At 40.1% G+C, this 144,179-nt stretch overlaps 2 protein-coding genes across 2 annotated transcripts; one reads left to right on the top strand and one right to left on the bottom strand.

Moving 5' to 3' along the window:
• Positions 1-4,753: 4,753 nt before the first annotated feature.
• On the top strand, positions 4,754-12,050 carry ndufa10 (NADH:ubiquinone oxidoreductase subunit A10). The gene is made up of 10 exons (XM_035175115.2): positions 4,754-4,910; positions 6,659-6,827; positions 7,096-7,311; positions 7,538-7,624; positions 7,847-7,968; positions 8,136-8,215; positions 8,452-8,506; positions 8,619-8,704; positions 9,013-9,121; positions 11,871-12,050. Exons 1-10 carry the CDS (start codon positions 4,836-4,838, stop codon positions 11,937-11,939), a joined length of 1,068 nt encoding a protein of 355 aa, XP_035031006.1. The 5' UTR covers positions 4,754-4,835; the 3' UTR covers positions 11,940-12,050.
• Positions 12,051-37,396: 25,346 nt separating this feature from the next.
• On the bottom strand, positions 37,397-133,394 carry LOC118120519 (contactin-associated protein-like 5). The gene is made up of 24 exons (XM_035175552.2): positions 133,189-133,394; positions 114,124-114,234; positions 111,845-112,038; positions 100,716-100,863; positions 95,257-95,460; positions 93,922-94,106; positions 91,713-91,856; positions 88,031-88,298; positions 82,394-82,537; positions 81,247-81,406; positions 77,639-77,745; positions 76,007-76,126; positions 70,933-71,133; positions 66,026-66,182; positions 64,578-64,705; positions 60,764-60,934; positions 59,695-59,913; positions 54,353-54,592; positions 50,682-50,909; positions 47,437-47,570; positions 44,548-44,635; positions 44,169-44,369; positions 41,695-41,769; positions 37,397-40,099 (listed from the first exon to the last, which is right to left on the bottom strand). The coding sequence occupies exons 1-24, from the start codon at positions 133,349-133,351 to the stop codon at positions 39,900-39,902; spliced, it is 3,990 nt and encodes a 1,329-aa protein (XP_035031443.2). The 5' UTR covers positions 133,352-133,394; the 3' UTR covers positions 37,397-39,899.
• Between the last annotated feature and the right edge of the window lie 10,785 nt (positions 133,395-144,179).

The raw sequence follows: 144,179 nt of genomic DNA, 5'->3' as shown, positions 1-144,179 counted from the left end.
ACTTTGTGCTGAACTGGCTATTGTTGGATTAATTGCATCTGCACTCAGCTAATCAGCTACCCCGGATATAAATCTGAAAGATGGAAATTACATCTTATTATGATTTCCAATTATATGATTATGATATTAACTCATTTTTCTACTTAAATTAAAACTTAAATTAAAATAGTTAGATACTGCATGATTAAAGTCTGAACAACTTTTGACAATAAGAACTGACACTGGTGTCGATATGCTGAAAACTAAAACACTGCTTCCTGCATGACCTACCTCCTGCATGATCTACCCCGGCTCCACATGTCACCTGAAGGCTTTTTGATTTTCCTGATGTTGTGAACTTGTCCTGACTCGGACATTCTCCTGTTATTTCTTGATATGTGAAAAGCAATCTCAAAAAAATGCCCGGGCCTTATTTTAGGAACATATTCTGGAGTTAATGCCTGAAAATTGCTTCTGTAACACGCTAAACTTCCTCAGTATTTCTATTTTGGAATAAGCTTCATGAAATTTCTTCAGCTGAAGTATAAAAGTAAACGACCCTGTGTCGACCATCAGGTTTTCTGTCGATCATCACACTCTGAACTGCTCAGTCCTTTTCAAACATGCAGGCACGGGTTTGACGAGAAGCAGGACTGGACTGCTGCCCTCTGTGCAGGGAGGAATTGCGTGTGAAAGACAGGGAAGGGGGGCAGTTTTTAACACAGTGAGTTGTACTGAGCTCCATTACACCCCCCCGACCACAGCACCATTAAAACTAAAGCTGTGAGCATCGTCATTTATGTCCATCTGCGCTTGTGTGGTCCAAGAGCGGTGGTGTTATTATCTCGGTGTGGAAGTTACTACTGTGTATTTGGTGGGAGGCCGGAGGCAGAGACCCGACTGTGAAAACATTACTTTTTTAATACAAAATCTGGTCACTGGGACAGAACGGATACAGGACGAACAAATATACATAAAGTAGACGTGGTTTTCAGCTTGTGTCCCAGCTGTGGTTCACCAACGTTTAGGGAACATCATGGTCCAGGGTCACTGCCGGGAAATGATGCTGAAACGTGAGCATTAACTTTTAAAATGTCCTACCAAGGTCTTAATTCCACTTTAATTTTATTAAGTGCTGCACTGCAATCGTTCCTATAAACAGCAATTGTTATGCACTAGTGGCCAAAAGGGGATCTTGGAAAACAAACAAGACATTTATCTCATCCATATGAAGATTTTGTACTGTCTGTGAGCACTTCAGCTTCAGCTTTATTTGTCACTTCCATAATTCAAGTTATACAATATGCGAGCAAAGTGCCATATACTCCACAGACAATGGTGCAGGTCACTGGACTGGGTTGGGACGACTGTGTTTGACCATTGACGACCATGAGTTTCCTGGGACGGACGCCACTGCTTCTTTCACCTGCCAAAGAGAAGTAGTACAAAGACGTTATGCTCCCTTAATGTGTCACAGATTTACATGCAAAAAGTGAAAAATACACTTTTGTGTATTGTTTTTACACTGACAAACTCCAATATTTTGCTCATATAGATTTTTCTCACATTCGATCATCTATAAACATACTCATCTACTGTTGAAATTACTGGGAAATGGTGAAAATGGTCGTCAAGGTGATTGCATTTAACTGAATTGCATTTAAAATAAAAAAACTGACAAAGAAAACAGCAACAACAGTTGTTGAAATTGAAAAGGTGGAACTAGACATTTCCATCCATCCATCCATGTATCCCTCCATCATGGGACATTAGGCTTGAGGTGGAAGTAAATAACTTTTTTTAAACAATTAGTCAATTAGCCTTAATCCTACTAATCAAATGAAATAAATAATTTCAGTTCTAGTAAACATAACATTTCAAACTCCACACACACACACACACACACACACTTTACAAATAAGTCATGTAATAGTTAACGCAGACACAAAAAACAATTAGAAACGCTTTGTATTATGGGATTAGAGTATGTATCACCTCACAAAGAATCGTTTCTCACACCAGTCATGTTGTGAGAGTAAATTAAGTGTGATGCTTATACTTTAATGAGTGTGAAGTCAAGATGAAGCATGTCACTGCTGCAGTGGTAGAAGTCGTTTCTTTTGGTTTGAGGCGAGTGAAGAGCAGAGCAGAAAGTACAGGCTACTATTTTGGTTGCCATGCTTTTCGACTGTTTTAATGATAAACAGAGCAGACGAACCTCCTCCCTGCTGGCACTGTAAAAATCAGTCCAAACTGCCGAGCAGTGAAATAAAATCTGCTGTAAAACCAGGGGAAATTTGGCCGCCGTTTCTTTGCCAAACCCCTCGGCTGGCCTCACAGCGCTTCAGCTGTGAGACCTGAATGTGGAGTATTGTTGTTTTACTGTTGACTAATTACTCCGGTTCCTGTAGGGGTGTGTGTCTTTTGTGTGTCCGGATGTAAAGTGTTGGTACTGTAACTGTGTGCATGTGACTTTATCTCTCAGTGTTGGCTGCAGAGACGTTTTACTTGCACGCACATCCTAAACAGTATTGCCCACTTTTTCTGACACGTTACAGCTACTTTTCAATCTGCTGGATTGTCTGAGACGTTCAACCGACATTAAAATGTTGTTGACAAATGTTGTCAGTCGGTTAATCAATTTATCCAACACAGGTTGGCAGCCAGCGGCCTGACTGCTGTGAATGTTGATTTTACCTTTGTGCATCTTAATCCATGAGAACCTGTTGAGCAAAGTCTTGCTTCAAATAAAAAAAACTTTCCATCCGGATTTCCTTTTCTTTCTGGGGTGTCACCCACATTCCAGCCTCTAGAGGCCACTACTGATGCTTTGGATTTTAATGTCAGGCTGTTTTTACTGATTTGTGTTTATATTCACAATTTTGGTATGATCACATATTCACACATCTACATACACACACGTTTACAGATTCCTGTAGTCTCCATAGTCTGTATAAAGATGGACAACATGACGGCTGCGCAAAAGTGAAGCCAAATGATCTGGATCACCCCCTGGTGGCTGGTTGTAATAAAGGTCCTAAACTAAGAAAATCAAAGTAGACATTAAATCATTTTTTCTTAAAGATGGTGATGTTTGTTCAAGTGTTCAGACGGATTAAGGGCATAAATGTAGCAGTGGAGAACCTTCCCCTCCCGTTCACATCTAATCTGTGGGAGCGAGGGGGTGAATAAAACATTCACATCCTGCGGCAGAACAAAACCGCAGCAACGTTTTGTGTGCCGTTCAGCTTTGGTGAATTTTGACCTGCGATATTTGTCCCTTGCACTTGTTAGCTACTTTGCACCACCCAGATAGCTAGCTTGTCAGCTTTGTCACAGGCATGTACTGACTCTGGGATTGGTTGGCTCGAGAAAGATCCACCCATTGGATCCTTCGTTGCACAGGGATCGAAGGCCACATTTAAAGGAGCCTTTGAAATGGCCAAGTCCCACCACTTTGAAGCAGGTGGTCTTCAAATGCAGCCTCCAGACTGAGAACTAAGACTGAGCAGTGACATGCACTCATCAATTTGTCCAATATGTGTATCGGCAGGACCTCTATACCGTGGCTTCACACCTCATTCACCACTGCACAGACTCTGGCTCCAAATGACATCAAAAGTCCAAGAGGGCAGTGCCCATATCCAGGATATTTTAGCTTAATTTATGTCCAACAAGAGACGTGTAGTCGACGTGTCGTCCACCTAGTCAATGACTCCTGTACACAAATGCACACACAGACAGTTTCATAACTCTCCACACATGTTTGCAAATAACATTGCTACGATACAACCCTCTGTTGGTAGCATTGCTGTAACAACCAGCTCATGAGGGTCTAATCAGCAGCATCTCCACCACACCTCTCCAGCTACCTGATATACTGAGATGTCAGGCATTGTTAGGACTCACATCAGAGAAGATTCCAGTCAAGATTGTGAAGATTCCTCACATTAATAACATATTTCATGCTGAGTCAGAAACATTTATTAAATTATTTCACGGACACAGGGACAAAGGAAGAAAGTGAGATCATAGTAGTTTCAGGTTCCATAAAGGGAAGCATCAGGGGACGTTACCTCCAGGGAAATAAGGAGTAAATCCTGCTGTTCACACCTTATGAGCTTAGATCATAGTGATGCAACTTTTAGTCCTTCCTGCTCATCTTTGGAGTCTATACAAAGTCTCAATATATATTTTTGTAACTAATCTAACTTGTATTGTTATAAATAGCCTCTGGTCTTCTCTTACACCTCATTACACTTCATATTTTGATACTTCTCTTATTTTCATACAATTATATCATTTTGACTTTGGCTAACTTTCGATTGAACCACCAACCTTTTGGGTGGAGGACGACCACTCTACCCCTCAGCCACAGCCGTCCCATTAATGACTTAATATACATATTTGAAAAGGAGTGAAGTACACATTTATTTAATTCCACCCTTCTCCATAAATCATTAATTAATAAGGATCTCATACATCTATAAATATGTTTTTTACCTGTGCTTTATATTGTATATAAGGCACAAATAATATATGTAATAATAATTACAATATAAATGATAAAAACAAGGCAATATGTATATTTATACATATATACATTGTCATACACCTACAAATCAAATAGCAACACATTTGCATTGTTATTTACTTTGATAATTTTGCTGTTTAAAACAATTAGTTTGCCTCATAAAAAAGAAATAGATTCAGGCAAATGACTGGCCACGATCTGACGTATTTAATATGAGACCGTAGTCGCCAATGGCCCCCGACTGTGACGTATAATTCACTCGCCCTAAGCGCTAGCGGAGATTCCTGGGTCAGACAGGAGGTTGTGTCTCTGGAGGTGGATCATGGCTCTGAGGGTCACTCGCCTGGTCATCACGTCCGGAGCCGCTGCTCTCAAAGCGGTGAAGGCAGCTCAGAAGGTGAGGAAAGAAAACACGGCGAATATCATCGTTATTTGTCCTCCTACAACGTTTCAATTTCACAAGGACAAGCGAAGCTAACCAGCTAGCCTCCCGGTCGTTAGCATCACAAGCTGTCAACCACAACCCAGACACCCACTGGTTTGTTTATGATAATAATAATACTTCTGTCACAGTCTGTTCACAGCTGACCGGACATTGCAGTAGTGGAATGTTTCATTATCAACGTCACATGTAATCTCGTTAACAGCAAAAACACCACGTAGCTACTCCAGATGTGTTGCTAGCGAACTTCATCCAGATAGATGTTATATTTAACTTCTTGTCAGGCCTATTGTTTTCCTCAGTTTATTTGCGTCGTTCATCACATTTTATGTTTTTTAATTGTAACTCGTTATCTACAATTTCTAATCGCTTTTCTGTGTCTCGGCTCCAACTGGTCCAACATACAGCAGCCAGACTTTTAACTAACACAGGTCATACTTCTTTATTGATTACCCATACAATGTAGAAGAGATTTCTAGATTCTTCTAATTGCATATAGAACACTACACAGGCTGGCTCCTCATTATATTTCTGAATGATTGTGTCTCCTGCACTTGATCTCCTATCTTCTGACCATCCCAAAGTCAAGATTAAAAACTAAAGGTGACATTTTGTGTCATGACTCCCAATCTTTTGGATCTGTTTCCCCGTACTTATAAAAAGTGCACAGTCCATTAACAGTTTATTTATTTATTAAGTAAATATTTTAACTTGGTATAGTCCTTATGGTTCCATTATTTCTGTGTAGTTTTTATTCTTCTATTGTTTTACGATTTTATTTATTTTTATCTCAACGATTGTTTTGTACAGCACCTTGTAACTTTGGTGCTTTATAAATATAATTTTACTCACATATTTACACGTCATTCGGCACTGTTGTTTTTGTATTGTCGTCCTCTCTCTGATGTCTTTAAGTAGTCCCAAGTGATTGTTAAAATCAAATCCATATATAAATCAAATAGAGAATGTAACCTAAACAGCCATTGAGTTCATAATCACTGCTAAAGTGCAGGCAGTTGTCATTTAATTTGGCTCTGGTTGTCTACTCTCATCGATGTCATGTGGGATGGACAATATATTAGAACTATTCTTCATTATAGAGCAAGACAACACCTGTCAACAACGTGAAGTTGAATCTCCACTTCTCTCTATTAGTTTCAATAAAATGAACCTTATAACCTTCAGTCTTTCTTTCAGTCTATATTTTTCTACTTCTACATACAATGAACAAATTTTAGTTTTTTTTTACCATATGTTGTCAAGTTTAAAAACACCCAAGACAATCACTGTCAGAGATAATTTAATTACTTAAAGCAAATCACTTTAACAGAAGTCGTAAAGGAATGGTTCTGTTTTGAGCTTTTTCGTCCATTTAAGCAGCTGATCACTGTTACCATGATGACAAGATGTTTCATTTAGCCATGTAGTTTGCATCAGGACTGGTATATCAAGTGTGGTTTGTGTGGTAAGCTGAATTATTGTAATTCTTAGGTTTTATGTACCACTGAAACACAGTACAAACTGAAATGTCAAAGGCCCAGTGGTTTGGCAGACATTTTATTTTTAGGCCCTTGTCTTGTAACGGGACCCGGTTTCATTTATCGTTTTAATACTTAAATTATGATTATGATTACAATGGGGCGTATTCTGGTCGTTGTTGGCATCTTGTTTTCAGTGTGTTTTGTTTTTTTGTTGTCATCCAGGCAGGTGTTCACACAAGCTCAGTGAGAAGCCTTCGTTATGGCTGGTGGACGTACGCACTGGGTGAAAGGACAACACCTCGGTTTAACAGATTCAGCAAAATCATCTCTGTGGATGGAAACTTGGCATCAGGGAAAGGAGCGCTGGCCCAGAAACTGGCTGACAAGCTGGGTAAATATCTCACAGCAGATTGATAAACTCTCCCTGCAATCAGTTAGTATAATATTATTCCCCAGCCAAGATATTGGATATAACCTTAACCCTAATAAAGATATATTCGGGCATTTTTGGGGGGGAAATGTGCAGCTGATCATCTTGGTAGCAGGTAAATAATTTGATTATTGGTATATATATGGCCAGAGCTACTGAGATATTTCAGTTGGAGGACAATGTGGGCTGTATTAGTGGTGCCTACAGTAACATACAATTGTATCTGCAGGGATGCACTACATGCCTGAGCCTGACACTTTCTACCTGGACAAGATGACGGCGGAGAAGGAGCCTCTCTCTGTTGACTTCAATGGGATGTGCAGCCTGGAGAAGTTCTACACAGACCCCAAAGCTGCTGATGGGAACAGCTACAGGCTGCAGCTGTGGATGTACAACATGAGGCTGCTGCAGTACTCCGACGCCATCGAGCACCTGCTCACCACAGGTATCACTCACACAGAGTTTGTTTGTTTCTTTCCTTTGATTAATTTAACTAATTTACTTGGCAAACATTAGATTTGTATTTGTTTTAAAAATCATATTTGTGATTATCATGCATTGATTTCATGCTATTGACAGATTAATTTTAGTAATAATAAGTAATAATAATATTTCCTGTTTGTTGTTAAGGGATTTAAAGTGTATTAACAGCATCATTCTCTGTGTTTAAGGCCAAGGCGTGATCCTGGAGCGATCCCCCTTCAGTGACATGGTCTTCCTGGACGCCATGTTCAAAGAGGGCTACATCCGGAAGGAGTGTGAGTCTCGGTGTAACTAATATTAAAAGATGCAGACAAATAGTCTTTAACTTCCCATTAAACCTATAAATGATGTAGTTAATTAAGTATTAGACAGAATTGTCTTTCTTTCAGTTAACCAAAATATAGACAGCAGTGTTTTCCTAATTCTATTCTGTGTATAAGAAAAACAATCTGTGGGACACACCATACTGTTCTTTTTACACATTTCTTGGTTTGCAGGCGTGCAGCACTACAATGAGGTGAAGGGCATTAGCATCTGTGAGTTCCTGCCGCCACATCTTGTTATCTATGTGGACCTGCCAGCTGAGGAGGTGCAGAAGAACCTGAAACAGAGCAGCAAGGTAACGAGACAAACTCATTGAAAACTATTTTTAACTGGAACAGTAACCGTAATCCAAGTAACAGTCACCTTAGACGATTGAATACACTCATCGGAGATGACTGGGGTTAGTGGGAATTTTAGGCTTAGAATAGTTCACTAATATTAATTAAAAGTCTTTATTCTCAGGCGCATCTTCAGAGTGTTCCTCTGACATACTTGAAGAGCATTGAGGATGGATACAAGAAGTCTTTTCTGCCCAAAATCAGGTAAGAAAAACGTGACAAATTCATTAGATACTGTCAAATGTAATGACTGTAAAGATGGATGACATGTCAGCTCCCTAAAAGTGGAGCTAAACATCTGGATCGCCCCCTGGTGGCTGGCTGTAGTATAGGTCTTACACCCCGACTAGTCCACATAAGTGGTTTAGACATGGACCAAACAAAAAATATATAAAAAAAGCGAAATATTGACTGTTTGCCTGTGTTTTATTGTAATTTAGTGAAACATCAGAAGTTCTCGCTTACGATACAACCCAAGCCCAAGATATCGAAAAGGTAAGAGTGTATTTGACGGTAGCTGCTTGAATGATTATTTCTATATTTAATTACACCATAAAACTTATCAGCTATTTTTGTAAACCAGTTATTTACTGTGTGCTGTCCACAGATGGCAGAAGACATCGATTATTTGAAGTTTGAGAAAGGTCCCTGGTTGGATCAGGATGACGTCACCTACCACCACATGAGGATGTTGTGAGTTCCTCATGAGTTTTGCATGTTATCACATTAAAATGCAAATTACACAAAGGAGCATTTGTCCCACAGGTGAAGTTGGATTCATACAATTTGCACAATTCACACTGTATTACACTCTCAGTCTCTCAACCCGAGGTGAATTATGTAGAGAACTGAAAATGCAAATTTGCTCTAATTGCTCTAATTACCCTTTGTGTGCTGCGCTTAGTTAATCTATTCTGCAGAGCAGGTTTTCAACATATTGCAGAAGCTTTTTTTTTTTCATCTCTCTTCTCCTCTTTATTTTATTCTCTCTTTTTTTGCAGCGTGGAAGACAAACAGCAGGTTGCAACCCTGACCCACATACCCAGGTTCCTGCCAGAGATAACCATCGGGGCCCACGACTACGATGAAAAATACTATTCTTATAAATCGGTAGGTTGAGACGAAGTATTCCACCTGGCAGCTTCACTGTCATTTCATGTCTCTGTTTTTCATTGTGTGAATAGCATCTTCACAACACATCCACCCCCTAGCTTTAAGTTGAAGTTCTTATTAAACAGCAAAATGGAGAAAAACATGATTTTGGTGACTGTGGCGTAATTGTATGCCACCAACAAGCTGGTCTGAGTGTTTCTGTAACTTTCTGGGATTTTGTCTATCGTTTAACCAGAAAACATTCGGTGTGTTCTGCTGTTCTGTGGACAGTGCCGTGTTGTTGAATTGCGAGGTCAGAGGAGAACGACTGTGATCAGAATCCTCACCAACCGCAGCAGTAAAATATTCACTGTAGCACATCAGTGATGTTTCTGCTCTGTCAGTGACACTCGGTCAGTTCGCATGTTGTGTTATGTTTGACAATGAGTTCAGAGCGCTTCAACAGTATTGCTATGGTGATCGTCATGGATTGCTTGGTGAGTGCACATTCCTGCTGCAGGCTATTCCGCTTTTTCGACAGTTGGTGGCAGCAACGTGCAGGAAAATTAAACTATGTGGTCACAAATGCAAAGATTTATAGACAAGTGTCGTTGAAGGTTTTAGTCGTACGTATAGTAAAACCTTCACTGTCATCACGTGATGGCTGCAGGAGCACGAGGGAATTCAATTCAGCTTTATTTGCATAGCCCCAAATCACAACATACATTATCTCATGGCACTTAACATCAAAATCGAGACCTGACAGTATTACAGAGAGAAATCCAGCAGCTCCCACGATGAAACACCCAGTGAAAAATGGAGAGAAAAAAAACCTTCCTCTCAGCAGGATGGAATGGGACTTGAGGACAGTGTGTTTCCATGGAGATGGACTGAAATGTCTGACCCTGTTATTCCTTATACTCCTTAGTGTTTTCCTCAATGGTTTTTGATACATGCAGGTCTGCTACATTTCATAGTAAGCATTAAAGATATGGTCACAGCACAGGGAAATTTCCCCTTTTACATGAGCTGCCAAACATTTTAAGATGTTCACATTAAACTGAGTTTCCTCACATCACAGAGGGGCACAAACAAACCTCCAATTATAACAAATCCAAACTAGAACTCAGTAGAGTGCATATCTCCGCCAAGGCCCAGCAGTCCCCTTATTAAACAACAGTTAAATTCACTAGAGGAGTATTGGAGTAATCCTGCTCACAAACAAACAGACGGAAACATAACCTCCTCGGTAGTTGTTCTGCTTAAGTACATATACCAACATATTCTGTTCAAATAAAGCATAGAAAGAAAGATGCACATTTGTATGTTTTAAACAGTAGTTTTTTAACGGTTTTCTGACAAAGATGCTTGCACCTCTCCATCATAGACAATAAATACAGATGGACAACATGACTCCTCCCCTAGAGTGAAGCCAAAGCATCTCAATACCCCCCTGGTGGCTGGCCACAGTGTAGGTCATAAACCCCACCTCCTCCATGTTAGCATATAGGACATGGCCCAAACTAAAAAGTCAAAGTACAAGTTTTTGAGTATTTTTTCTCAAAGATATTTTAGGTTTGAATTATTTGATGCTACGAAAACGGGGTAAAACGTCATGATTGACAGCTGTGACGGACTCGCGATTGGTTGAGTGCGTTTATCGGCTCCGAATGATGTCATTGGCACAAGCGGGCAGCGTTCGTATCCAGGATGTATTGGTTTCCTTTCTGGATAGAGGGAAGAAGTGAGGATGCATTGCCCATCTTTATTTAGTATATGAAAAAAGCTAAATTTATACATATGATTCATATAATTTATTTCGTAGTTATTTTAGGTTTTCGCAGATTATTGATAACTTCCTTAGTGAAGTTTGCTGAGGTCTGAGAAACTCGTGCACGTGATGGATTGTGGATGTGAAGAGTCCTCAGCTCACACGGGGTTCTTTGTGCTCATTAAGTTCACGAGTCTGCGACTGTGTTGAAGTCCTGACATTACTGGCGGACACGCTGCCCTTTTGTTTGGCGTTTTGTAATTACCCGGCGATAACTTATCTCCTCTATTGTGTCGAACGCTTTATTAAAAAATTCACATTATCGAGGAATCCTACCTCTGTCGAAGTCGATCCATACTGTTCTTTTTCCTTTTATTCCTCCACCCTCTGTGATGCAAAGCCTGTGCAGCACTGTCAGCATGATTGAAATCATTTTCTTCTGCTGAAATATTGAGCGACTCGTAGTTACAAGAAGGCAAATGTCAGATGTGGAATATTCTGCGGGGCTTTTGGTATCATCAGTCTTGGAGGGAAACATTTGGGTTTGACCTTTTCTGTTTATTGACTGGGGACTTTTTTTTGTCTCCCCTGCTGCAAAAATCAAGCTGCATTATGCTGCAGGAGGCTGTGACCCGACATTTTGTCGTAAGCCTGGATCTCCATGGAGAGAATGAGAAACTGTGACACGTGGCGGCGTAATGTTCCTCTGCACATTTGAACCAACAGATTAAAAGTCACCGAGGATATTTGCAGCACTGGTGCATTGCAGATTCCATAGTAAACAATAATGAAAAATGCAGTTTGATAGTTGATTACTCATTACTTTACTTATTAAACTGTCTAAACAGAGCGATTTCCTGCTGATTAAAATAAACATCCGCACTATTATACTTGTAAATCAAAGTCTTTATATTAAGTATTAATAGTGTCTCATTTGATACTGTTGGTTTTAATGTTCAGTCTGGTTAATCAACTTTGTCTTTTTTATCCCTGTAGCTTCCTGGGAAGAAGTACTCTCCTGGATATAATGCAGATGTTGGAGACAAATACATCTGGCTGAAGTGAAGGAGTTCACAGGTCCGAACTCTGGACCACTCGTCTAGTATTGATCCAGTCGTCCTCTGTTGTACATCCCCAATAACATGTATGTATTAAAAGAATAAATTTTGAATCTAATGAATGTCTTGTCTTTGTTTAAATTATATAAAATATAGAAGTTCTTCCATAGTTTACTGTCGTTCATTTTCTACAAGTGTCCACAGGAGGAGGTAGATGTAGTTATTTAATACATTAATAAACACTTAATATGATGGTGCTGTTAATCATTGAAATCAACAGCATGTAACCTTTATCGAGTCTTTTTAACTGTTCAGCTTTACTCTTCAACTTGCTGGACCGGATTCTGATAATTGAAGCTGCGACCATCACTCACTTCCACTCTTCTCCCAGGAGATCGTAATGAAAGAGGAAACATTCTCCATATTCAGTCACTGAACCATCATTTTAATCAAGCTGCTCGTTTAAATTTAAAGAAATTGTGTAGTGTTGCTTCAATGTTTATATAGTGCTTACCAAAGCTAAAAGGAGGATCTTAAAGTTTTCCCAGGATAGTGAAGGTTTATTCAAAGTTTAAAATTGACCATGTATTACTACATTTATATTTACTACTTTCTGCAAATGCTTTTATCCAAAGCTACTTATAAGTGGAGGACATTTTTTTATCACCAATTAAAACTCACAACATTAGGCGCAACATTGTTTTCTAAGATTAGACAGTTGACACATCTCTCTTTATTTCCTGACATCACCTTACTTTCCCTCTCAGCACCATCATCACCAACATCCGCCTACTTATCTCTCAGCGAGCTTTCAGCCTCTCAAAGTTCAAGAACGTGTTGCTTCTGTTAAGTCTACTTATTTGGCCTTGACTTTTATTTTGAAGGACCAGACCCAGAGCCCTTATTCTTTGAAAGACTTGATTCCTTTGTGGTCCTATTTCTGAGAGGGGCCGGGGTTGTAATCAAGAATTGATCAACAGCACAGATACGGGGATAAACTGGGCTCAGCCGCGCATGCAGGGGAATCGGGCGAAATCTCCAGTGACTAGTTGCTTCCCGCTGTCAGATCTTAGTGAAGATCTCACTCAAGTGAGTCCTCATCATCTGGCTCAGCTTCCTCTTCATCACAACAGGCTGTTACACAGCTCCCACACTGATCCAGCTGAACAAGACTGAGAACAGGTCACAACACATCCAACATTTCACATGTCCGCAGCGCTGGGGACTGAGACACAAGACGACCCCTGAGGCTGAGCGAAGAAGTGATGACCAAGAAAACAAGATCATAAGAAATCACCACATTTGAAATAATTATAAATAATATAAATATACAATTTTTAAAATATTCAATGTTAAATCACATGAAACGTTTTTTTTTTTTTAAATATAAAAGGTTTGCAAAGTCTCCTGAAACACCTTGTCAGTCGTCTGGATCACACTTCTACGTCAGTGAGACATCACATTAGCATAATGCACCCCCCCCCCCAAGCAGCTAGTCTGGAATGCCCCCTAACAAAGTCAGACAAAACATTTATTCAAATGTTAAAGGCCGCATATTGAACACTGTGTTGTGATATGCAAGCCTTGCAACTATGGCAGCTGAGAAGGTCAATCTTGTGGAAGAAATCTCAGATTTAGATGACGTGGATTTAAATACATATTTAATGCAGAACAAAGTTTAGATTATTGCTGATTGAAACCAAAAACCCCACCAGGATGATTTGAAACACAATCAACTTGGGAAATTCTTATTGTTTTAATGATAATCTCATTTTAATACTTTAAAAATACGCTCGATGTGACAATCTCTGCTTTAATCCATAAAATAAATTCAAATTAAATAACTATGAGCTTATTGTATAAATATAACTTCTTCATAAAATACTTTTGACAAACATGTCCTCTCAAATCATCAATTGATGTGAACGTTTAACAGCAACTGCCACATTTGTAAAGACCTTTAGAATCTATTGTGTCACTGTCTTTTTAATATGTCCGGGTTTATATACATGTTGCTGCTGATTGGGTGACACCTCTTACACGCCCACAAAACGAGAGAAAACACACCTCCCACTGTTTCCAGAAAACATGTCAATCAACCTGAAAGTCGAAGGAAAGTGATACAAAATGTTTTGGAACTGAAAGGGACCCAGGTAAAGTGAGCGTGGACATTTCCCTGGACCATTTATAGCAGACTGGGCTTTCTCAGGAGGGGGGCCTTAAAGAGACAGGAGCTAAAACCAAGTGTTTGAGACAGAGGCTGAAAAGAGGAGCTGCAGCGATGGATAGTCTGAGGACAGTGTTTTCTGAACCTTAGAGCATGAAAACCTTTTCAAGTAATAACACTAATTAAAATGATCAACCTGAATATGTCAATAACATGAACAGTTTACAAGATTTGAGGCCGAGGCTGAATCCTGATGTTTTATTTGGCTCTGTCTCAAGAGGCCACGCTATGGTCGATTGGTTTGACCCCGACAGGCCGGAGCTCCTGCAGAGACACAGAAAGAAAACACAAGGTTTCGAGTTCAGCTTTCATGTGCTGCTGTAGAAGCGATTTGCATAATCCTTTAATTAATGTGAGTTGCGAGTGGCTCGATGCGTTTTCCAAAGCCGGTTGAGAGAGCGATCAAAGCTGCACAATCTGTAAATCCAGACCGGAGACAACGACCTGCCTGGTCTCCCCTCAGCAGAACAACAAGTTGTTTTTTTCCAGGAGACATGGACGGAGCTGGTGCTTCAGAAAAAACTGGACTTTTTTCCCAACAACATTTTCTTCCTCTTTTCCTGTGTCTGGACCTGCTGATCGAGACATTGCGCTGTTTACGATAATTATTAATAATGATTATGAATCTAAACCCTCTCACCTGTAGTTAATTTAAAATTATATTAATTATCTCATCAAAAATGTCTCAAAATTAATTATATTAATTGGCCTAGAAATATTTAACGAGCAGTCAAGGACTCCTTTTCCTACGTTAATCACTGCTTCTGAGAAGTTTCTTTGTCCCTTTAATGACCAGCTCCTAATTATCACCATGAGCTGTCACTGCCGGACAAAGACAACTACACATTTGGTCAAAACTAAATTTAGACAGGAAGAGTAGGACCAATTCATCAGTGAGTCGATATGAGCCTTTCACAGATATAATGTTATCTACATTTATGTTCGTAGATATGAAAACTTTTATTTTACAGAAACATTAAAGAAGAAGTTTTGGTGAAACTGTAAATTATCAAGCCTTAATTACATTTCTTTGTCATAAGGCTTTGATAACAACATCTTAGGAATAATTTTTTTAAATATCAGCTGAAATAAAACTATCGACATTTTTTATGCCCCAATATTGGCATTGGCCTTAAAAATCAATATCTTTTACTCTGAAAACATCACACTCAGCTCGTGAATACGTCCATTCCTGAAGATGCCACGTCAGTAAGTCCGTATTTGCAGTGTGGAAAATGACGTCATTGTATGTAAGTAACTGTTTAGTAATTGTGTTTTTTTTACTGTGGATCTTCCAACGGTGATGTAGCGAGGCTATTTCCGTTTATTAATAATATACTCATGTTACTCATGTTGTTTTCCAGCTGCCTGTAAGACGTACTATGAGCCAGTATGAATTTCGCTGCGATTCATATGCTAATTAGATCACACATTCGCTCCCAGCGGCACTCCCCCCTCACCAGCCCCCCCACTGCGCTACCGGTGGTATGTTTCTGCCAGGAATTAGGCGAGTTTGCAGGCGTTTGCAGTGGCGAAAAATTCGGCTTTTCGTGCAGTGAACGGGGTGATGTATCATGACTGATGGTTTATATTGACTGGTGATGGGGTTGAGTGCAAAGTCTCCAAAGGCAAAATGGAGGCATTCGTATCTGAGATATTTTGGCTTCATCTGTGGATGGTGGTAGAAGTTGGAGACACGTCCAACTTAATTTACAATCTGTGAACCACTTTAGTCTGTCTTCACAAAGATGTTCTTTAAAGTTCTGCTCTCCAGGACAGCGAGGGCGTTCTGAGCCCAGAACAAACTCGTGGCCAGAGAGACGTCTCCCTCCAGCACACAGAGCTGGTTCAGCCTCTGTAAACTTTGGGAGTTGATGAAAGTTATGCCATCCACAAAGGCGATGTTATTCCCTTTCCAACACTTGAAACCCAAAGTGCCACAAACAAGCCCGAGGGGGGTTCTGTCAGAGTGTTCTCTGACAGATCAAAGTGCTCCGTGTTGAATGGGAAGTCGCTGAGAGCAGTGGAGAGGATTTCTGTGTGAGAAGCTTCTATATTTCAGGTCTTGGAGACGGTTACATCCCTTATAACAAGCTCAAATTGCCCTCGAAGCTGAAGAGGTGAGCAATGATCGTGATGGAGAAGTAACCTGAAGCCAGAGGGAGAAAGAAAAATAATTAAATCTGCTTGTTATATTTCTTTCCATTCTGCTGCTGTAACATATAAAATACTGTGTTTTAAAGCAACACGATGCAACTTTCTGACAGTAAAGTAGCAGCTTCAAAATGAGTTTGATGGTTCATTGACTTGGATGGACAGGGAGAATATGCAGAGTTAACTGAGCCTGACAAGCATCCTGTTTTTGTGTAATCAAACTCAAATATGATCTCAAGATATTTTGTCCGAACTCTGCATGAAAAACACTTTATAGCATAACGGGTAACCTTGGCCACTAGGGGTCTCTCAATCAAAAACAGTAACAAAAGACCTTGTTTGACGTTGTGAGGCAGCACAGGATCATGGGAGTTGTTGTCTTCAACACCAGTGCTGTTGAAAATGTACCTGACATAACCAAAGCACAAATCATGTTCGCCGATGAGGTAACATATGAAAGCTTTATTCACGTTACGCAGCAAATGACAATGAATAATCGTGATCCATGACGAGTGACCTACACCAAACAGGAGAGGGTAAAAACAGCCGACTGGTCAACTGGCTGCCATACACCACTTCATCATTAGTCACTGAAAGTTACAGCTGAGATGGACATAGCTGCTGGTAAAAAGGATATGATGCGGGTAAAAGGCGACCAAAATAAAACGCCCCATTACCTTGAGTAAAATTGTGGATTTCTTTGGGTGTGGACATTATCAACAAAATATATAACATCGGTCTTTAGACATTTTAATGCAGAATTATTACATATTATATCCCATATTATATCATTTCTCAAAATGTTTTTTTTAAGTACCAGAGTAGTGCTGTGTCCTTGTGGTTTTTTCGACAGGTGATTGGCCTCAAAACACGTCTGTTTAGTTGTTTTTATATATTTTAATGAATTGTTACATATTTCATGTCAAATCGTTTGACGACGGAGCCTGACAGAATTAATCTCTATTGCCAAAAGATCCAATTCACCTTAATCTTGCACACTGAACCTTTAAAAGAAAAATTTTCTAATTTACTGCACATCCAATGCAAAATGATTTACATCAACACAAAAAATGGTCTGAGTTTAGTGTGAAGGAAGAAAGAAAAGAGGAGTAAGTGCCTCACGGGTCAGTCAAAGTGTAACAAAGTAAGAAATCAGCTTGTCTTGGCCTGGACAGTCAGCAGAAAGTGGAGGCCAAGACGTCTGCCAGCAGCTGAAAGGAGCTTGTCTGCTCGCACTCCCAGCGCCAGGTCATCAGGCCGACTCAGACAAAGGCGCTGTGAATAATTGACAGCACAGCAGTGAGCTGCAGTCACATCCAGCTAATGGAGGATGGGGAGCGTGAGGCTGGCACAGTTTCCTGTCTGGTGTAATGTAACACTGAGGTCTGAGGGGAGAGGTGGAAATCTTCACAGAACAGGTTGCTAACTCTGGACTGGAAGCAGAGACATGGTGTTGGGGAGTGAAACCCTAAAAACTGAAATCCAGCTTTGATTGAGTCGTTCATAAAGTTGACAAGGGATGAAGCAACAGCTGGACCCTTCTTTTCCCCTTCGCATACATTGATCATCACAGCATAAATAAATCAATATATGAATCAATACAAACATCTGTAGTAGCTACAGGCCAATCTGTGACGTGATGATAACACATTTAGGAAAGTCTTCAATCTCAAACCTCTGGATTCAAAACACTGTTCAAATAAATGTCTAATATAAGTCTCACTTTGAGAGAAAGTGAGATGGAGAGATCGGCACAGATAGATAGACAGAGAGTTAGATAGATATATAGATAGATAGATATAGTGTTAGATAGGTAAAGAGTTAGAGAGTTAGATAGATAGAGAGAGAGATAGATAGATAGATAGATAGATAGATAGACAGATAGATAGATAGATAGATAGATAGACAGATAGATAGATAGATAGTTTTGTGTACAACTAGCTCCTGTACAATCTTATGTACATTCAAAGCTCCAGTGTTAAACTGAAAAGACGTCATACAAACTGAGTGACTGGGTTTAATACAGTTAAACAATAACCAGGAGTGAGAGTTGAGAGAGTTTAAGATATTATTCATCCAACATTTATAATGTAAGTTACTTACTGGAGCGGCTGCAGGGCTCAGGAGGTAGAGCGGGTCGTCCACTAACCAGAAGGTAAGTAGTGACCTTCTGGTTGCAAACATTAATATTAATTTCATGGCATAAGACGCAGCACGGAAACAGATGATTCAAAACAAAACATGATGTTTTTCTCCAGACATGGCGTCCATGAAATTTCCTGCATTTCTCTGTTTTTTTTTTCTCTGCCTGCAGATCTTTGTTTGTGTCTCTCCTCCTCATTTCCTGTCGTCTGTCTATTGTTTCTAATGAAGCCGTGATCTTGAGCAGTCGTGAACTGGTGATTTAGCAGTTTAACATTTCAATCCTTTTCCTGGCAGAGATAGACAATAAGAAAACCTATACTAACCCTGATTCGTATGAAGTGAATTTTTCCAGGTAAAGGTTGATAATGTAAAGGTCTCAGGAACTTATGTATAAAAATGTGATTAATAAAAAAACGTTTTAAATACAAATAACAATAATAATAACACATTGTATATGTATAGCACTTTTAACAAGGCTAAAATACATTTTACAGGATAATAAAAACAGACAGCAGATAAAAAACAGACGACTGCAAATCTAAATGTTATGTTATAATCAAACCTTAAAAAGAAATACCCACTTTAATACCATATCATTGGCCAATATTAAATTAAATGAATCTGGTTCTTTAGCTTCACGTATTGAGATTTATTTTAATACTTTTAAAATATTTTATTTTATTTTATTTCTTTTCTCCTCTGCAACATTTTTTATTCTCATATTTGTGCTTAAATGTTTTGATCTTTCTAATTTTTTTACTTCAATTCTTCATTTTTAACTTGTAAAGCAACTTGCAACTACACACACACACACACACACATACATATATATATATATATATATATATACATAAATCCTGTCAGTATTAATTCATCATTTCCTCACATTTCTAACATATGTTTACACAGCAGTTTATTTAATCCCATCCGGCCTTGACTCCAGAGTTTCAGCATCAAACCGTTTCAGTCTACATGACGACAAAAGACCACAATTTAGGAGATTAAAAAAATCCCGTCATTAATCAGCGGCCTGAGTTTGCACCATGAGGCTGAATTGGTTCCTGGGTTTTAGAGGGAAACCATTGCTGCATGAGCTTTGTCATGTGTTGGGGATTTTGGGAATTGACATCCCTGCAGAGCGCTTGACTAAAAGCCGACTTTAAAGTTTCATCTAAAACTCACTGCCTCCTGGATTAAAACTCATTTAACGCCGTATGACCGACCGATATGGCACAAGAAAGTAAATTTTGTTCCACACAAACGGCTCTGGAAGCTCTGTGGTGACTCGGCGATGAAGCCGGGGGGGAAGATTACTGATGCTGGGGTTCATTTCTCAGCTGCAGTGAACTGTGGCATCATGGGAGTTCTCCTGAGCCTGGGAAAGAAAAGCAGAGCAAGTGGAAGAAAAGGGGAAAGAAGGATGTCACTGTAATGAAGGAGGATAATTACCATCAATCAATCACCAGAATATGAATAAAATAATTTCCTCACTCTCTTATTTTGTCTCTCTATGAGGCTGAAAAGGACGCTGGTCTCATGGCGTCCCATCATGCCTCAGTGCAGAGCAGCAGATGGCAGTGTTGCTATCTGGGAATATGAGCTTTGTCTCAGGGAAGGTTTATAGCTCTGGGCACATGAGCCTCTGGGTAACATCACTGAAATGGAAAACACACACAGCCAGATACCTGAGTTAGTGGGTGAAGCAGCAACACTTTATTTAATCCATGTGTTTAGCATCTGTCAACACTGTTTAAAATATGTATTGATGATGTAAGTGTATATAAATGTTGTTTCTTACCACAACTCCTCCAGTGAACCTCCATCGATGGAGGCTGCTGAATAAACAGAGACATGACAATATGATAAATGTTATTAGAACACAAATATGACTTTGAAAGCAACATTAATAAGCACTTTAAATGTCCTTGATGTGAAGTAACCACTGATCTTGATTTAATCAGCTATTGTACGATATTTTAATCCCCAAATTTTATGTGTAATGTTTTATTGGTTTTAATATTTTTTATTTATTCTGTTTTCTTTCATGAATATTTTTTATATTCATATTTTAAGCCTGTTTAGCACTTTGGTCATCCGTGCTTTTTTTTAAACGTGCTATATAAATAAAATTTGGTTTTTCTATTCATATCCCGAATATTTGGCGATATGGAAACTCAGCTGGAATAGAAAGCTGATGAACAGAAACACAGGGGGTCAAACAGGATGATTCACAGCATTATAAATGTATCTTTGTCATGTCTATTAATCTTAATCTTAATTAGCCTATTTAAATTTTATCCTGACAAAAAATGTCTTCAACAAAGAAGACATTTGTGCTGCAACAACACGGCTCTAAATGTTGTTGCTCTAGAGACCATAGACAGTAAACAAAGGTGGACGACATGATGGCTCTGCAAAGTGAAGTCAAAACCTCTCGATCGCCCCCTGGTGGCTGGCTGCAGTATAAACCCTTAATGAAGCACACATCAAATAAATGTTTTCAGGATATTTTAGCTTTATTTCTGTATAGTGGGAGGAAGATGAGACATCTTCTTCATCTTTCAAAGTGTAAACATAGTGCAACAAAACATGCAACATACAAACATAACACACAAAGGTGCTTGTTGCATACGACTGGTGAAGGCGTGCACACCCGTATGAAAACCGTAAAAAGTAACATGATCTGAATAAATGATAAAAACGAAACAGAGTCAAAAACAGCAGTTGTTGTGAATGATGCTTCGTTTTTGCACCATAGTTGCTGACTTGGTCCAAATTGGTGCAGTATCTTAGAGTTAATTGATTTAAACTGCTGAAGGAAGTATCTGGTTCCTGCAGAGTTGTGTTAAAAGGATGTGCATTAAAAAATAAAGCTATTAAAAGCCTTCTGACTGGCTGTTTTTTTGTAGCTTAATGCTCCTTGGGAATGGTAGTTTACTTCTCCTCATAAAGGATGGTGTTATCCTATATTTTTCTAAAACGCAGCAAATCTTAAGTAAACAACAGAAAACAACTGAGAGTTGCTCCAGCTCCCTGCTCTCCCTCTCCTCTACTCACCTTCCCATCCGAGCTGCTCAGCACAAACATCCAAACACACAAAAATGTCCCAAACCCCCAAATTACAGTTATTACCTCCACCAAGGAGGTTATGTTATCGACCCTGTCTGTCTGTTTGGTTGCTTGTTGGTTTGTTAGATTACACAAACACTACTGGACTGATTACCACAAAACTTTGAGCCGTTTTCAGACATGAGCTCTGCAGAAAGTCTGCACAATGGGGCCTGGACTTTCTCCAGAGTTTCACGCATGAACAACACAGCCGGAGGTTCCCCTCAGGTGTGGAGATCATGTGGTTTCGTTTTGGTCCGAATCACCGAAAAACTCTTAAACCTTCACTTTCCAAGTTCACATCTTCGCCTGCGGCCTTATACATGTGCGGCTCCTCTTTTTCATCCTGACATATTCGTCTTTGCTTTGTTTTTTTAGTTTTGCATTCATCGCATATTAGAAACATCATCAAGCTCCCTGCTGTATTTTCACGTGAGCTCCCTCGGACATTCTCTGCAGTTTGCACTAGGGCGCTCGCAGGAGAAACGACTTACAGCCCCTCTGGATCCTTTCTGGAGAGGGTCTGGAGTTCAGGGCACGTCTGAAAGCAGCTATGGTGGAAGGATGTGGTTTGGGTCGGGATTGAACTCACAGAATTTTGGTGTGGATCCTGATCAAGGGGCAGGAATTTTCACTTTCTTTAACATTTTCAATGATTTCCCAGAGAAAAGTAAAATTACTTAGAGAAACAAATCTGCTATGAATAGAGGACTGATATCTGTAATGTGAGAATATCAATATCTCTTAAAAAACATCTTCAAATGAACCACAGAATATAACATGGTTGAGTTGCTGTTAGTCGTCTTCACTGTGCTTCACTCAACACATTTATTCCCAGTCCACTAATGTTAATTATACAAGTAACTAACAACATCATGGTTAATTTGCTGCTAACAAGCGATAATAAATGCACAGTAAATTGTATAATAAATACATATTTTGATATCTATGTTGCTTTAGGCTTTAGGGCAGATCAGGAAACTATTAGTTCCCCCTCCCCTCAATCTCCGGAGAGGTTTCTTCTGCATTTCTTCGCCTATGGGGTGAATCAATATATTGATAAATTTCATCTCTGTGTGCTCCGTTCTGCTGGAAAAAATATTTTTCGTTTTGTGCACCCGGTGAAGAGCCTCAGCTCGTGCACACATTTTTATTTTACACGTTCCCACAGACTGTGACTGTAACAACACGAGGCATGTGACTGGACAGCGAACTGTGAGAGACCTGACAACATCTGATGGTTTCAGTGTGTTGTGATGTGACACGGTGGCAGAGTTCTCCGTCTTCTCCTGTGACAGGTCATATAATAGGGTTATTGATAATCTGTCACCTCCGGTACTTTATGTGTTGCTCCGATTCAAGTGTGATATTTCAGCGAAAGCGCCTCCAGTTCTCGTGGATGTTTGCAGCATTCTACTGTACATTTCATCCACGCCGCGCTCCATTAATCTGACCTGTTATTTTCACACTGCCTCGGCCCTAAAGGTGTTACTCACATGTTTCTTTCTCTGGAATTCGGACGAGCTGTGAGGGATTAGTATTGATATCGACAAGGGCCAGATGCAGCATCAGTTACATATACGAGAGGAGCAAAGTTGAACAATAACCAGATAACAGTTGATGAGGGAAGACGAGACATCCGAGAGGTATGAATCAAACTGAAGGAGAGAGGATGAGGGAGGGAGGGTAGGAATAGAAGGATGCATGTACGGATGAGGGAAGGAGGATGGAGGTGTGACGGTAGGGATGAGGGATGAACAGATGAGGGAACGAGGATGAAGGGATGAGGGATGAAGAAATGAGGGAACGAGGATTAAAGGATGAGGGATGAAGGGATGAGGGAACGAGGATGAAGGAATGAGGGATGAAGGGATGAAGGGAACGAGGGAACGAGGGAACGAGGATGAGAGGATGAAGAGATGAGGGATCAGGGATGAAGCGATGACGGTAGTGATGAGGGAACAAGGATGAGGGGATGAAGAGATGAGGGAATGAGGATGAAGAGATGAAAGGATGAAGGGATGAATAAAATAGATTTAAAACTTCCACCTGTAATCTTGCAGTTTTAGTTTTTACATTTTTTCTGTAAATCTGTATTTTCTCCTGCAGCGTGTAACCAAGTGTTACGACACTTCTCTTTCTGGAGGTGCACGTCCTGCCCGCTGTGCAGGGAAAGTCATGTGGTGGCAAGAAAAGAAAACATATCGAAAGACTCTGCAGGATGTTCAGTACAAAGAGAGAAGAAAAGACGAAACTGTAGCTGGTCCTTTGTGCAGACGTCTCCCTGTGAACTCGTATCAAACTGTAATTGACTGTCCTCGAGTCGTCTGAACCGTCGTCCCCGAGCTGCCTCAGTCGATGCATCGTGACACTTCCCTTTGACACGTTTTCAGAAGACAGCGTCAATATGTCAACCGGGAGAATCAGGCTCAACTGAAAACCTTCCTCATCTTTGTCTGCTTTGATTTTTTTCGGCGTGATTTTCCTGAAGGGTTAAGAGGAAATGTTATCGCTTAAGTTGCACGACGACATATATGTGACAAAAGGTCCAATGCACACTCGACTCGAATCAGTGAGACTCACATGCACATTGTGCATGATTCTGACAGGTTCACACCCTGGAAATGATGAATGCAACACGTGACTGCCATTTTTGCATTTCACTTTCTTCGCTCCTCTTCCACAGCTCGACTGATTTACAGATATGAGACTTTTTTTCACTGAATAAGCAAATGAATGCTGCAAAATGCCTTTTAAATGGAGTCATTACGTTTGTCCTTCATAAGTTGTTGTTATTTATGTTTTAGAAGTTTACAATGATCATTACAATGTTTACAAAGATGTTTACAATGATCACAAATATGTGCATTTATCTTTATATTTTGTGTAAAACAATTTTTAATTCATGTTCTATATATTTGGGTGTATTTGTGTAATTTATAGTTATTACCTTCGCCAAGAAGCTCATGTTTGTCAGCAGGATTTGTGTGAAATTTCTTGGAGGGGTGAAGAAAGTAAATGTTACATTGTGAAGGGATACAGATAAACGGGCAGATCCAGGATCTTTTTTCCCACTTTTGGTGGAGACATGAGCTCTGGGATTACACAGAAATTACAGGATAGATTACCACAAAAGTTTGGGAATGTAGTCTGGGTCAGGAAAGAAGTGACATTTTGGTGCAGATCTGAATCAAATTGTGAGGTAGGGCATTTTTCAACATTTTCCTTGATTTCTCAGAGAATGATTTATGGATCTTGATATCTGATATCTATGAGTGTGTGAGATTTGGTGCACAACCAAATACATATCAAATTACATGTGGTTTCATGAGGAGACTGTTGGAGAGACATTCTAGTTGTTGAAGATGTTTACAATGCATAAAAGATTTCTACATAAAATAATGTTTATTTTCTTAATTTAAGTTTCCTTAAGTAATTTAAGGATTATATTTGTGCTCTCTTTGTCATAAAGGTTTGATAAGGACATATAACGAATCATCGATTTTTTTTTTTTTTTACAATTATACATATCAGCATCATCCCCCAAGAGTCCATATCAGTCTGGTTCTACTTCTGGAAATTACACGTTCTCATTCCTTGACCCTGGTGTGTTAACGGTCCCTCTCCTTATGCTTTGTAGCCAACATGGCGTCCGTTGAGGGTGAGAACATCGTTTTACTCTCAACTTCTTCCCCATTTTGCACCATCCGGCTTCGCATACTGCACCCGGGGTAGAAACTGTGAGCTTGGAAGTCTCCAGATTGAGACACGGCACATGTCTCGGAGTCTTCTGCTAATTAATGTGCGTGATACAGGCTCGCAGGATACATTTGCAGTTGGTTGGTGATAAGCCTGAGAGGAGGATAATGTGAATAGAAATTTCCTTTGTTATCTTGTGACTGATACAAATGGTTGTATAGCAAATGTAATTTCCAGGCCATTTCCTTATCTTAGCCTTGCTTTCCCGTATAAAAGCATTGCTTCTCATACTCGAGGAGCAATAAGATCGTGAGATGAATGACAACCATCCCTCTTTTTCAACCCAAAAATACATTTTTTTTTATTCTTGTATCCCCAATTCTTTCTCTCGGAGCACTTCAGTGAGGATCTTCTGAAAAAGTTGCGAGTGATGGACATGAGTAAGTGCCCTTTGCATCAGCTCGAAGAACAAAGCAGTGAGTGGCCTGATTGACAAGCTGCAGCCGAGCCCTCGGAGGGGTTGTTAATCTTCCCCTGTGAGAGCTGGAATTATCTTGCTGGACCTCCTGCCCTCTCACTAAGAATATGCCAAGTTTGGGAATTAGACAGCGCAAGGACATGCTTCATCATTTTAGCTGCAGACAGGAAGGAATTTAGGTGAAAAGAACAAAGTTGGGCTGAATTCACCTACAGTTTCATTTAATCTGGGTTTAACCCCAAACACCAGGAAGACTAGTTTTCTGAGGGAGGTTTGGAGGATGGGATTTTAAAGGCGAAAACCCAGACTGAAGCCATGAAGAGTGAAGTGGTTTCTGCTGTGGTGTAAAATTGAGTTTGCACTGAGATCTAAAAAGATCAAAACATGCAGCATCATTAGTTGGATAATCACAGGGGGTTACAGGGGGATTTTTCAGGGACTATTTCTTGGCTGGTGCAGCGACTTCCTGATCGATATGAGAGTGGCATCGATCTTCTGATCTCACAATACAGCAAATCACCACATTGTCTCATGTGAACCTTTGTGTATTTAAATAATGCTTTTTTGTTGATCACATTTAATTTGACCATTTATTTTAGGTCGTTTTATCACCTGAGAGTCTCAACCAAGCTACATGTCCTGTTCCATTGTTTCCCTTTGATCTGGTTACTTTTGGTTTTTCATTGTAATTTATGGAGCGCTTTGAAGAATTTTGTCTGACATAAGTATATCCTGTCATCATCACCTACGTCGGCTGCTTCTAACAACTTCCTGTGATTGGTCAGAATATCCCACCTCTCCAGAAAAACTGTTTTTAAATGACAAATTAAGTAAACCATGGTTCCAGGACCATTTTTAATGAGTCAGCTCTTTTAATTTTTCTTTGCTTTAACTGTGAGTACTGGTCACGGAACCTCAAAGTAAGAATCGGGTTGCAACAAAGTTTGTAAATGTGTGCAACAAAATTGGTGGCAAGACCGTAACTGTCCTTCATCACCTGTGCTTTTCTGAGAGATTGTTACGAACTAAAGAGTCTGAACCTCCGGACCAAACATGGGAGGTGTGAAAGAGCTCTTAGATATCAGAGACAAATACATTCAGCTTCTGCACAAACAGAATATATTTAGTTTCATCAACATTTTGTTCAGGTCACATTTCGTTTGTGTCTTGATCACAAGAAAACAGTCGACTTTGAGTAAATAAAACAATCAACACCCCATCAACGAAAACAACTTCACAGCTTATGTTGATCACAGAAAAATTCTATTTCTTATCACACGTCTTGAGACCTTGGTGTGAAAACCAAATTTCTCTCTTGTGGCTTTTTCCGCAGATAAAAACCTTCTGACATTTCACCAGCGTAGACGTGTGATTGAGCTGTGTGGTGGAAAAGTACATTATGTCGTTAAACGTACTTCGTGGTCTGAACCTTTTGTGACCTGAACCTCTCCTTTAGATGACCTATTAAATGTGGCTGTGGGGTAGCGCAGTCGTCGCCTAAGCAGAAGGTTGATGGCTCAAATCCCAGCCCAATGCCGAAGAGTCCTTGGGCAAGATGTTGAACCCTTATTGGCACCTCATAGAAGTCGAATGCACTAATTGGAAGTTGCTTTGGATTAAAGTGTCGGCTAAATGACATGGAATGTAATGTAACTGACCCATTGTCATTTTTAGAGGACTTAACCTTCTGATGACTTATTTTGTTTTTCAGATCCTGTCTCAAAACTGCGCCCATGCAGAGCCAGTCTGAACTGGCTCAGACAGCAGCCTTAGTTCTCCTACATAAGAGGTTTTCATTTGACTGTTCTCCGTCAGCACTCTGAGATCCCTGTGACTCCGTGTTGATCCTTTCTGCACAAAGCTCTTGATAAAATACACAAAGACAATTTGGTAATCCAGCCTCTTGTGTTTTCAAATTTCCATCACAGCTGCCTGCGAGGCTGGATGCTAATTAATGTTGCCTGTGAAACACAGCAAGGCGTTAATAACAAATATTTCCAAGTTGTACCTGGTAACGAGAAACAAATCCGTGGCAACTATTACACAACTGTACATCAATTACCAACAAACCGATGTTAAAGATCTGTTCCAAGTTACTTTGAGATGATTGGTATGTTTGTGGATAGGCTGTAAAACATAGGCTTTATATAGATATATCTAGAGCATAATATTAACGTTGCAAAATGCTGCCAAAGAAGATTATCCTCATATGCGCAGCAGGCGTAAAGAGAAATCTACCTGCTGGATACAGTTTTGTTTCTTAAAGGACAGGAACAACTTGAGAGTAATTTTTTCTTTGTTGAATTAAAAATTATTAATTGGTTCAGCTTTTCTTCATTATATAGATTATTATAGACATTATCATTATTATTACCTAGGTTAGGTTATGGGTTTTGTTTTTCATTCAGGTTACACCAGGTTGTAGGAATCTGTTTCCTGAAATAATACGCTGGCTTATTGTTATTCCAGTCTCTTCTGTGCCTGTGCTTTTGTCAAAATTTCTCAATTTCTCACTTCCACTTGAGAGCAAGCTGTTGGTTAATTGGATTTTTTTTCTCCCTGGCAAATGAGGATTGTGACGGGGGCAGGACACACACACACACACACACACACACACACACACACACACACACACACACACACACACACACACACACACACACACGCACACTCACACACGTGTTACTTTTAGGGACATTAAAGACTTTGGGTTAATTTCCTGGCGACTCCCTTACCCTAACATTAACCCAAGAATTAGACATGGCCTTTGTCTGAAATTGGACAAACCATTCCATCTTTATTCTGAAATATGTTTTCAAAGGTAATGACACACACACACACACAGAAAAACACACACAGTGACTTCAGAGGACATTACATTGACGTAACACATGCAATCTACCGACAAGTCCCCACAACATGAGTAATACCTGCCCCCTCCCACAAACACACAGTACTCATTACTGAGGCATTTAATGGAGGTTAATGTGAAACTGAGGGAAATTGCCAAAAACACCATTAAGACTATTCACAGATTGTACTGTGACTCAGATTAGTTTGCAGACTCCCGACTATTAAGTAGCAAATCTAAATATCTCAACTACAAGAGGGACTGACTGAAAAAAGACGACACATTGATCTGAGCTCTGTTAGCTGATATTTGTCTCAGAGACGTGAAGCCGTGAAAGTCGAGGGGAGCTAACAGCTCGCAGTGGACGTACAAAGTTCTTTAGTGCGCTCCCTAATCTACGATGTGAAACCCAAACTAACCAGATTGAACGTAAATGATGGAACAAAGACATGAAGCATGATTTAGACTCTCAGGTGAGAAAACGTCCTGAAAGAAATGAATCAGAATTTTAGTTGTTTTGGATTTTCCAAAGAAAAAAAACTGTTTCATGAATAAGAAATGTGTTTTTAATCTTTAATCAAACCTGAAACAAAAAAAAACCCATTATATAATCAAGGTAACCCACAGTTCTCTTGTTTTTGAATGTACAAGAAATGTATCCCGCGATGAGGTTTCTTCTGCCCTTGTACCGGACACCTCAGTGTTCCTGAGCCTCGTCCCTGAAGTCAACCTTCATCCCGAGTGCAAAGATAAGAGCCTGCTCCCGATAAATAAAACAAACGCAGTGGGTAGTTTATGGAGTGCTCTGTCACCAGCAGTTGGATTCAGTTGAGTGGTCTGTTGTTAGTAATAACCCTCTACTGTCACAGTCCCAGCGATGTGAAGCCCCATTCGGACTGGGTTTATTTTCCGCCCGTGGAGGTTGGGTGATTTTTACCATTACCTGCACTGGTCAGTGATTTTAATCCCATAGAGCGAATGAGGGTAATTTTTCACTCCCAACCCCATAATAATTACAGCTGCAATTACCGACAGTTTTTTGCGAGCCCACTGGCCCGCTTGTAATTTAAATTCCATCTGGAGAGAGGTCCTTGTTTTTTTAAGTGGACCTCTGAGTTTGCTCTACATGAAGGACTGCCTGTCCTTCGACTTTCTGTTTTTGTGAGTGTGAAATTTGACTTAAGTGTGAAAGTGGAGTAGGCTGCATGTTTTCTTCATAAATGTGAACATGCCAAATTCACATATATCACACAATTATGATTTCTAAGTGGATTTATGAGCGACGGATATCAGAGATCATGATTTCCCCCTGTTGATTTAAATGTGTTTTGATGTTTTGGACCCAACATCCGGGTTGTATAGGGGGTTATCGTAAGGTGGTGTGGAAGGATTGGGAGGCTCTGGAGCTGTAGCCCCAAATCATAGTGTTTATGTCGTAAAGAACATTTCTTGCCAATTTTCTGTGGGTTTCGGATACAAGGGGTAGAAACAATAGTTCCATTAGGGAGATTTGTGCTGATCAGCCCCAGTAAAAACCCTTTCTATTAGTAAGATACTTTATGACATTCGTGATTTAGGTTTCACCACAGCCGGATTTTGTGAAAGTTTGGAATATAATTACAAACATCACCACCAGCAGTCAGCAGCGGCTACATTAGCCAGACAGACATTACATTTGCCATCCTCCTTTAGATGGCTGTTCCTCAATCAGCAGGCATCAGCAGAATGCTAGGGTGATATGGGAAAAGTGCAAGAAAAAGGAAAATTTGTATCAGTAATAATTATATTCTGATGTATAATATTATGTATGTATAATATTTTTGTATAGAGGAAGGTGTAAGTAATTATCGTTTAGCTCAATTCACTGCAATTCACTGCAATTAATTGCGGACTATCAAGCGGCCTCTTGGCGAATTGCAGCCAATTTCGTCATAACAGCGTGAACAGGAAGTGGAGACGGGCTCTAGTGATACTATCACAATATTTAAACTCTGTTTACTTACCTCTGTATTAAGCTCATTTAATTTGACTAACACGATTAATTACTGTGTCCCATAAGTAACATTTACTTGTCTACTCAATCATGTCCCAGAAGTAATTAATGTTAATATTTACTGGTGATACTTTGAATAACGAATAGAACAGCTACTTCATAGCACAAATACATTTTTTACTTCCTGTTATAACTCACCATCACTGGATTTGATTTTCAAACCGTTTCTTTATTGTAAAAGAACAGAGAGCAGTCAACGTTAGAATGAGGTGTGTTTTAGCTCGACACAGCGGTGCACCTCCAGTCATAATGAGGGCAGGCGACCTCATATATTTTAGAGTAAATGAACGTAGTTTTTTTCCAGCTTTTTCTCCTCAAATATCTCCTGCATTATTCTACATCACCAAGAGCTGCACAACAGTGGGAGCAGCAGTAAATTGTATTTGAATTGACAGCTCGATGGATCTGCCCACAGGCAGCAGCGTGTGGGAGTTGTCGGAGGCTCAGGTAGACTCTGTGTATTTCTGCTGTGATGCTGGAGCCTCCACAGGAAGCATTTCATTAGTTGAGAAGTCCCACCCTGTCACTTGGCTATACCCTCACTTCCACCGGCATCAGCGCACAATGGGTTTTCTTTTGTCATCAACACGTTTCCCGTCACTTCCTGCACAAATGATATTGATATGATGATTGATATTCTTCAAGCCTTAATAAGCTTGAATTAGTTTGACTTGCCGCTGCTTACTTTTCATGGTCTTTAATTAGTATCACAAGTCTGCCTGGTCCTGAGCCCTGCCGGCTTGGTACCTGCAGGCTGTCATTAGATGTATAATGATTACCTGAAATAACTGTTGAGCAGCAGCAGTGTCGGAGATGCTGCTTGGATCTGTGAGTCACAAGCCTCTCCACGAACCGGCACACACACAGTGCAGCCGCATTATGGGTTATGTGTCTTGTTTGATGGAGACGTTCATGCTGTGAAAATACAGCGGCGTTGCATTTGTCAGACGCATATTTAGAGTGAATCCTCTAATAATTGAGTTTGCAAACTCAGTCAAGTGCCGCTCGCGCAGGAAGTCAAGAGAGGATCTTGTTCACCGCTGCTTATTAGCTCCGAAGTTTGGCGTAAAAAGGAACTTTCTCTGCAACTTTTCTTCATTTGAAAGGAGAGTAACTGGGCTGATAGGAGTTTGTGTAGGTGGCGCTGAAGTCAGAACAGAAACGTCTGAATCCAATAAATAAGCAGTGGAGGTGATTCTAACCACTTCATCTCATTTCTCTGGTGTGTTGGACATGAGTGTGTGGGTGTGTCTGTGTGTGTGTGTGTGTGTGTGTGTGTGTGTGTGTGTGTGTGTGTGTGTGTGTGTGTGTGTGTGTGTGTGTGTGTGTGTGTGTGTGTGTGTGTGTGTGTGTGTGCGCTGCCACCTCAGGACAAAGACGAGAGCAATCCGAACACATGGAGGGCAACAGTTGGTGAATGGGACACATGTGAATCCCAGCGGGATGATTTAAAATGAGCCACCAGCTGTGAGTCTGTTACCAACATGGAGTCATTACTTTATTACATTATTATTTCAATACATCAAACTGACAGAGATTCACTTATCACAACTCATGTCTGGTACTGTATATTTTCTGCCCAATTTAGCATGATTGGTGCACATAATTATGCACGGTAACCTCTACAAACACAGATGGAGTCCTCTCATGCAGCTCCATTGTCTGTACAGCTCATCTTTGCGGAGACGAGAGCGGAAATCAACACACATCAATATCGGCTTCTATTACGAGCTTGACGCTTTGATGTGTGGCCCGACCGTGAGGCCACATTAACCGACAGTTTGTTAAACCAGGCCGATTATCTGATCTCAACTCGGATCAGATCGAGAAACACGGGGAGCAGGAACACACCAGGCTGAAACTATAGGCTGTATGTATATTTATAAACAAAGATGGACGACAAGTCTCCACTTCCTCCCATTGTACAAAAATGGTTGCGTCACAGCGGCGCGATTGGACTGTCACGATTCAAAGGCTCCGACAAACGTGTCCTTCAACCCTCGAGCAACAGAGGCTCCACATATCCCACAATTCATTGCGTTTCTGCGACAAACTATAATAACAATTTAGCTATAGTACAATATAATAATATATAATATCATTTTTATAATAATTTAGCACCAATTATCATACATTAGGCATAATAATATATTTTTTGTTTTAGAACAGCTTCCGGTACACACGTTTAAAAAAACATCTTTTAAACGGTTTTAGTCAACCCAAGAACCTTTTTTTTAGTTCTGTTGCTAGGCGACAGCTGTTTGGGCAGGACAAGCTGGTGATGCAATAAGAAGACCGTCACAGCTACGTCTTGGAGCCAGAGTTGGTGCAGTAATCACAGTTGTGCAGAGCCACCGTATCGAAGTACAATATACTTGACGTATTGTAAGTCATTCTCAGCTGTCAGCCATGGCATTTCAGCCTGAATTAAACTTATCATAAACACTAGAACTCAGTAGAGCTCACAGCTCCAAGACCCAACAGTTTCCTTATGAAACCACATTTGAATTCATTAGATCCAGATTTCTAAGTAGATCTGACTCCCCAAAAGTGAAGACAAAATATCTGGATTACCCCCTGGTGGCTGGCTGCAGCAGTTCCAAAACCCCACCTCCTCCATGTTGGCAGATGGGCCAGACTAGAAAGTCAAAGTGGCCTAGATTTTGAGTAAATGTTTCTCAAATATTGTTTCTGTCATCCGACGCAGATCTTATCACACTGTTAAAGTGTTCAGGTCTGATTGGTTTTGAATCGTTATTTGATGCAATAATATCGGGTGAAATGTCATGATTGACAGCTAAGACAAAATTTTTATACAAGTCAACTACAAACATTAACTGACAGCTGGAAATTTCTCTTTTTAACATATTAGTAAGCTTGTCAACTGAACCTGGTGAATGTATCATTTCAGCTCAATGATAAATGTGGCTTCGCTGGTACAGTTCGATGGTCCAGTTTTTCATAACAGCTCCACAAACTCACAGAGGCAAAGCCGCCATCGTTAACGAAGGTAGAGCAGCAGTAACGAAGAGCGAGGGTCAGGTGGATGCTCCTGCTCCTAGTTAGTCTGGACACGGAACACGCTCAAGGTGAGAGAAAGATGAGGCTCCTGTTTAAATGAAATAAAAACGTCAGCGCTGACACCATTATAACTAAAACCTGTTGTGGCAGCGTGGGACGCAAACACAAGCTGCATATAAATGTAGTTTGCGTGGTGCACAGAGTAGTTCTGCCTCCTTCAGCTACCTGGTTGGACGTTGGGAGTGAACCTTCAGCCCAGTGTGAGGTGCAGCAGGTGAAAGAACAGCATGAAGTCCTGCAGAATAAAACCACAGTAAATCTCTCGTACTTCTGGAGGATTGAAATGAACTCCTGCATGTTTCATAGGTTCATACCTGGTGGGAACTGTGCAGCACCATGCTCCTCTGAAGGTCCCGTTTCCAGAGTGGTGACGTCGTTGTGCTTTGAATGTGGAAAAAACACGGAGGCTGCTGTAAATAACATGTATGTGTGTTCAGTGGATTTAAACAACATATTGTCACCACTTTTAAATATTGAAGAGCAGCACAAAAGGATCAAGTGTGACAGGCGTACAAATGACTGCACGTTCATCACACTGACATCTGTATCGGCTTAAAAGTCTGGTGTTGGTGCTTGTTAGAGATGAGCATACTGTATAGTGGGAAAGTAACAAAAGTGAAACATGATCGTTTGTTTTCAAAGACCAAATATGTTTAATCCATGAAGGCAGCAATGCCAAAATAACCTCTGAGAGTAATTAGAAAGCAAAACAACAGACTGGATCTGTTCAATAACGTGTGATAAGAGAAGGACTGACCACTCATAAGAGCTGCTTGACTGATATCCAGAACTGAATCTCCATCATCACTCACTGATTCACTGACTTCATCATGTTGGAAACTGCATTTAAATTTACTCTTGTTTTTTTTAGATCACATCCAAACAGGACCTCACATATGACCTCAAATACAAGAGGGAAGAACAAACTGCCAACGCTGCAGTGATTCACTCGTCTTCCCCTGAGGTATTAAAATACTATGTTTTACTCAAAGTGCAGATATCTTGTGAAATTGTTTGGACAAATAGCCAGAGAGAAAAAAATATTTAAAAAACAGCGAAGCCTTTAAAAGGCAAAGAGAAGTGTGACATTTTATCTTCCTTTTGTTTGTCCTCACAATACAGACACGCAGAGGCAGAGACAGCTCGGAATGGCAGCTCATACCAAATAGGCTTCTTTGTAAATATCTCAACAGGCAGTTTTCAATGGAATCAATTTTATTTGTAAAGCACCAAATCACAACACACATTATCTGAAGGCACTATACATAGAGGGGGTAAGACCTTATATCATAGAGAAAGCAGCAGTTGGTGACAGTGAGAAAAAAAAAAAGAGGAAGAAATCTCCAATGGAACCAGATTCAGGTTGAGGAGGTGAGGAGGAGAGTCTGTCTCAATCAGCTGGGGGAGAGGAGAGAAATGGGGGAGAGAGGAGGAGGAGAGGTGAGCGAAAAGGGGGAGAGAGGAGAGAGAGAGAGAGACCAGGAACTGTTCTGTAATTATCATATTTAAGCTCAGTCAAACTGGTTGTTACAATGAAAATAAGAAGTGATACTTATAGTTAAAAATAAGAGTGATTATAGCGCTGATAAACAATAATAATAATACTAGAATGTCACTCAGTGGAGCTCGTACCAACAACCAGGCCCAACAGTCCCTTACATTCAATCTAGATGACAAAACAAAGCAGATCATAAAACAAAACGAAAAAGACAAATAAAACTACCCCTGCTTTTTTTCATCAAGATCCATGAATTATTTCCTGGGAAACGGTGAAAATGTCTAAAAAATCGCAAATGTAAAAGAAAGGAAAGGAAATTGAAAAACAATCCTGGAAAAACTAATTTTAATGGATTCTCTCTTGGCCCATGTCCCATCCTTACACCAAGTTTGCATATAAATCCCTTAGGTAGTTTTTGTGCAATCCTGCTGACAAACAATCAGAAACAAAGAGATGGACAGGGGTGAAAACATAACCTCCTTCTGCAGATGTAACAATAGTTGAGCTTACGTATCGCTCATATCGGGATCCTGCAGCTCTGGAGTCATAATGACCCTGCGGAACGAGGACGGAGAGGAAAAGCACAAACTACTGCAGAGAGACAACAAAGTTAATGACTTGTGGTAATGTGATAAAAACACATGGGGGATAAATAAACGCATTTATCTGAGCTCCAAATTGTGCTCGGTTTGGTCTGTTGGATGATTTTAAAGCCTCTGACGTCCTGTGTCAGCAGAAGATGCAGGAGTGTGTGGAAACAATATGTTGGAGCGCTGCTTTTAATGAGATTATGGAACAGTGCTGATGTGTTGATTCTAATGGAAGAAGCTACATGTGGGAACCAAAGAGTTGCAGCTGCAGGGAAAGGTGCATGATGTTGGTTGATGCACGACTTTGTATGAAGACATGTTTTTGTTGCTTTAGTATTATTTTATTTATCCTTTCAGCAAATTCTCACTCGAGCTTTTATGTATGTGTTCAGACTTTTCATTTTCTCCAACTGTCTTCTACCAGATATCAGGCAAAATTAGCACAGGCGAAAACACTTCTTCTAGATCCCATGTAAGTCCTTGGAGTTTGTTATCAGAAGGACTCAAGTGCAGGTAGAGAAGATTTGAGCTGAATTTTTCATAAACAAGGAAACAGACTCAGTCGGCATGGAAGCAAACTGAAAATCCAAAACTCCAACAAACTCCAAAAGAAGAAAGTAGAATAACGATGGAGAGCAAATCTGAAACACAAGCAGCACAGCACCTGCAGGAAACTGGGACAGAAAAAGTAACTGAGACAGAAACATGAGACTGGGTGAATGGAGACAACTGGACAAAGCTGAGACACATTAGAGCAGAAGCACAGGAGGAAACAGGACAAAGACAGGAAGTAAAACATGCAAAGAAACTAAAGGTATATCATTTCAAAGTAAAACAGGAACTAATGGTCCAAATAACTGAAAAAAACAGCAACAACAAAGAAATTAAAAACAAGTCCAAACACAAAGGTTGAATGTGATCAGCAAATGTCAGAGTCATTTGCTTCTGAACTTTTCCTGGAGAATTCACAGTTAGCGAGTTTCTAACGATGCGACGGATGCAACAACTGGAAGAAGAAGAATATCTCAGGATGAAAAAGAGGAGCCATACACGTAGGAGACAGACGTCTACTTGGAAACACAAGGAGATTCGAGAGCTTTCGGTGATAAGGCCGGACGCTGGTGTCGATGTAAACCAAAACTTAACAGCAGAATTTATAGGTCATGTCCTGCCTCCTGCTGCTCTACCCAGGCTCCACCCCTCAACTGAATGTTCCACACATTTTCCTGTTGTTGTGAACGAGTCGGCCCCGGACAATCTCCTGCTGCTTCTTCATTTCTGAAAGAAAACCAACGGTCTGGACATTTTCTGGAGTTCATGCATGAAAACATCTCATATACTCTGATGCAGAACTATATTTAACTAACCATTAGATGCGATGATACATTTCAAATTTCTTCCAATTACTTCAGACAACTCTATATTGAGATTTGCCAAAAATTGTCACCCCTATTTATTTTAATTTAACAAATATTGACTTGAATCCCTGCTGCCGCTGTCAAAGCTCCAGCCTGTAAACATCTCGATAATTCGAGAGCCTCTTTGGAGATGTAGCAGTGAAACCATTTTACAACAGAGAATTAACAATATATTCACTTTTATTATTAAATTATACATCTATACAATAGATCCTTAATAAAACTGCAGCTATACAAATCATTAAGAAGTACCCACATGATATTACCCATTGCAATAGAACCTAAAACACTCTGAGAGGTATGTATTCATTCTCTGATACTGGAGATCTGCAGACTATCACATTGTGAGACATACTTAGTTTACAAGGACATGCACAGATGGGCTCCGGAGGCTCCAGACCCGATCTTTTCACCAGGCCACTGTTGTCGCGTCACTGAAAGTCACGCGATCTTTAGCCGTGGCGGTGGTGGGGTTCCAGGGAAGGGTGAGAATTGTTTGTCAGTCTTTTCATCCGTCAGTTCATCGGCGCGACTCCAAATACTTGACTGGAGCATCTTGGATTGTTTCCCTTGACTTTTTATACAGACATGTAGGATCCAAAGCAGACGGATTATAATGACTCGGCCGACACTGCAGTTCATAACAGGATACTTAAAAAAACAGACTGTAGGATTTTTTATTTGTGTGTGTGTGGGCGTAGGCTTAACCCTAATGCATAGCATGTTAAGCTCAAAGCACAATAGATGTTGACAACGACAGCTAACCTGCCTACGAGCAGCTGAAGCCAGTGGATTATGAACTAAAACTGAGCTAAACACGCTGACATCTCTTTTCCTCTGGTGTCACCTTCTTGGAGGATTGCTAGTTCAATCCCTGGCCCCTCCAGTCCGTGTATCGCAGTGTCCTTCAGCAAGACACCGAAACCCAAATTTCCGGCGTGTAGAAGCGCTATATGAACGCATTGTGACTGGGTGAATGTGTCGTTAAAACTAGAAAAGCGCTACATAAATGAGTCCATTTACCTTTTCTAGTGATAATGGTCTAAATAAAGTTCTCTCCATTGTTTTATTTTTAATCCATGCTTTCATCTGTTGGGTGTGTAATGTACTCCCCGGACCTTTAGGTGTCTTACTTTCGTCTTATTTTCGTGTGTATGATTTTGTTTGTATGATAAACCAGTGGAGGATGTACAGTATATAAAAAGGTGTTCTGCTTGAAATATATAGAAAACACCACTTATCCCTGTAATCCATATTGTAAAGAAATAAACAAATTATATCACTGCTGGCTTTAGCGCTGTAAAATAACGGACAGACAAAACAAAAATATTAGCTGGGTCCGAAATACTTTCAAGAAATATTGTAGCCTCAAGTCCAACACTGCAAAATAAAAATAAAAGTCCTGCCCCCTTGGTTTTGCATATTGCTACGCTAGCAACTGCGATGAAGGAATCACAACCATTTTTTAACTGCGGTACAAATTCAACTCAAAGTACTGTGGTAAAGTGTAGTAGAGAAGGTACTGACAAACTTACTACTGCGAACGGAAAAGATGCAGGATTCCTGTACATACAATACAAAACTGCCCGAGTACCAAAGAGAGCGGATCTGTTCCTACACCAGTATGGGACGGTGGATGCGTGTAGATGCCAACGAAAGAAGTTTGATTGTTAAAACCCCCTTAATGTATGTATTCGTTGAAGTACTTTTTTTTTTGGTTATTTAAATACTGTACTATAATTCCGCTGTGCTAATTTCTTATTTCTGCTACTCTCATGGTACAATATACACAAGTGTTTTTAGATTTTTACGCACAGGAGAAATAACTCACAAATAAATATATATAAATAAAAATACATCACATAACTAGATTTATGTCTGGGTGATCGCTCGACTTAAAAACCTGAAAGACTTGAAAGTGTTGAATTAATAAATGAACTCAGAACGTCCTGGAATCATCTGACTTTTTAAGGTTTGTCAATCTCCATGCTACTTCAGACAGTGGTGCCGTGGGAAGATGATGTGAATAACTGGGAAATTCCTTTTATTTTGTGTAGTGTGGGCTGCAGAACTTAACCCCTGTATGCAAATGAAAACTGCCTTTTTGTGCAAATCACAAGGAAAACTTCTAAAATGTTGAAATAAAAAGTCGTATGCAAATTAGGCACTCATACAGTATAGGCAGTATCGTCCCCGTTTCTTCTTCTAAAACATTCACCACCACTGGAAAAAAACAAAGACAGCAGCGAACGCGCGCATATCTTACAAGCCTGGCCTACATTTCCTGACTTGCCAGTACAATTTAGTCCCACCGAAATGTGGAAAATATTCAGCATCTGAGGGTTTCAAACAAAACATTTGAAGTTGTGCGCATTCACGGATTGGAGCTCCTGCTCGCCGCGCGCGTGGCGTCCACCCCCTGCAGAACGTCCGATTTTTGCTTTACACATTTTGCAACGACAGAAACCACAGCAGCTCGATTGGGACAGTTTCACCAACATCAAATACACTAACAGCTGTAAAGATTCAGCCACTCGCTTGTTCTTGTACAGAGATGTTTTGTTGTAAGAAATGCTGAAGCGGCGCATCCGTTTCCCGCCCGCAAGTCCTGTTTGTGAGAGAAAGGTACTTTTGCAACTTAGGGCCGGAGAGAGAGCACGCTGTGTCAGATGTAGTACTCCTTCATGTTGTCCCTGATTGGGTTGTGGAGTTGCAGCTCTGTCCTGTAGTCTGTGTACACGCTTTGTCTGTGCTCCTCTTTGATGCTGCTGCTGGTGCTCCGCTGGGCCTGACGCTGCTGGTACAGGAGGCGGCTCATCACGGCCAGGGCGCACACGGCGATGAAAACCACAGCCGTCACCACACCTGAGAGCACAGCAGGGGAGATGCATCAGAAGGTGTCAGTCGAACACGTCCCCATCGAGCCTCTGTTTTTTACCTCCTGATCTGAACTGGTTATGTGACGACAGCTGCGATGACAGCAGAGTTCAAATACTGTCTTCAGATACAAAGTGCAAAACCTACATTTATGCTCGATTATTATAAATGAACACAATGTTCTGATGGTAATTATTAAAGAAAGAGATTATTAAACCAGAAACAAAATGTACCGCCAAATACTACAATACTAACCAGGGACTTACCCACTGATGCTGTGAGGCTCATTATTATTTAAATTGTAGTTTGTTTTTTAACAATGACCAATGTAATTGCAGTGGTCATGACTGTTTTTCAGTGATTCCTAAGATGTAGTTATCAAACCAATATGACAAAGAAATGTAATTGAAGTTCGATATTTTACAGTTTATTCATATACTATTTAATAAATAACCATAAATAAAACAGATACAACCAAATATATAGAACTTGAACTAAGAAAATAAACCAATTATTTTACGTAAAATAAATGCAAATCTTTTCTGCATCATAAACATTGCATCGAACATTGTAAACATCTAAAAAAACAACAAAGACAAACAAAAATTTATTATGAACAAACTTTGCAGTGACATTATTTCAGCCAAAGCACCTTCCTGCAGTTTTTATTCTGTAAAATAAAAGTATCTGCAAACAAATACGCTGATACCAATATATCTGCGAAAGATAAATTGGTCATGATCTATTATGATGTATATGTTTTATATTGTATATCGATATATTTAAAAAGCATAAATTTATGTTTGGGTTTTTTCATCAGTTTTCTTGAATAAAATTTGATCTGACTTTTTCTGTAATTCCACATCCACAGTTTGCTCATGTTACATAGGCCTCTTGGCACAGCTGCTGCTGACAGACCGGATTTTCTGGAGTCTTTATGTAATAAGAACTTAAACATAAATACTCATCAATTCTGCATTGTTTACTCTGTAAAATAAAACTTTTATTACCAGCATAATAAAAGGTGAAAGGCTCATATTGGCCAACCTCTAAATAAATCGGGTTCTAGTAAAATGTAGGATTTACTGCATCAAGTACGAGGAACTACCACAAGACAGTAAAACATAATAATTGCTTAGTGTTTTGATTTGCTGACATAAAATGCAGAGTGTGTTGATCAGCATATTTTCAATCCTGCGACCAAAGTCTTTTTAGCTTTTTTTGCTTTATTTTGTCTGTTTCAGATCAGTATGTCACATTTCTATTGTCGAAAAAACAACACAGTTAACAGTCAAATACAAAGCAGACGTTCCCTTGTTAAGAAAACACCCAGCAATCCTTTAACATCACCATCACCATCATCAAGTTCAATTTAAGCTCAAAGTAAAAGGGGCTTAACGGGCAATGAAATGATGAAAATGAGCTTCAGCTGAGGCTGAGTTATCAACAGAACGGAGAAAAAGAAGGAATTAAGAAGGAGGCAAATGGAGAGAATGACAAATAACACACAGCTGGGACTCATTTTCATTTAACCAAAGAAAAATAAAGCAGCGCAGAGGAGAGGAAAAAAATCTGAAACAGACCTGCGATCACAGCCAGATCTTTCTGGTTTCCGTTGCTTCGCTGCTCGTTGTCTTTATTGGCTGTTACTGCTTGATCTGGAAACACGGGAAGAAGAAAGAGTGAAGTCATTGATGTCCCCGTTATACAGGAGGTATGGTTGTCATGTGTGCTTCAATGCACTGTTGGAGAAGCAGTAGAGTTACACAGAATAACATGAGACAACGACATTTGAGTTTCATCTCTCTCCAACTCGCTGCAGGGGCATGTTTGAGTTTTCTCTCTTTAAAATAACACCAAGCAACTTTTTTTTACCTTAAAACAGCAACTTCTAAATTAGTTTGCTGGTTCCTGAGGTGAGTGTTTCTCTAATATCCTTAATAATCTATTTGCTGAATCGCATTTAGTTAAATGCGAATAGTCAGGGACATGGAAATTCGCCTCCAAATGATTTGCTATTTCGTGCCGTTAAGCCTTGATGCTGAACTGTAGATCAGTTAAAAAGACGTAGGAGTCATTAAAAACAATGTTTATCCCAATAATCAGCAGGAGACTTTAAAAATATCTTAAAATAGCAACTTCATTAGTATTTTGGGCCAAAGTTATATAGACACTTAATTATGTGCTGTTAAATTGTAATAGGGGGATTAAAGCGACACAATGAAACTTTTCTTTACCTTAAAACAGCAGCTTCATTAAAGTGAGTTTGATGGTTGAGTGAGTGTGAACATGGAGAATGTTTCCTCTCTCATTCCCACTCCTCACCCTGAACGTCTGTTCTATGTAACTTTGGTGAGTAGGTACGATCTCCTGTGAGAAGTGTGGAGCTGACTGAGGGTCACAGCTTCATCTGTCAGAACCAGGTCCAGCCAGGTGAAGAGATGAAAAGACTCAGAGGTCATTAAAAACCAGCGTTTATATCCAATATTCAGCAGTAAACTTTTGAAATATGAAGAATTCTGAACCGAGTTTGGTGGATTTGTTCCAGCCACAGCTCTTCTGGTTCAGGAAGCAGGGGATCAGGGGAAATATCCAGCGTTCAGTTGTAAAGCAATAGTTAAATAGTCTTGCTTTAAGTTGTCATCCAACATGCAGAGGCTGGGTGATAAAAGCAGGTTAAACCTCGGTCAGGGGGAAGGTGGAGATGATGGAGGCTGATCTGACGCCTGTTGACTAACACGCGTTCAGGTGTCGGACTGAATTTGTTATGAATAAATTAGCCTCAAAGCAAGTGACTGGTTGAATGTTGTGTCTCCACAAGAAGAGCTGATTCATGGAGCTGCCCGAACGATGAGCTCCACCTGCTAAACTCCAGCTGCTGCCCCCCCGGTCAGGACAGCATCTTAAAATAGTCCAACTTTTATTTACATTATATATAAATATGGATGCAGAGGTTCTATGTGAGTCACTGTCTTCCCTCACTTTACTGAAGACACTTTATGTCAAAACATTGGTTTCTGCACTTTGTTTAAAAGCTCTAATGGAAGCTATGCTGTGTGCAGCATTAGTGCATCTGTTCAAACAAAACATATACACACTTTTACTTGTGATTGACTTGTGCTGTTTTCCTTTTGCTGTCATGAGGCTGCGGACGGCTCCATCAATTCAAAATAGAACTGCAAGTTTGTTTTCAGGCAGACGACTGAAATGAGGCTGTTTGCCTTCATATGATGTGTTGACTTTTTATTTCCGCTTTGAGCAACTTCTGCGGTTAAACCCAGGTTTCATCACAAAACTATATAATTGATCTATTGCTGCGTCAAGTTCACCTGCACGAAGTATCAAATCAAAACAACAGTAGGTATTTAATGGCATTTTAATGAACCACTTTAAATCCCTTGTTGAAACTCATTAAGTTTACCTCATGGGTTCAGCTGTTTTTCTGTTATTCTACAGTTTTTCATAACATCAATAAGTCCAGACATGGTCACAACCTGAGAATGAGCTGAGCAGGATAACGAGAAATGTCGGTTGTCGATTATGATATTGATTGGGATAAAAATAATTGATCCTATTCATAGATTTAGAATAATGAATTTAATGAGCTCAAAATATTGAGGTTTATCTTTGCTGTATTAAAGTGTTTGGACAGGCTGATCATTTTTTGGTCTTCACTCAGTTCACTGGCAGTCGCGGAAGAATGTTTCAGACAGATAACCACAATGAAGCAAGAGAGAGGGCGAGTGCTGCCTTCAAATGTTTCACTTCGTGTTATTCATGACCTCAGACACTGGAAATTTCTGAAAGCTCTTTATTCTCAAGTTGTGACGAGTTGGTGGACATTTTTCAGAAATGCTGAATATATTGCGATTTCAGTTATACAGAGTTCTTGTGTGGAATTTGTATTACTTATCTGAGGAAAATGCTGATATTCAAACTTTCTGCCTTTTCATTTCGTGCATTGAGTGTCAAGTTGTATATCAAACATCGTCCAGATTGTGTGTTTCCCTGTGATTGTTGCATGAAGCTCAACCTGGAAATGACTGTGTGTTTTTACCCTGCAGAGTGTGCGAGGTGGACTCTGCCAACGCTCCACAGTTCGATTGGACCAACGGACCCCGGATGGTGACCAGTGAGCTTCCTCGATTGGTCAGCGCTGCCTTCAGCGGTGCCACGTGATTGAACTGGACCGAGGAGAGGCAGCCAATGAAACCTTTCGAAGCCGCATGCATTACCTCCTCGTCGAGGTTCTCGCTCCCTGCAGAGAAACAGTTCAGTGTTACTGACGGTGGCACGATTGATTTTTTCTAATTGCAGCAATTTCTGAGTATCTAAGTCAAGGAAGGTGAAATGAAGAGTTCGGGACAAAAGTAGGACGACGGGGGGCTGACGTGGGAGTTTTAGAGAAATATGCGGGGCGTCATGCGAGCACTTACTGGTGACTTTGCCCAATGTCAAGGATCTGATTAGGATCAGCTCTGCATCGGATGACAGCGTGTACTTTCTGTGGATGTCCTGGTCGATCTGGTTGAGTGGAGAGAAATCAAATAACAAGCCGATTACAAGAAATCTGAACCCGGGCAACACCAGCAGCAGCAGCACATTTCAATACATTATAGATTGAGAACTGTATTCTCTGCAGCTCCACACGGCACCGTGCATCCGCCCACCGCCGACTTTCAAGTCATTTAGACCTTTCCTGCGTCGGGCTTCGTCGTGTTGAATCTGATGCATCACTTAACTTGATGATCTGCAATTGTTTCTGCAGGATTTCGATCTGGTTTACTGCTGTTTGTAAGAGGCCTGCAGCGATAAATGTGTAGTGCAGCCCAAGAGCTTTAAGATAGTGAGCAGAGAAGGTCACATCTGAGTCACATCTTGGATGTGATAACATGTGTCATAGTTAGATTCATAAATACAGTGATAGGCCTGTTGATTATTATACCAGTAGAGATGCAGTAATTTCACATAAAATATCTTTATTGTTGCGCTCAAGTCAAGTGTGTGGTATAAATGAGATTGGAAACATCTTTTTTTAGGATCTTTTTTAACAACATCTAATGGACTTCATCAGCAGATGGAGCTTTATTGTTGTCATCTCATGAGGTAAATGTGGTGATATGATAACAGGTGGTTTGACGTGAGGGGCGAGAGAAATACTGTTCTTCAGTGATGGGCGATATTAGTCCTTTCTTATTATAGTATTTAAATACACTGTTTATGTTTTATTTATGTTTTATTTTGATGATTGTTTGTATTTATTTTGTGTGTTGTATGGACCTGCTTTGACATTTTTTATGTTGTTAACACATATATATATATTTCAGACCACAAAGTTTAATTAGGTGAATGTATTTTGACCAGAAAAACACCAATTCAATAGTTTTTTTTCTTGTTTTCTCATTGGCTGACTCGACATTGACAAAACTATTTTACATTTGAACAATTATACTGAAGGGAAAAGATATTTCCTGTGTCCCATCAACTTCAGATGAAATGTTTCCTGACAGTGCTTATTACATTAAATAGGTCCCAACCCAACTAGAAAAGGTCTGGACACCCTCAGTCCTAAGCTACTGGGAATATGTGTTGTCAGAAGATCTGAAATGAAGATGAGCTCTAAAATTCACCATTGAAATCTTAAAATTCTAAAATTTACAGAAAGCCAATGAAGAGAAGCTTAAATGAGAGTAATGTGCTCAGGGATGTAAAGTTAATGTGAGGCCACTGAAACCACTCGGTCGAGATCGGAGGTAACATGTGGTGAAAACAGCAACTTAAAACCTCTTATTGCCCCTCAGCTGTTTAAAACTGTAACCTTGCTGCAGTAAAAGTAAAAATGCACTTCAGGGTGCATCAGTGTATCATAACTTCACCGCTGTGTGCGGTCAAAGGTGAAAACAGACCCGAAGCTTTCACCCAGAGGTGCAGTGAGCTGCTTTTTTATCCTGGTGCTAAGTTATTCTATAAATAGTAAAAATGTTGACACTAACCTCTGGTATGAAACGGACTGTGAACTCGGAGGACCACTGCTGAGAGCAAACACACCTCTCTATCTTTATTTTACACTGCACTGTTTGAACTGCACATTTCTCCCTGCACACTGGATATTGGTGAAGAGCAGCTTCCTGTCCATGTTGTTTTTTAATCTTCGCGGAAAACTTAACTTTAAGCATAAAAAAGCAGGTCGTATCATTCTCTAGTGTTCATTTATCATTATTTCACTCAGCAGGTATGAGATGTAGAAGTTTAAAGCAACACTGACGGTATGGATTTTTTCTCACCGCTGATATAAAGCAACAAATAACCGAGGCTTTGTGGCAGGGGAGCTTTGCCTGGCTCCCTGCGTCCGTGCATGGCGGTATTGCGGTAAAGCGGTTACCGTCACAGCCCTAGCAACACTTTATAACTTTTACTGAGCAACAGCGCCATCTGCAGCAACACGAGGTGATTAATTTGGGCCTAAGTGGTTTTCATAGAGTATAAATCCATAGACTGTAACTAAAGATGGACGACAGGCCTCTAATTCCTCCTACTGTCCAGGAATGAAGCCAAAATATTCAGAACAAGAACGCTGCCATCTTGCACAAATTACGTCATTTGGAGGCAAGTCAGCGCAGTGGTGATCGTAAAATCTAGGTCATGCGGATACTCGTGCTTAGCGAGTCAGTCTGAGCTGCGATAGCATCAAATGAATAATTAAAAACAAACTTAACAGAAAACTGAACACTACCTAGAATAATAGAGCCAATTTAATATGCTCTATGACTTTTTAGTTTCATCTATGTCCCAATAATAATAATGAGGAGACAGGGTTTATGGGACACCCTGGGGGGATTGGGACACACAGAAGGAGGGACCCAAGATGATTTCCAGTAATCAGGTACAATTAAAATACAATTCTTAATATAATGTTATCCCTTATTGTTCTAAAAGCAAAAAAATATGAGTTGAAGTAAAAACATTTAAAATACAGACAAATACTAATCCGCCTTCTGATTTTCTTTGTCTCCATGTGATCCCTGAGGTGAGTACAAGAGATTAGCGAAAGTATCACAGGAAACACTGAGCATGTGCACGTAGGTGACTTCATGTGAACCAGCTAACATCAATATCCTTTGAGATAACGGGGGTTGCAAGTCTCTGGCACGTTATTTTGGGGGTTGGGGGCTTAAACGTTTGAGACGCTCTGGTCGAAATGATGAAGTTACTTGTGTGTAAATGTATCTTCTGCTGTTAAAGTATTGCCCCTGGAAGAATATCCCACTGTTAAGGTACGTTGGCCAATGAGAATAAACTTCAAACCTATCGTGTCCAGTCCCCACCTGAATGTAGAGGTTTTTTCCCACTCTGTGGACCCGGATTCGATGGAGCCGTCCGTCTGCCAGGTTAGTGAGGACGGGGCTGAACACGTCCGGACCCCGGTCCGTCTGAAGGTGATACCAGATCTGCAGACTCCCTGGACACAGAGCAGGAAATTCACTATTGTGTTCGGAGCTCAATTTCAACTGTCATGTACATAAACTGCTTTGTATGTGTACATTGCAGTAAAATGCCAAATGATCACAAACAGGTGAAGTGAATATACTGGAACGATGTGGCTGCCTGCAACTGTAAATAGATGCTTTGCTATTTCTAAACTTCTTCAAGTGCCTTTTGAGATATACAAATATTTATCTCATAGCTCTTCACTCCCACACTGAATAAGTCAATATGTGTTCACTGTTTCTCCCACTCACATAAGGACGCACACACACACACACACACACATATGCAAGCACACATTTGCCGGAAGATCAGAGAATCAGCGGGCAGAGTATTTTCGAGAGGAGCTGGGTCAATATTACAATTCCTCGTCTGTAGGTGAAGGGCTTTGTGTTGTGATTCATTTCAAATCCAGCAAGTGCTCCTAGATGACGGTCAGGGTGGATGAAGTGTCCCCTTCAGTGTTTACACAGACCCGGGGAACGTGGGCGTTCAGATATAACACGGGAGAGTGCATTAGGACGCGGACTGTGAGGAACACCCGCACACAGGTGTCACCCAGTATGAAGAGCCGAAGTTTGGAAACAGCTTAAAGGCTCCCGGCTTCGACCTTTGAGGCTTTTCTTGGGTCGATAGCAGGAAACGCTCGGTAGCAAGAGTTTGACATGTGACGACCTTTTCTGAAAACTTCTCCGGACTTAACGTGAGACAATTTAATCCAAATATAAATAGGTCTTAATGCTCTTTTAAAAGCATATCAGAATTATGTTTCAGAACAAAGACGAGTAAATCTGCCTTTTTGTTTTCATGCACCACATGATAAGAATGAGCTGCAACACATCCTTAACTTCCTAAAATCCTCTCTTGGCATGTTTAAAAGTCGTTTAAAATCAGTTTTCATTGAATTATGTCGTTGCTTAGAATGTGCTTTTTATTTCCCCTTAATAATTCCTATATAATTGATTCTATGTTCTTTGTTTTTAATCGGTTTGCTGTGTTTTAGTATGTTTTTGTTTTATTAGTCGTCATAAATAAAGGTGAAGACTGTCAAATATTTTACTTTGAAATTTGCGCAGTGCGTTTGCATGTTTGTTTGTTAATTTGCATGATTACGCAAAAACTCGTGGATGGATTACCACGGAAGAACCACATCCATATCAAGGTGTGGATCCAGGAATTTGTGTAATTTTGAGACAGGACATTTTTTAACATTTTCATTAATTTCTCAGAGAATAATTCATGGATCAGGGGACTGATATTTATGAGTTTGTGCAATTTTGTGCGGATACAAATAAAACTGCTGATCTAGGGAATTTAGAACTGTTGGACCTTGGTGGAGTTGTGCACTCTATATTCTAGTTTATAATTGTGTATGTATGTTATTAATGTATGGACCACTATGCATCTACTATCTTTCATATTTATATAAATTGGTGTTCTGAATGAGTGTGTGTGTGTGTGTGTGTGTGTGTGTGTGTGTGTCCATTACAGAGGGACACTTCATTTTAATGCTTGGCTATGACAAATAAATGCATTCTAATCTATTCTATTCTATTCTACGTAAAGTATCTTCAAAGATGCAGAGGAACAGAGCTGCGGAGGTTCACTTTATTCCCTCGCCTATTATCAGTTTGCAGAGTTGTGGGGGCGGCTCCAGTAATATAATAATTCTGGCTGTGGCACCGGTAATATAAACAGTCTCTCTGATTCTCTGCTCTGATCCTCAGCTGTCAGCATTGTAACATGCAAATAAACTTTAAAAATGTAAGAACACATATGGATTCTTTTTTTCTTCATATTTCAGCAGCCTCAGATCCCTGAGGCGGCCATATCTGTTTTATAGGCACATCTGCACATGTCATAACAACCTGCTGAAGGTTAGAAAAAATAAAAGAACTAACATGGAGTGCAGTGGGTTTTTGATTAGATCCTTCTAATTTAAGTGGATTCCATTTTTCTGCCTAAACAGGATCATCTCTCTCCGCTTCCAATTGAACTCTGGTGGGTCTCGTTTTAAAGTGGGCCAACCCGCTGTCAAGGAAGCAATCTCCTCTGTAATAATGTGAGATTATTTGGTAACCCTGTCAGCCGGAGAGAGCAGGGACTGTTTCTACCTGTCTGACATACGCTATGAGCTGCGGTTGCAGTTTTTTGCTCTTTCTCACCAGACGATTCAAATATTTTCTCACGCCTAGCTCCATGTTTATCCGTCTCGGTAGGATTTTAGTAAATCAGTTTGACCAAACACGACAAGACAAGAACGTTTTTAAGCAGGGGTCTTTCTGTGTAGAGTTTAAATCCCTTCTTCGTGACTGCATGAGTTTTTTTCTGGGTACTTCCTTCCACAATCCAAAATCATGCAGATTGGATGAGTATAACTGGAGACTCTGAATAAACAGCAGGTGTGAATGTGAGTGTGGATGGTTTGTCTCTTTGCAGCTGCAGAAGCTGTGTGTGAGAATGAAAATAAATATAAGTTGCTTACAATGAAATTCATTAATTGTGCAAAAAATATTTAGTCAACTGGGCAAATCTGCAGAGTCAATTAAGTCGAATTCAACATTAGCAATTTGAATTAATTCCACTAACAGCAAAAAAAAAATAATCCAAATAACATTTTAATTTCAAATCAAATTCACTGAGTTGCCACTAAGCTTATTCCACCACTGCTCACCGGATCCAAACCTTTATAATAAAGCAAATAAAACATTTTGGAGCACATCGCTGTCATTTCGACGGAGGGCTGCAGACCTGAGGGCATCACAGGGAGCTTCACATGTCAAACGCTTTGTTTTCCTTCCCAATAACTGCCACTGTGTAATGATGTGGCATTTTATCTGAGTGAGTCTGAAATGGCTTCAAAGGCCTGTGGTTACATAACTGATGTGTTCATATGAAATGTGCATATAAATGTTTAACACAACCACTTCACGGTGGAAGTGTTCCGCTGCCACGTGTGCAACCAGGCGGAGGAGGTGTTTGCTAACAGTTGGTGATTTAAGTTTTGAAATCTATAAATAGTTGAATGTATTTACCATTAAAGATTAGTGTGTTTTTATCGTATAAATGTAAAATCCGTATGTACCGTTTTTTGCCAGGATGACAGCGATGTACTGATGACTGAAGGTGCTGACAGTCAGCAGCATGGCTGGCCTCTGGGACGTGACGAAGCTGAAGGCCACGTCCTCTCTGGCCCGGCTGCTGCTCTCCGTGGAAACGCTGGTGGCCTGCGAACTCCTGTTCTGCATCACCGAGAACGGCTCCTGGAAGGTGTAGGTCACCGAGGACTCTCTGTCAAAGGACACCGACACCTCTGCGCACACACAGGAACACAAGAGAGGGGAGGAAAAAATAACGGTTTCAGTTCAGGAAGCGACTGTTTTTGAAACAAGATTAAGAGATAAAGCCAAGCTCACAGTCCACAGAGGATCCAATTTCCATTACACCTCTTAATATGAAAGTATTAGATGGAACAGCGATGGTCATGAGCTGTGGGCAGTGACCAAGAGATCGCAGATATACGCAGCCAAAATTAGTTTCCTCCGAAGGGTCTCTGGGTTGAGATAGGATGAGGAGCTCTTACACCCGGGGGGAGCTCCTCCACGTCGGAAGGTTGTTTGGGCATCTGATTACGTTGCCTCCTGGGCTACTTCCTTTGGAGGTTTTCCATGCGCCTCCAACTGGGAGGAGACCCCAGGTTACACCCAGAACTCGCTGGAGGGATTATACATCCCATCTGGTCTGTATACGCCTCAGGATCCCCCGGTTTCCAAGGAGAGGGATGTCTGGAACACCCTGCCACCACAACCCGACCTCGGATAAGTGGCAGAAAATATATGGATGGATACACAGAACAATCCGCACAACGCTTATCACTGAGGAGGTTGAAAATGTAGTTTGCCTCATGGGGAGAGATAACATGAAGTCTGTGGGTTCATTTAAAATGCATTAATGAATATTTTTGATATTAGCATTAAACACAACCACTGGCTTTATTGAAATGTGGCCAAACCCATGAAATTCTTCAGAGAAGTAGCAGAAGGACTGAAAATACACCTTCTTAGAAATATCCAGCGATAGGGAGCCTCTCTCTTTAAGGTTCATGTGACCTCCTGAAGGTGAGTGTTTTTGTAAAATGCATGTAAGTCATTCTGGTGGCTGTGGGTGAGGAGGTAAAGCGGGGCATCCACTAACTAGATGGCCAGTGGTTCAATCCCACGCTCCTCCACTCTGCATGCCCGAGGGGCTTTGAGCAAGACACTGAACCCTTAATTGCCCCTCTGCATGTTAATGGATGAATGTTCCTTGTACTTAAAAGGGGTCAATACGACTAGAAAAGCACAACATGAATGATTTATATTCAATTATCTTCATTGTTACAAATTTCACGTCTACATATAAATACATAAATGTTAATTCCTAGGATAAACTGCTTGAGATAAATCATCATTTATGAACATGCACCTGCACATTAGGAATACATTTGTCCTGATATCTTAAGACCCAGTATAGAAGTAGTGGGTTGTTAACCGGTTGTTTGAAGATAAATAAAAATATATGATTTAAAGTAATGAGAAGACTTAATCAGGGCAGTTTATTCCAGTTTGTGGGAGCTTTAAACTTTATGATATAAACAGGTTAAATCCCCCCCCCCCCAGTCAACTGTGACACCACAATTATTAATATTAGCAACTCAACTTCCATTTTTATGATGAAAGATAAATGATTGGAACAAAAAACAATAAGTTGGCAGAACTGTAAGAAATTGAGTCGGCCTCAAAATCTTGGGCAGTGAGTTGCCTTGAAATTTTGCGTTTTCTAAACCTTTTCATTTTTGCAGTGTATGCAATAATATGGTTATATTTAAAACACGAGTTACAAGTGACTTTAACCACCTCTAAAAGCAGCTGACAGTCTCAGGCGGGTGAAGCTTCTCCACAAGGAGACGACGACAAGAACCCTACTTCAACACAGCGATGATTCCCAAGTGCCGTGGAAGCATCCACACCTCTGTTACCTCAACAGATGCTGGGAGTTCAAGTCCCTTCACAACCAAACTGCTCTGGGTTTTGATGTGTGAAAACACTCTTTTCTTAACTTTCAAATTAAATTTGTATTTCCTGGGGTTAATGGAGGGTGGAGGGGATGGTTGCCTTCATACTAAGACGCCATTACACCACCGTCTCTCTTCACACGTCTGGGCAGCACATTCACAATGTCTCAGTAGAAGGTGCTAGCACTTCCACTGAAGCAGATAATCTCCAGCCTACTTCAGCTCAGCCCTGTATCACAGCCGGACGGCTTGTTTTAACACAAGTGTCTGGCTTATACACTAAATAAATAAAAGAGGAAAAAATGTAGAATAGCCTCGGTTTGGTTCTATTCAGTCGACAGCTGTCACACAACACGCTTTCCCACCGAGGGAACGAACAAAGAAACAGACTCAAATCAACATAAAACATGGACATGCAGAAACACAAGGTGGGAAAAAATATAAGTAAAGTATGGAACAGGATAAAAAAACAAGTGACGCAGCTTTTGTTTTCAAAATACAAAATCTGCCACCATACGATCACACAGCTGACGGCATTCGCTTAACAACTTCCTTTTACCATCAGAGAGACAAGAGAGAGTCTACAATGTGGAATCTTATACGTGCATTCATTTTTATATTTTACACAAAACAAATATTTTCTTAATTCATGTTCTATATTTTAGTTTTTTTTTATATATGTTATTCATGATACAGTTTGCGATTTAACTGTAAAATATGAAGCATTGATTACATTTATTTGTCATCCGCATAGACTGCAAATAAAGATCGACGACATTCTACTTTTGCACAAAAATTAAGATAAAAATATCCAGGATACGTGTGCTGCTAGTGGGGCCACGCAATCGAGGTCTAGCTGATACACGCGCTGGGTTTTTATATCCTCTAATACCTAATAAAAACCAAACTTATCAGAAACATGAACACTTAAACTTACTTCTTGGTTCATCTTCTAACATGGAGAATGACTAAACTACTGCCAGCCACCAGGGGGCGATCAAGATAGTTCTCCACTTTTGGGAATCTGACACGTCATCCATCTTTCAGTCATAAGGACAACATCTTAGCAATCATTGTCTTATTATCTAATATCTTTATATATACATTGGTTGATAAAACGTTTTCGGAAATGTTTTGCTCTTTAATTTTGGCATCTGTGTTGGCCCCAAAAAATCGATATGGGTCTAGTCTCTAACCTGAAAACTGGTGAAACCTTTAACCACAGTAACACGTCCAACTGTGATAAGATCCAGAAATAACAGAAGTCAGATTAGCTGCATTCTGCCTCCTTCATACTAAACAAACAGAGCAGAAATAAACAGAGTAAACAGTGTGGCTACCACATTTGCAGCCCCACTCTTCATCTTCGGACTCTTCCTCTCCACCAGAATCCATGTGGCTGTTTGCTTGGCCAACTGCTCTTGTATTTGCGCTGGGTTTCAGTGTCTGATCAGTTCTGTTCTTGGCTCACACACTGCAGCAGATAATTTGGTCTAATGCATTTTAAATGTTCCTGGAGTCTGGCATCAGGACAAGTATTAATTGTGTCTTGCATTACTCGCACTTTTATTGGAGCACTCTAATGGAATAACCTCGGCAGTGATCGATTCTTTGTTTCGTTGTAATCAAAATTTATCTATTAAAAGAATTACATGACGCCTGCTGCTTTTGTTTAATTTAAACCGGCGAAGGGCGGGACTCACCTTGGTTACAGGTGGTTCCCCCGTAGGCGGACAGCGAGCAGTCGCAGATGTAGCCGTTGCTCTTCTCGATGCACCTCCCTCTGTTGTGGCACAGGCTGCTGGAGCCGCTGCAGTAGCCGGGACAGCCGGAGCTCACCCCGGGCGTCATCCTGGCCCTCTCCTCCAGGTCGAAGCTCACGCCGTTGACCGTCAGCGTCCTGATGCAGCCCAGGAAGCCTCTCTGCAGGGACGCCGTTCCCCCTGGGGAGACACTGGGCGTTACATCACATCTGATGTCCGCTTGCTCCGCTGAGAACCATCTGTAATGGCTTTATAATCATGGCTCCCTTTAGGGTTGACGAGGATTTACGACAAGCAGTTACTTAATTCCAGCGTGCATCTTGTGCGACCCTGTAGGCACTTAAGCATATGAAACCTCATTATGACTAAATATACAACGTAATGGATGAGACAGCGTTCGATGAGACATCTCTGTGAGATGCACATAGAAAACAAATGTTTGGGACTCTGGCAACAGCTGCTTGTGTACAGCGTGTTTCGTAGAGGTGTGAGAAAGTGCATCACATTGTTTGCCTATTTCTGAAAGAAAAAATAACAGGTGGGAAAAGTCTCCACCCATGATCCCCCGAGGCTGACAGAAGATACTTGTTAAATCCTGTATCGTTTCATAAACACAAACATCAACACAACACCCTGCACAATCCCACTTAACAACACCAACGCAGTCCGATACATGTATTTTGACAACTTTATCAACAGGCCCAACAGCCTGAGTAGCTAACTAAGGGAATACAATAACAAATAACAAATGTATTCATTAAATAAAACAATTAATCGATTTTTTGGTCAAATAAAAGTTGCACTCCAGCCCTCAGCGTAAATAAACTTTTCCATCCATCCAGATGTTTTTTAATTTGTGTTTGCAACAAATCCAAAAATAAAGTTTCATGAACATTCTAAATTAATAAACATTCAAATAATCCACATCCTCCAAACCAACGAAACAATCAAATTAATACTGTAATTGTCTGTTTTCTAAAATGTCTGCTAATATCATAGAATAAAGGTGTGAGACATAATTTCATTGCAGTGGACATTCCCTGATCCTCCCTCCGACATGTGTGTAATTTTGATTCAGTTCCATGAGACGAATACGATCTGAAAGAATGAAATCTTGTAGGTTCATCAGTTGTTGTTTTACATATCAATTAGAACACGTGTTGTCCCGTGGTATAAGACGATCCAAAATATCTAGAAAACAACTGTTAAAGATGTTGGCGACAGCTGCTTGTGCACAGTGTGTCTCACAGAGGTGTGACACACAGAGGTGTGACACACTGCAGCAGATTGTTATGCTCATAATTTATCTGAAAGACAAAAATAAAACAGGTGGGAACAGCCACCTCCCATGATTCCCTTGGGCTGACAAACCATACTTGTTAAATCATCTATTCTTTCATGTGGCGTGAAGCTTTGAGTGTGCACACTGCAGGGAGCTGGCATGTGTCTAGTGTACATATGTGTTTTTTATTCCATATACACATGTTATATGTAGTAATATATAGCAGGAGAGGCTGGTCTATTGGGAGAAGGCAGGATATCATACGAGCTGTTATCTGTATTATATAGTGTGAGGGTGTCTTTCCTGCTATTTACCCGTGCTTCCTGTTAACGGTCACACAGGTCATTTCTCACTCCCTACCAGCGCTGGCTTTGTGTAGCGTGGGCTTGTGTTATTAATGCCACAAGCTGCCGTTTCTCATCGGAAACTTCCCGTGTCGCCTTTGCTTGTTTTAGCCGACAGACGCTATAAAAACCTCAAACCTGAAAGACCGAAGGGACGAGGCTCAGGGGTTCCAGTCCCCTTTTAGAGTAATTACAGGGAAATGACACAGAAATCAAGAGGGAGAATTTAAAGGAAGTAATGGACAGCCCTGCGATGGCACGTACAGTTCTGCAGAAATTCTGTGTATAATAGAGTTTTGCAGTAATAACTAGAGAGGCACTCAGTAGAGCGCACACCTCCACCAACAGTCCCCTCATGTTCAATCAAGCTGCACCAAATTGCACACACTCACAGATATCAGTCCCCTAAATGTGCCTGATTTCTTCCATTAAGATCCATGAATTATTCACTAAGAAACTGGGGAAAATGTCAAAAAAAGCAACTGTGACCATGAAAAGCAATGCAGTGAATATTTTCACTCTTTAACCGTCAAACTGCTCGAGAGAAATAACCTCAACACAGTATGATATGGCAAAACAAAACATGAAACTAGAACTGCTACAGTTTAACAACAATAACAAATACATTTAAGAGATCTGAAAATATGAACCTGTACCAAATTGTACACACTCATATCAACATATTAAATTAGGATTTGCGCATTATACCCTGAAAAATAACGACAACGTTGAAAAATTGCCATATTTTGTGATGTTACAACATTGGGAAAAATCCTTGATCTGCCCCTGAAACCACATTTGCATCTAAATTGTATGGGTTCCTTTCAGTTCCAGGCTTTGTTCCTCCATCAACATATTTCCGGTGCCTTTTCTCTGAGTTAAAATATTTAGCCTCCACATTATGTAAAAATCACATTCTCCTTTTTGGTTAATTTCCTTTCACTGATCAGGTTTTATTTGTGTCCCACTTGCATTGAGAGTCAATTTATTAGAATTTTTTTTACAGCTGTAGCCTTTGTTATATTCCAAGTTCTTATTTCACTAAAATGAGCAGCAAATATCCGAACTAGCAATCAGTTCTCAAATGGCAGAGCAGGTCTTTGCAAGGGACATAATCACATGTTCATCGTTATTTTCTTCCAGAATCCAGATAAAAAAGTTCTTTCATGAAATGACACCGTTTCCCATTTAATCTTCACCAGATGACATGTTTTTCTGCGATCCACAGAGGATTGTTGCTTTTAGTTGTCATTTAATTCCTCTGATATATTCATTCTTAAACCAAATGATCCGTTAAGTGCATGAACTCGGGCCTAAAATAGAGAGAAAAGTATTTTTTCTGTTGTCTGTGTCGCTTCCAGAGGGTTGGTGCATTATTAAGGAGACACATTAAAATGTCAGCGGGGGAAAAGGCTGCTGGAGAAATGTGACACGAGAAAGAGAGCAGCCTCGCTCCTTGACCAGAGTAATAATGAAAAAACAATAAAATAAATGAGTTCTTCGTAGCAGCCTATAGGATCGCTTTGTAAATCTATATAAATGCAATAATCAGAGGACATTTAAAGAGTTATTGTTCGCTGTAATTATCTCCACATGCGCTATGAGGGGTGACCTCCGTAGTCCGACTACATTAGAGGGGACAGGGGACAAATGCAATGTTATTATGAGATGTCAGTATCTTTTTTTTTTTTAATTAAACAACTGGAGTGGGTTTCTCTGACCTGGTGTGAAACAGAAAAGGAAACCAGAGGGAAATTTATTTTCCAAAACAGAGGGATGAAGCCTTTAGCTTTACTGTACCCCCCATTCTATTTAATGCAGACTCAATATTTTTTAATAACTATATTACATTTTACTACCCTCATTTATACTATAATGTCGAATTTGTTTTTATTCTACTATATTTATTAAAATGTTCCACTTATCTATTTATTGTAGCTGTAATGTCGTCCATACAGTCTAGGTGTATTACAATGGAAACACTTGAAGACCAGGGTTTGTGTGAAAGCCGCCAGTATTGATTATCGCAGACAAATCATGTTGTTTCAATTACATTGGCCCAGAATGGGTCTAAATACTACATTACCTAAGATCCGGAGCCACTTTATGGATGGAGGGGAGGCCTGTCTTCACCCACAACTGAAACGTGAACTAATTGTTTTTTCAGACTTCTTAATTGTTTTATCTCGATCTTCCACCCACCATTTACCTGATTAACCAGATGTTTTTATCGTTTAAGAAACAGACGGTTGGTAACGCAGTTGTTAATCATTGGACTGATGATTTAGTTCAGGGGAATGAGGCCAATCCAACAGAAGAAGTGCTCTAACTATAAGCCACATAACTTTGTCTGTGGGAAAACTAGCAGGACTTTTCCTTCCAGAAGCAGCTGCTTCCAAAAATACCTCCACTCACTTTTTATGTCTATCACTTCTTCAAAAATTAAAGCAATCATGACATGAGAGTGTTGTATTAAGACTCACTTCAGAAAAATCTGAAACTTTTCATTGAAGCTGCATTCATGAATATTAACATGTTATAAAAAAGTAACGAATGATTAACATTTTATAACAAAGGATTGTGTGATGTGAAAGGTGTCAGTCCAGGTGATGAACCAACAGAGAAGTGAGTGTTTTACTGAACTTCAGCTCATTGCTTTGGTTCAAATTGATCACAAATCCACTGTTTGGGTTCCAAGTTGCTCTCATTAATCAAACTTTTCCCCTGCTCAGCACCAAGCAGCTGGGATGTGAATACAGTGGAAAATTCAGCAGCTATAGAGTCATTGTTGCTCCAGCGGGAGTTAGTGTAAAGTGTAAACCGACCGTGACGTCACCCATTGCTTTGTGAGCTTGCATTTTGAAGCCTCGAAATTTTTTCCAGCGCCATCTTGATTTTTTTTAAACCAGAAGTAACTATGTTTGGAGGAGCAGGGGGTGGAGCCTGACTGAGCTCTCCAGTACAATGCACGCACACCTATTACTGTCAATCACATGGTATTCACGCCCCAAAGCAAACTGCTTTATCATCTATTTGACTTTAAATGGACCGTATTTTACAAAATGAACATCGTGCTGTATTAAATAAGACTTGAAATGTTATAAATCAAGTGGGAAGTCATTTTCCATAGAAACTAGCGGACTAGACTAGGTGGATTCATCCTCTGCTGGTCATTAGAAAGAATACAGGTTTAAGGCACTTCCGCATTAGCTTCACTCTCTGGACCCGGAGTCGAAGTACGTTTTTCTATACATTCCATGGTTGAGACTAAAATTCATCAGGAGGCCAGAGACATGATCCAAATCAATGTGAATGTTAAAAAAAGTTTTCTGCACTGGCCTCAAAATGGGCAAAAATAAATAAATCCCTGTTTCCGGGGGAGGCTGGAGGAGATTTGTTTTCTTTCAACAGCGGCACGGCCCCTGAGAGAGCACCGTTTCTCCCGTGGCTCCTGAAGACACACAAACACCTCCCATAGAAAGGTTCTGCAGAACACCTTAACCATAACTATGACATTTTTGATTCAACTCAGGCAGATTTGACCCTCCAGAAATGCCTGGCCAGTGAGGACGCATTCTGGTTATTTTGCTAACAAGTGAACAGCACTCCTCCTCCCCTATACAGGAACAGTATATGGAGCTTAATGACGAGCCTACCTATGAAGAGCTGGCTGCTGAGCCGTAAGCGCAGGTGCCCGTCAGCCGGAGCCTCCAGGAAGCGGAGGGGGAGCTGGTCGACCTGCAGCGAGGCCTCCCGCACGTTGCGCTCTGCCCTCACGTAGTGCCACTGCCTGTCATTCAGGGGCAGGTGGGACTTCACGGACAGGACCGCCGGACCATTTCCCACATCAAAAGAGAACGTCACCACCGAGGGAGCTGCACACACACACACACACACACACAAATGTGATATTGGGTTTTTTCATGGTCTCCTCTGTCCTCCCTTTCTGATGCAATGTGATACAATGCTGCTGGGAAAACTTGATGACCTGAATAGATTTATGAGGGGGCTCAGCTGACAGCTTGTCAATATTTCACAATGCCTCTGATGCTGCAGTAATACATAACGGCTACAAATATCCTGAGAACTCCTCCCCGAGGTTTGTGTAGAAAACGCACTGTAATCAACAATTTCGCATCTTTTTAACGACTGCAATAAATAAACTAAAGCGGTGCTGCTGGAGCTACCTCTGCTGTCAGTGCAAATGTACTCTGTGCTTATTAAATATGCTGTTTGGTCCAAGTACAAACAATCCTAAAAGACTACAGTGCATTCCTTAATTGGTTCTCATGTAAACGAGCACCTTTTTTTTTGTTCCTTCAAAAAATCTAAATATATCTGCAGCCTTTTATTTCCTTGTTACAGTAAATCCACAGCACATGTCTATTATGTCATCTGCTGTAATCATTATGGATTTCAGCTCCACTAAATGTGTAGCAAGGAGATGCTTTTAACGTCTCCTTTGGCAGCATGACATTGCTGTTGACTGTGTCATTAGGATTACATCATGCCGGGCGGACCTGACAGCCGGCTTCATGGGGAAATTAAACTGTCAACTACAGTACGACTAGTATTTCCAAGTGAGGAAGGCAAAAGAAATATCACTGACAGCTTTTGTGGCTGTTGTTAAGTATGGTAACTCTTTTCCAGTCTGCGTGCGTGCCCTTGTCATGTACTCTGTGTACTTTGTGCACTTCTGTTATGCAGGTCTGTATGTTGACTCACAGCTGAGCTCCACTCTGATGAAGTCTTTGAGGCCCAGGTTCTCCAGAAACACTCCTGAAGGAGCGCTGGTCTTGAAGTGAAAGGAGATATCAGAGGAGAGCTCTGCCTGCAGGGTGGGGAAGTAGAGGTACGACGACTCCTGGTAGAAAGACGCTGCATTCCATATGGACTCTGACAGAGAGACAGAAAATAAAGAGGGGAGTTGTAGAAGGAGTAAAAATCTGAAAGTAAAGTGCAGGTAGGAACATTCTGTGAAAATTCTCTAGTGAGTGACACTCTAATTGCAATTAGAACGTCATTCAGCAGAGCACATGTCTCCGCCAATGGTCCCCTTAAATTTACACCAAATTGCACACACTTATAGATGTCAGTCTCCTAAAACCCCCTTTTCCAAATGTCCCCAAAACATCATCTCACAATGTTGAAGTTAAGAAATTCCAGGATCCAATCATTCAAAGTAGCCTAAATGTGTGGGGTTTGGTAAAAGACGTGGAGTAATTACAGCTTCCCCACTTTCCAAGAGTCAAAAACTAAATAACACCTCAGGACGGACTTCATTTTTCCATTTAGTTAAGTCTTGAGTTAAGTCAAACTCAGAATATAACGCTATCTCTATTTTGAGAGTCTTTGGAACCAGACAACACAAGAATGGCTCTCAGCGAGCGCATACCTGCATCAAGGTTAACACCCTGTCTTGCAATGTTAAAGAAAGTGGAAAAACAATTCCTGGATATGATCCTCACTGTGGATCTGATCTAATATTTATTGGGTTCGTACTTGGGTCATACAAAACCCTGCCACACAATTTCATGGAGATTGGTTCAGTGGTTTTTGAGTAATCCTGCTAACAGTAAAACAGAGCAGATGTTAATCAAGTCAATCAAACCACACTCATAGATATCAGTTTCCTAAATATGCCAGATTTTTTTTTTTTTCCATCAAGATCCACAAATCTTTCCCTGAGAAATTGGTGAACATCTAAGAAAAAAGAACACATCAATTCACCAAAAAACAATTCCTGGATCTGCTTCTTTCTCTGGAACCAATCAAAAATATAATGAATTCTTTCTTGCTCCGTGTTCCATTCTTCCACCAAGTCTCATGGACAGCGGCGCACACACCTCTTGGCGGTGGTAATAATGAAATGCAAAAGAGAAGGGATGTACTGAAATCAGATCTGCCACCAATTCTTCCCATGTTGATGTCTGGTAGAAAGCTGTGATCTCTGGTGTAAAACATTCTCACACTTAGTCCACCCGTCCATCTGTCTCCAGGCCCAAGCACAGCTGTTACCCAGGGAACTGCAAGACGTCCATTGTCAGCAAAGCATCGAAATAGATGATAGTTTTAATCATTCTTAGCCTGCGTGTTGCCATTTTGTCTCCACCAATATTTTACCAATCTCAAACGATCTTGACGTTTGAATTCCACTTATTGTTTCCCATTGGATCTATGCAAGCATGCCATGTGTGTGGAATTTCTGCAAATGTGTGAAACATGTGTGTGAAATGTCAGTGTGAAACATATGGGGCCACTCTTCCTCCCAGCGTGAATAAACAGCTGAGCTCAGTATATATATATATATATATAAAAAGTGTTCTGGAATCAATCCAAAGATTTATCTTCTTTGAAAGTAGTGGGGGAAATATTTACTACTTAATGCCTTCCTGTAGCTTCTGATGCAGGGCAGAGTTATTCATGCACGTCGGTCATTAAGACATGAACGTGATTTATAAGGTAAATCAGCCGCAGCTTGTCAAAGTGATTTGTTCGTTAATGCCAGGCATCATTTTATTGTGAAGAATCCTGCGAGCAGCTGCTGACACGCAGACAGGTGAGCTGCAGGCTCTGATGCGCCGAGCTCATGTCCTGTCAAAGATCTTGACACGAGCTCAGGAGTTGAATGGGGAAAAAAAGAATAAAGAAATACAGGAAGAAGCTCCTGACGTGATTTAAAGAAAGGTTTGAGAAAACGCTGCGACTCTGTCAGCAGATACAGAATCTCAGCAGAGTTCAAACACAGTAGCACACTCCCACATGTATTGTGCCATTTTCTTGAAAATCAATTTTTAAATGTTGTTTATTGTGTCAGATTTATATTAATTGAAAATGTGTTCAAAATCAGCATATCAAAACCATAGACTATAAATAAAGAAGGACAACGTGCCTGCACTTTCTCCCAATTATGAAGCCAAAATATCCAAGATACAGCTGCCGTCATCTTGTACTTGGAGAAAGCAGCCGTGTCCCCCAGGTTGCCTCCTTCGCAGGACGTCTATGAACCACAGCTTTAGACCAGACAGTTTCCATCTTGGCTCAGCTTTTCCATTTTGGTCTCTAACTTATCCTTACACATCGTTAGCTACTTTAAGCTGCTGCAGCTCAGCCGCCCCACAAAGGAAGCTGGTTAGCTACGTCACAGGTGAGCATCCTAGGAGAGGTTGGATCCACCTATTGGATCCTTTGTTGCTCAGGAATGGAGCCTCACAGCTAGAGGCTCGATATCACAGTCCTGCCCATGCACATGCTCAACCAATTGCATGTCAGTTTCACCCTGTTTTTTATATCATCAAATAACGAATTAAAACCAAATTTATCAGAAACATGAACATGAAACATGTTTGATTTTTTAATTTGGTCCATGTCCCATCTGCAAACATGGAGGAGGCGGGGTTTATAACCTATATTCCAGCCAGCCACCAGGTTTCAGATGATTTGGCTTCACTTTTGCATCGTTATATACAGTCTATGATAAACAGGGGAGCAAAGAGCCAACACAGCTGTTTATTTTGTTACCAGAGATAAAACCAAATCCAGGTTCTTGGGTTTAAATATTTGACCCAGCAGCCAGTTCAGTTGCTTCTGTGGCAAAACACTCTTTGATTCTAATATGATGATTTCTACCATACGCCACTTTTTCAATGAGCCGTTTTATTAGAGGACATAAAACACAAAATAAAAATTCAATATCTTTTGTTTGGAGAACTCATTGCTGCAGGATGTTGCGCGACCAGGGTTAAATGATAACATCAAAAACACCATTAAAGTAAATCAGTTTCTCATATAAAATTACTGTGTCTGAAAATGTCTTATTAAAGAAACCAAGGATGATTTCAAGGTAATGACGCAGACTCTAGTTCTGCAGCGTTACTAGAAATGAAATCCACATTATCTACACCACTTACACTTCAGGGAAAATTGTTTGCTATACAATTACTTACATTACATACAATTTTCTTCTCTTTTATTCACCAATATATAATATAATATAATAGTTTAGATTATGCGAAGAAAGTCACATAAGGCTGAAGGAAGAAAAAGATTTCATAAATCGTTGCTGGAAATGACGTAGATGTCTTCTCCATAATTTCACACTGTGTCTTTCATCCATTATTCAGCCTGACATACATGGAGTCGTTAGGAAACTGTGTTATCTCCACTTGAATTTAAAGTAGAGTCATGGGGTCTGAACTACATTTGACTGCAGATGAGCAACTAAAAATTCCCCGCCCCGTGTCCGCGGCTCACCGTGGGACACGAAGCAATAAATATCGACCATCTCTCGTGTTCCGGTGCTGCCATCCAGCTCTGCCAACCCCCCGACCCCCCAACCCCCTCCATTGTGGACAAGACAGACAGACCCACTGATGACTGAACACAACAGATGAGCTTTAACTCTCTACCCAAAGATAAACCGGAAAAAGGCACGAGGCATAAAGACATCATCTAAATGTGGTTTGTCTGTGATCGGCCCTAAGCCTCCATCTGCAACCAAATCTAGCACAGCAGCGTCAACACTGAGGTGATCACCTACTGTCTCCATAACAACGCAGAGGGCCGATGTGGTAGATGGCTTTCGAGCCTGTTCTGTTGGTGTCTCCGATTACTATCTGGCTGACTGGTAGGTGGTCTTTATAGGAGAGGATTCCCGTGTCATTAGCCCTGTGACAGACAAAAAAAAAAAGGAAACAAATAAATAGCTGTGCAGAGCCCTGGAGGGCTGGATGCCTTTATGGGGGTCCAGATAGAGGCATCCATTCCTCTGCATTAGCACAGAACGCAGAGTAAACACATTAAAATGGGAGCAATCTATCACAATGCAGACAACTGCCGCTGGAAATATGCAAACTGAGCCGAATCCGGAGAAGCTTTGGAGTGGATTAACACACAGAATGCAAAGATCCAGGGCGTCTAATAAACCAGAAACTCTAATGCAGCCTTTGTTTCTCCATTCAGCCCCTTTAGAAATTATGATTAGCTTGATCATAATTGTAATATTACGTGCGAGCTGTAATTAATAAGACACTGGTCTGTGAAACTGTTCTCACACATCCCAAAACAGAAAATGAGCTCTAAACATTGGAATGAGGAAAATCACATGAATAAACATTTATTTAATTTTGAAGGAAACAGTGTGAGCTCTCTGTGGACGCTGATAGGTGCAGGGGAAAAAACACTACACAGAGTCTGAGCGGCTCCTGGGGATCTGTGAGTGGTTTTACTCATTTAGGAATATTTACTCTATGCAAGTCTCTATTTAGCGAATGCCTAATGAATGATTTGACTAAAAACTCATAAACTAGTTGTTCGCTGTAGTCACTCCGTAGAAATGCTGGAGAACAACTTTGAAAAAATCTTTTTTTGTATCTTTATTTTCTTTTATCATAATTATTTATTTACAATTTCCTGAGTCAGATTCTCAAGACATTTTCCAGAACATTTCCTGCAGCCCCCTAGTAAAATATCCAGAAAATGTCAGAGTGAGCCCATGTAAGAATACAGCAGGAAAATGTCACGTAGACAGAGACGTCACCTTGTAAAGGCCACGAGATTCAAGAGCTTTGGACATTAAGGGCCTCATTGTCTTAAGTCTTTTTACTTTATTCAAGTGTGTTAATTCACAATTAGGACCTTATATTGAGATAAGTGTGAATTAGATATACATTCAGGTTATTAGGTACACTAAAGCAGTCTAATATAACGGTCTGACAGTAAATCCTCTTTCATGGAGGTTATAATTTTCAGTTTGTGTTGAGCCTGTTTTAGAGAGGTGCTGATTCAACTTTATGATCATCGTTAGGCTGTAGTTTATGGTGCTCTTGAATTGTACTGTGCTGTCTCTCTTATTTATAAGCTGATGTAAGTGGAGGGTGGACAAAATGATAGGAACACCTCTTTTGATATAAATATGGTACAAAAAAAAGGATGGACACCAAATCTTTGGGTTAGAAATGTCAAATATGGAGTGTCTGCACCACGTACCATGCATCTGTATCGGCGTCACAGTTGCAAAAGAAGTTCATGTCGATGCAGTTCTCCTCCAGGCTGCAGGAGCACTGCTGGACCCCGGGCAGGAAGCCTCCCCAGTAACTCCTCTTTTCTCCTTCGCGGTCCAGCCACCAGGACAGCGGACTTCCATCTGTAACAATACACCAGTCCCAACAGTCAGTCGCCGCTGCCACGGCCTGATGCCTGCCAGTGCCACTGCTCTAGCTCAAGTAGGTCAAGGTCATGGTCTATTTTTGGAGGATTTCATTATTTTGCTTCACTGGCTTTATCCTAAAATCCAAGAGGAAGAAATATATGGAAGCAAACTACATTTTTTTAGATAAGACATTGAGAAAATCCTGTTCTTCCAGTAGCAGCTGTGCCAAGAGGCTTACGCAACATGTGACAAAAGCAAATAAAAACAGTGAATGTGGAGTCAAAGAAATACAAAGTAAAACAAAGCCAAACGCTTTACATGATTAAAATGTTTTGGGTCACAAGTCAACAGATCAAGTATTAATCAAGAAAGATGCAGGAAAGACAAAAACAGGAAGTATATGCTTCTAAAAATACAACAATATGTAATATAAAAACTATACATGGCTATTTATGTAAGAACCTGACTGATTCATCAGTTGGCCGATAATAAACGGCCGATATAAGCCTTTTACAGACATATCACTATCAGCGTTTATTTGAAGGAACAAACAATGTGCAACGTTCTATATATTTTTTTGTTTTTGTTTTATGGTTGTAAAATAACAAGCCTCAATTATATGTTTTCGGTTTTAAGCGTCATCGTAGCAGTATATAGAGATATAGAGATATATCTCTATATATATATCAATATTGGACATTTTCACTCACTTATATCAGTATTGACATTGGAGTCCAAAATTTGTTATCGTTCAGACTCTAAATCATATTCACGATCAAAAAATAAACACAATAAAAGTCAATGGCTTATATAGAAATCATTTGTCAAACTTAAACCAAGGTTGACATTTCACAGTAAATATAATTAAACATAACGAGGGATAAAAAAAAGTCGAAGACGGAGAGAAAGGAGTGAACAACAGAAGAAGAAAATAATAACTCACAGAGGAGATTTGGTTTCGGAGCTGTTAATTTCTGATAAATCATTTAAATGGACCCGTCTCCTCATGAATTATGCACGTTGAACTTTAACCGAATAGGCAATTTTCTTCATTGCATAAATGTGTTTGTTTTGATTCCCCGCTCGCATTTCATGATAACACTCCTGTGAGTGTCAATGAGGCTACAGCAAAGCCATAACTGCACAATTCATTACCTCCACTATGAGGTTAAGTGGTCCGGCTTCAGTCATCTGTCACACAGCGTGACCCTGCATCAGAGATGAGCCCAGCGGCAGAGAAAAGCCCATTAAGCTGCATGTCAGAATATACAATTAAGTGTCACATGCGATGCTGCTTTTCTTCCCACTCGTACATTAGAGCTGCATTAGGCAACGTTTTTATGTATGGATACACATGTCCTATTAGTCTAAGTCACAGAATCGGGCGGAGGTAGGGAACAATGCAACGTCTCATCAGCTCATCAGATAACACAATAGTCCACACGGCTGCTTAACGGCGTCATCAAATAAATGTTGGCAATAATGAAGAGGGAGGATGAAACGCAGGCTGCACAAGCGGGGGGAGGCCGGATGTCGTTGGCATTACAAAGGTTGAAAATAACACTCGCCTTATTGTCTTTACCCTCGATCCCCATCACTGCAGACAAACCACATCCCCTCTGTTCTGCTGCCTGTTTTTAAACCGCCATCCAGTCACCGAACAGGTACACAAATAAGAAAAGGCAACAATCAATAGCCCCTGAAGTAGAGGTCAGTCTCACTCTCTCCCTTAAATTGGATGGATATGGACAGGAGTTACACACGACGAGAAAGCAAATGCATCCCTCTCCCTGCTCTTTATTTATTTTTACAAGCGCTGCACACAAAGCCCTGAGAGCGGCTGCGAAACGAAGGAGTTGGGAATTACAGGAGCATGAAAGATGGTAATGAAACATAAAAATACTTTCAGCTGATACATAAGATGACATCTATTTTAGACGCTTTTGTTCGGAGTAATTGGCAATAAGAGCATTTAGACTCCAAGAAATACTTGGCATCAAAAATCGGAAGCGCATCAGTCTCAGCCAAAGACTAATGCCCACTGCTCACGAGAGGATTATCGGAACAATTTTGGGACTGTTTTCAGGCCTCCTGACAATCACAGGGATGTTGCCGATTTGAGACTGAACAGAACAGATTATCTGGTCAAATGATCCTGTAGTGTGAGGGTTTTACAGATTTAATCTTACTGAACTGAATCGGTGCCTTGACGATTTCTTCGCCAATTTCCTTGCCAATTTCAAATCTGACTGACTCGTGTTGTGAGCAGAAACCCACAGTAGCCAATGAGAACAGACTGACTGGGAGGCATCACTTGCGTACTTGTGCTAAGAACCGAAACATGGTTGCCTACATGGTAAAAAACACTTTTATATAGTATAGTGTTCTGTTGTGCTAAACATTACACAACAAGTGGACGAGGCTGGCTGTCCACCTCCCTGTTGTTTTTACTCTGAAGTCACGTTTGATCACGTGAGTTTCTGTGGGTCTCTGGAATCACTGCTCAGAAATCGTTTGTTTAAATTCCAAATGTGTGGTTTTGCGTCTAGTGTGAGCGTTCTCAAGATTAAAAGATTAAGAGTCCTTCACATCTGTCATCTCCCACTATTGTAAAATCAGTTCAGATATGATAATCATCCTGTGTGCAGCAGGCATTTGAGCAAAGTGATTTTTTCCCCCCAGTAAATATAAGATACATCTTAACAGCGAGTGGCTGGTAGGCCAACATCATCATTCTTCCACTGCTCCTCATCTCCAGCAAAGATCTTTGACAACAGTGAAACATAAGCATAAAAATGATCTCTCTCTGGTTCCGCTGGTGCCATTTTCTATAAACCACGACCAACCGGAGCCGGTCAGGCGGACGGCGATGAGCGTGTTGCAGATTCTAATGAAGGTTTTCCAAATGCCAAGTTGCGTCGTGGCTTCATACAGAAACAGCATGCTTCATGTAGACACATGAAACAAATGCCTAAAAAAAACAACATGTACTGCTGGATAAAAATAAAACTGTGGAAATAACAAGACTGGAGACTAGGACACCGAGAGGAGCAGTCATTAAATCGCTGCTGCGTTAGAAGCCACACACCCAATTCTGAGCAAATTTATCAGGGTGTGTTTAAGAATGCAAATCAGGTGAGAGCTGAACCCATAACTACAAGCACATTAAGTGAGTGAACATCTGTTTTTTTAAAGAGAACAGTAGAGATTGACATGTGAGATGAGTGGAGACACGTTGAGCAGCTGAGCTCCATAGATGGAAGTGCACTTGAGCTTCTCTCGGCACATGTCTGCATCTGCAAACCCAGAGCCGGCTGCTTTGAACAGCTACTGCTTTCCTGTAAATTAACATTTGGCAAGTGCAATTTTGTCCAATAATTAATTTGAACGTGCTGTTCTGCGGGTTTGTTGTCAAAGGGGATGTTGTTTTGTGCACATGCAGCACGATGATGTGCAAGGAAACATTTGACCATTTCTTTCTGTCTGTTCTCAGACAACAAAGGTACCCATGAAAAAAAAAAAAAATCAGTCTCCCTCTGAAAGTCGTCATGCAGCCATAAAATAGCTTGTTTTCTGTCTCTCTTTGAAGTCTAGTGTGATAATGAACGTGTTTGTTTGCACACGCGTGGCACCAAGGGAGGAGGCGGAAACTGGGACATCATGAATGTTTCATGATTTAAGAGCAAATGTTTGGATGTTTGGGACGGCATAGGTGCAAGAGCAGTTCAAGATGAATGCACACAAAAAAGATTGGAGACCGCCTCACCACTTATTGTGAAAACACAAAAAGGCGAGTGAGGCGAGGGGGTGTGTGTGTGTGTGTGGGGTACTGTTGGGGCAGCGGCTCCCAACGTAACAGAACAAAAACAGCCTGATTTTCAACTCACACTGTCACAACAAACACTCCCCTGACGCAACAAAGTAAAGTAACGGCAAACTCACAACTTCCATAATAAGGCCATGTCCAGACCGAGTGTAGCAGTCTCCTCATTTATATGAATGAATAATGAATGATGGCAACGCAGAAGGCTTGATGAAAGGGTTGATTGCTCAACTTCTGCCCAATCACACACTGACGGCATCTGGCACTTGGGTGGCCAAACCATAGGCTGTGAATAAAGATGGACGACATGGACCAAAATATCTTGGACACGAGCGCTGCCATCTTGCGCTGGGGGCGTCTTTTGGAGACAGTTTCTTCAGCAGTAATCATGGAGTGTGTGGAGCTGTGGTAGTGAAGTCCCACCAATACACACACTTGACCAGTCACACGTCAGGCTCAGCTGTCAGTCGTGACTTTTCACCCCATTTTCACAGCATCAAATAACCAATAAAAAGCAAATTTACTGGGGAAATGAAACAGAAATAGAAAAAGAAACCATCTCTGAAAAAGCTTACTTGAGGTGCACCCTGACGTTTTAGTTCGGCCCATTTCCCATCCACTAACATTGAGGAGGAAGAGTTTATGACCTATACTGCAGATTCAATTATCATATGCAGTCAATCAAACATTCACACTCCTGGCAGATTACTTTGTGACACCGCTGCCATATTTGTCTTGTTTACTTCAAGATTGCTATGACCAAAGGAAGGTTTTGATGAAAAATATGGGTAATTTGTAAAGTGCTTTCTTTAACTAAGTTAGAAAATGCTTAACAGAATGAAAAAAAAAACGTAAATTAAAAGAACAGCAATTGAAACAGAGGAGAATAAGTTAAACAAAACATACAACAACACAATGTACCTTTAGTATTAAAGAGTCGGGACTTCTTGCAGTTGTAAACCATTTCCTGTTGGCACTGCTCCGACCCTGACACGATGGCGCGCAGTTGTTCGGCCGACGCGCTGTAGTTGAAGGTCGTGACGTGAGGTTTCTGAGGAGAGGAGCTCTGGACTGTGACTGGAGCTGAAATGTTGTGGGCCACCACCGTCCACACCTTCTCTTCTGGAAGACAAAGTTCAATCTGTTAACATAAAGCCACCCATAAATTCCCTCTTTAAATATTTCACTGTTGGTGATCTTATCCACACAGCGTTATCTGTACGATCATTTTGCCCTCTGTGAAATCAAGAGTGCAGGATGTACGATAACATGATCATTTTGTTTACACATCTCTTCTCACGTGATGTCTTTTCAGCCAATCATGCTTGTGATGATGAACGTGACCATTACGTCGTGACTTGTGAACTTAACATAAGTCCTTCCTGTCTCATTTTTCAAAACAAGAGCCTTGTGCCTTGCCCCTAAATCACTTTGGAATCTCGACAAAGCTTCGAAACGTCGGTATTAAGAGCCCCATCCCTACTCTGATCACGTATGATAATTTTACTCAAAAAATCTTAATTTTAAGCTTCTGGTACGATACTTTAACATTTCCCATCTGGCAACCGCCAGTATCAACACCTTCTCCACCACTAAAAGGTGTGTTAATGTTTACCCTAACCCACTATTCACACCTTTTACTCTAAATACAGAAGAAGGTGTGTCCTCTAAAGACAATTAGTTTGTAATTCCCTTCACGAAAAAAATACATAGTTAGCAATCTGCCCACATCTTTCACATTCATATATTTTCTGCGCTCTGAATACTACATAAGCATATTGCATTCACTAGAAAAAAGAAGTGCTCTGTCTTTTGAATTAACGAGAACATACCTCAAAATCCCAAGAGAGGCTCTTGTTTAGCCTACTTTGAGATCATTGAAGCAAAAATGTCCCACCTGTGTAGTTTGATCTAGTTTTATTTTGGTCTGAGTTTGAGAAATAGGGAGGCACTTGAGTATTTAAGTAGTATAGATGGCATTGATGTCAGTTTGTCCGCTTTACGCAGGTCCCTTAGGGCTTTGGGGTTGTTGCAACGGAAAGTAGCGAGGGTTTTGAGCTAGCTCGTTTATTCAGAAAGTAAGAGCAGGACTTTGTTCTCAAGTGAATATAATATAATAATTCATAGAATATAAGATCACATACAGTTAGTTGACAGATATACAATATTCAGCTGTCTGCAATATTCAAAATTAAAGAAACCTTTTTCATTGCATTATTTCGGATGACACCATCGACTGTATATGAAGATGGACAACACGTGTCCACTTCCTCCCACCGTCAGTAATGAAGCACAAATATCGTGGATACAAACGCTGCACCCTCACAGCGAAGACGTTATTTCCAGGTGGTTTGCTCAGTAGCAATTGGGGGACGGAGCAGTGGTAGCGAGGTCCCACGAATGCATGCGCTTTCCTGAACGTGAGTCAGTCTCAGCTGTCTGGACTTTTCCCCCATTTTCACAGCATCAAATAACTAATAACACAGATTATCGAAAAAACAAGAACACTCGTCGCATCACGTTTGATAAGAACTACCTAAAATGACAGAAGCCATCTTTGACAAACATTTCTTTGACATGCAGTTTGACTTTTTATTTTGGTCCATGTCCCATCCGCTAACATGGAGTGGAGGGTTTATGACCTATACTGCAGCCAGCGACCATGCTTCACATATGGGGAACAGTTGTCCATCTTCATATACAGTCTATGGATGAAGCAGGACCATAGTGCTATGTTCAAGAAGATACAAACACAAAACTAAATATTTTTAAATGCATTTAAACACAGTTCATGGTCAAATAAAGCACCATATGTAATGAGAACAGGAAACTGACTTGAAAAAGTAGGTCTGATGTTTTATTTTTACAAAAATAAATAATTATATGTTAAGTGGTTTGATGTATCATGTTGTTTTGCCGTCGCTCTGACCCATTTGTGTCATATTTACTGCACAGCTCAGCATTTGGCCAAGTTCATTAACGACTCAGTGAGACGTTGTGTGTTCTTGGCTGAACCATTTGTGTTGCTGGTGACATTTCACAGATCTCTGCAGATCTGCATCACTGGAAAAAAACGAATAAAAGTACTTGAGCAGTTTCCATTCATTAGATTTACTCCCTTCTCTACGCCCAGTCTGTGAAATTAAAACCTTCAGCGTCCCCAAAACAAACCATGAGCCTCTCTAATTTGAATTTCTGACTCTTTCCGACTCATTTTCTGCGCATAATTTACTTTCAAACAGTGTGTACGATAAAATCAGATGAAGACTCCATCTTATTTCCATCCTCACTCAATATTCATTATGTGGATTTTGTGTTTACTCTGCCTTAGAGGAAATCCCTCTCCGCTTTTTGATTGATTATTCACATTAGGTTGTGAGGCTTACAGTTATTTACATCTCTAATAGATTCTTTAATTGAGGTCAAGCTGAGGCATCACTGCTGCTGAGGGTGAGACAGAAATGTTAGAACCACACAGCAAAAAGATGGCTCTCCTCCGTAATGACATGAGCGGTACATTAACCTTGAAAAGGACAAAGTATCTGGGAAAGTTGTGACAGCTAACTGATGAGTACTGTCTCCACAGTGTCAAAACGGAACACTCTGTGTTTTGTGCCTTTATGTCACGAGGACTGGGAATCATGTTGCGTCTCTCTCCCTGTCCATCAAACGTCACATCTTTGGTGTCACAGTTCAGCTGATGCAGAGCACGGTGGCTTCACAGGATACCACAGGGTCGGATGGAGGCCGTGCTTCTACGCTAGTAACACTAGACTGGTTTCAGACGCAGTTTTATAATTTACACTAATTGTTTACTGCAGATCAGAGGTTTTTAAAGAGGGAGGCGGGGCTCCCCAGGGAGGCTCCAAACTGTTTCAAGGGAGGCTCTGTAAACTGAGGTAAGAAAAAATATATTAATATTTTTTAAAGCAATTTTACATTAGTTGTCAGAAGAAAATCACTGAAAGTAGCTTTAATGTCTTTGGTTTGGTATAAAGAGATGCAGTAATTACTGTTTTTCCCACTCTCCCAGAGTCAGAAACTAAAAAATGCCCCAGGACAGACTAAATCTTTCCATTTAGTAAAGTCTGAAGTTATATCAAACAGCAAGATTACGATGTCTCAGCTCAGTTGTTGAGTGTCTATGGAATTAGATAACACTAGAAGGGTGCTTGGGGAGCGTTTACCTCTGCCAAGGTTAACGCTCTATCTCACAATGTTAAAGAAAGTGGATCTGGTCCTTTATGTGGGTCTGATCCAAAGTTGTCAGGTTTCAGTGGGTCATATCCCACCCTGCCCCAAAGTTTCATGGAAATTCTTGTTGTAGTTATTGAGAATCCTGTTGACAGCCACACAAACCAACAAATAAACACAATTGAAAAATTAGAATGGAGCATATTTGCCCAACATTCCCATCCATTATCTTTTCTGCTTATCCTTTTAAGGGTCATGGGGTACACCCAGGACAAATCGCCAACCAAAACCAATCTACATGTCTTTGGACTGTGGGAGGAAGCCAGAGGAAACAGAATATTCAAACTCCACACAGAAGAGACATTGGCCGCGAATCTTCTTGCTGTGAGTCTGTGCTCAAATTTAAATGTATATTTCTCGGACCATTACCTATCCTTCCACCAAGTTTTGTGAAAATCTGTCCGGTTGTTTCTCGATAATCCAAACAAACAAACACACCGATGGACAGGTGCGAAAACAAAACCTCCTTGGTGGAGGTAATAATTATGGCCACCGAGGCATCCAGAAATTTGAGCTCAACTAAGTAAAAGAACTAAGGTAGACAGAGAGGAGGCTTTTCCCAAGCTCACTCTGACGCCCAAAGATTTAGAATCCCAACCCTGCAGATCATTAAAAGTCAAACAGGAAACTCAGTAGGTGTTCAAAACACAACAAGTTGCCCTGAAGTTTGTTTTGGATGTTTGTGCTGCACGGAGCACAGTACCTAATGATTTTATTGACGGCTCTGCCTCTTTTTTTCTCTTCCTTTAGGGAGAGGGCAATGATTTCTCCTTGAGCGACACATTAACATCAGGACATTGTACTGTATTTCTAAAATCAATGGACAAAGCTTTGATTTAAATATTCCCTCTTCACTGCTGAATGAATACTAATGTGAACCATGACTGTGGCAGCACATTTAGGTCAGAATCACCACCTAAACAAAAGAGAACCCAAATGCAACAGGTGGATTTCTGATAAACTCACTGCACACCTTCATTCTTTCCTGAGGACTAATAATTTCCAGGCTGGTCACTTCTTTATGGCGCCGTTATTAGTTCAAAATGTCAGCCGTTGCATGCAAAATATCATAACTCACTGGCACACCGCCATGAAAGTAACTGAGCAGATTAATGTTTCCAGGGGGATTAGCCCTTTTGACTTTAATGACCACATGCTCTGATGGAAATTGTAGCCTCTAGAGGCCACTAGTGATCATTTAGACTAAGCTTTTTAAAACGTTATCTTGCCGTGACACTTTTTTAATCTGAGCAGCTTTTACATGGCTGATTTCAGAGGAAGGCGCAGGAAACTTCTTGTGGGTTAATTTAAAGGTCCAGTGTGTACGATTTTGGTGAAAGGCATTTATTGTCATAAATGGAATATTAAATAATCATGGTGATGTGTTTCATCTAAATTGTATGAATTGTAGTTTTCTTTACCCTAGAACGGGCCCTTATATTAGATTTTTATATTTAAATCCTCTCTACGGAGGCCGCCAGCTAGCTTAAACTAGACAAACTAAACACCTTTTGAGTTTTTAGGTTTTTTTTTGATATAGTGCTGTGTGAAAACAGCAGAGATAAACTCTCAGGAGCTGAACCAGATGGACCCTAATGATTGGTTACTGGAGGGTAGACATTAAGATAATGTGGTGTGGATCAATGCAGAGTGATCTTTAAGTGAGTGGACTTTCTGCCACGTCTCATTGAAACTCCCAAAAAAAATAAAGGTGACAACATGGGGGCCACAGTGATCTCACCTGTCATGTTGCAGTATACCTGTGTGGGCCCCAGGGGACCACTCCCATCTGGATCAATGGAGTAGAAGCCCGAGGAGCTGCCAATCAGCTTGTACGCCTCACAGGACGACTCGTAGATGGCTGAAAGCAGAGTGGGGACACAAATCAGTTATTGCTCCAAGAAACAGCCCACGCTCTGACAGCTTTCTCCTGCACACTGCACACATATTTACATATTTTTTGTTTACATATGGATGTTGGTGTTGTATGTTGTTGTTCTATCTAAAGTCACTTTGAGCAGTTTTTGATCTATATGGATACTGTAGTTATATATTAATGACTGAAAGGCCTGATCAGAATGCATTTACTACAAAATTCATGCAACATGCAACCCTCGACATTAAAGTATCTGATCACCATACTGTCTTATTTATAGCCTGCCTCTGTTAGTTACTGTTTTACTGGTGATAGCGTCATAAATCAGCAATAGTCAATTGAATATGTATAAGTTGACATGTATAAAATATGGAGATAAATAAGTAAATAAGTAACCTAAGTATATAGAGGAAAAATATAAGATGAGAGTATTTTATCGTAACATAATAATCCTATTTATGTTGTTTGTGCCTTATTGTTCCTATTTTCAATAAACATGTTTGACATTAAACACACAAAGATCATGAAGGTGTTCGAAAAAGTTTTCAGGATGAGCACTAATGTGTTTACGGAGATTTTATCTACATTAACTCGGCAAAAATAAACAAAGAGAGGCCACTAATGTTAATCCTACATTTTTCTCCAGCATGACTTATTGGAAATAAAACATATTAGTTCATGTGCTATTACGTCTTTTAAATATAACTTGTAGTCCAAGAAAGAAAATCAGTGTAAAATGAAGGTGGTTGATTAGCCCGACATGTTAATAATCCCAAACTTTTTTTTCCATATGGTTTTTATCTGTGGTGTTTGGAGCAGCAGAAACTACACTACATTCCAAACTATGTCCAAACTGTGTCTCTAACACAGTTAACTTGTGATTGGCTCCAAACACTCAAGTCTCAGAGATTCACGTCTGAGCCGCACACGGAAAATGTGTTTCTGAGGGAAGCTGATGACAGTTGAGGTGAAAAAAAAAAGGACCTATTTTTAATTCAGCAGTTGCTCTTTTCTGTCATGTTCCCTCTGACGTGCAAAAAAAACAAAAACTCACTGCATTTGCCTGCATATAAACAACTAATCAGTATTCTGGGGCAAGGGGATTTCACACATAGTTTCCAGCAACAGTATCTCCACAGCTGATATTAAGACGTTGTCGGGGGATGTCAAAAAATGCAGCCCGGGAGGAAAAACTCCTACATGTGGAGTCAGACTGAACTCAGCCAGTCTGTAAAGCTATTTAAGAATATCGCAAAAAAACATTCGAAAGTGGGTATAGCAGTGATGATTGTAAGGTCATGTCATGTTGAAGCGGGACAAGTTTTTTTTGCTTCGCCTCTCAGGGCACAGAGCGACTCTGCGAGCGAGACAGGAAAAGATGTGTGTGCAGAATCAAATGACACAGCTCAGTAGACCTCGAATAAATGGGGAGGTACAGAGGCTGTAATGGCAAGTTTGAGACAAGGTGGTGAAATGAACTTGAGACGAACTGCTCACAGTTGTGACAGGTCGCTCCCGAGTATCCCGTTCCCGAGCAGTCGCAGGCCAAGGAGCTCCACGTCTGAGAGCAGCGGCCTCCGTGTTCACACAGGTTCGGGAGGCACCTGCGAAACCATACAAAAAATATGGTTTTAGAGTTTGGTTATTTTCATTTTTGGTTACTCTAGTCGTCATTCTCTTCATTAATCAGTTATCAAATCTGATCAGACTTTATATAAATAGCAATAGAGTGAAATGCAACACAACAGCAATGGCACTCAGGCAGGGGCGGATTCAGGAGTGGGGCCATGGGGGCCAAGACTCCTGTCAGTAGTCTTTTAAAATATATATATAAATTAGTCAATAAATTAATAAACTATTCACCTACTAACAAATGAAAAAGGAACAATTTGTTGGCTTTGCTCAAAGCTATAGAGCAAACAGTGAACGTTGAATGATTTACTCAATCAGGAATTGTGCATGGATGTAGGAAACATAATTTGTCCCTCTGTGAAAATTGGGGCCCCTTTATGGTCCCTGATTTAGAAAAATCCTTGATCCGCTACAGCACTGAGTAAATCGCAAGCAGCACCACATTTCCCACACTTTCAGATATCAGTCCTCAAAACAAGCTCCATGAATTATCCGTGGGAAAATGCTGAAAATGTTGAAAAACATCTTATTTCACGATGTTAAAGAAAGCCCCATGAACTGGAGCCACAATTTAATGGCTGCTTCCCTGACCAGAGTTTCTTGGAAATCATTCAAGTAGTTTTTGGCAACAACAAACAACAAACAAATGTAGTTGGGTGACCTCCTTGGTGGGGGTGAGGAAATAAATAAAAAAATCTGAATAAAAATAAAATTGTTAGATTAAAATAAAATGGATTTAGAGAACATGAAGCAAAACACGTCTGTTTTGCCTGAGCAACAGTTCCTGTTCCTGTTGATTGACAAGTTGTTAATTGTTTCAGCTCCAGTTTACTCTTAATAGACCTTTGTCTTCAATTTAGCCAATTTTCCAGCACATGGATTCATAAAATAAATCACACTCTTAGTCGCAGGAGAAATTACAGTAATTTCTTGACAGCTAAACAAAACAAATCTCCAAGCGTTTGTATTTGGCATCAGTAGAAAATACTTCTTTTGTCAGTGTTTACGAAGCTGATCTTTTATTTATCAGGTAAGCAAGACCCCTGTTCACCGCTCCGCTTTATTCTTTTGTCTCCTGTTATGAACACAAGCTTTTGAACTTGCCCAGAAAGAATAATTTGCTGTTTATTCATGTTCCGTGAAGCAACATTAAAAATCAAATAACAAATAACAATAACTGTGAAAATCATGGCTTCTCACACAGTGCCCTTGTCTGAGTTTCTGAGAAAGCTGACACATCGAGGTGTTTGTCTAAAAATAAAAGCATTACTGTCACCTTCAGACTAGAATGCCCGTTAATGGGATTTCACCACAATGAGCGCTCCACAGAAATTTTTAAACCGCACTTTTCTGATTAATAGTCCCTTCCTCAAGCCTCCTCCAGTTTCACATAATTGCCAGCCTTTCAAGCGTGCATCTATAATTTCATACACTTTCATCTCTCACCTATTAACTGCAGTGGAGTGGGCCAGCCGCAACACAGATAAGGTTGCACCCACTGGTTTAATTACCATCAAGCTATTTTCTGTTCTAGTGTTCACGAGTGCCCTTACAGGTCATGAAATTACAGTAGCCGGCGCACCCAGCTGCACGCTCACCGCAAATTAAGTCACGCGATTTAATTACACAGACAAAAGGAAATTAACAGAGATAAGTAAATTTTCTCATACGCTCGGGTCATTAATATGCAACAGTCACCTCAAGGCAGTAAACAAGGCATCATGTTGTAACCTCACATCAGATAAAAGCACAGAGACGCATTATAGACTATCTTTGTGTGACATATGCTTCATAATGCAGATACTGTTGATCTGTTGTTTCATGTGTATCTTACAAATTTTAGGTTTTTCAGATTTAGAGAAAATATTACATCAAATAGTTTGTGCAATACTTTAATATGATTAACTATTTTGGAATTGTTCCACCCAAGGCAATTCAAAGAGCTTTACCTGATATATAAAAGGCTTCACGACAAATTCAAGGCAACTTAAGACAATATAAAAAAAGAAATAGATCATTTAGAAGATACATAAATACATAATAAGGTTGGGAACAGACAGCGGACTCATATCTTTATACTTTTTCTTTTAGTTTTATTCATTATATTTTTTATTTTAATATATAGTTATTGTCATATGGTGGTTGCCTCTTAATTTGCTTGATCTTTCCCCCTATTTTCTCCTGAATGTTTCTTCCCCACCTCACACCAAAACAAATTCCTTGAATTTTGAAAACCGACAATGAATCTGAGTCTGGATGGTTCATAACTAACAGTAGATCAGAGATTCTTTGACATAACTCTTAAATCATAGTTCGTATTATTTCCATCACTTCTCCAGAAAGAGAAAAACCCCCTTTGAGCTCATCAGTCACTTGTTCATTGACGCTGCATTTGGCCGTGAAGCCTCACTGTCATCGTCGGCCTTGGTTACAGCAGCAGGCAACCGAAAAATCGTTCTGATAAACCCACTGTGCATATTCCTAATCTTGAATGGTAGATAATCAAAGTTAGCATCTCGACACGACTCAAATAAATCCTAATATTGTTCTGCATCCGCTTGATGTGTAAAACATGTTTGTCATGTCAACTTAATAGGATGATAATTTATTCGTGTTGTGTCTGTCAGGTTGATGTGAAGACCTTCTAGTGGCCAAAAAACGATCAGTGAGGCTTTAAAGATTTTTCTTTATACGATTCAAATGGTTACAAATGTGCTTTTAAAACATCTGAAAAAGTTCATTAAGAGCTCTATTTCAGCCCAATTACCACATTACATTCAGACTCATTCATCAATATATTAAGACACAAAAGGTGTGTGCATCTCCGCTCGGGGGAAAAAAACTCGTCTCATTCAATCTTTCTGTCATTTCCCGCAGTGCATCCCCTCGCCTACTCACACGACAGACTGGCAGCGCTGTTGTGTTTGCATATCCTCCGACAGCGAACAATCTGGCCTCGAAAAAGGTAGTTTGAAATCTGACAGAGGAGCAAGTCTCCTCGGGGCAAATACAAGGATAAAAATGGCAGTCTGCATGTTTGTCTCGTTGCTGTAAATGTTCCGAGCCACAGGCAGACATCCAGCGAGCTTGTGGGTCTGCCGCTCCCGTTCACAGGGCCCACAGCTGTGCAGGGTAATGAGGGATAGCACGCCACACAGGACGGTAGGAAGCAGCTTGTTAGCATAGCCCTCTGCCAGAGAAGGTGTTACCGAGACTCTGTTGCAATTTAATTGGATGATCCTGTCAGCATGTTTGTCTCCGTGGGACAAGATGTCAGTGACTTTCAGGCTTCTCTGTAGACAACATAGTGCCATCCACAAATTAACCAAGCGGGCATGAATAACTCTGCTGCCAACTTGGATAATGTTTCTCCCATTTTTATGTCTGACACATTTTGCCTGTTGGATATCACCAAGATCTCTGTGAGAGGTGTCCTCTAATTAAATACAAGGGTAAATAAGAGATTTCATCACCTATCTCTCATGTTGCACGTGTCGAACTGAAGCTCGTGGTAATTTCCCAGCAAACCTTGCTGCACATGACTGAGATTCGTTGGCTGGCCGTTGAGGAACATGAGCCGCATGCAGCCTTGGAAGGACGGAGTCGGGATCTGGCAGTCGGCCACTGGGCAGCCTGGATGGAGATAAAACATGATGCAAACTTTGGTTTTACTGTACAAGCAACATAAACCTGGGAGGAAACGTTCTGTTACAGTGTCTCTGTTAAAGGTGGGCTAAGCCATTTAAATCCAATACATTTCTCTAATATCTATACGTTCTGGTTTCAATACACAATTCTGGATCTGTATTTGGGAAACAGAGAAAGCTGAGAATGCTGCTATAGGTCTAGACTGCTGAGGGAACCCCCATCATGCACTGAGCACTTCTCCCCTTCTTTCTGTCGCTCTGCTTCCACATTTATTTATTTATTTTACTACATGTCACTAACTTTGTGTTTTTTTCCCATCCCATAGTCTCTCTCTCTCTCTTTGCAGGTATCTCTGACTCCAGAGCTGCAGGATTCAGACAACAATAACTATTATTATATGAATTGTTGCTGCTATCGTTAATAACATCTTTACATCCAGAATTATCACTCTTATTGTTTTCATTATGGCAACTAGGTATGGTTGTAACTAGATGGTACACAACTGTTCCCGGTCTCTCTCTCCTCTCTCTTTTCTTCGGAGTTTGGTGCAGCAGCAAGACGTAACGCTTCCTTTTTATTTACATCACATCCACACCAGCGTCGGCTCCTATCATCAAAAGCTCTCGGATCTCGTGGTTTCTCCAAGTTGACGTCTCCGTCGGTGTCTCCTATGTGTATGGCTCCTGAGATATGTGTATCCTTTTTGTTTTGAACAGTTCTGTATCCGTCGCATGTAACAAATGTCGTCAACACGCCCACTCGCTTGCGATGAATCCTCTGGAGGATATCCTTGCTCATTCAGACACTATCCAGAGTTTTTACTATAAGGGGCTGGCAGGAGAAACCCCGGACTCAGACATCTGGGGGGGATGGAGTTTACTTGTTTTAAACTTAAGTTCAAATATCCATCTTTTACTTCCCCCTCAAAGAGGAACATAATAATGTATCTTTAAAGTGTGAGAATCCACAAACCTCCAAAATACAAGTTGGCTCTTGACTCCACTTGTTCCCACAGCTCAGTCGTGGAGCACGGCTCTCCATCCACAGTCACAGAGATCTGTAGGTTCCTGGTGTCCAGACTCACTGAGTGCCACAGTCCATCACTGACTCTGAGACCTGCAGAGGAACATTTCGCATTTTCAAACAGTGAAGTCAGCGGCAGCACAGAAAGTTATTTGTTGAGGGCCTGGAGGCTGTGAATGGTTTCCACCACTGTGCTCTTGTTTCATCTAAATGTGTGACACAGTCAGAGTGGCAGTGTTTTCGAAGTATTTCCTGTTATCAGGGCTCCATGCAGCAATAGCCACGGGAGCACGAGACTTTTGATGATTCATTTCCCCGGTGTTTAAGTAAAGATATACACCTTTTGACAGTGATATTTCTGTACCTGCCAACGCTGCAGTCAAATCCCCAATTTCCCATCAACACTTTGCCTTTCGCACAGATGTTTCTTGGCATCACACGCAGTCAGCCTCTTCAAAAATAAGTCAAACAACCCCCTTTCTGTGTCACAAGATGCATTCTTGATGCATATTTTATCGTCTATATTTAGTTGACGTGTAAATGAGTAAGATTGATTCTAATGTCAGCTTGTCGGTGTTAACTAATTACTGTGGACTTTGCATCGTTTCCACTGATGTAAAACTAAGCCCTGTACTCACCTACTGTATTTTATAACTCCACATTTCACATGGGATTACTGCGGCTGTAATTCCTCCTCTCTTTGTTGATTTGGACTTTGAAAACCTATGAGCATGTACCATATGATGCATTGCAACAAATCACAACAGTGTATACAATAGTTTAAACTAGTGCCTCATTGACCGGCTGCAACATTACAATGAGGCTTGTATGTTAATCCCTCAGTAATAATTATGATAACGTGGTAAAGCACAAAATAATAATAATGGCCAAAAGATTATCTTTAGAAAGCTTGAATAATAATAATCAGAATAATAATATTTGATTATTAATTATTTAATGCAAAATTATATTTAATGTTTATTGTGTGTTATATCCTATTTTTGGCAAAGTAATTATTCTAAATATACTATCATATGATAAAATCCACAAAATACTGTGTAATAATACACATTTTATTAATTATTAAAGATGCTTATCATCTATATCAGGATATCATGACAACCCTTATATAGTATAATATAATACTGTCTTCCTGTCTGAAGCTATTTTGCTTTTATATAGATTTTCTTTATAAAGTTAAATGCACTGAAGTAACAGGTTCTTTTTAAAGTGGACTTTAAAGTTGACTTTCATTGACACCTTGCTGTTAATTACATAAAGATCCTGCTTGATTTCTGAAAATTATGTTTCACACAACTCACATTGTTTTTAAGAGACTCTTTCATCTACTTTAACTCAACATACGACATAAAGACAGAAGAAGACTGAAGGTGTGTGTTGCAACGACTGACGATTAAGATGCTGTGTTCAAGCTTGTATGTAAGTGCAGTGGCAGAATAAATAACACATGTTACACATATTAACAGTCGTCAGCGATGAAGTTATACCCATATGATTACTGTAAGTAAGGAAAACAAATCCAAAATATCAATGTAGCAAGCAAAATTGTTTCTGTGTCATTCTAACTGTCCAGACAAGAATAGTATCAAATAAAACAATGTATCTTATTGGTATCATAGTAAAAAAGTGAAGTAAAATTTGAATTCTATTTCCTTAAAATATCAAACCTGATGACCAAACACCAAATCTTATGCTAAATCAAATTGATTTGACCCCAAGGAACCAAAATCAAGCTGAAAATCAATCCAAAAGAGTAATAATCCAACCCAGTTTCAGCTATAAAACATTTCTTTCAAAATGACACTGACATCTTCACCGAGCTGCAGCGCTCAGGAAAACAACACCATTATTGCGGCGGTGACTTGAAATGACTGAGCCACACCTCCGTTCTGCCCGCGCTGACTGGTCCCAGACTAAATTTGCATCCAAATTGAGCTGCGTGTGCTGCGGCTCGGGAGCCGAGCAGAATGCACCCTGGGAGTGATTTGAGTTAGTCCAAAATGAGACGTGTCCAAGCTCCTGGGAAAAGTTGAGATTTTCACCCAGTCCACTGATGCCTGTCGCTTACAGCAGAACCTTTTATCCCGCAAGACTGCGAGTGCCTTGGGCATTTTTCTCCACTCCATTGACTGCTTCACGGAATAAACAGTGTAGCCGCGAGGGACTGCAGGCGAGCATCAGTGGGAGTTTCCTCTTCCCCCCTTTCAGCTCATATATATATCATGATCTGCTCGCTATCCTGCTGCTGGCCAAGCTGGGAGTGTCATAGCACTGCCCAGCACGCGAGTGTTCCCTATCATAGCGGTGATCTGCATGAGTATTGCTGCCCCGTCAGGAAGAATAAAAGCTCTGCCTATTCTCATGTGTGAGACGACACCTTTAAGCCCCACTGATGCCTCCTGGAAACACACATTTCAAGGTTTCATGCCATGACTACCGACCTCAAGCTCTTCCAGCACAGACAGGCAGCGTGAGCTCAATGAAACAAAAGCTCATCTTGCTGTTTCCCGTCGTGTGTGTCTCTTTGTTTGAGGACAACAAAAATTAAGCCTATGGCTGTTGATGCAGATGATGTTGAGGCCGAACAGACCAAGAAACAGATCAATATTTGTTCCACACTAATGCTCTTGAAGCCTTTATCAAACACTGGCGACTGAGTTTATCCTTAAGCGATTCTACTGTCCACTTGTCAAACTGAATAAGAGTTTTAAACTAAGAGACATTTCTTATAAAACTGAAAAGCCGGATTAAAACAGCAGGTTAAATATAGAAAATCTGCAGATTTACAGGAACCCAGGATGAGCCCCACGGCTGTTTAACGATTGCTCAAAGACCTCTGCTGCGCTGAGTTTGACTTCGCTATGAGCTGTGTGATACCTTCATGCCTTCACAGGAAAGCAGTGAGAAAAAGTGAAAATGCTGTAATCTATCAACTTGATTTACTCTCAATTAAAATCCATAGTTTGAGATTCACAACTTAACTTGGAATTCATTTGCTGCAATAATTTCATTATTAATGAGGATAATGATTTTTAGCAGCTGATACAAAACATATAATGATGTTGCACAGCAAAAGAGGCATTAACAGGTATCTCTTTAAACTTAACGCGACCTGAACCCCTGCACAGCATGCAGTAAAGATTCAGCAGCAGTCAGTCTGGCCCTCTCCGCTCCGCTCTCACTGTTTGTTATGAATCAGCACATCCATCATACGGAAGATTTCCAGCGGCTCCCAGGATCACGCAGCCTTTTTTCGCACTAGACCAGCATTATTGCAGTACCCTGGTGTAACGAGGGAATTTACCCCCCACGCCCGTGTTTGATGCGGTGCACTTGCAGAGGACGAGTCTGCGTCTTACACACATTTGTAGACAAGATCCCAGGGATTATCTCTCGGTGCGTTTAAAATGTTAATGGTCTCCATGGTGGGTGGCTACATTAGCCTCTCCTGAATTTGAAACCGAGACGCTATCTGCACGCTTGCTCGATAATAATTTCAGCGGCAAGTGTGACCTCCAACCATCCACCCAAGGAGGAAGCAAAACAAGGAATCAGAACGAAAATCAGAGAGTGAATAAATAGATAAACACCCCAAATTAGCGGAGACGTCGATTCATATCAAAAGCAATGTGAGATTACATCTTCACTCTGCTAAATTAATTTGTGGCGAAACTTTCACTTCACACATCATTGCAAACAATAAGCAGACTCCAGGTCATATTTCTCGTGTGCTACAGCCATAACACCGATAGGCCCCCAGAGAAGATAATTTAATGCAGTTTGAGGAAAATTATATAAAAAAGGAATATTTTCCCTGAGCTGCGGTGGTTGTCTTCTCCATCTGTATTTCCCTGCAGCTCACCGTTTCTTGAAAGTCTGGCTTACCCAGCCAATCATAGTTATCGGAGTTATCTCTGCTAAGCAATCCCATGCACAGAATTGGATCAAATTTTCTCCCTGTGAAAAAATAAACTTTTTATTGAGGACAAAGGTGATAAAAGTAAGTCAGATGCAATTACTGGCGCCACTTAGCGTGCTCTGTTTCCAGATTCTGGATTAGGATGAGTGACACTGTCTGTCTTTGTCTGTCTCAGTTAAGTGAAGCACATAAAAAACAAGCAGCCTGTCGCACTTTGGGGTCGACATGCTCAAGTAGATGCATCTCAAGTTCCCGTCAAGTGAGATTTAAAAAAATGCACATGTATTATCATCTCTGAGGTCAAGTTTTAAGGACGTGATTCTTTTCCTTTCTTCCACAAAAGTAGTTTTTTTTAAGTAGACATATGATGATTTTTCAAATGTAAAAGTTCTGCAAAGTGAAAAGGTCCAAAGCCTGTAGTAAAGCGAGCTCCTCTCCACCGCAGAAAAGCCTGAAGCTCCTGATGATCCTGAAATACCTCGTTACTAGACCGGCCGATGCTTTCACACCAGCGCGATGTCACGTAACGTCACAATGCCCCACATTTGCATAATACAACACAGCAAAACAGTAACAAAGCCAAGCTGAGCGAGAGCGGAGGCCGACATTTCCTCCACGCGCTAGAAGCTGTCGACCAATCACAGAATGGTCCAGCTGACCAATCACAGCAGATTGAGCTTCATCGGGGGTTAAAACCAAGTGTTTGAGACAGAGGCTGAAAAGAGGAGCTGCAGTGATGGACAGTTCGAGGAAAGTGATGGGTTTTCTGAACATCAATACACAACACAGCCTGAATATGAGCACAGTATGTTTCCTTTAAATAAACGCACTTAAAGGAATGTTAAGATTAAGTGTTCCTCGTTTGAGCTCTATTTAACGTGTTGGATATGTTTCCAGTGTAGCTCACATGTATTTTATCTGGTACCTCTTCTATCAATCAATCAAATCAATCAAATTTGTTTTGCATAGCTCATATTCACAAATCACAATTTGTCCCATAGGGTTTTAACAAGGTGTGACAATCCTCTGTCCTTAACCCTCAACAAGAGTAAGGGAAATCTACAGTGCCCTGGTGTAACAAGGGAATTTACCCCCCACGCCCATGCGGTGCACTTGCAGAGGATGAGTCTGCTTTTTAGAGACATTTGCAGACAAGATCCCAGGGATTATCTCATGGTGCAATTAAAATGTTAATGGTCTCCATGGTGGGTGGCTACATTAGCCTTCTCTTTGCTGGAGCATTGCATTGTGTTTCCTGGACTGTTACCAACATATGCACGAGTCAAACAAAAGAGTGACCCAGTCACCAAAAAACCACACAGCACAAGTAGAGGTACCTATAAACCAAAATACTTTTTACCCATAAGTGGTGAGACCTAAATTTTTGAGCGACAGTTCAGGTCCTACTTGAATTTACATAATTTCACGATTTATAACAGGTATTGTTTATTTTGGATGTTTGTATCATGGTTTCAGCCTGATTTAAAAATCAATAGACCCCCTAATTACTTCATGTATAATCATGTATTCACAAAAGTCTAATGAAAAGTTAATGTGAGAATTTTGCATGTTAGTGTTAATGCAGCCATGGACAATCCTTTTTCATCTCATGTCTTAGCATATGTGTGTGTGTGCTGTGCACTGACCTGTGGAGACCTCTGACTTCTGTTGTCCGGAGCTGTGGAGGGTCACACGCAGTTGGGTGTTGCTGATCTGCAGCTCCAGTCTCTGGGGCTCCGGGTTCAGTGGCACAGACAGCAGCAGCCCATCTGGGTTCCACGTCCTGAACTGGAAGCGAACAGAGAAGCCTCCCGTGGCAGATGCTGCTGATGGAAGCGACAGGAAGCTGCTGCCGGAGCTCAGAAAGGTGCAAGCCACCAGCTGGGGCTGCGAGCACGAGAAGGTCACGTTGCCCTGGAGGATGACAAAGCCAAGGACACAGATTTGCATGTATCTTCAGCTATGTTCGGGGAAAGCTGGTCTCATGTGAAATTCATTGTTATGTGTTTCAAAATAAATGTCATATGCACAAAAAGGGGCCAGATGGTTAAAGAGCCACGAGCAAAACCTTAACCTAACCTCAGCCAGGATCATTAAGTGACATCTTTTACCGGTTATACCGAATTATCTGTCATAAATTATAAAGTAATCAGCAGCAGCAATTAGAAGCCTACTACTAAAACGGAGCCATTAATTCATGATATTAATGCAGCTGCAAAATTTCGTAGTGTTTGATATGTCACAGATTTCAGTTAAAAACAACTTTGCATGTGATTAAAGGAATAGGTTGACATTTAATTGAGCTTATTTGTTTCTTACTGAGACGATCGATACCACACTCACTCTCCCTGCACCTCTAAAGCTCAGTAATCAACACATCAGATCTCCTTCGTTAAGTCTCTTCAACATGGTGCATCGTGCTGGAACTTTCTGTCCCTGGTCAGTCGGGTCTGTAGCCCCACCGGAAATCACAAACTTGTCATTCTCACTTTTCAGGTTTTATACAGATCTTTCGTGAGATTTTTAAGCTTTCTCTAAACACAGGCCATCTGCTTGAATTCAGTCCTTATATTTAGATTAAGTTAACTCGCTGCTCCCTGTCACTTCAGATTTTCCATAAAGACAAGAGAGTGGTATCAATCTTATCATCCAACTCCGCAAGAACCATCTTATTCATGTGTATTGTTAATGGCCCAAGGATGGGCAGTGTTAAATTTGTTGCGATTTGAACAAGTGATACGTCTGATATTGATAAACTTTGAATAAACTGGCGACACATAAGTGACGTTATTCTGCGAACTGAGTTGGGCTTCACTGAACTTTGACCAAACAGGTGAGCAGCTCTTTGCGTAGCAGCAGGTCTTTTATCCCGCGGCTCAATTACTGCAGGTCACTTTTACCGTTTTAGAAAAAAAAAGCTGCAACCAGCATCTCCATGGACCAAACCACCCTATTCCAACAGACAAGTTTAGAAGGGACACGAGTTAAGAACTATTTCATTAAGAATAGCATATTACATATACATATAAATAACTCGTAAATCTTGTTGTTTCCACCTAGAAATTGAGACAAACTTTATGTGGGTATTGAGGAAATCCATTTGACTCAGAGGCCATGTAAACATAAGCAGAAATTCCTAAATGGATTGTGTCCGCTGAGAATCCATGGATCTATTGAAGTTTGTTCGCTCCAAACCGATACCGTGAAGCAGCCCAACGTAAAAAAAACATTTCAGTATATTTCTGTGCAATGCAGAGGTTGTGTTAGGTACATTCAAACTTCAGACTGGTCATGTCTGTCGAGGTCAGAGTCCTATCAGTCCCGACGCCTGCAGGGCAGCACAGAGCAATCACAGCTCTTTGACTCTCAATGTGATTCCTCTATCAACCTCAGGGAGATTGTCCCATTGAAATTCCATTACAGCTTCCATCTTGACGCTCTCCCTCTCCACCTCCCTGCCTCTGTTGTCAGTAAAGGCTTTTTAACACAGCAATCAGACATTAAATGGAGGGGGTGTCTCAGATGAGATGTGGCTTGTGGCTCTTTGGCCGACCGGTCTGATTTGTGTGGGAGGTCGAGTCTCTAAATGAATCCACTCACACACTTGGACTTAATGAAAGAGTAGTTAAGATTGCAGTGGACGTAATGATTTTTTTGAAGTTATACCCTCTTTCCGATTTCTGACCGGCATACTTTAAATCGGACTAATCAAATATAATCAAATCTCAAATAGAAAACAACAAAGAGAACTTTAAAACTTTTACTTTGGCCACAGTGGTGATGTTGGATGGTTTGTTAGATGAAAATAACATAGTAACTGTAAAAATGGATCAACCGAGATATTCATGGTTCCCTGATGATGTATCCTGAAAACTCTGGGGATGTCCTGACATTAGCCATGTCCTCCTCCCCACCAGGAATAGATTACACCGACTTCGGCGATCCTGAGTTTTCGTGTAACGCCATCATCAGGCCAAAATTTTTGCTTTTGTAAATGTGAAGTTCCTATCGACTGCTTATAAAGATGGATGACATGACAGCTCTCCAAAAGTGAAGCCAAAGCATCTTGATCACCCCCTGGTGGCTGCACTGTAGGTTATAATCCCAACCCAAAAAAGTCAAAAGTGCACATTAAATTATTTTAGGTAGATCTAATCACACAGTTAATACTTAGTTAATTGATGCTGTAAACGCAGTGAAATGACATGATCGACAGCTGAAACTTGGCGGGATATTGCAGTTCCGACACCTGACCACTACTGTGCAGATTCTCCACATGACAACACCAGCACGAGACAGCAGCACCCGCTTCCACAATATTTTGGCTTTACTTCTGTGTCATCCATCTTTATTGACATCCTGAGCTGAACTTTGGGTTTAGCACAAATTGGCAAACACTAGCATGCTAATTCCCTTTGATCTATCACACATACAAACATTACAATTGTTAGCAGTAATACTGTGAGCATGTAAGCAAACTGGTGTTAGCATTTAGCTCAAAGCATCGGTATGACTACACAGAGCTACAAGCATAGCGCACTACTACACAATGAACTTCATTCTTTTAGTGTTGATTGGTAAAGCACACTATCAAGTTTAATTAAGTCTAAACATAAAAAGCTGGAATTTAAAAAAAAATGAAACATTGAGAATTACTAAATGTAGTAAAGCAGGTTGAACCAAGAAGAAGTTCTGCAGTGATCTTTATTTACAGCCTGAGCCTCTCAGAATGCCTTTGTTGCCGACTTTCTCTTCCTCACCCTTTCTGTAACTGTCCCTTTCTCTTGAAATATAAATAAATACATTTTCCCTGGTACAAAGATGTTCTGGCGTAAGAATGGAAAAATGTCTCCAGGAAACCATTTGGACGGACTCATGCAGGATCTACAGAGGAAGCTGAGGATCCTGATCTGGCAAATAGAGCTTCCACAGAGGTATGTTCTCACAGGTGTATCTGCACATATGTAAAGTGAAAAAGAAATGCTATTTAGAAATGCTAAATATACGCAATAACCAGGACATATATTTTTAAGCTGTTAAATATTTAATCTCTAATTAATCAAATGTATGTTTTGATTAGATATCTATTGAAAAAAAAGAATATTGGTTATATTCTTATCGGATTTTGAAAAACCCAAATATTATTATCTGTATAAGCCTGAAAAATCAAGTAGACGTCTGGCTCTTAAGCCTGAGCGTTTCAACATCCATCTTCAAAAGGAAGATCTAATGAATTTCGCAGTATAGAGTATGTGCACTGAATACAGATGTTCAAGCAGCTGACTCACTCTGACACATGCAGACACTCTGAAAGTCCATCAAACTTACCACACTGTGTATCTGTGGCTTGCGTCTCTTTGCCAGGTCTATGATATTGATCCCGTTGTAGTAAAGGTTTTCCATGCAGCCGTGGAAGTTCTTCCTCAGAAAGGTGCCGGGTTTACCAGGCAGCGGGATGCCCCCAAAACTCAGCTGCATGGTGAGAAGGAAACACAAGAGGTGAACCACTTATCCCTGGATACAGAAATGGATCCAACACGAACAGGTACAGACATGCATATTCATGTCTGCTATGTTTATACAAATAATTTCCATTTCAATTCTGTTCTGTATTTTACTGTGGAACCATCATCAGGCAGTGTAGCCTCAAAATACATGAAGCCCACACACTTATTCTCACCAGTTTCTGCATAAACAGCTGAGCCAGTGATTCAGCAAGTGAGAAAACAACACCCACTCACTGAATCCAAACACAGTACACTCTACAGTGATAACATGAACGCAGTATGTGAGCCTCTGGTCTGCAGCTTTTCATGGTTTGATGTTTGTCCTTTCGTCAAACAAAGGGGAATCTTGATGCTGCAGCAGTTTGGGAAAGACCTTTTCTTTTTTATAGCGTGGCAGTACCCTTGTGCAGAAAGTATAATCCATAAACATTTTCTTCTTTGTTTCTGATTCCGCTGGAGGGACTTGGCTGGCCTGCACAGAACCCTGACTCCAGCCCTATCTAATGCCTCTGGGGTGAACTGGAACACCAGCTGTGAGCCAGGCCTTATCGCCCATCATCAGTGCCCACCCTCACTAATGCTCTTGTGGCTGAATGGAAGAAAATCCCCTCAGCAAGGTTCCAAAATATTTCTGAAAGCCTTCCCAGAAGAGTGGAGGCTGTTATCGCAGCATAAGAATGGCCACGGTTTTGGTATGACATTATTTTGTCATTGCTTGGGTTTGGGCTGTCCTCACACTTTTAGTCATGGCCAGGAGTAGCATGTTTGCTGTATTTCAACAATGCATCTTTAAAGGTGATATCTTTAGGAATTTATGCTTGTCAACCCCCCGACCCCTTAGAGGGGAATTATTGTATTTTTCAACCTGGGCCTTATGTGTTTAAATGTGGGAGTGTAAATTAAAGACACTTTTGAAATCGGTTCAGTAATCCTCGTGGCTACAACGCGATCTTACAGGGCAACTGCGACAGTCTATAAAATGTCCACAAAAAGTGCAGTGATACTGCCGGCAGAGGCGATATCATGTGAAGAAACATGCATTACACACTCACATTTATAAACAAAGGACCCATGTTGAAGAATATCAGAATACCCTTTAAATTACTGTTGCTAGGCCTGTAAAATCTTAGCATAATTTTTACTCAATGGTTTCAGCCAGTTTTGCAGGATAAGGTCGACGAGTTATTTTTTTTCAGATTTAGCTAATTAACCCAAAACATTGTCTCAAGGTAATCTAGCTAACTTAATCTATCAAACTCTTTATACACAGAAAATTGCTGTCAAAATTCCATGTACACTTCTCCATCTTACTGCTCCTATAAGTCAAAGCTTTCTCTCCTCTTCTCTGCCCCCCTCCGATTCATGGTGTTCTCCAAGGCTCCACAGTTGGTCCCTTATTGTTCTGCACATAAAAGTGTTGAATTTCTCAAAACCATCTTCAGCTAAATGAAAAGAAAACGGAACTAATTCCCTATTTTAGAGAAACATTTGTGAGGCCTTTCTGCAAATATCAAACCTGCAGCCAGAAACATGGGTGTGATATTTGACAGTGACCTTTCATTTGCAAAACAAATCACAACCGATAAAAATCATGTTTTTATGGGCTAAGGAGCAGCTCAAAGATCAGGTCTGTTCTCTCTCGGCCTGATCTTGAGAAGGTCATCCATGCTCATATTAAATCTCAGATAGATCATTGTAATTCTTTGTACTCAGGGGTTGACGTAGAAAGCTATCTCATGCTTTAAGACTCAAAGACAAGATCATATCAACCCTGGTTTAGTCTCTCTTCAACATTTACCAGTAAGTTTATGCACTTATCTCAAGATTTTTTTTAACCTTTAAAGAAAGTTATGATTGATTTCCCAGCGACATTGCTGCGTTATAAAAAATGGTCATTATACTTATGTTTTCATAATTTGTGTTCAGAGCTTGATGATGGTTGTCTGGCCTCCACTGAGTACATTTATTAAGTGGTAAAATCACTCTAGCTTACCTTCAATTTACGTAATTGCCTCGGCTCATGGACTCACCTCATAGTCAACCTCCAGCGAGTGTCCTTCTCCTTTGGTTTGGAAGTGCTGTGTGTGGGAGTCCACTGTGAGGTTAACCTGCTTGTTGAAGCGCTCGATGTGAACAGAGTGCCAGTGCTGGTCGTCCAACAGACTGCCCACAGTGACAGCAACACGGCCGCTGCTGAATCTCAGCCGGCTGTCATCTGGGGAGGAACACAAAGGGAAGAGCTCAACACAGTGAGCAGCTTTACATTTTCCCACAGTGGAGACAGGCGGAGTTCAGACGTAGAACGAAGGCCAAACAAAAGCATGTGTACACAGAATGATGCCCTTTCTGTTCGTTCAGATGACGTACACTAGCCTACCAACACAAATACGGGGTGAAGGTAGGTATACAGCTTGAATAGTTATTACCTCCTCCAAGGAGGTTACGTTTTCACCCGTGTCTGTGAGTGTTTGTTGGTTGGCAGGTTTGTTTGTCAACAGGATTTTGCAAAAAACGATATAACAGATTTCCCCTGTACTTGGTGGAAGGATGGGACAAGGGCCAAGAGAGAACCCATTATATGTTGGTGTGGATACAGACAAAGGGGCAGATCCAGGACATCACTTTCTTTAAATTAGAGGATACGCTGTTTTTGACATTTTGACTGATTGCGCAGAATATAAAGCTTGGACCTTAGACTGATATCTGTGATGGTGTGCAATTTGGTGCAGATCCAAATAAAGATCTGGGTCTGGCAGATTCAAATGTAGTTTCATAAGGGACCTATCAGCCCTTGTGCGCCACTGAATGCCATTCTAGTTTGGACAATGAATTTCCGGCTGAATCATTTCTGTCAAGTAATGATGAACTAACTTACTGTTTCAGTCATTTATCAACTAAAAATGTCAAACATCTTCTGGTCTAAGGTTTTAAATGTGGCAATTTTCTCAGTGTCTGATAAAATAATAGTATTGTTGAATCTTTTTTTTATACAGATTCATCCTTTTCATTTGCTTTAGCTCTTTTAATACATCATTTTAATGGTTTAATTTTTAACTGCTTTTTGATTTTAAATTGATTTCTTTTGATTTTGTCTCCATTTTAATATTCCTGTATAGCACCTTGAATCTACCTCTGTGTATGAAATGGGCTTTTTTTTATGTTGTGAAGCAAACAGGTGAAAGTAGGGCCAGATGTACCAATGACAACCATCACTCAATCATGAAAAGAGCATCTAAAATGTGCATGTTGTAAAGGCCTCTCAATATTGCAGGGATTCCAAAGTCACCAAGGGAACATTGACATTTAAGACAAAATTCCTCTGTAAGCAAAACATTTGCGGGAAAGGTTTGTGACGCATCGTTCACCTAAGTTGAGGTAGAGGTCCAGTCTTCCTCGGTGGAGCTCCAGGGTGATGTAATCTCCTCTCTGCCCCTCTCCGTGCAGCAACACGCCCTCGGCCTGGTGGCTCTTGAATCGCAGAGAGATCACGTCCTTCACCGTTGACATGGACTTCTGGTTAAACCGATACAGCAGCGAGCTTCTGCCATCGAAGTCTGCCACATAAGACTCTAAAGGAAAATGAGAGTGACCCTTAAATTAGTGTTTTATTCCGTTAAAACTTACAATACGAAAAATGTGCTACTTGGTTGTGAAGATCCCACTGAGATGAAGTGAAACTTTTTAAAATCACTGCCAAACTGAACCGAGCAGGTGTCCTAAATGTGCAACATGTTACATTTAGATGGTGCCAGAGAAAAGAAGGAGTTTGGAACACAAGAAGTGGAAAAACAAAGTGTAATGAGGTGGCTGTGGCAGCAAACACTAGAAGGAACAGCAAGTAAATACAAAAACAACCTGGAGCGATGCATAGCTTAAATAGCACGCATGTTTTATCAAGGAATTGTATTTTTTTTCTATATTGTGATGATATCAGTTCATACTGAAATCCTCATGATGTCATTTACACCATACAATGATTTGGTTGATCTAAACAATCTGTAGATTCTGTTATTGGTTGAATATTTTATTGCATTACAACACCATATGCTAACATTTGTTTGACTGAATAGTGATTTCAAGATGACTTCATTCCTACCATCTGACCATACATTATTTTTGTTAAATAAATATGCTTTAGGTCACATCTAAAGTCCAATAAGATGCAGATAAACCTTGAAAAAATCATGGACATCATATGATGATCAATATACGATTTAGGTTTATCTATTATCTGCGGATTTATTTAATAAACATTTTTTTGACCATTTTTATCTTGACCCTCGACCTTTGACCCATCAGCTCCAAAAGTTAACAATCTAGAGATACCCTCCCAAGTCATATTCCTACCAGGTTTAATAAAAACCCAGCATTGCGTTGTTGAGCTATGTTGCACACACACACACACACACACACACACACACACACACACACACACACACACACACACACACACACACACACACACACAGGTTAAAATGTGAATTGCTTCTTCAGTCATTTCATTTACAGCTTAATGCCTCCTGCTAGCTTTCTGTTCCTTAATGCAAAAAGATCTGTGAAATTCACTCAAAAGCCCCGGGATAATCTGCTCGGTACCAACACTGGTTTTGCTGTAAATGTATTTGAGTAACACAGGGTGACCGTCTGCATATTCTGTCCACGGCGGCTCCAATAGGCCGCTGTCCTTTGTAGCGTTAACGTTGGCTCCATTCCACTGCCAGTAAGTCAGCCAGTTCCAGGGCTGTGGCTTTGTGCACGCTCGCTCACTGGCATGTCTTACCTTCACACCTAATAAAGTGCAGCAATCGATATACCTGTGCTTTGCCTGCCATTTTGACAAGTCGAGAAATGACTGCCATAAAAAGTGTCTGTAGGAGCTAACTGCACGGACCGCACGGGTTTATCAGTTCCCACACAGTCTGTCACGACTCGTGCAATTTCGTTAATCACTGTTCGAATGTGGTCCGGCTCTGCGTCGTCCCGCTGCAGTGGTAGTGACAGCCGGGCTGTTGCAGCAATATAAATGAATATGGAGTATTTTACACAGTGATGAGGACTTTTCTGCACACAAACAGTTTTTGCTCTACCTATAAAACCCTGTTAAATTAAAGGGGAATCTAGAACTCTACGACCACTCTCCATCATACAGTCCAGGGAGAGATCGGTTAATAGTATGGAGCATTTTCAGTGTCACCTCTAGCTTCAGTAGAGACACGTATTGAGTACTAAATAGTCTTTAATGCAGCAGAATGAGTTGCATATAAATTGTACCTCGCTGTGTCTCTGTCTCTCTCTGTCTATTTTGGCAGATAAGTATTTCCAGTAGCTGGAGTCGATCATTGGCTTTATTGTAATTCAGATTTTCAGTCGACACAGGCAGACGAGTGAATCCAAAAATACCCAGAACAAAAGGAGGAGTATATGAGGCCACATTAGTTTTATACCTGCTTATCCAACATTAATACCCTTCAGTGTGTGGAGGTTGGTCGTCATAAAACTCTCTCTGTGGGATATTCTGAGGGTGTTTCACAGCGAACTGACCGGCTCATCTAGTTAGTGCCGCTTCATAACACGTGGGAGAGGCGTATAAGTGATTCCCCATTACATGCATTTGTATTGAGGACGGTTCAGGTTATTAATTTCACTGTGTGCGTGAATCACTTTTTCCTTTCACTCTGCACACAGAGCTCCGGCCTGTTTTAGTTACTCATCATAATGACGAGCACAGATTTAGACATTTCTTACATTAAATATTTTAGGACACTTGTTACGAAAATCATGATAATCATAAAAAATGTAATGTCAGAATTTAAAAAGAATTACAACTTTATTTACTGATGGTTAGCCAAGCATTTATGGCAACACACATGAGTAGCATAATGAAAACGGGGCTTGGCTTCTGCAGTCAGATATACATATTTCCGTGTACTATTTATATTTATACTGAAATACTTTAACCTTAATGCTAGTATAATGATTTAAATATCTGATTCAAATTAAGAGAGAATAACATTAAATTCTCTATCAATCCTGAATTAAATTGCTGAATTGATTATGCTGCTACCTCTTTCGATTTTGTGGAATAACAAACCTGTTCATAAAAGCTTGTATTTTTCATTTAGAGGTAAAAACTAGAGGGGAATAAAGTAAGAATCAGCTAATTATTGATTTATCTAACATGCTAGCTTCCATGTGAAAGTTGTTATCTTAACTCCAAATGATATTTCAGAGCTGTTGGTTTAAGCTTGGAAAGTGGTGTACTTTTTTAAGTGGTTAAGTCATTAGAACACCACTGCTAGGCAACAGCAGCACGGATGCTAATAATATTATTGATTCAAGAAGCCAACAGTCGGTAAAGTGGATTCAGTGTGAGTGATATTTAGGATGAAGGTCTGTTGCATATAGCTGAGAGGGTCTCAAATGCAGACACGGACGCTCAGACTGGTGAAAGTGAATTTAATGAAACAAAACAAAACAGGCTTGGGGTAATCATTGGCAGGCAAAAGGGAAAAAGAAACACATAACTGGAAACTGAATGGAGACGCAAGGAAAAACCATGGATCCATGTACCATATAAACAGGATAACTGAAAACAGGTCTGAGAGGACAAAGACACAAAATCACTCACTAATCACTATATAGTGAGTTTGTCATTTTGTAATGGAGTCTGAATGTTTGGTGAAGTTTTCATACCCTGTATAGTGCACTTATTGTTTCCCACAATGCATCGAGATAAGTAGTGCACAACCGATGGTCACTGTTTGTGAAATAAACATTTACAATTAACTGTGGGATTTTCCACAGGCCAAAGTTATTGCAACAATGACGTCTTACAAACGCAGGGAAAATGTGCTGAGTTGTGTCCGAAAGCAGAGAAAATTTTGATTATATAAACGGTTATACGATTAAAAATTATGCTATATTATATTAACTTATCATAAAATGAAAAACAAATTGCCTGGCCTTTACCATTTCTGAAAAAAATCTGAAAAAACACCATAACTCATGGACTCTTTATATTTTAGGTTTAGTTTTCAGTCAAGCCAGTTAAAAAACTGTTCTCACAAAATGAAACGTTTATATTACATAATATTTTAGAGAAGTTAGTGAAACACATGTGATAACTGAGTTTTGCTGAGTTTTGCCCTCGTGGAGCAGCATTGTTCTTTTTGGAAACCCACACACCAGTGGTGTCGACATGCGTCATCACAGGCTGATCATCCAGAAAAGCAATTTCCACATTTCCTCCCAGGTTTGACACTTCCTGTCTTTTTTACTTGTGTCTGTGAGGCAGCTTTGGTGTGTGTTTCATGTTTCAACATGCGTCCGCTGACACCAGCTGAAGCTGTTACCACTGGACTTCATGAGGAGAGTCTTACTCACAGTCCCTCCTTTGTCTTTTTTTTGTGTCCGTTATGTGGGTCACCTTTTTCTGCCATGGCAGAGCAATGACTCTATGATGAGGCCCACATAGGGTCTGAAGGCAAGCTATCCTTTTGTAAACCCTTAAAACCCTTTTCCATTCATTTCCATCTATTTACATTTCCTACTAAGCTTATTACTAAACATGGTCATAATGCATGTGTGACCCCTCAATAAATAGACCATAACAACTTCTAGTTTCTTGTTTCGTATGTCGCTAAAGCAAAACCTTGGCTTCATCAGCTTATACATTTATAAAACACTAATTTTCTGTTTTTGTCACAACTTAAATATAAGATGATTCATTTTCACAACCCTTTAGGTTAAGTTAGGGTTAAGTTATACAAACAACTAAACACTACCGCAATACATTCAGCTGATTTCATAGTTGCTATACAATTCACTTGTATCTGTTTTTTCTCCGTAACAATCTGCGGCAGATTAAATAGTAGCAGCTCGTTTTAGCCGCTGGTGTGACTGTGGGTTAGTACTTAGCACTACGGCTAAACACCTTGCAACAATGTGCGAGACTTCCGGGTTGAAATAATGATTTGTTTTCCTGCTGATATTCCCATTCTGCAGACATTGCATGAAAACAGCAGTAGAAAACTATATATACTGTATATGCACAGAAGGGCAAAAAAACTGATATTCAAGAAAATATATTTCAAAATTGCACATGTCAATTAACAGACTTCGAGAATAAACTGTAGTACAAACTCCTTACAGACTAATTAATTAAGCTTGTGCAAGCATTAACACCGAGCCTGCGTTTTTCTGTGTTTCTATAGTTGCAGGCTGTATTTTGCATCATTTAGCTGCACACACTGCTGGGTTTGTTTGCTGTAGCTATAAAATAACAGGTTACCTGCTATCTAAACCTCACACAGAACTGTCACACATACAGTATTGTAAGAACAACTGAAAACTGACAGAGTAAAGAAAAATGGGAAAGGTGTTTGTTTAGTGCATTTAAAATGATATCTACCTTGAAAAAGAGACGCTGAATTGAATTGCCTAAGCATTTCGATCACAACCGAAACCCTTAACAAGAGCGTCACCAGATGTTTCCACATTTGTCTGGAGCTGCTGTCGAGATGCATCTAATTCACAGATTTATTCTGGGAGTGTTGAATGTGGGGAGATCACGGTGCATGTGAGCCGCTCACGCTGGCTGTCTTTTGATTAATCATTTTCACTGCTGGTCTGCAGCACCAAACAGCATGTTAAAAGCAGGTGTCGAGGAAATGGTTCTCATCGCTCTCGATCAGGAGAGCAGCTGCAGAGCTGGAGGTACAGTGTAAATGAACAAATCCTTCTAGGTGGTGTAATTACAGAGGTTTGATGTATAGACTGAGTGCAGTCCTGGTGTGGTGTTAATAGCAGAGTGTGTGCTACTCACTGTAGGAGCAGCCGTACACCTCCACTCTGAGGCCCATCCAACCGCTGGGGTTCCAGTCGAGAGGGACGAAACGCAGGAAACGCGTTCTCACAGGGTGGGACAGCTTGTTCTGGACAACGGCCTCCGAATTCACATTCCCGACAAACCTCTGCAGGGAGATGGAGAGAGAGAGTGTAATGACGGCATGAAACTGAGCGACAGCAAATGACTTGTACGATTTTCACCAGCGAATACCTGAAATAAAGCAGTATAAAAACTAAATCCTTGAATAGCACAGGAAACAATAAAGTGCTGACGAGACTGACTCAAGGGCAGCTTCTTCCTCCTATCCTTGAACATACTATATAATGTAAAGTGATAAGAATCGTCATGTGGTGTAGAAATATGAGACTATCTGCTCAAACAGGTCAATGTGAGACGGAGGAAAAATGACCACTGAGGAAGCCAGGGGGCAAAATAAGAGCTCTCGTATTGTGTTTTCTCCCTGCAGAGCTAAAAACAAAAAACCTCTGAGTGCTTGCGAGATGTCATTCTTCTTTCTTCTCCTCCACCCCTCCTCTACTTTCAGTCTTCACGGAATAACACCAGGGGACATGAATAGAGAAACAGAGAGCGGATGACAGATGGACACAGAAACAGAGACAAGCAACCTCTGCTGAATGACTGATTACCATCCGCCTCATAACGGATTCTAGGCAGGTGACATATCAGATCAATAGGTACTCGTACTATAAAGAAAAAAGAAGATACATCATTGACAGTAGAGCTCCGGGCTTTACTGAATACTTCAGCACAGTCAGAGAAGGCCAATATTTCAGCTTTCCACAACAACGGAAGCACAATGACTGGCAGCACAAATGACCACACGATGCTTGTGGAGCGCTGCAAAGCAGAGGCATCATTAAATACACCAGGACGCTGCTTCTTGGTTGATAATCAAGGTAACAGTGCGACTGTTAAGGCTGTTATTGTGATTTATGCCACCACTTTTCCATTTTGAGCCATTTACCGAGCGGGGCCTGGTGGCTAGGGTCTTAAAACATGTACGAGCAAGAGCTAATTTATACATGCAAAGAAAATTCACAAGAGGGATTAACAAATGGGACTGGGACTTACACGTGTGGTTGAGGAAAACGTATTACTGTGGCACTACAAGCTGCAATTACAGCGAATAAAGAAAGAGAAACGTACCTGCTTCCCAAAAATAAATCATAAATATTCACAGCACTGAGGTATTCTAAAAACCCTTTGGCCAGAAAATTTCAAATACTGTAGTTATTAGTGTTTTATTGAGAATCAGGTCGATGAAAGTATGCGGCTGTGGGCTGCAGCCAACACCTTGTTATTTTCAGGCTTTGTGTCCGACACACTGCAGCAAGACTATTTGATTGCTGTGCATTCAAAAGCTGTGATTTAAGGCATCTGAGACTGTGGCTGCTAAGCTCAAGTATTTCTTTACAACGTAATTAAATGAAATATTCATGACTAAAATTAAAGGTCAGAGGGACAAATACTCTTTTGGAATTATTTATTCATCAAAAACGGTAAAAAACTTGGATGATCCTCTTCATCACGACTCTGTTGGTGTGGTGCGATGTGACTTGTGTCGAGCAATAAAAGCAATTAAGTTTCCAAGTGTTAATAAATCTGGATTGAAATGTTGTTTAACTATTTTCTCTTATTTAACATCACCTTTTTTCCAAATCAGCCGTGTCCTGCACCTGATTGGGTACTGGCAAAAAAGTTGTGTAACAGGTAAAAAATAAACGTCTAATAATTCCTTTGTACAGAATTGTGTAAATTCTTGTGTATAGAATTGTGTGAATTCTTGTGTACAAAATTGTGTAATTTCTTGGGTACAGACTTGATGTACATGACTGTGTGTGCAGCATGTGTGTTTATTCACGGCGACGGCTCATATATTATCAGGTCTGTGCAGGTCCGGATTGGACTTGGAGATAATGGTGGGGAACAGGTTGGGTCCAGTGTGGAGCTGTTGGGTGCTGACGGGTGCATAGGTTGCAAAAATGGACCCGTGCAGGACTCTGCTTTGGACAAGAGCGATTACAGAAGATTACCAGGAGAATACAAAATTCTTGAGAAATAACCAAAAATGGTCTGACGAAATTGCACATAAAAATAATAAGAAAAAATAAATGTTTTCAGGGCCTTCGAAAATTTGAAGTACAAGGCTTTTGTTTTCTTTGAATAGGACACTTTCTATGTCTGGTGTACGTGCTGCAAGTTTGATATACAGCTGAGAAACTGTTCTTGAAGTTGAACTTCTGGAAAAAAACTAATGAACCAAATGAACTCTGAGACTGCAGAGCAATCATTCTAACAAAGTCATTAACCAACAGCACTCACACACATCAGCATGAGTCATTCGTATTCAACAGCAACATCACTATACAAGAACACCACTGAGACTGTCCTGAGCTATATGACGTTTGTGTTATTTCCTCTTTGGAAAAACCTACAACGGAGCATCCTGTGTGTTTCCGGCTGGGGACGAGGCAAAGACTCTGGATTAAGGCCTGAGGGTGCAGAGGGTTTTCCATGGGGCCAGAGGACAGCGGCTGGTCCTTATCCGCATAAACAATCCTAACCCCACAGTGACTTCATTATTTCTATTTATGTTTCTGTCAGTGTGGAACAGTGTCCCTCCCTGTTCATTAAGACTCTTTGCTCTTCCTCTCCAGTGATGAGCTCCCCTGTGTCAGTTTTCCTTTATGTTGCATACAGCTCAGGCACATAAGTTTATTTTAATCAATTCACTGGGGGATAAATCATGCTGCAGGCAATGAAGACAATGCAGCATTTTCCATGTGGCCACTGTCCAGTTAAACAGCCTCAGACAACGCATTGATGGCTACGAGCACATGACCTTGCCACGAGCAGAGATGCATCGCTTTCGGAGCGCACCGGAACAATGATTCCCCTGTGTGAGGAAATAGAATATCCCCAGTTTGCATTAAACGGTTGAAATCCAAAGGTATTTTACTGCCTGAAGATCCAATCTGATCAGTAAGCAGATCTCATTCATGATAGTCAACAAATGCAATGGTCAAAGTGGTCACATTGACATTTAAGGGGTATTGATTGATTCACAACATCATCCCACTGATTGGGTTGCATGCATGAAAACATTCCACCTTAAAAGTTGTCGGTTGCTGCCCGTTTCTGAACAATTTTTTTCTACCTAGCTAATAATTGCAAGAGATGAAAAGGCAGCAAAATATCGTTTGATTCATCATTCACTTCGGATTTCTTTATTTGTGATGAATTTGCAAAGAAGCCTTAAAAAGGCTGTGAAATAATCTAGGATGGCTTCTGCTCCATCCGTAATGTCTGCTGGAAATTAAAGTTTTTATAGCCTAGCTTATTAGATGAGCTTATGCCTGCCCTGCAACTTGTCCTTGAGGCTCAGATCTGTATATGGCTGGTACTCTATGTTAACATGTGCATGTCTTCTGAAAGAAAAATGGACAGAACTGACGATATACCGAGCAGAACCATCAGGAATTGTGGGGAGCAGCGTAGCCAGACATCCATAGGATGAGAGGAAGACATTTTTAGCAACGAGTTTGCAAGTTGCTGAGAAACTACAGACGTTAATATGATGTTACTTCACTTGAGGAAAGGAATAACCAGTTACTGCAGAACAGCTGAGAGGAGATTGGATGTGAGTTGGTATAAAAAGTGGAGGGCCCTTCGAGAACGCTCTGGGCCGACCTCTAATGGACGAATTTCTTAACGTAAAGAATGCAATGCAGTATGTGGGGAGTGATGGTTACATCATATTTGAAATGGAAATGCAATTTTTCAAATGAAAACAAAGCGTAACTGAACTTTGAGGATAGATGTTTTGGATGCAACCTATTACATTCACAGCATTGGCTGATACTACTTAGCTAAATGTTTGTCTGACAGTTCTAATCTCTAACAGGATGAAACTATGAATTCATAAAATCAGTCTAACATTTGGTCATGTGCTCAGTTAAATGTATAAATTGCCACCGAAGGAACAGCGCTTTCCTTCGAAACCAGCCGTAACTTCTGTTTGTGTGCGTCATCAGTGTGGCCCAGCACTTAAACAAATACCATTACATCTTTGACCATGAGTGAAAAGCCGATGCTGTGACCAGGACCGATCAGGTCTCTGAAACGTCTTCACTCTCTATAGAAAACTTTCTCTGAAGCCTGATATGTGGTCTGTTCTCTGCACATTAATCCACAATGATAATATTAACATGGTAATGTGTAATGGTTGTAATAATCACCTTGTTTATAAGCTTAGATTAATGTGTCAATGTGCTTACGTCAGCTAATTAGCAGTGGTAGCCTTATGATTTCATAACTCTGTTGGGCCTTGGTGGAAGTATGTGCTCTCTGAGTGCCCGTTTAGGTTAAATATTCACGTTGCTTGCCACCCACCAATAAACTGAACGAAGAAGAAGTAAATGTTATAATAACTGATCTGCAATTTGATATTGACTTCCGACTACACTTTGGATTAATAAAAATAAAAAATTGTTGTACTTATATGGCACCTACATGTAGCACTTTGTAGTTTGGCTTTTTTTTAAGCAAATTGTACTTGGTTCTTGTTGTTCTGGGTTTGTACCCTCATGGCTGAATGTACTTACTGTAAGTTGCTTTGGATAAAAGCGTCAGCCAATACTGTAAATGTAATAATATTTTCTTTGTGACTGAAACCAGATGAATATGTGAGTTTAAATGAATCAACACCCCCTAGCTATGCTAATCCTCATATTCCTCAAAGCAGAGGCCTTAAGGTAGTTAGAGTGTATTTGAAAGCCTCCTTCTCAGCTGCACAAAAGCAGTGGTAAGGAAATAGAGGTGACACCAGATGAGAAGTCAGGGGTCCACTAACGTCGGTGGGGTTCATTCTCTGGGGACCCTGAATGTCAGTTTAAAAAAATTGTAATTGCAATCCAAACCGTTTTTGAGATAGTTAAGTCTGGACTAAAGGGCAAACCAAATAGATTGACATTGCCTCTGTAGAGCAAGTTAACATGGCTAAAAACATCTTAACGTATTATTCATGAATAATGATTTTTAGACCAGGCTGCATAACATTCTAAGCACTTTCAGCATGCAAGGCCAATCATGCACACACATATTAATCCTTGTAAGATCCATCTACCTGAACAGCTAACAAGAAAGAAAATGAATGTTTAAACTCCCCCATTAAGGAGGAGATTTTGTTTTCCCCATTAATTCACAGCCACATTCTGAAGAGATTTCAAAAATAAGTCTATCCAAGGATAATGATGTTAATGTGCCTCCACTGCTCGAATACACACCTCTTCCCACCTATGATTTTTTGCAAAGATCATCCTGCTAATTTACCATGAAGAAGAGTGAATATATTATACAGAGAATAAGATTAACAGCAGCTCTGCCTTTTTTAGTTTAGAGTTTGCTTTAAAGGTATCACCAGGTACTTAGCTTATTTTTTTCACGTAAGGAAAGGCATTCAAGCGCAAGTCTTTCATGTCAGTCACTCTTTGTGTTTAACGGAACGTAATGTGGTAAAAGTACACATTTCATCTCATCAAAGCTCCCGCAGACATAGGTAATTTGCACAGAATTTCTCCCCTGGTTTTCACTAATTAGGTTATTATCAGCTTGTGAAGGAGTGCAATTCTATTGTCTCACATATTTCTCTAACAAGGCTTTGCTCGGAACACTCCCGCAGACGGATGGTGACGTCACCACTGTTGAACGAGCAAAGTTGAACGAAGGGAGAAACCGTGTTAATTTGAATGTGGTCTGGGATACGTACACATCGTAAAGAGGAAATACAAAACATTAAACTGCTTAATTTTGGGAATTAAACTCCAGTTTACTTAACAGACACAGGCTGTCATTCTCAAGGTCTGTAATGCTGCTGCCAACTGGCTGCAACGTACTAATCAAGTACATTTACTGAAGTTAAATTACTTTCAACATCTTAAAACGTCTTTAAAACCCAAGTAATCCCAACAGAGAATGGCCTCTCATCTTCTGCTATATAAACATCTATTTCACTTGTTTGTTGGAACCTGACAAGATTGGGCTGGGTTTTGTGAAAAAATTCTGAAAAGATGTTTGGGTTCCGGTTCAGTCATTTGGCTGCTGGCCTTTCTACTTGCTGCCATTCGTTATTGTTTTGGCCAGGGATAAATTGTTGGCTTTATCGAGTTTCAAATTGAGTTCCACACACACAAAAAGTTTGGCATTTGCAGTGGCTGCATTGGTTTGGTGCCCATGCTTGCCGAACCCAAAGGCCCATACCGAAAACGTATGTGACTGCTGTAGTATGTGTGTATGTTTACCTGTATGGCACCACGCAAGGGGTTTCATTTCCAGTGTTAATTCTTGTTTGTGTATCCAGGGGTGGAGCCTTATGATGATGTTGTCAGTGGGTCGGTAATTTCCTCCAACGCTTCATTTCAGAGCAGGATGGACTATTTCCCTAGAGCTTTGCTTTACCATCAACAATTGGCCAAAGTTTCAACTTTGCTCACAACAAATTTGATGAACTATTAAACTGAATGTTAGTCATGCACCAAGGAGGAAAAACTAACAGTTAGCTCAGGGGCGGGGGAACCTTTTTCCTATCAAGGGCCATTTACATTTTTATAACATCCTTTGAGGGCCATAATGAATTATTGAACACATATATCACACCAACTTCTATAATGCAATCGCTGGTGCTGCTTCTTTATGGTGACGCATCTGATGTCTGATGGTAATGATGGATGATGCTACTGTCGACTGGTTTTCTGGGTTTGGATCATTCTTGAGTCTTGAGTGTAACTGAGACTGTGACAACAATCTCTTACAGTCTCTTCACAATGGATACATCTAACATACACTTTAGAGAACTCAAGCAGTGGGATGTTGTTGCTTGATTCTTTGCAGATCAATGATTTCTTGTTGTAGATTATCAGACACACCAGCTGGTTTTACATGTTACAGCAAACAGCAAATGTTTAATGTGCGTTTAATGTCCTGAAACCTCTCAACAAACTTTGTATATTCAGATGTCGTAGCAGGTTGTTGCTCATACAGAGAAGAAACATGCACAGTGTTTGCATGAATGCCAGTTTTAATATCAGGTTTTATAGCAGCTCCACAAAAGCAACAAGTATCTGCTCTGAATTAGGTTTCAGCTTCTTGGCGATCAACTTGCTCACCTGCTGAACATCTGCATCAGAATATGGTGTGGGAGTTGCATGTTGGGGATTTAAATAACGCTAAAGACTGATTAATATAATCGTCATTACCTTCATTCTAGCATATGCTCACTTTGTTTAGCTCCACGATCCGGGAGATTAGCCTTTTCATCACTGCAAGCAAACTATAGGAACACTGGCTTGTCTATTACCTCAAAAAAAGGATATTTTTTTCATATCTCATCTAACCTGCTAGACTTTTCTTGTCTTTAGGGTTGCAGAGGTTATGTTTTCAACCCTGTCTGGTTGTTTGTTAGTTTTTTTGTAAGCAAGATTACGCAGAAACTGGATGGATTACCCTGAGACTTGGTGGAAAGATGTGATACAGGTCACGGAGGAGGCTGTTAAATGTTGGTGCAGACCCAGATCAAGGGGCTGATCCAGAAATGTAGTTTCACTTTCTTTCAAATAGTTTTTCAACCTTATTGTTTATTTCTCAGAGCATAAATGATGGATCTTGATGTTTTATGAGTCTGTACAACTTGGTGCAGATCCAAATAAAAATGGTTTCAGAAGGAGACTGAGGTATATGCGCTCTACTGCACCCCATTCTAATGTTTATTCCAGAAAAAAATTGATTGCTGTCATGAGATTTTTTGTGTGTGTGTGTGTGTGTGTGTGTGTGTGTGTGTGTGTGGGGGGGGGGTAATTATGACCTGTCTCAGGGCAGATCAAAGTGTTGGGCCATATGCATCCCAGAGGCCAGATGTTCCTCACCCCTGCTTTGGCATCATCCTCCATCATATTAAAACATGCTGTCTATTATAACACATTTTAATGCAGTAAATTTAAAAAATATATGTTTGTTGCATACCATCTTGTATTGCTGCAGCTGAGGTCTACAGTAGAACTGTTGAACCACAGCCCAGTTTTATATGGAGCTAATTTTTCTATGGAGCTAATTTGGCTCAGTGTTCGCACAGAGTGGCTGAGAGCTCACAGTCATATCAGCAGATGCTGCACTCTCATTAGTCCCCTTCAGTTCAGTGTCTGACAGTGAGCCGTTACCTTTGAGCTTCACTTGTTAAAATGCCAGACGGATGAGGGTTAGTTGCAGCCAAAGGTCTCGGTAAAAGCTGTAGTTAGTCAGCTTGGGTCTGAGTTTCATTAGAATCTGCAGGATCCTAAATTGCAAGTTCACATGTACCGCATAGAACCCCACACCACAGGGAGGTGTGGGGTTTTCATTTTCCGTGTGAATGTGCTTCTAATACACATTTTGTACATATGTCAAGTTTCCGGGGATGTTGCTGTGTTGATTTGGTGCGGTGCAGCACTGCAGCACTTAATATTTGAAAATAAAGAAATCAGCGTCTTTCTCTCATCTCTCTGAGTCAGTTACAAAGGGCGATAGCTGCGGGTCATGTTGGTGGTATTGACACAAAATGTCTCATCTCCTCACTGACTGCAGCTCTGTTTCCTGTTTGCAGAGATGCAGTTATGATATGAGGACTGACAGTGTGTGAAACAATCTGTGAACTGTCTAGCACCATATCTCCAAAAATATTCATCAGTCACTGGATAACACACACAGTCCTGTCTCTCACCATTTACATACTTTATGTTATTTTTGGAAGACTGTACAAAATATTAGTTGTGCTATTTTGTTTCAATAAAGACATTTACTCCTGGTTACAAATCTATAATGACAAAATGATCTGCAACAGTTTTTCCAGATGGTACATTTAATCCTGGGCTACCATCATGGGCCCCCAAATGTTCATAATTGAGGTTTTTATATGTGATTTGTTTTTATATTTGAAACCTCCAAAAGGAAAAAGGAATATTGCTTTCGATTAATGTGTTGTTGTTCTAACATCAGATGATTTGCTAATTAGCAGTAGCAGCAAAGAAAAATGATTTTTTTGGGACGACACTATAATGCAGATGAATTATCTCTGACGAGGAACGCTATGTTTGTTATGTCATTTTGTTGGTTGGTTTGTAAACAGGATTACACCAAAAACACTGGACAGATCACTATGGAATTTGGTGGAAGGAGGGAAGAAGTCATTGGATTTTGGTTCAAATCCAAATCAGGGGTTGGATCCAGGAATTTCTTTCACTTTCTTTAACATAATGAATATTTTATATAATTTTCACCGATTTTCGGCAGAATAATTCATAGATCTTCATGAGAAAAATCTGACATATTTAGAGGACTGATATCTATGAGTGTGTGTGATTTGGTGTCATTGAATTTAAGGGTCATTACATAGGGACTTACACATTTAAGTCTGCTTTAGTATATTATTACAGGGCTTGTGGAGGGAGACTGTTAAAAGCCTGTTATTTAACCTCATGATGTTTGATTCCATCTAATTCCTACATTTTGGTCTACTTCAGATAATGCATTTTTAAATACGGAGGAACATAAATAATTCAAAAATCCCCACACAGCACTAGACATAATGATTACCCCATGTATTTGCACTCTTTCTTCTCAGCACTCTAAAAAAGAGTACACTTTACAGCAGTGACAGGCCAGTGGGCAACGACCCACGCGGCTTATTTGACTGTCGGGTAGCAAACACGCTGGAAAACAATGGAATGTCCTGTTAGCAGCCTTTGACGTTACTGGGCCAAAGACAATAAAGGAAGAATCACATGTGCTGTTTATTCGGACTGCGAGTGACTGCTCTCGCTGACATAACATGCTGTGACATTACACGAACGATAAAAAAAGCAATATCATTACCGCGTTGACACCAGATATTTCCCACACTTTGAAATATGTCTGAAAAAGTGAGGGCATATGTTATCAAGTGAACTGTAATGCAGTCAATAAATTCCACAAAGTGTAGCACATGAAAACGATGCGACAGAATCTAATTCTTACTGTCAGTCTTTATGATCTGTGTCCAAACGTAAAAATCCTGCAACAATCACAGCCCACATAAACTATTCATTGACCTTGCTGTTTTTTATTTTTATTAACAGTTCAACATTTTTGGAAATATGCCTATTCGCTTTAATTCCAATAATTTGAAGGAGATTGATTAGATGAGGTCACTTCTCTTACTCAGCAGGCAAAACTGTGAGCAAAACCTTCCTTTACCAACCATAACTTTGTTATTATTCATTTATTTGCACAGATTAACAAAATACATAAAAAGTGACAGGATAAATAATTTAGTTTTTATAGTCTCTGCCTTAATAATTCAGATTTTAAAATTTCACTTAAAAAATTCTAAATTAACATGCATAAAATGATTTAACAACCTATGAGAGTCAGCACACTCACACACATAATATGCATAGTACACAAATATTAACAACAAGATAAACAACTCAATAGGTGTGTATGTTATGTGGATGAGTTTGGGTCTTTTGGTGTTTGATTACATTTTATTACTATTTCTATATTTCTCTTGTGTTTATATTAAAGTTTAGCATTTCTGATATTTATATCTATACTTTCATATTTTAACTTGTGTTTATATTGGATGTTTACTTATTTGTCACTGTTTACTATTTTTCACTGTAGGCCTCATAAAAGTTTATCAAAATGTAGCTATTTGAGGAATTGTGAGCCACACTGATTGTTTTTATGCTAAGTGGTGATGCTAAGCTAGGCTAATTGGTTCCTTGCTGTAGCTTCATACTCTACAAGTCTTTCCGTCTAACTCAGGACAATTAATCAAAGAAGCATATTTCAGACAATAGTGACCTCTTCCTTTGACCATAAAAAGCCTTTGAGTTTGTTTCTTATACATCTGAATATTTCCACACATTCCAAATTGTTGATTTTACTGTCAGAAATTAAATAAAAATTGATATTGATTATATTTGGATTCAGTTGTAAACAGCACAGCAGCAAATCAATGATGACACCAATGTTATACAGAATGCTGATCAAGTGAAACATTTATATAGACTCACCCCTACTCCGTCCTCGTGCCTGTACTGTTTCCACGCCCGGCCCGTGTCACTGTAGAGCAGCAGGTAACTGCTGACCCAGTCCCAGCTGTCATAACGTCCCTGCGTAGCCACAGCCGTCACCTCCAGCTGCTCCTTGAGGTCCACCTGGAGCCAGGGCTCCTGGTCGGTCACCATGGGGGACCAGCCTCCGGCTCCTGAAGGAAAGCAGAGTAACAGATCCATTAAACATCCATTCTGTCGATGAACAGTGGATTGTTGTGGTTTAAGCTAATCGCCTTCGGGCTCAGGTTGAAAGAATTTATTTCCCTTGAATGGACAGAGGCAGGTTTGAAGGTGGAGTTAATCTTCAGCTGATAATGATCAACACCTTCTCCATTCTTCTAAAATAGCTGATTCATTCTGAAATGTGTACGGCCTCTGGTAAAGCACCTGCTAGAAATATTTTGGTGATTTCTCGACAATGTAAAGGTGATTATCTTGTTAGAATTCAGCGGCGGTCGCGTAGAGTCCGTGTCTAAAGCTCTCGGGAGCTGCAGTTGTCGAATGTTATTTATTGAGCAGTAACTCCCTCTTACTTGAAAGGCGACAAGTTGTACCAGAGGAGTGACCGCGACTTAAAAGACGAGACATCATCTTGATGGTGTCACAATAAATTTAGAATCAAGTCAAAGCAATCAGACAGTTTCCTTTTCCCTGAGATTGATTTGACATTTGAAAATAGCCACAGTAAAACAATGTTTATTGGCATCTGTGTTTTATTAGTTCTATATTTCCTGTGGCAGTCGACCGCTCGCACTGTTCTGGGGTCAGTGCCCTTTTGACAACAAACTTGGGACTCTGCTAAACAGAGAAACGTTTGCATGCTTCTCCCTTTAGAGTCGGAGACATGTGCATCTAATCTATGATGTCATGAAATACATCGTGATCTGTGAAATGCATCATGGGAAATGCAGTTTGTTTATTTGCTAGCTCTTTGCCTGCAAAAACGTTTTTCAAAAAAATGCTCTTTGCTGTTTGCTGGCTATATTATTATTATTTGTTCGCTAACTTTAGGAAAAAGGCAGTAATTTACAATGAAGGCCACTTTTTTTCGTTTTTTATTTCATGTCTCTATCTGCTTCAGGATGAGAAATTAAAGTTTCAGAAAATTCTCAGGTTTTAGGTGGTTGTTTCAAAGAATGCTTAGGATTTAGAGGGTGTTTTTATTCAGCGCCTTCGGGTCTTAATGTGTTAACATCCATCCTATATACGCTTGTCCTTTGTGGAGCCAATCCCAGCTGACGTTAGGTGAGAGGCAGGTTACACCCTGGACAGGTTGCCAGTCTGTCACAGGCCTGACATGTAGAGACAAACAACCATTCATGCTCACATTCACACCTACGGGCAATCAATCCAGCCGGCAGAGCTTTGGATTGTGGGAGAAAAACAAGTGTACCCAGGTGAGAACATGAAAACTCAGAGGTTAGAGCCACGGACCTCTGGATAAAGACGGACAACATGACAGGGAAGTGAAGCCAAAACATCTTGATTGACCCCTGGTGGCCGGCTGCAGTGTAGGTCAAAAACCCCAGCTCTCCCATGTTAGTGGATGGGGCATGGAGCAAAATAAAAAAATCTAAGCACATGCCAAATATATATAAATTAATTTTAGGTCGTACTTATCCCACAGATATACAATCATGTGTTCATTCCCCTGGTTGCTTTGCTTTTAAATCTTTTTTTGATTTATCTTAAAAAATGGGTGACACATTGTCCATCTTTATATAAAGGCTATGGTTAGCCCACCCTGGTGCCAGATGCCGTAGGTGTCCAATGGGGCAAAAGTTGAGCAATCGACCCTTTCATCAACCACCACCTTCTGCTTCGCCACATTATCCATTCAAATAAATTCGTTTTTCTAGCTCGCCATTGGACAAGTGCGTGTATTGGCAGGAACTTGCCTTTAGCCAGGATATTTTTGCTTCATTTTTGCACAAGGGGGGAAGTGGAGACGCGTTATTCATCTTCATTTACACACAAACCCAAAATGTTCTCGCTGTGAGGTGACAATGCCAATCGTAGTTTCACCCCCAGGACTCATTTTAATCACAATAATAAGTCCCCTTTCTTTGCTGTACAATACTTTTCTGTTTTGCACCTTTCAGACACAGCACCACATGTACAAAAACATTTTCTGGTCTGCTGCCTCTTTTGTGATTGTTCACTGGTATCTGCTGGTGCACCAGGTGGGTGGTGCGTGGCCAAAGCATTAAGAAACACTGAGCATTGTCTCTACTCACCATCTCTTCTGTTGAGTTTGGCATTGTACGCAGCATATCTGACTGACGACTGAGAGGAGCTCTGAAAGGATGAATGGGGCAACGCTGATACCAGAGGACCGATGCAGTTATCTGGAAGAAAACAAAAAGAAAGCACACACCATTCAGAAACCCTTAACTTTGAAACATTTATTGTTGCATTTGTATTTCACATGCAGATCTGATTATGATAAAGATGGTTCTGAAGGGCTCTCGCTGCCTGTCATGCTTGGGTATTTTCAGCCGATGGTAAATAATAGAAAAATGCATCCTGGGAGAAGTTGAACGTGCTGATGCGAAGTGCACCTTTACCTGTCGGTGGCGGAGTTTCGAAGCAAAGAACTGAGGGAAAATAAATAACAGGGCAGCCTCACTTATCCAGTTCTCAGATGCCTCAAACAGTCTATTAACCCGTGCACTGACCCCTGAAAACCACACACAAAACGCTATGACTCCTTTTGTGAGCATGTGTGTGTTCGTTTTAATCCTGCACTCTGAGATTACATCACGTCCAACAGGCAGGAGCAGATTAAGACTCCAGTGATCTAAAGCTGTCAGCCTCATCTTCCTCTGACCAAACCCGCCCGCCATAAAAGCGGCGAGTCGCACAACAACATCCTCTTTGCTTTTTGGCTTCACATGAGTGCAGAGCTGCATTACGGCCTCTATCTGGGAACGTAATGAAAACTGGCACCAGCCTGATTACAATTATCCCTGCTCCCTCTCCATCAGCGTGTAGTTCACTCTTTCGAGTGTCAGAGGCTTTTTTTTTATTTTTTAGATGCCACTCCAGTTTGAGTTCAGACGGATTCTGAGCACATCTGGAGTGGAAATTGGCCATCCATCTGGCCGACAAGAGCACAGCAGAACTGACAGCGTGAGCTCGTTTTCCTTTTGGGCGTCCCTGTGAATTTCAGCTGACCTGATTTGACTGCTCTCAGATCGCTTGCCAAGAGATTCTTCTAATCCTGATTTCAAGTGTGACTAAAGTGGATCAAGCTGTTTTGTCCAAGACTCAAATTATGGCTGAGCTGCAATGCAGTTGCAGATGTTCTTTGGGGAAATGAGAACATTGGCATGGCGTCTTAACGCGCCACGACAAGCACTGGAGTCATTATGCAAGCGCAGCACTTTTAATCTGTCAAAAGTCTCTCCGATTCTACTTCTGATCCTTAAAGGAGACCTCTCGCTCCTCTCATCTCCCTTCCAATCTGTATCCATCCTCTCTTGAACGATTCATCTGCGGTTGAAGAGCTGACAAACCCTCTCTGATATAAGCCCACACCTACAAAGCGTGTTCAATTGCTTCGCTCCTCCATTCCATCTACACTTGACACGAACATACACTACAAATGAGACCTTGACAGCATAAAGAGGGCTAAACAAACCAACAATATTTTGATGGTGTAACACATGTTCTCAAATTGACAGGTGAGCCTCAATTCGCTGGGCGTGTGCGTGCAGAGAAAGTTTCTCAACGTATAGAGTGTGGTTCTTGCAGGCCCTGTTGTTGTTGTTGTTTACAGACTCGGAGCGGAGCTAAATGCCTGGCTGTCAGTCAGCGAAGACTTGGATGGATGGAGGCTCATTTGTCTGCAAGTCTCAGGGGATTGAAACTCCAAAGGAACCCAGACGTAAATCTCAACGCACGCACATAACCGCTGGCTGAGTGGGAACACTTAATCTCCCTTAAATCAAACATAAAGTACATCGTAGCTGTACACCCCACTGCTAGGAACCAGGTTTTTCTCGGCCGACAGAAGGACAGCACAGAAGTGACATGTTGACTATTCTCTCATCGCATTAAAAAATCAACAACCAGAGTCAACACTGTTTGTCAGTTGCATCATTATCACCATCTGACAACACGACCCTCTTAATGAAAATGTAACCCAGATAAGAGTGAGAGGTAAAATTGCAGGGGGACAATTTTACGGACATTTGGTTTTCAATTGAAACGGTGCAAGTGGGACACGCTCGAATTCACAAACTACCGTGCCTATTTACCATTATGAAAGACAGTGGGCCTTATTTGCTAACAGTGCGTACGCATAGATCTGTGCTTTAACCGTGCGTATGAATGTTTGACGCACGAATCTGGGATTCATCAATATGTGCGTACCTAAATTTGAGGAGGAACTGCAGGAGGAACCTTTCTGTTACAGGAGTGTGTGTGTGTGTGTGTGTGTGTGTGTGTGTGTGTGTGTGAGTGTGTGAGTGTGTGAGTGTGTTCGTCTCTGTCCCTATTCACGCAAACTGATAATCACAGTTATACCATGCCATAAAATCCGGGTGAAATGTCAGGATTGACAGCTGAGACTGACTTGTGATTGGTCATTGGGACCGCGATACCACCATGATCACTACTACACCGACTTTGGCACCAAATGATGTCACAAACGCCAGATGGAGTGGAGGGGCCTTGTGCATCTCTATCTACAGTCTTTTCTTTTTAAGTATTTGAATTCTTTGGCTCAGAGGAGCGACAGTACATCAGACTTGCTTACACAGACAGTTATTGCTGGACGGATCAAGTCTACAGTACGTTGGCGATGGTCTTTTCTTAGGATTTATTGGAAATATTGCGAGTCTCATCCTTTAATACTTTTTTTCTCCAATATCCTTGTACTGTCCACTGTCCTTTCATTTTAAAATTAATAGACGCTCTCTTCTTACCATTCACTCCCCAATGAATGACTGCAAACATGCTGAGATTCAGGGTGAGCTTTCATTCTGCTCTTCAGTCTGTAAGATGTTCATCCTTATCAAATAAAAAACAGCGACACGCGGAATGAAAACTTGTTTCATCTTTTGATTTCACCGACATCACGTATCTGAGAGACACAAATGCCGTCTGGCCACAGGTTTCATTTTAAGGTGGTATAAGACGAGATCCTTGAATCCTTCCCTGTCAGCTATTCAGTGTTTGAGAGTGGAATCGACTCAGTCTGTACATGCAGTCGCTTTTTCCATTGCTCGCCTCTCTGCTCATTAGCGAGCGCCTTTACACAAGTGTACGAAACAGAGGCTCCTGCACAAAGAAATCAATTATCACAACAAAGTGCCTTTTGTACCACACATCGGGCCGGGTATTTTAAGCTCCAGCAGCGGAGGCATCGTCGCACCTGAAGCTGACTACACACGTCCAAGCCAAGTAAACATGGCTCGCCAGATACGAGGGAGCCTGAGCTTCCTCTAGGATATCGAGTCTCAGGAAATGTACTAACAGTTGAATATGAAAAAATGCCAACGGGATTTCATAAAAATAGAACACGCGATGGAGGTAGAGAAACAGGGAGAGCGGATCGGAGCAGGCTTCTCAGTCTGGTCTGATCCTCTACAGCGGGTGGATCAAACCTGTATGATGAAAAACAACTCACAGGATGGCTTTGAGGAGAAGTCGGTATGACTGAACTATTTACATTTCAGAGGGACCCATTGAACTTTTTATTCCATTATAAATTACTGATTATTTTGTAGAAAAAAATATATAAATATGGAATGTAGAAAATACCTCATACATACTTTTTCCAGTTGAAAAATATATCTATATGAATTGAATGCATCTTGATCAATAAAATACAAAGAATATTGTTAAACTTGTATCCATTTTGACCAAATGCAACTTAAACATTCTGTTTACTCATTACTCTGTATAAAAGCAGTGCAATATTATAATATATTAATTATTATATAGCTGTGGGAGCCCTTCTACATCTATAACTACACCTCACTTATTATACACTCTATTGAATTATGAATAGATGAATGTGCCTGGTAATGGTGAACCTTTTACAATGTCCTATTTATACTTTTACTTTAGTAAAGGGTTTAAAAGCTTATTCCATCGCTTTCAACAACTCTTAAATAAAAGACAAACAGGTGTTTATATAGGTCAGGATATAAAAGTGATGTTTTTTTTCGCAAATTGGTTTCAATATTCTTGCAGGGTTATAGGGTTTAAATATTTTATTTACCTCTACTTGTTAATATTTCAAAGAACGGAAAAGTCAAAGAAATAAAATTTAAATTGCATGTCTCTGAAAATGGATCTTTGAAAGCTCGAACATGTCCGTCCTGAAAGAGCGTTCGCCTTCTGCCCAGGAAACTTCTTACAGAGTGAAGTCAGCAGGAAGTTAAAGGAATGAACATGATGGGTTTTCACTGAATGGTTTCTGTTTGTTTGTGGAGGAGGATAAAGCAACTGTCTTTAGATAAATTACAACAGTGCGAACAAGGACACAATAGAACAGATTTTAAGGGGACACTGGTTATAAAAGCTGCATTGAATAAAATTGAATGAAAAAAAACAACAACAAAAACAATATGGGATGAATCATTGTTGCCTGTTTGAAATGGCTCCAAAAAACCTCAAAGTCTTCATTTGCATAGCTTTGAAATAGTTTCTGTTCTGTACATTGAAAACAAATAAAGCAATTTATCAAAGTTGTCGTGTGTTTATTTGTCGTGATCGACTATTTTGACTGATTGTGTCATAAACTCAGAACAAGGTCCACAGGCCGAGAGAGAGAGAGAGAGAGAGAGAGAGAGAGAGAGAGAGAGAGAGAGAGAGAGAGAGAGAGGAACAAGAACCGTGTTACTTTGAAGTTGATCTGAATTGAACTTTGCGAGATGCAGCACTCATTGACATTTGAATGACTCAAGAGATGATCATCAATTCATTAAATTTGATTCTTATTCAATTCCCGTTCTCTATAAGAAATGATCTGTCCATTGCAATTTTTAAAACCAGGTTAAAAACATTTTAAATAAGTGCTTCTTACTAAGCTATTTTACAGCGTCACACCATCGTTGTATTTCATTCTATCTTTATTTTATTACTCGACACAATTCAATCTATTTCATTTGTATTATTTTTCTCTTTGAATTTATTTTCAAAAACAGATTCAACCTTTCAATTTCTTTTACATCTTTAACGACTAGTTTAAATCTGTTTAAAACTGTGCTTTCATTTCTCCTTGTGGTTTTGAATGTGTCTGTTCAGCACCTTGATTCTACCTCTGTGATGTATGTCAAAATAAAAACAACATAGATGATATAACCTTCTGATATAAAACCACTGGAACCATATACGCATAGCATCTACATGACAGTGATAAACGCACATGAGCAAAGGCAGACTGTTGGAGTTCAGTCAACACAGACCACAGCATCAATAATATCAAAGGTTAGAGTGATAGTATCCGGTAACAGAGCGGCCTCAGACCCCTGTGTGGCACCGATAAAGCTTCATATGATACCTCACAGGGCCTGACGGGCTTTGGAGCTCAGTGACCTCTGCTCAGCGGCAGCCCGCGCGGAGCTGAGGTATTGGCTGACAATTAGCACCAAACGCCGGCTGAATTCAAGGAAGCACACATCAATACAAATGATTGAGAAACACTGGATACTGTAGCACTTCATTTCTCTGAACACTGCATATAATCTGAAGGGACCCGCCGCCGAGGCATTTACAGGCAGCCTGCAGGATGTTTCACTGGGCTATCGACAGCTACACATCTCATCTGCCAGACATTAATTATTCAGTCCTCATCAGGAATGGAGTGAAACAGGATTTGTGTTAATTTTCTGATGGCTTATGGGATTACTGGCAGCATTTGACACTACAGCTTGATAAAGATAAGGTAATAAGGAGGAAATATGTTGTAGTAATGAGCATCAATGAGTAATTACTATTATGTAATAACTATCATGGACTGTCATCTCGGTAAAATCATTGATAAGACCTGGAAACTTAAGTGATAACAGATAGTTTAATATCTTTATTTATGTAGGAAAAGGCAGCTAATTTTTAAACAGATTATTTAAAAATAGAACCTCAGGTTGTAAATGTTTATGAATTGTATTTGTTGGCCACTTCATCACCATATTGTATTTACATGTGTTGAGATCAGATAGGTAAAGAGGATTATCCAGATCTGCACCAAATTCCACCTGTTTCTAGAAATTACAGCTCGACACATGCCTATATTTTGACTTCTGTATTTATATGCAGACTTTTTAAGTCTTATTGACGACTCTAAGCTCTTAAAGCTCACGTCACATTCACTCATTCATGCACACATTCAGAAATTGTCTGCAGAGGCATCAGGGGAAATTTGGGGTTTAGTATCTTGCTCAAGAATAATTCTGCCTTTGATCCAGGGATTGAAAAAATGTAAGCATCCGCCACCTTAATTTAACCCACTCCTCCTTTTAGCAAGTTTCAACAGAATCGCAAAGATTTGTATTTTTTGCATAGTCCTGCAAACAGACGGACAAAGAACAATGAAAAGTAGAATGGATGTCTCCTTAACATGTCAGATGTTTTCACTAAGATCCATGATCCATCTCACAATGTTTTTAAAAAAAAATTTCCTGTATGTGCCACTTTATCCGGATCCGCCCCAAAATTTAACACCTTCTTCCCTGACCCACACAACATCCTTCCACCAAGTTTCATGGAAATCCCTCTTGTAGTTTTTGTGTAATCTGATAACAAACAAGCACATTTCTATGAAAACAAAACGATAGGGTCCTCGCACCATCAGTGCTCGGGGCCTAATGACCTCCTTCATGGAGGTTACAAAAAGGTACTTCAAGATCAATTGTATAAAATTAAAACCAAGCCTTTTTAATGAAGGCTTATTAACAGAGGTTGCTCTTCCAATACTGTATCTAATGAGAGTTTGCTTCAAATGTTTGGTGAATAACGACGAGAAGCTTTTTGCAGTGTGCATGTGGCGCGTTCAGCGACCTCAGCCGGCGGTTCGAAACAGTATTAGGTGGAAGAAGAGTTGATCAATCATGAAGAGCATGAAGACAGATTTGAAAGCACAGCATACCTACAAATAAATATCCAACATTGATTTATTATTCTGACTATGGTGGAGACGAGTGAGAAAGAAATCTATAGAGAGAGTCGTTCACATTGAGTTGTATCGGGAAAGAAGAGGCTCTTTTAAATACCAGATGTGTCTCGGAGGAAATGGTTCACGGTGGAGGGTAATTTCCCAGCAGCGCTTTACATTCGCATTTCGAGGGCAGTCATTCATACAAGACACATTTATAGATAGGATGCCTGTGTCACTGGGCTGCCCCGAGTCTCTTCTGAAATATTTACTGCTCCAGAGCTGCGGCAACAGGCGGAATGAGCCCAACAGCGACACACAGTAAAACCATATTTACGCACTGTGAGAAAACACACCGCTGTCACATCTGGTGACAAATCCTTGGTTCCGGCATTCAACGTGTTATTGGCTGATTAAAACATCCTTAAGTGGCTACTTCCTGATGCCCAGGGTTTTTGTGGATGGGTAGAGGCTAAGAAAAGAAGCCAATCACAATCTGATCCTAGAGAGTAACTGTGTTCTGACACCCTGGTTGGAGAAATAAAAATGAATTTCCTAATGCAGCATTCACGTCACATCAATTAAACCGTGATTATGAGCAACCAAGTGGGAGAAAGTGTTCACATTAGCCTCGGGCTTGTAATTCCGCGGCGGAGATATCTGGAGTTTCTGACGCTGACGATATCTCCAGCTGCAGACATGTCAACAAACAGCTGGCACGAATGTGGCTGTGCATGCAATACCACTGGCAGTTACATCAAAAATAAAATTCAAGATTCTTTATTGTCATTGAACCGCTGCAGGCAGCAACACAACGGAAACGCGGCGGCACTCCCTGAGATTTAGAAGACGGTTTAAAAATATTGGGAAAAGTAAATAGAGAGAATACTACACAAACAGAAATATACCAGTGCAATTTATGGATATATTAATATTTAAAAGGAAATATGAACATTTATAAAATTATTCAGTGTGACATAGTGTGGTAATGAACAATAGATAATCATTGGCTAAGAAACCAATACTAGCATCCAATATTAACAGCAATACAAAATTATTCAGCTATTTTTACAGGATATTTACTATGTACAGTTTGTTTATTCCACTGGATAATGAACTGCCACACAAACAGAACTTAAACAAAAGAAGCTAATTCTCGTTGTAGATGGTTAGCACTAATTAGGTGCGTTTTCATCCCGTTCTGTCAATACTGTGTGAATGCAGCTGTAACAGAGCCGTCTACCTTCCTCCCTTATTAGCAAAGAGCTGCTCATTCGTTGGTTTTCTGTGGCTAACATGACAAACAGGTGGGAGATCAGCAGCAGATAACGCAAACACTTTGAGGAGCCATAATTAAAACCTTGCCATCGTTGGGTCTGTCTGCTCTTTGGTGTTTGTGCCAAGCTGAAGATTGTTCATGAGGTAAAATAAGCATCTCTCTGAACAAACACTTCTGCAGCTCAAACAACTCCGGCGGAGATACATCTTCTCTCCAGTGGATTCAGTTTCCGGAGCTGCGTGCTACCCGTTAAAACTTTCATTTGTGTCATGTCAATAATTGAATCCTTCATAGATTTGAATCAGCCCCTTCAGTATTGGATCAGGCTCAGGAAGAACGCAGTGGGTCTGTTACGTCCGACCGAGGGGACACCTGAGCACAACATAAAAATGGCCATGGATGTCCAGAGAATTTGCAGTCCGACAAAAAGTGTTTCTATGAAAACCTGAGTAAAAGGGGTTTCTGGGCGAGTACAGCCAAAACAACCAACAACAAAAATCGCTACGAAACCTGGAGGCACAGTCGGGTTTGGAGTTTGGGAAGAGGAGAAGCGAAAGACATTTTTAAAGTTGAAGCCATATCAGTCTCAGCTCAGAAGACTAAAGTTGTTATTTCAACGTTAAGTTAAAATTTTTAAGTATCGGATTGTGATTGTGGCCAATAACTCAACGCTTGTCCTCAGGAAATACACTGAACTAAACTGAAATGCATCGATTTCTGAAGCGTTCATATTTAGACCAGTGAACAGCCCACGGGTGTTTGGTTTTTATGTTCTCTCTGCTGCAGTGTGCTGCTTTTATTAGAGACGCTGCTGTACGTGTTATAAAAGTGGCTCTTTTCTGTTTTCTAAATTAAACACTGCATCGTAGTCACACTGCATCGAGAGCCGCTTCATTTTCTCCGAATGCTGATCCTGTGAAAAAAAGCACCCCCTGATTTTTTGGTCGTTTTTTTTCTGTTCCATTTGAAAACAACATAATCAATATCAAATCACCGAGTGTGAAAATCCAGACCCGTGCCTGCTCCTCAGATAATCACACAGTGTAATTACAATAATAACCTGTGATATACAGAATGTGAGATCCAGCCTGCAACAAGCAGACCTCTGCAGTTTTTTTTTTCTCCTTCTGATTTAAAGCCGAGTTTGTTCATTCTGGAGCCTGAATGTTCAAACAGGGTCTTTCTGTTTTTTGTTGGTCTCATTTTTCATCACTGTACCCGTCCCTCGCTGATTATTTCATCCATCTTATTGGCACAGTCGATAGAAAGTGGGTGTTGATAATCCTTTCAAACCCTCTGCCAGTAACACAGAAAATAAATAGAGGATGAAACTTTCAGACTCCACGGCTATTTGGAGCATATTCATTGCACTCTATAGATTGGGAATCGGTGCAGCGTCGCTGTGTGACCAATGCAGCTGGAAATGGAAAGGCCTTCACTGGCGCCATATTCATCACAATAGATTTTGTCTGCTCCCGAGAGATCAGGCAGAAATTATTCCTCCAAATAGTCTTATATCATGTATCCATTGTATTTTCCTCTGACTCGTTACGATCAACAAGCATCTTTTTTTCTCCCTGTGCACTGAGCCTGCAGCTGACGTCGGTATAAAGCCTCTGAAGGCTAAATTCTTCATGTCAAAATATGTTTAGAAATTATTATAATGGTCTCTTCATTCCATGTATCTCTGAAGGACATCAATAATAATGGAAATGTACTGTATATTAGAGAGACATGTTTATCAGGTATTGAATTGACTGACTGATTGGCTCAATCTTGGAGGCCATCGTCCATCTTCTGTTGGTGAATTAGCCTCTGGGGACAACAACCAATATTTTGGGGCTTCCTTTGAAGATGGTGGATATACTGTATCTTCTGTTCACCGTTTATAGTCTGACTTGTTTCTTAAATCACAGGAAACACCAACAGTGATACTTTTTGTTAATGTTTTAGGTCCAGACAACGTTTTGGCATCATCTCCACCAACAACTATACGCATATGAATGCAGATATGTTAAAAAGCAGATAGCCGATTCCTTCAAAGAGCCAAAATGTTCGGCTTCTTTAGCTCTCCACATAATATATCAAGATACTGATAATTATCAGGATGAATGTCACATTATTATTTCTTTTATGTTTTAAAACTGACTTCTGCTCCTGAGTAACGGTTGCAGAAATGATATCACGGTAATTATTGATATTGTTTTATTTCCCATCTATATATCAATGCAGATAAATGAAAAAGCTAATGCATTTCGGTCAATTTGTTTCAACACTTTTGCTCTCAGCACCAATCAAACCCTCCTCAAACGTGATTGGTCAAACTGAAAAAAGGAAACCAGACGTTTACGGTCCTAAGATCCTGTTCTGCAGAATCTCTACATCGAGATTAGGATTATATTAAATCAGAGAATCCTACCTAATCCTTATATTGTTATAATGCATCTTTTAAACATTATGATACACATGTCGTGATACTATACTGACAGTACAAGTGGAGTGAATCACTTTACCACCAACATTCCATGCTCTCAGTCAATGCATAAAAAACCCTGAAACGACAGAGTGAAGACAGCAGCATCCGTCTGTGTATCACGGCAAAGAAAATCCAAGATAAGAAGGAACAAACTGATCTCAGGGAGGTAAAACTCAAACTGCGACTCTCTCCACTTCATGTCTCCGCAGAGCTGCAGTCACTCAGAGATCATGCACGGAGCACAGAAATGCTGCATTTGCTCCTTTTAACCAAAAATCTGTAAACACAGAGTCATTTGCAGCGGTGCTGCTTTATGCATCGTCAGCTTTGAAAATTAATTAATTGTGATGTTACCTGGTCGGTTTTTCACATGAAATAATCCCAGAACAAAACCAAAGAGAATTCAGGCAATAGTGATGCTGGTAAAACATGAACATACTGTATATATTTACATAGAGTACTAGTTCTACTGCAGTTAGTTTCAGTTTTAGATGAATTTTGAGAGTACATAATTTCAGTTGACAGACAAAACTGCAACATAACAAATTAAAATAAAGGATGAATAGATTTAATGCCGAACTTCAGCCAACATCTGAAACAAATCTGAAAAATTGTTTTTGTACAAAAAGCTCACATGGGATCAGAATTAAGAGGAGGGTAATCCTCGTGACATAATCAGATATTATTTCTCTATAAACTGTCATTATATTGTCATATGTCGTGCAATGTTTCAAAACAGCGTCTTTAGATCTTTGAGCTGCACATTTCATTCCAGTTGATTTCGTCTAAAATTAACCTTCAACCACCAAGTCCAAATGCAACTGCATTGTCAATCCATATACAACAACTACAGGGGACACAACACGTGGCGCACATCACATACACATGACAGCGCTGCAGCGTAGCCAGTAAACAAAAGTCCTATCCTCAGTCCTCAGCTATGGACGTTTTTAAAGACATTTGTGGACGTAGTGAAGATGAAACCAAACAAAAGCACACTTCCAAAACTTGACAGTTAAATTGTCTGCTTTGAAAGGCAAGAAACAAAGACAGTGGCCCTGAAAAGTAAATTAGAACATCAACTTACAAAATACAATAGCAAATGAGAAAAACACAACGACAAATCACAAAACACATCAGCAATAACTTCTGATGGAAAAGGTACCAACAAGTCTCGCTGCTGATTGGACGGACCCACTTTAAAATACTGAGAAAACGTGATTTGTTGTTGTGTTTTCATCTTTGTCGTTGTGTTTTGTGATCTGTTGTTGTGATTGCTGCTCCGGGGCCACTGTAAATAACATAATAACACAAAATAAAAGCTTCATGTATGGCTTCCGTCGTCTTCTATCTTTTTTCCTGCACCAAGAAGGTTACTTTTTTTCATCTTTCATTTTCTGTGAGCAGGATTACTCAAAAAGTACTGAGACGATTAAAGTTTGGAGCAGATCCAGGATTTATTTTTGTTTAACATGGCGAGATGAGCTGCTAACCTTGGTGGAGGTACACGCTCTCCATGTGCCCTTCTAGTTGCCTGTTGTTTTCTGGGCAAATGAGAAGGAGGATGTGATCAGATCTTAATTGGATCTGCTTGTGGACGCGGGGGACACGTATTAAGAGGAGGTGTATTTAAATGTAATCAGGATGAAATCATATGCAGCTATGATCTGGTTGTGAAACCCATTTTTATGCCAGGTGTAAATGGAGTCTCAAAATAAGTTTATTGTATGTTTAAACATGAGGAAAAGTGCCGGCGCACCTGTCACACCCTGGTGTTCTGCCTCATTTACCTTCTGATAAATTCATCACGCCTTGAATATGTACAGCGGAAGGTGTTCCTCCACTGCCTGCTCCACATTCATTAGCAATGAATGAATCTGCAATGAGTGAACCTGCAGCTGCATCGCCTCCTTCGCACACACACACACACACACACACCATCACTCCTGTCATTATGCTGAATGCCAGCCCGGCTCAAGCACGTTCTAGGTGCTTCAGATGGGGAATAATTAGTTGTGAAGTATCCGCCTGCTGAGCAGACTTGAAGCAGGGAAAATTTTAAGTAAATATATGTGGGCGGTGCATTGCCACACGGGAAACAGATTCAAGCTCATAAAAGATGAATGTCTGGTGCAGCGGCCTCTACCTGCTGTGAAGAAATCACTGTAATTGTAGCAATATTCCTCCAACCCGTAGTTAAAGGGTCCTATCGGCTAATGGAAGCCTTGGGTTTCCTCTCATAGCAGGAAACGCTGCCTTGAAAGAACATTGTGGTGAAAGTAACAAATATATGAAAAATGAATGTAATTGTAAAATATATTGAAAACAAATTGTACATTAGTTTTTTCGTTTTTCTCTTTTGAACAGTTTCAGTTGTCATTTTTGTAAAGTTTTTATATCAAAAGAAATGTTTCTTCATATCTTGTTTTCATTATTTGTATCTTTTCGATGGCTCGGCTGGAAACAGGATTGTTTTCTTCCATGTGTGGGTACGGGAGTGTGTTCGAACAAAATAGCTCAAAAGCACAAACATGGTAGGAATACGCCACATGATTAGCTCTTAAAGCTGATTTGTAAAAGTTCAATGGTCAAAGTCCACAAAAATAGGTTCTAGAGACAATCTGAAGCTTGTATAGATTAAAAAAAACGATTTCCCATCACATGATGTCATTGCATAAGTGAGATGAGAACAAAGAAATCACATAATGACGTCCTGCATAGTTCAAAACTGCATTTTTCCAGTTATCTCTGCAACCTTTAGGATTATAGACAAAACCTTGAAGCTTATATCGTTTGAAAAATACTTTAAGATCATAAGGGGGAAATGATATCATCACTATAAAGTCAGACATCATATAGTGTCATTTTGAATGACAAGCAAATTTGGGTGACTAGATCCTGAAGGTCTTTTCTGAATGGGAACAACATAAATCCCATTGCTTTTTGGGTAATTTATAAATGATCCAGCTTTAGTATCTAGACTGCTTTCAACTGTACAGGATATATTCTTCTCCACTGAAGTGGCTCTGTTCTATGAGCCTATGTTTATTCCATCCATTCACCTTTGTATGTTTGTAAACAACATTCTGCTATACAGTTACATGAAAGGAAATTCAAATTGAAATTTATATATTTCAACAGATTAAGTATTTGCAGATTTACCAGTGGCCAGTGAAAACAAAAATAAACAGGACAAACTTGGAGTTTACAAAAAAAGGTGTATACGTCTACATCTGAGGATATACATATGCAGCCTCCGGCCCAAACACCGAGCCGAGCTAAGATAAGGTGAGCTGAGCTTCGTGCTGAGTGCACCAAGACAAATCTGACACCAGTCCTCCATCCTGATCCTGACAACCAACAAAAGAAGCTCACCTCAAAATGTCTTCAGTAACTAAACTTCACTGGGTAACTGTGGTCAAATTAATGTCATGCCTCACTCTTCTTGTCACGGTAAAAGTTATCAAATTCACTAGAGCTGGGTGAGAATAGTATTTCAATTTCAAGTTAAATGTATATAAATCCCAGTGAGGAGGTATAATTTTCTGCCTCTGATTTGTAAAATGTTTAGCAAATGTTCCTCACTCTCTGTTCATAAAGACAAGTTTAAAACAAAAACCACTGTCGTTAAATCTAAAAGAAATAATAATGCAAAATGTATTGTGCTAATTATCGATATCAGCTGATATGAAAATGTTTATCTTAATAAACGTATGTCCATATCGTCAAGCTCTGAATTACTTAATACTGTTGTAATGTGCATGTTATTGATCACATATTTAAACCCTATAAACATAGTTCTTTGATATTGTAATTATCATCGTCCAACAGCTCCTTCCAGCACGATCATGCCCCGTGTCATAAAGCAAACATTGTCTCTAACTGGTGTCATGAACATGACCATGAACGTGAGCTCCGTGAACTTCAGTGGCCTCGTCAGTCAACACAATCACCTCCGAGATGTGGGAGATTGGCAGCGTGAACGTGCAGCTGACAAATCTGCAGGAATGATGTGTCGAGTAAACATGGAGCAGAATCTCAAGCCCACGTCGTGTAAATCCATAACAGGGTGGAACTCGCCAGAATGAGTATGAGGCTAATGTCAAAACAATCTCTCAGTCCATCTGCTGTTGTCTGACGATGAATTTCGCTTCTGGGTACAACGGCAGCAAATTTGGGTCAAATGTTCCTCCACACAAAACACAAACAGTGATACTTTATGAATGGTGTTTTAGGTCCAGACGACATTTACGCTAAACTCCAATAAAAGTTACCTTCATGTGAATACAGCTAAATTAAAAAAGCCTGATGAATTCCATTTAAAGTGCTCCACCTCTCTTGCTTTACCTATGGGCAACCAAAGCCGGCTCAATCGTGATTCGCCGAAGCAGGGACCAGAAGCGTCCACCAAATCTGGTCCCTTGTTTAAAGATTCTACATATTCACATACAGAAGCTGTTTATATAGATTACTGAAGTTCCCTGCAGAGTAGATATGACCAAAATATCTCCCGATATCCCTAATTATCACGATAAATGTCACGTTCATGTTCCTCTGAAGTTCAACGACTGAGTTTAGCACCTCAGTGTTGTTTTATTGCCCATCAGCCCTTTAACAGAGTATATTTTACTGTATTAAACTATTTAGAAAGCGAGAAAATGTAGTTTTACTGTCATTTAGCGACACAGCATCAAGTAACTGCTGCTGATCGATGACCGGCTAAGCGCTGACATCACCGACAATGCGTCACTGTCCCTTGGTGAAGCCAAACAAAGTGCAAAAGGCTCCATGAGGGGAAGAGCGCCCGCCACCTGAAAAAGGCCACACAAAACAACCATGACACACGACTCTGCCCCGCTCCCCACCCATCCCTTTGTTCCTGAGCGATAAATATGAGAGCAGCTTTTTGACCTCCAGGAGCATCGCAGTGCTCCGTCTCTGCGCGGCACGTCAGCCCTGATCACAGCACACATCTGAGAACCACGGGACTGTCATAAATGAGTAATGCAGCTGTCAGTTTAGCTCAGTTCCTCACCTTAACATAAAGTGCTTAAACCCTAACACAAGCCTGGTGTCACACTTGCCCTCAGAGAGCAGACAAACAGATCAAGTGGTGTCATGCCTCTGGTGTATTGGTTTAATGATACCAGGAAAAAAATTAACAACACATCCGGAGATACTAAAATGTTGCTTGAAACGAACAGATGGTTTGTGTTATTTATAAAGGTAGGGGCATCCTCCAGGGAGCATGATAGAATGTGTTTACCAAAAATCAGAAAACACATCATCGGATTTTTAAATAAAAATTGTAAATTGGTAAAAAGTTGTGTAAAGATGTGTCAAAAATAATATTTCTTTAGGCCTGAAAGTGGATTTAGTGCAAAATGATAAAGTTTATCCTCTGGAGAACATGATTGTCCTGAGTAGAAATGATCCGCCACACAGACGGTAAATAAAGATGACAGCGCCTTAAATGTGATGCCAAAACATCTGGATCGCCCACTGCTGGCTGGCTCATAGGTCCTAAACCTCCTCCATGTTAGCAGATGGGACAGGGACCGAACTAAAAAAAACATCTAATCACACATTTTGATATAGATAACCTGTTTAATACAGGTCAATGTAAAAAAAAAAAAATACTACAATATTGAAATACTTTACAATGTACTAATCACAAAATAAATATAAAGCATCATAACCGCCCCCTGGTGGTTAGCTGCAGTATAGGTCATAAACATCCTTCATGTTAGTAGATGGGAAAGGGACCGAACTAAAAAGTACACATCAAATAAATGTTATCCCCAACATGTTTTTTTATTATTTTGGTAACTCATAACAGATATGTTGTGTTGTATGTTCAAGTGTATATGTTTCTGATAAGTTTGTTTTAAACGTTTGTCGGTCGAGCGCTTGTATCTGCATCAACTTGATATTGTGGCTCCACTCTAGGATCTCTGTGCCCACTCTAGCTACAAAAGTCGTCAAAGCAAGATGGCGGCGACCATATCCGGGATATTTTGGCTTCATTTTTGTACAGTGGGAGGAAGTGGAGACGAGTCGTCGATCTTTGTGTACAGTTGGTGATTTGCCAAGTGTGAAAGTGGAGATTTGTCCATGATTATAAAGGAAACTTAATCTTGAGTTTTTGTTGAGCTACGGCTACTTTCTGTCTAATTTCAATATTAATTGTTATTTTTGCTTTATTTAGTTTGTTTGCTTCATATATATATATAGTTGCTTTTTGTTGTGTCCATGTGGGTAATGTCAAAGAAATTCAATTTAAATAAATTAAAACAATTCATATTAAATATTTTTGTTTTTAAGGTGAAGAGAAACGAGCACCTTGGGTGAGTGTTACTCAGAAACAGGTGACATATAAAAAGCTGATAAAAAAAGGTGAAATTATACCATCCTGGTCTGGAGACAAAACCTGTTCACAGCCTGAGCTCGTATATCACTGCTCTATGTCTCCTGTCTCTACTTGTGATGGAGGCAGGTTGTGTTTTAATTAACACTTTTTTCTTTTTTCAATTGTTCTCCATGTGTGCTTTGGCTGCGTGCATGCACACACACACACACACACACACACACAAACATACATGTACACAGACACTGATGCAACGAACAGACCCTGTATATTGATGTGTTCTGTCTGAAATCTGACATTTACTGTAAAATCAACAACCAAAGCCCCGATCTGCCGCCCAGTTTACGACATTCTCCCAGCTGCTATCCTGCTAATAAATCCACAGATCACTGTGTGACGCCTGTCTGTCTGTCTGTCTGTCTCTCTGTCGGTTTGTCTGTCTGTCTCTCTGTCTGTCTGTCTCTCTGTCTGTCTGTCTGTCTGTCTCTCTCTGCGTGTCTCTTTGACTCTCTCTCTCTCTGTCTGTGTCTCTGTCTGTCTCTCTCCATCTGCACTTCAATTGCCAGGTGTGTTTCTGAGCACCCTGGGAAGTGCTGTGCCCACTGTCGAGTGCTCTAAGAACAGTTGTCCAGACACCAAACCCTGACACCCCCCTCCCGTCTTAATTTTAAACTGTACTTGCTGTGATGTCACTGATGATGTCAAAACCATGGAACAAATACTACAAATAAAGATGAATAACAGAAAACAGGACAAACCTTTAAAGGTATTTCTTAGTAACTATGACACGTTTGCAAACACTTACTAGTAAAGTTAATATCATCTAAAGCAAAATGGCTGCAATAAATCCTACATTTATTTAAGGTATAATGTTTAGGTTTGTTGAAACGTACTAAGACAATGACAGGTGTTATTTTGAAAATGATATATCTTATTTATAGCTTATTGATGAGGGTGGACACATAAACACCTCACTAAGGAGTCTATTACAAAATAATAATAATAATAATATTAATAATAATAAATAGCATTACTGTATAATACAATTGTAAGATATTACTGTGTGAATACCTTGAGATCATGTATGTTGAGTTTTTGTAATTTAAAATGTAATTAAATTTGGTTAATTGAATACATTTTTCCTATATAAATGTCCATAGGATTTGCCTTTGATTCTGACAGTGTCTTTAAAATCAGGTTCTATAGCAAATATACATATTCATTCATATTATTCGTATATTGATGCATATGGTTTGTACACAATTTCTCAAACAACTTAATAGGATTACATAATTTATTATAACCCCTACTAGTTACCACTATGAATTAATCTGCTGATCATTTCCTTGACGTATCCATTAATCAATTGCTCTATAATATAAATAAAACAGCATAAGATCTGACTTCCAATTGTTTGTGTCGTCCAGTATTTAAGATTCAGTTTACTGTTCAGAAGCCAGGCGAAGCAGAAGCTCTTACAATATAGTGTTTCTAATCCACACACATCAACACACATGTTAATGCAATCAGATTCAAAACAGCTTGATATGAAATGTAAAATAACTCGGTTCATAGAAGCACCGTCTCCATCAGACTACATCTGAGTGTGTATGAGTGCTGGGTCCTGTATGACAGCAGCCTCCTGCACAGTGGAGCTGGGGCCACTCAGCACTTTCTCCTCGCCATGTCCAAACACTGACTCCTGCAAATACAACATACGAAGAAATGGAAACATGCGTGCGTGACAGAGCCGGAGCTGCAGAGCGCGCTGCACCTGTCATGTGCGCCATGAGGAACGGACCTGTTTGCTTGACCTTCACATTACGCACCAGGCAAAACCAGGAGGGAAATATCAACTTCTGCCCAAACCACCAAACACGTCTCTGGGGAAAAAAACAGCCTGTCAAGTGAACTTCAGCACATCTGCTCAAAACAGTCGCTTCAGCCTCCAGCATGAAGAAGCTGGAGCAGCAGCAGCAGCAGCAGCAGCAGCATCCAGGCGTAAAAACTCAGCAGCCTCCAGTCCGGAGCCAGGAGACAGGAGCTCACAGGTGAGCTGGGGTGAAATACTCACAGTGAGAGGCGGCCGAGGCTCCGCTGAAGACGCTCAGAGTGTAAAGGGAAACCATATGCAGCAGAAAAACCATCTTCCCAGGCGTAATGTGGTTTATCCGTGCGTCCGCGGAGAGGCAGAGACAGGGCGGATATTCCTCCTCGCTCCTCCGGCGCGGAGGCATAGAAGGATGTGGAGGAGCAACCCGCTTCCACGACGACACTCCCCGACTGAGACACTGCCTCTTGCTCCCTCTCCTCCTCCTCCTCCTCCTCCCTCCCTCCCTCCCTCTCTTCATTGGAAGAACAGGAGCACTGTGGTGATGCACATGCAGCCGCTGCAACACACAAGCAGCCGATCTACAGAGAGAAGCAGCTGCAGCTCCATACATGTGCACGCGCTCCTGTGAACTTTACACCGACATCACATAAAATGCACACATGTCCTATGTATGTGAAGGCGCTGACAGGTGGATAATGAATCAATATGTGAGCTATACTCTGCAGCTTTTCGTGGATCAGTGTGAAGCATCGTCTCACTGGGAGTTTTGCCATTTTACTCATGTGTTGTGTAAAGAAAAGAAAATGTGCAATGTTTGTATCTCATATTCAAATGTATTTATGGGTTTGTTATTGGCTTTAATAGCATGACTTAACTACAAAAACATAAATAATAGTATATTTTAAAACCAGATAAGATATATGAATATCCATAAGTAATATTTGTTTAATATTTTCCTTTATCATATTTGTTAAATTCTCTTTCTCTTTGTTAGAGCTGATTAACTGGTGTCCATACACCTCCAGGATTGCAATGTCCTGACACCTTTTGCAATAACAACATAGAAATCCTATTTTGCTCTTTAGTAACCATCTTACTTTAGTGCATTTTTGTTAAGCATTGTATGGTTTTATGAGCTTTCATCAATTACATTAATAACAGTTCATTCATTAGTTTGTCTATGATTTACCGAAACAAAGTTGTGCAAAATTGCCTTACATGCATGATACATATTAATTTGCTCTTATAAATCGTATTAAGACACAAATAAGGGACAATGGGTTTCTCAGTTAGCGAAAAGAAATAGTTCATAAAAGTACATATAAGGTTGTACGATAATCTGTCATGTCTATAATTGTTAAAGAGCTGTTTTCCGTCCAGAGGACGTTCTGCCCTTTTCCTGAAGGTGAAACAGTCCATTGGAAAAGCTCTGAAAAAACTAAATGCTGGAGAAAAGGTTTACCACAACCTGATGACCCAGAATGTATCATTATTAATCTATTATAACTGAATATATGTAATAGAGCCATTATTTACACTTCATAAGTTGTATCGTTTGGTGTGTGATCATGACAAACTATCGTTACACACAAAGTATGGCTGAAGCTGAAGGAAATGTTATTGGTTTTTCACAAAACATCTGTTAAACTTCATGGGGGAAAGGACATGTTGAACTATATTGAAGTTTTTTATCTCATGAAGAAACAGAGAGAAATCTTCAAATTCAGTGTAATTCATCCTCTGGGGAACATGAATGTGTGCACAAAAGAATCACATATATGTTAAGTTCACAGAGGGAAGTGTTTGTAGAAAGGTGTGAACCACTAATAACAGCAGGAGGTAGTTTAATGAGACTAGATGAGAATTATGGACACTTGAATATGATTGTTTATGCCGCTGACCCCAGGCCACACTGGTGTCACACCACAGCACCTTCAGTGATAGACTAGGACCGGAGCACCAAGACTTTTCTTTTTGTGGCCATCCAACTGTATAACTCCTCCTGTTGTTTGTTAATCATCAAATTAATTCAATATCATATGAAATATTTTAACTTATTTCAATATCATGTGTAATATTTTCAATTTATTGCAATATCATGTCCAATATTTTATTACAAGAATTTCCTTCTGGGATTAATGAAATCTTATCTTATCTTCTTATATAACATGTTTATTTTTATTTTGATATGTTTGTGTTGTTTATGATGTTTATATTCAGGGTTGTTCTTAAATTATTTGCATGTCATACGATCATATTAATACTGTAACACTTTGTATAGATGTTGGGATGTGTCTGGACCAAAGTGAGGGACCAATGATTATCACCATGCAGCGCCATGTTTTACATGTCACTAAAACAATATTGAGACAAACGGCTAAACTGTTGCACCAGATCAGTAAAATAGGACAAAAATATACGAGATATAGTTGAAGGGATAAATGAGATGGTAATAGTGGAAGACATAGAGCAATAGACGTAGTAAAAATTAACAGAGGAAGCAGAAGTGGTGCATTGTGCAGCTTTATGTGTTTCTCTCCTGGTTTTCCCCTCTGGCTGTTTCACTGCTCATATTACATGGTCATCGTTTCCTCCGAGTAAACACTGCATTTATTTTCTGGGTCTGAGGATGTGTCATATTCTTTGTATTTCACTTTTATTTTGGTGGAGACGTCTACAGGCTGCAGCGTTGTCACTCAGTCCTTTTTTCGGACTAATGTCTTTCTCGGTTTCACTGTCCACATAATGCAGCACTTTGGAGAATGTGTTCACTGCAGAAATAGCATTAAAGTAGATTTTGAATTTATGCTGTAGATGTCCGACAGGCTGATGCTCTTTGTTACTTTTGTTGTTATGGCGAGTTGATAAAATGTCTTTGTTCTCACTATAAATGTCAGCGGCGTATTTTATTCACTTCAAACATGCTTGAAGACACATTTAAATATGCAGCTTGGAATAATAAAATGTGTCTGATAACAGTTGAGTCACTTAAAAATTAAAAATTACTTTTGCACATTGAACTGTGAGCAGACTGTGAATATGCAGATAATTTATTTCTGCACTTTAATCACTGAAAACAAGGCGTCTCCAAATTCTCCAAATAGGTGGTTGCTCGTGTGTGTGTGTTTGTGTGTGTGTTGGCGGCTTCAAGTTTCAATATCACAATGTGTTTAGCTTCATTTCGCACCGTGATTGGTTTTGACGTCATATTTAAGTTGAGCACATGAAACTTTCTTCTTTCTGAAGACAGATGTGAAAATGTTTGACTCTGACACATGAATCAGTCTGAACAGTAAAGGTCAAACATCAAAGATAAAATCAAATAAATGATAAGCGTTGGAGCAGTGAACCATACCCTGCACACACTTTAAATATATATCACTCAATGCTAAGTTCTTTATATCGTACTAATACCTTTTCATTTATAAGACGATGATGAATGATCGATTCATCTAAATATGCTTTAAATTGGGTCTCTAATTATTATATTTTATGAAATGAGTTTATGTTTTCAATCAGGATGTTGCATTCTCACCATATCATCATAAATTATTTTTCAATTTATATAAGCTTCAGGTCTTCTACATGTTTATACTCCTATAGGAGGCACAGATAGCTGGATAATGAAATCTTTGAAATATGCATGGCGTCATTTCTGACTTCATTGTGACTTATTCATTACATTGCTAGTGACATCTTTCAAATCCCTTTTCAGAACATAGCTTTTTAAAAAATGTTTTATCTTGTTTATTATTTTACTGTTATTGTTTTAATGCTGAATTTTAATGTTTTATATCAATATTATTTTATTTGCTCATTTTATTTGCCTTAATCCTGAAACCAACTTAAATGTAAAGCACTTTGTAACAGCATTTTTAAAAGTATGAATCGTTTATTATTATTATTATTATTATTATGAATTATATCACGTCATATGATGGTAACCATTGTCTGATAAATATACTCTTTAGATTGTCTCTGTAACTGAGACAGGTTATATGTGGTTATATGTTGGAAAAGGTTTTTTCGGACCCTAGATTTGTTGACCTTTGACCAATAAGCACCAAAATGTAATCATGTTGAGATAAACTCTAAAGTCATGTTCTCAGCAAGTTCAGTGAATAAATTATTGAGTTATTTTGTACATATACACACGCACACACACACACTGGGGTGCCAGCTTAGTGCATCATAATAAAATACATTTTTGAGAGGAGAATCATTAATTCTACTAATTCTAGTTTTGCTCACAGAAGAAACTCTTTTAAAATTCATGTGGCTAGTTACCACCATGAAGTAAAGGTATGGAAAACGTGTTGTACAAGGTTTACCAAGCATTATTCACATAGTCATTCAAATTAAATTAAAAATGTACTAACATTAGCTCCGATACAGGATGCATTATTCAACACGTTGTGCAATATACAATTCACGCTGCAACACACAACTACGCTGTACTGCAGTACCGGTGCAGATAAAGAAGGAATATATATACTAAGATGAAGTACAGTATATAATGTATCGCTCCTTTGTGGTAACAGACACAGGAACAGATCAGAAAAAAACGAGGAGGCAGTTTTTGAAGAAGCTCAGTTTCATGTGTTGTTCTTCTGCTGCTTTTCCCTCCGGCTCTGACACATATTACTGCTTCCCCACCAACGTCACTTCATTCCACAAGTAAACGCAGAGTTTTGTTTTGGTGCGAGACCGCTCGTCAGATTTGTGGTATTTTATAATGAAAGGAAAAAAACAAATCTTTGAAAACATAAACTTAAAAAAGATAAGGTATACAGTAGTTTAATGTGTGAATATAATGGTAATTGTGAGGAACACAAGAAAAGAGACATCACATAAAAAGTATAAAGAGAAACTCACCCTCTGTAGCTTTATTTTGTCACAGCCCCAGACGTACGCACTGAAAATAAATCCGCTCTCTTTTATCTCCTGGAATTAGTGTTTTGTCAACTGTGTGCAAATACATTTACATTCAAGTCCAGCGTCCTGTAACAGAACGGATATTGAACTGGAAAGTTACAGGAAGGTTCCTGAAACAAACACAGGGACACAGAGGTAGTGCATTTCCTGCCAATTAGAGCCAGTTAACTGCAGCATAACCTTGGGTCATTATTCAGAGCACATGCAGTTCAGCTGAATATGGGAAAATCTGAGATTACAGTTTACAGGCAAATAATAATTATACAAACAATGTGTGTTTACTGTACTTGGGTTCATTGGAAGATAGAACGTTGGAAACAATTCTATTTTTACGTTGTCCTCTATTACTTTATTGCCCTCTATAACTTTATCATAATTGTAATTGCACTTTTCATTGTTGGTACTATGAAATATTTGTAAAGATGAGCAATACGTCTCCACTTCCTGCCACTATCTCATTCATAGCCAGAGTCTGTGATGTAGCAATCAGGGCTCGGAGATATGGTATCGAGACAACCAATTCATAAACATAATACGTTGACATATATCCACCTACTTTTTAAGTGCAATATCCATTCTGCGCACTAACAAAGACATAACCCGTCTTCTATGTTAATGTTTTTATTAGCCTTGTATTTGTTGGTTGTATATTTACTGCTTTCTTAACGTGCACTTTGATTTTGTTTAGTTTGGTCCATGTCCCGTTCATCAACATGGAAGAGGCAGGTTTTATGACTTATGCTTCAGCCAGTCAGCCGGGGGAGATTGAGATGCTTGGCTTCACTCTCAGGGAGCCATCAATCTCCATATAGAGTCTGTGGTCAGGACATTGTCAAAGTACTTACATGAGCTATTGTTGTATCTTTTTACTTTTACATAAACCCTGTTTTAACTGATTACCTGTGTCACTGTGGAGCCGCCAAAGAAGCTGTAAAGTGACAAATTATAATTTTATAAAGTTCAGATGGAAAACGCGTTGGCGAGCAGTCGATTATTGACGCAGAGCAGAGTTGGGATTCATTCGGAGCCACGTTTGTGTCCAATGCTCAACGCTTTCCTTTCAGCTGCATTGTGATCTCCCTCAACTCCTGAGGGAAATATCTGCCTCTTAGCTGCTAAATGCTCCACCGTGCTCAGTATCTATATTTGCTGACTGTGTGCTGCTGGGTGTACAGTGGTATATACAGTCAGTAACAGGGTCACACACAGCAGCAAACCGTGGGTTATTGGAGCTTAGTTTCCTGATGAAAACAGCTGCTTGCTGCAGATATAAATGTTGCTAATGACAACGGCGAGGACAATTTGTGAGCAGTGAAAACAAAGCAAAGAGTTGAAGGATGTTGAGAAAGACTCAATTTAGAGCTGGCATTATAATGCATCTCGTACATGTGATTTTAATCGGATCACACTCAAACCTCGGACAGTCCCCAATGGCTGTCAGTCTGTGTTCAGTGTTTTCATGTGCTATGAAGTCGGAATGTGGAAAAACATGTGCGCTGTAAACAAAATGTGTTTTATTTCTACTGGCATGTGTTTTCTTCATTTGCAGTGCGTTGAGCTCTCTCAGCCACAGTATTTTTCCCTTAAATAGTGTAATGAATATATAATAAATGTGCACCTTCAACAGGGTCACGTTGAAAGCTACTATGTAGAGCTAATTGTCCAGTTATGTTCATAGATTTATAAGTGATGGCATCTTTCTGAGTATATGTGAGTTTTCCCAGTCTGATTATTGACGTACGTCACATCCTCCTCTTGTTTTTGCAGGTCCATGAAAACGACAACAAAACAGATAGAAGAATAAGATACTGTTATGTTCAGGGGAACTGGATGTAGAAATAGATTTTTCTAGCAAAAATAATAAGCTCACAATGAGAATTTGAGAAAACTAAGCTCGCGACAATGTGCTGACAGGCTGGTAGATACAGATACAGGAGTAGAGAGCAGTTCTCTAGAAACTAGGAGTTCCTCATGCAGAGTGTGGCAGATACTGACTGATACGGAGGCAGAGTGCACACGAGGAAACGGGGGAGGAGAGTAATTGTCAGATGAAGGTGAGAAGATGATTCTCAGCACAGAGCGACAAACAGCAGGGCCGGCAGGTTAGAACATTTAAAAAGACACATACTGGTTCAGAGGTCTCGACCCACTGTGACGTCGTCAGCCATCGGTTTGTTTTGAAACCTTGAGGTTCACATCTCATCCAGAACCATCTGGGGCTTTTTGAAACCATATTAGGAAGAGCAGGGGGTGGAGTCTGACTGAGAACACGCCCACCTACACCTGCACCCATTGGACGATATCCAGCGGTATTCACGCCCCAATACATCCGCTGCTTTATCGTTGGCTTTAAACTTGCAATTCAGACAATAAAGTCCTCAGGAAAATGTTTACTGATGTTATAAACAAAGTTATTCCCATTCTCTCATTCTTGTCTTTTCTGTCATTCATTGTTTTGATATGTGTTAGTCGATAAATCTTAATGTTTAACTCATTTTTTTATTCATCTATAACAACCCATGTTTTTTCAATCATCAACACTTTGAATTGCTGATTGATTTGTTTGAATCGTTCCACATAGATAAAGTTTGATCGATCAATACCTGATTGAAATCTGATCACACAAAACACATTTGAAAAAGAGGGTGTAAATGGATAAAAAGTTATACATGAATTAATTAATACAGAGCTCAAGGGAACTCCACAATCAGGTGATAAATCTCCATCCATATTAAATGTGGTCTATCATCTATTATTAACCCCCCCCCCAAAAAAAGTTGTAAGCTACGTTTAATGAATTACATGAGAAAATCTACCACCTCTTACGCAGCATGTTCCACTTTCTCTTCCTCGCTTTCTTTTAAGTAGTTTTTCTGCTCTTGCATTATCTCCGTCCCTTTAATTAGGATCAGGAGGAGATGACACATTGCACAAGTGAGTCAGCCGAGCAGCAAAACTCCAGAATGTTCCCCAGAGTTTATGCATCTTGACGTGAATGTACAACTCCCTCGGCTCGTAGGAATATTGCGGTTTTATTATTTTTTATTCTGCAATGTTATATTTATATCTGTCTGTCTGTGTGCTGCTGACACTGTGAACTGAGCCTTGTTACTATGCTACTAATAAAAGAGACTCCAGCTGACTCCAGCCGAGTCATTAAAGTTAAGTAAAAGTGTCGTTAGAAAACAAAGTCTGCTGGCGGCTTCAGCTGCAACGAGAAATAAAAGCTTTAAAGCAAAAACTTTTCAGAAGAGAAATAACACATCTTTCCTCACAAGTAATAATATTTGTTCTGGTGTAGCGTTGGTAGCCAATGTGAGTGAGCTGTGCTGCTGCAGTGATATTGGTGGCTTTGTTTGGCTCCTCTCTCTACCTGTGGTTCTGCAGAGCGACATTTGAGCTTTTCCATACCATTATCCTGACACTGTGACTCGTGGCTGCTGTAATTTATTCCCATTCACATAAACTCATTTCATCGCAGGGGTCATTGCTCGATGTTGTGTGGAATTGCTTTTTAGCTTTTACAGCCACAAGTGGGTTGGGATCAGAATTTTCTGTGTGTGATGCAGGAGTGAAGATCTGGTGAAGTGTGCTCAGCTAACAGGAGCGTTACTTAAACAATATTTTACTCAAGTAGAAGTAAATTAGAGCTCGACCTATAAAAATCCACCGATATGAGCCAGTATGAAAACTGTCATTGTACATGTAAAGCCTTTTACAGACAGACTGTGTGTAGTATTGATTTTAGTTGATATGACAACTCTTATTTTACATGAGTAAGGGTTATATATTTGGTTATGTTCGTGTTTTCTTTGTATTTACTGTTTTTTATAATTAAATTATAGTTAAAGTTTCTGTAAATTCTAGTCTCAATTATATTTCTTTCATTAGGGTTTGATAACAACGTCTTAGGAATAATTGCCAATTTTGTTAATGTTTAGGTTAACAGGCTGTTAAACATGAATATTTCAGTGGATAATCACTGTTACAGGTGCAAACTGCTTCGAAAGCACCTAATTCCAATCAGGCACTTTTGCAGTCAGGTGATAATTGATTATTACAAGTCTAAGGACACGAGGGCCGTGGGTGTCCACAGATTCAATAATGTAGTGATATTAAACTTCATTAATCAAACAGCCTGACACGTCTCCTAGAATTAACAGCAGAGTAAAGGAAGAGAAAAGGTGAAGGCGTATAAAAAACACAAACTCCACAGCGGCTGCAGCCGATGGACACTGACAAAACTCCAGGTTGCTAGGCAACACAGTAGCGGTTGAGGCGCTCCACTGTACAGTGACTTACAAAAATCAGTAAGTAGTTGCACACACATGTCTTAATGCCACTGTGAGGATCCATGAAAGTGTTCACAGTGTAATTTACTGTTGTATTCATATTGCAAGGTTTGTTATGAATAGTCTTTGTTGTTTGTTGGTGTTTTTTGCTCTAATTTATGATTGTGGGTCACTATAGTTTGTCGCCGTTTCTTTTGAACTCTGGGATTATTTTGATTATTATCTGTGCACAGTAAACCAGAACAAACCTCAGCCACTTTGTTTAGGGTTAGGGTCATTCAAAATGCAAAATATAGAAGATACAGCGAACCCGTCCTCTCAGCCTCTCTAGTAAATAAGTAATGCTGCTCATACACAGTGGAATTTGTGGTTGTTCAATTTCAGCTCACACTGTATAGCTATAAAAAAGCCAAAGCTCACGATTAACATCCTCCCGCTGTGCGATCGGATCGTGAAGCCACGACCTGACTGCTCACAGATTACATACCCGTTTGGCCCCTCTGGACCAATCGAGTAGTGTTCTTTTTCACAATGCTAACAAGGAGGAAATGACCATACGTGACATTCTGTGAGGTGCGCTGTTATGTTGGTTTTCTCTAGTATGTCGCTCGTGATCGGAGGAAACATCGAACAAGTAGATGAGCTGTTGCAACATCGTCCACCAGCCTGGCTTCCATGTTTTCTGTCTGTATGAAGCGTCGTGTCCTCTTGTCCTGGTTTCACTTTCACTGTGTTTTTTTCCTTTTTGCCAGGCGCACTGAGAAAAATACCTCCGCCTCCACCTCTGCACCAAATTTTACACACTCATACTTATCAGTCTTCTAAATGTGGCTATTTTTTAAATCAAGATCTATGAATGATTCTCTGGGAAAAGGGTGAAAGGGTGAAAACATTGAAAAACCCCCATATCTTATAATATAGATATATTTTGGATCCACCACTTATAAAGATCAGCATCAAAATCTTATGAGGTATTGACCCATGTCCCATCCGTTCACCAGGTTTTGTAATAATGTAGTTTACGCATAATCCTGCCAGCTAACAACAAACAAACAAAGGTGTAAACATAAAAAAATATATAAAAGACGCTGAGTTTGGGGAATTGACTCGTGACAAGAGCCTGACAATGACGACATTTTTTGCAATTTCAGGAATTCCTCTAACAACCCCTGAACACTGCACAACAAACGACGCAGAACAAAGCTGAAATTTGGTCTAAAGGTGAAAACCAAGCTCAAGTTGTACAGTTTATCCAACTTAAGAGCAGATAAAGACTACAACTGTTTTACAGTAACCAGAGTGAACTTAACTCATCACTTCCACCCTTGCTAAACATAGTGCAGACAGATTATAGCTATTATGGGCCCTGCTAGCTTGGGGGGTCCGGGCAGTTACCCACTTTGAATGATAAAGTCCACCCTTGAAATCAGTGAGAGATTTTCATCACAGGCAGGAAATGTAATTGTCTCAGTTTATACTTTGTTCCCCCAGAACAGCCTCAGCAGCAACATTTCACAGCTGACTAGTAGACAAAGGCCCAGTAATTCCAGCATCAGAAGGAGAATTAGACTCAGCTTGAATGGTCATAATGGTTTCCCTGTGTCTTTATATGGGCTTTTCTGTCCACATTATGCAAACCTAGTTCTCATATTCAAATTGCCTACAACTTTAGCCACTGAAACAAATGTTCCTAAATGTCCCCCTCTTCTGTATCGAGCTCCAGAGAGTCATGAAAGGATCAAAAGAACATGTCGCTGTGAGCAGCTCAACATGAGAAATGCCGCAGCGGCAAATGGAAATGGCCAACTGACATTGTCAGCCACTTCATTTTAATTGCATGGATTAGGGAGCTCATTTCCAAAGCTAATGTTTCTTGTTCCATCGCCTTTCACATTCCTCTCTGCTTTATTGCTCGCTCTATGGGTTTTCTTTCCACTGAAAAGTCAATCAAGTCCCTTCATGCTTTCATTTGAGTCACATGGTTCCATTTCCGTCTTTCCGTCG

This window comes from Hippoglossus stenolepis, chromosome 13, assembly GCF_022539355.2.
Source record: "Hippoglossus stenolepis isolate QCI-W04-F060 chromosome 13, HSTE1.2, whole genome shotgun sequence".
NCBI classification, from domain to species: domain Eukaryota; kingdom Metazoa; phylum Chordata; class Actinopteri; order Pleuronectiformes; family Pleuronectidae; genus Hippoglossus; species Hippoglossus stenolepis.
The sequence above is the reverse complement of the archived record's forward strand: the minus strand, read 5'-3'. Positions and strand labels throughout refer to the sequence as shown.

Coding starts and splice junctions, on each gene's coding strand:
- ndufa10 (XM_035175115.2), top strand. CDS start 4,836: ATGGCTCTGAGGGTCACTCGCCTGGTCATCACGTCCGGAGCCGCTGCT. Junction 8,216..8,451: donor TCTTTTCTGCCCAAAATCAG/GTAAGAAAAACG, acceptor ATTGTAATTTAG/TGAAACATCAGAAGTTCTCG. Junction 9,122..11,870: donor AATACTATTCTTATAAATCG/GTAGGTTGAGAC, acceptor TTATCCCTGTAG/CTTCCTGGGAAGAAGTACTC.
- LOC118120519 (XM_035175552.2), bottom strand. CDS start 133,351: ATGCCTCCGCGCCGGAGGAGCGAGGAGGAATATCCGCCCTGTCTCTGC. Junction 81,407..82,393: donor AGCCAACTTGTATTTTGGAG/GTTTGTGGATTC, acceptor ATCTCCATCCAG/GCTGCCCAGTGGCCGACTGC. Junction 76,127..77,638: donor GGGAGCGACCTGTCACAACT/GTGAGCAGTTCG, acceptor CTCTGCTTTCAG/CCATCTACGAGTCGTCCTGT.